At 36.4% G+C, this 144,179-nt stretch overlaps 1 protein-coding gene and 1 pseudogene across 2 annotated transcripts; one reads left to right on the forward strand and one right to left on the reverse strand.

Moving 5' to 3' along the window:
• Window positions 1-4,019: 4,019 nt before the first annotated feature.
• BMP5 (bone morphogenetic protein 5) lies at window positions 4,020-118,572 on the reverse strand. 2 transcript variants are annotated; one of them, XM_008155627.3, is made up of 7 exons: window positions 118,083-118,572; window positions 60,732-60,924; window positions 43,765-43,913; window positions 19,526-19,720; window positions 9,268-9,344; window positions 7,921-8,031; window positions 4,020-4,169 (listed from the first exon to the last, which is right to left on the reverse strand). In XM_008155627.3, exons 1-7 carry the CDS (start codon window positions 118,570-118,572, stop codon window positions 4,020-4,022), a joined length of 1,365 nt encoding a protein of 454 aa, XP_008153849.1. The 2 variants fall into 2 exon arrangements, with proteins under 2 accessions (XP_008153849.1, XP_054578166.1); XM_054722191.1 differs by lacking the exon at window positions 7,921-8,031.
• A 21,714-nt stretch (window positions 118,573-140,286) lies between these two features.
• LOC103283964 (nucleophosmin-like) lies at window positions 140,287-141,225 on the forward strand (annotated as a pseudogene).
• The last annotated feature ends 2,954 nt before the right edge of the window (window positions 141,226-144,179 follow it).

Genomic DNA, 144,179 nt, shown 5'->3' on the forward strand with positions numbered 1-144,179 from the left:
CAGCCACGGGCCCTCTCACTGCTTCTCCAGAGGCCCCAGCGCCCAGACGGGAACCTCCATGCACCTTTGCTGCCCCGTGTTTATGTCAGGAGACCTGGTTTTCTGCTGGTGCCTCCCAGCCGGCACCCCTAGATCACATGCCTCTGGAGGCCAGGGCAGCTTCATTCTTGGGTCCCATGGGACTGTAACAGTTGGAGAAACTGTTCTTGGCAGACTGTCACCCCCCCAACCTCCCAGCACTACAGACCACAGACCAAAACAAACCCTTTTTCTCCACTATTATTAGCAGTGAATATTTTAGCAGCCAATTGCCAAGTCATTAGTCTTGGACTGACCTGTTTGATGTGCGCAACAAAAAATATTTTGCCTTCGGAAAACAAGAAAAATGGGTTTATTTGCATTACACTTATTAATTTGTGCAGTTATGCAGTGACTGGTAAGTTAATGTTCAAAAAAATATTAATTTTTATTAAAATGTTCTATTCTTTTATGTTAACTATTACTCATTTATTTCAGCCCTTTGTATTCAGCATGTCTCTATTGAAACAGACCTATGTTTCTATGAAAATTGAAGCTTTGGTTTTTTTGCGGCCCACGTAAACTTAAACCTTGTTTACTTGGCCCGTGTTAGTCTTAGAGTTTGACAAGCTTGGTGTACATGCATTGACCTTGAGGCTAGCTGAGTTACCTGGCTCTGTCAAATTGAAACGAAGATGCAAAGGTGAAAGTGCAAGTTTTTAAATGTCTAAAATTTCTTTGTCATTTCTAATGGCTATGTCTAATCTGGTTTCTCCTGTCTTTGAAATCCCCATCTTTCAAAAAGTCTTTAACAAATATTACAACTGACTGAAGTAATTTTTACAGAACCTTTGCTCTTTTTAAATTACTAACTTGGATATAGTGTCACTGTCCTGCCTAAATAAGAATAAATACTGGCATCTATTCCTTTTCCTACTTTCTCTGCAATTATGATCTTAACCAAACTTGATAAAATACAGATGTATAGATATATACTTAGCAATGTATACTCTTTATCGGCAAAGCCTTCTTCACTTGTAACTTTAAAAAGTTTGAAGCCAAAAAAATGCAAAGAGAAAACATAGAAGAGGAGGTAATATGAGATGAAAATTGGATGATAAATTGAGCACTTGACTGAATGGTTATAAGACGGTGACTTGTGTTTGGGAATGAGGATTTCTTCTGCCATGAATGGAGCTGCAGCATGAGCTAATTATTCATTGTAAATGTCTTGGGAGATGATATTTGCCAGACTGTATAGTAGCCAGTAGACTTTGACTCAGATTCGATGATAGTGATACAGGGATTATAAAATGAGATAAAAAATACTTTTGAATTTTCTTTCTGTGTTTTTCTTATAATTTTGTTCAATGTAAACATTTCTTTTTGCCTTAGTTTTAAAGAATTTGAATATTTGTGATTTATACCCTTTTATTTTCAAAAAGGATTAGGGGCACATTATAAAGCAAAAGTATGTAAAACAGAAAAATTAAAAACAAATACACAACAAAGTCAATATATAACTAGCTAAAAAGACTTTAGTAGATTGGATCCTAATAAAATAAGCCAAGCTATTCTGATTTTTAGTAATCAGAATACAACTGAAGTAATACTAAGAAGTTAAAGTAACAGTTATTTGAGAATATGTGACTAAACATGTGTATACTAGAGGCTCAGTGCATGAAATTCGTGCACAGGTAAGGTCCCTAGCAGCAGGCAGCTGCCAGCCAGGGCCTCCCTTCGCACCTGCCTTGGCCTGGCGCCGCCCGCTCACCTGCTCCACCATCCCGTTGTGGTCCTACTCTTGTCATTGGGGCCGGCAGTACCTCCATTGCCGCCCACTGCCAGCACCACATGGCTGACGCCCGCCATGTTCCACGCCGCCCCCTGGTGGTCAGTGCACATCTAACTCCTGGTCGGTGGATCTCCCACCCGCAGGGACAATTTGCATATTAGCCTTTTATTATATATGATATGTATATACATATATAGATATCATTTGAAAAAATATGAAAATACTGATACCAATAATCTCCCTTCTTAAATGAAAGAGAATAAAGTGAGATATTTTCCTATTCTAATCAATTTTGCTATTTAAAAATTTCTTTGTTGTTTAAACAAATTAAGAAAATATTTAATTTATTGAATTTTGCTTTGCTTATTTAGCAGTCAGTTATTTATTAACACAAAAACTAGTTTTGGCAATTAAAAACAACATAAAGAATCATGTAATCCACATACCTTTTATATCTGATATTCTTATAGTCTCAGTTTGTGACATACTTACGTGTTGTATCCTTCAAATAAAGACTCAAACCAAGAAGCACAATAGAAACTAGCATAACAAGTTTAATATATTTTAAAATATAGAAATATATTTAAACAGCACATTTAAAGAATATAATAGACTTCCGTTTCTTATTCTTACAATGGTATGCCATTAATTAAAAAATATATTATTTAATGTACCTCCAATATAGTTATTATCAAATCTTTAAGATAAACTGTATTTTAAAACAACATTGCAACATATCTGAATTACAAACAAACCCATAACATTTTTAAGCTATTTCTATTTTTATTTGAAAGATCCAAAAGAGTGATTAATAAATGGTGCTTTATGAATAATCTAGATGACCTTTAAATAGGCCTAGCCATGGAGCCACGATAAATGGAAAGTTATCCATCTAAATGTTATTCTTTAAGAAATCAGTGTGTGTTAAAGAAAAGCCTTAGAAGACAGAGAGAGAAACAGAGAGAGAAAATAAATTAATTTCAGAGGGAAGAACACACATGCACATACACACAACAGAACCTTCCCATTTGGAATTATTTGTGCTTGGAGAAGGGTTTACAAAATCCCTTTACAAAATAAGGTTTTCATTGAGCTCATTCTCAAAGATATGAAAAATGGATTTCAGCTGTTCTTTCGAAATGGCAATTCTGTCAAAGCCATTCTGGGATTTTTGGTAATTTCCTCCAGTTTAGTTTCAGTGCTTTTACCCTAAATAAAATCCCTTGCATCACATCAATCAACGGACTCAGTTATGAAGGAGCGCTAAAGAAAATGGCTCTGTCTGCATCTTGCTCCGGTATATTTTATGCATGCAGTGACTCTTGTCTGTGGGGAGGGAAGTGGAGCACACGTAAAGTTTTCTTTATTTTGGACTCCTTTTAAACAAGAAAAAAATCTGCAGCAGTAGTGTTCTAGATAATAGGCAGACATGATTTATTTGAGGTAAGAAGGTTGTACTGCCATTTTTTAGTGTTAACTTGGAAAGTTATGGACACAGGCTCAAGCCTGTCTCCACAGAGTTCCTGAAGCTTTGAGCTCTTTGCAAAATCTGCAATTCACAAGCCAAGAAGGAACATGCTCCTACAGTTACACCAATTCTGTTAAAGCAAACAGTTACAACAATTATGTGCAATCTTTCAGATTCTATGTTCTGCCTACCATTTATTTATTCAAATCCAGTTCAACATTTCACTTTATTGAATGAAGTAGAAACTCTAAAAGAAAAAAAAAATGTATCTAAACATTTTTGTTTGGGTTGTTATTTTTTTTTTAAGTTTTACTTCTAAATAAATATCCTATCATAGTTTTTATTGGAGCAACATAACCAAATGCATTCAGTTTCTTTCATCGATATTTAACAGTAAAAGGAGTTCTTATTTCAAAAAATATATTAAAAATTGTATTAGAAAAAAATGTTGACATGGAATTGAATTGGACTTAACATACCTCATTGAAAGTTAGACTGGGCAATCTATTGTTTAATGTAGTGACCTATAAAATAGATTTTATTGATAAGGCATCCATAAAGGAGAATATATACCTTTAAATAAATAAAAGTGACTATATACATGATATTGTACATAGGTAGAGATGAAATGAGCCAGACTAATTTTACAAAATTCTCCTTTTGTCTGAAAGTATACTTTTTATTGTAGTCATAAACCTTAATACAGATCTTTTTTCTTATTTCCATTATGACTTAATATTAGTGGCAGCCACAGGAGCGCACTACCATGTTTCTGTATTTTTTCAAAATGACATTGGAGCTGTCGTCAAAGTATAGCACAGAGATGGCGTTTAATTTGGTTGGAGCACAACAAGGCTTTGGTACGTGGTCAGGAAACATCAGATGAACCTGGGAAAGAAAAAATGTTTTGTTTCTTTAAGAAATAAGGTAAATATTTTGTCTGCAGCTTTAAAATGGTTATGCTTGTCTTATCACTCACCATCAAGCACACCCTTCACTATTCTCTTTGTGTTCAGTAGCTGGGGTGGCTGGCAATAAAGGATGTGTTCTTAAGCACTGACACCTAGAATCAACCCAGCAGTTCTAATTATGTGTTGGGGTCTTGAAAAATGTTCAGACAGCTAAGGCAAATACCTTATATGGAGAAACCAGTGAAAATTTTCCTGGGGAAAAGAACATGGCAGCTAGAACTGAGTTGCTTTTGGTTAAAATGACTTCTATTTACTTCATGAGAAATACAGAAGTTATAAATGCAAATCAGTAAAGCCACACAATTGGACTGTAGGAAAATTCAGATCTAAGAATTATTTCAAAGGGATAATTAAACAATAAGTCATCAAAATTATGTCAACTCTTCATTTTCCATTGTAAAGGAAACTTAAATATAACAGCAAAATAAACTCCAGGTATAACCCAATATTTGCCTTAAAGTTTAAAGCTATGATTTCAACTCTTCACAGAATTATTTAGCAGATTGGTTAGAGTTTAATATCCTTTTACTTTCTTTCTCCCTTAGACAACCTCTAAAATGCAGGCTAAGCTAAATCAGAAGTAAAAAGCCTAAATATTTTACGAATTGAATATCCATCCCCCCAGAAGCCTAAAAAAGGTGGCTGTACATGGAAAGTGAAATTCTTAAATAAAGGGTTTATTCTCATTTTGATCAGACTGGCAGTCTGCCTATGGTCTGAGCAAGGAGCCAGGAGCTGGTTCCCCTGTTCCCACCCAACTACCCTAGTCCTTCCCTCAGAGGGGTTTATGGGAAGTCCCATTGATGAGTCCGGAGGGATCTACAAAAAGCAAATATAGCCTCCTAGAGTTTGGCTGTACAATGTCCTGGCTGAAATGATATAAGAGCCCTGCATATGGACAGAAACAGCAGAAAAAATGAGGTGATCTGACATGAACTTGAAATTTCCTAAGACCTCACAAAACTAAAAGTTGGATAGTTTTTACAAATTTCAGATGCAGCTTGTGTCCCTCATCAGTTTTATCTTCCATAACACGCACATACGTGATTGATCACCCCATTTCAATGGAGCTTGGCAGCCTCATGAAGCATTTGCTTAAAATAAAAAAATAAAAAAGGATTGTTCTTGAATGGTTTCTCAAACGTATTAGTCACAAACATGCTCTCCTTTAACAACAAACATGCTTGTCTTCTTGTTTCATGTCCTTCACAGAACAAACAGAGAGAGTGCACAATGCCAGGGGGAAAACATCAAACTTCCCATGGACGCTTCAAGGTCTGTGATGACTTATATCCCACACCCCAGGACAGTGGTGCAGAGCGGGGTCTTGTTCCAAGTGCACATCAGATTTTTTTTAATGTTTGTTTTTCGACACTGCCTTCTACACTATAGCCCCAAAAGCTGACAATATGTAAATATCTATATATAAAAAAGCCTAAGTGACCATATGACTGGACGACCAGATGACCAGCTGGTAGCTGTGATGCACACTGACCACCAGGAGACAGATGCTCAATGCACAGGATCGGGCTCCCTCCTGTCTAGATCGGGCCTGCGGAGATCAGGCTGAAACTGGCTATCTGACATCCCCCTAGGGGTCCTGGATTGTGAGAGGGTGCAGGCAAGGCCAAAGGACCCCAATGGTGCACAAATCCATGCACCAGGCCTCTAGTATATTTATAAGAAGAAAAAGGGAAATGAGAGAAAGGGTTGTATTTGACAGTTTTTTCAATAAATAAGCATTGCTTCGCTTGAGGGAAATGTTCATACATTAGATATGTATCACAGGAAGCAAAAGTCTACTTTCTGAGTCATTAGAATGAGAGTAATAAGAGGCAAAGAGGGGTGGGATGGGAATGGGGGGATGAGGACAAATATGTGACACCTTAATCAATAAAGAAATTTAAAAAAAAAAAAAAAAGAGGCAAAGAAGTTTCTGAGAAATTAAGCGTCATTTTTTATAAGCTGATAGTGGCTGCCCTCTCTGACACTACAGAAACACAGAGATCATGGCTAAACCTTCAGGGCATGAATCAGCAGCATTGTTCTCTGTATGGTCAGCTCTCAGTCAACGTGAATTCTCATAGACATGGATAAAAGGCTAGACTTCATAGCATTTATTTTTCTTTTACCAGTGGGTGTTTGAATACAAACATTCATCCTTACAGAGCATACCTGCTCCAGACCCCCCAGAAAAGTTGTCCTGTATCATGAACTACTTATCTGTACAGATAGCAAAGATGAAAGCATATCAACCCTTAAAATTCCTCCAGGAATTTTCTCTATACTTTGCATACGGTATGGAAGGAAGCAATCTCATTGGTCAAGACTCAGAAAAAGAAGAAAATGTATAAGTGACTACCTTTCAAAATACGTATTTTGTTTTATCTCTCTGCTTCTCTTACACCACATTTCTTTCCAAAGTTTTTGCCAATGCCCAAGCTCTAGTTGTCATAGACGTGTCTTTGGTGTCTAGCTATTTGATAGTACATCGGAAGTCAGTGACGACAACAGCATAATGGGCATTCAAGAATTTAATCTATCAATATAGACACCCCATTCTTTATTCAGAAGGAAACTGAGCTACTCTTTTCATCAGCTTTCAATTTTCAATTAATTTTGAAGAAAAAAAAAAAGGTAACCTCCTGAAGAGTCAACTCCTCACAAATTCTAATAGTTATTCTTTTTTTTGGTCATAAACAAGCCTCATCCACTAAGATAGATTATTTTACTTGTTTTTTTATTTTTTTTTTTTTTTTTGCCCAATAGCTACTGCTCTCTTACTGCCATTCACCAAATAACCCCATTCCCATCAGTAAGTCTGGAGTCTCAAATATTTTTTTTTTCCTTTTCTTCTCTCCTAATTACAATAGCTAAAATTTTCACATTAACCCTCACATTAATTTGCAATAATATCACATAGTCTATTGAACCTTCTAGGAGCCTGTCACTAAGTCTTCCAGAGTTTGTCCCTCTGCCATAGAGCAGGTACATCAGACTCTTAAAGAGGTTTCATGAGCTCATTAAATAGAGTACAGACACTTAAAGACCATGGAATCAACATCTCACTATATTTTTCACAAAAATAAGCCTAGGCAATATATTACAGATTAAGTCACTATTTGATTTCATGAGTCTGGAAAGAGGAAAAAAATGAAGATTATTTTTCATCTTAAAGGTAAAAAAGGTATTAAGAAATGGAAATGTAACTTCTACTTATATTCTACATTAAAGAACTTTCATAATGTCACAGTGTGTTATAGAGCATCCTTAAATAATTAGAGTAAAAGTCTTTAGATGAAATTCACTACAGCTATTATTCAATGTTTTTGCAATAATTACTAATGAATTGTTAGGTTAGAAATAAGTCACTGGGAACCTGTGTGGTTAGTCATGTTGCATAGTGAAGCAATCGCAGAATGAACACATCATGTGATTACAACTTACCTAGCTGAATCCTTCCCTAATGGAATCAGGATTCATCTTTAAACCAGCCTGAATTTCCTGACTATACCCATAATTTGTTACTTTGGCTCTAAAAAGTGCCAAACGAATTTGAGAAGAGAAGATAATGCACTGATAACTACCAATGGATGCTTTCTGTTAAAATAATTTTATATGAAGTTTTCATCTTAAACCAGTTTCAATCCTACAAAAACAAAGCATACCAGAGTTTGAACTATGGCATGGTTGGTAGCATTCATATGGGCATTGAGTGGAAAAGAACATTCTCCATCACAATAAAATGCAGCATATCCTTCTGGTGCTATAATCCAGTCCTAAAATGCACAAAAAAGGAGAAAAAAGTAATATAAAAATATAATTCTTAAAAATACTCAAATATATATAAATCTGGATAGGTTTCTTTCTCTTCTTGGTCCAATAATTAGTCTAATAGGATAGCCTCCCCCAAGCCCTTGATTTATTTTTAAGTTGACATTCACAAAAATATATAAATATTTTCACAAGAAAATGTCCTCTGTAATTTCTCCCAAGAGGTTGCTATGTACTATATTCATAGTATGTATAAATCCATGCATTCATGAATAAAACCATAATCATGAAATAATATTCTAAATATTCTTTAAACAGGAAATGATGAACTCTGGAAAGTTCAAGTGAACCAGACCAAAAAAAAAAGTATAAACTTGAGATAATTCTCATTACTTCTTAATAACTCATTCCTGGTTTTGAAACTTGGCAACCTCCGAAAGCTTTAATATTTGTTTCTTGTACTGTTTTTGTTTTTTTCATTCATGTATTAGCTTTATAGACTCTTTAGAAGAAATGAATTGAAGCAACTTCCAAAACTGCACATGAAATTTTTTAGGAAGCTAAAAAATTGACATATGTCATAATTGCTCTATTTTTTCCCCTAGAGAGGTAAAAATTGGCCCAAATGTAAAATTTGAGAACCATTGTAATAGAATAATATAATCTAAAAAACTTTAATTTAAATTATTACTACATAGAATTATTAAAAACTCTATTGGTTAAATTCTCCTCCTCGCCCTATTGATGAAGCTAATCATATGTTTATGAAGCTAATCATATGTGAAAGACAGCAATAAGTTTGAAGTGCAGAAAAACAACTTTGTCTGAAAAAAAATTTTTTCTTAATGACAGAGACAATAAAGTCAAGAATTCTGTTTCTTAGACTGATAGTTTGGGACCATTGGGGACAAAGAGAATTGCTTTAGTTAATCTGAAAAAAAATAGTATTAAAATCAAAAGTTTGAAATACTTAAAGAATAAACCTTTTTTTCACTTTCTAAATATTATAAATATCCTTTCTTCTTCAACATAGTTTTTTTTATTTTTACTATAAAATCTAATAATTATGTTTTTATGCTGAAAGAATAATGGAGAAAAAATAATGTGGATAATCCACATACTGAATAGTCTGGTTAAAATAACTGATTACTGTATTGGAAAATTTACTGACAAAGGTTACAAGGAACTCAGGATTTATCATAAAGCAGAAAAGAACACTTGAATTGATTGATCATTCTTACCTGCCATCCCAGGTCCCGGAAACTCACATAGAGTTCATGCTTCTTACAGGCTTGCTTTTGTTCGCTTGTATTATAATCTGAAGACAAAAATCAGATTTTAAACAGATGGCAGCTTATTGCGTATACTACTATTTCTTTGGTGAGGTCACTAATAAAAAAGAAGCTATATTTGAAGTTGTAAAATATGAGTTTGAATCTTAAAGCTAAAGCAACTTGCTAAACATGTGAAGTTACTCAGCTACTTGTTCTGAGTTTCTTCTTCTATAAAATGTAGACAATAGCATTTACCTTTTGGGGCTCTAACAAGAATTTGGTTAGACTCCCTATGTGATGGTGCACAGCATATGCCTAGCTGCTCAATGAATGCTTATTCATTAATTTGTGCATATTATAGTAGCACTTAATATATTTATATGTATTAAATATTCATACAATATTTTTCAACATCATCCATGAAGTAGACAGTGGGAAAGTACCAATTGGGATCATACTGAGTTGATTTTATTTTAATAAATATGTTAAACTCAGGATACCCAAAGTTGACCATTTGATCATCCTCCCCAAATCTGTCCTACTGGTAGACCTCCCTGTTCTTAACTGATGGCAGTTTCCCAGTTTTATAACATTCCTTAAATAAAAACATTAAAAAAACACACAATTTGGAGTAAAATAAAAATATTTCTTTTTTTCTCTTCCACATCCAATCTTTCAGGAAATCCTACACATTTTGCCTTCAAATAGCACCAAAATACACCCTCTCTCACCACCTTCATGACTGTTCCTTGTCCAAGGCACCGTCATCTTTCACCTGAATTACTGCAATATCCTCAATAATATTTTCCCTGTTCTGCCTGGCTCCCCTACAACAAAGCAGCCAAGTAGACCTTTTAATAAGTCAATTGAATCATATCACTCCCCAGCAAAATGTCCCAGGATGGTGCTCCATACCCATAAGAATGAAATATCCTCACATGCCTTATAAGGCCCCATTACTTCTCTGATGCATTTTCCACTCCTCCTCCTCTCCTTCACTCCAGTATGGCCATGACACCTCCTTGCTGTTTCATGCACAGGTCAGCTTTCTGTCACCTTAGCAGTGATGGCGAACCTCTGACACGCGTGTCAGCACTAAATATTTAGTTTTTGGTTTATTAAATACAATTATATATAACAATTATACATTTATGTTATTTAAACTATAAATATCGCGAAATAATGTTTTTTTCCTCAAAGTGACACACTACCCAAGTTATGCTCAGTTTTTTGGCGAAGTTTGACACACCAAGCTCAAAAGGTTGCCCATCACTGCCTTAGGGTCTTTGCTCTCACTGTCCCTTCTTCCTGAAATGCTCTTCCCTTGCATATCTATATACCTAATGCCTATAGCTTGTTCAGTTCTTGTCAATGAGGCCTCCACTGACTTCCTTAAACCAACACCCTAATATTCCTGGTCTCTCTCCCCTTTAATGTGCTATGCCATTTACTCATTTATTATGTGCATTGGTTCTTGTCTATTTCCTACTATGTCAACTCCTCAAGGGTAAAAAATCTCATTTGGTTCCGTTTGGTTCACTGGTATATCTCTGTGTCAGGAACAGTGTCTGGCATACAGTAGGTACTCAATAATTCTTGGAGGCATTAATGAATGAATTCCTCAGAGTGTTTCACAAATTATTTGAAGCAAATGAAATATATTATTTCGATTACATATTTTGGAATATAACCTGAAAAACCCATAACTTTTAAAAATTGTTTAAAAGATTTAAGGATAAACGGAGAACCCCGATCTTGTTTCTGGAAAAAAACAAAATACAGAAGAAACAGATAACTTTACAGAAAATCTTTCAATATTATCTTAAAATTTGTTCACACCTTGCACCAAACGTATTTTAAAAATCAACCCATTTTGATTTTTTTCCAACACAAAATAAGAAAGAGGGGAAATTTTAGGGTAAGGGAGCCAGCAAAATAATTTATTTTCAAAGAAGACAGCTAAGTTTTTTTTTCCCTAGAAATAAATGCTGCATTCACTCTGACAGTCATCTCTGGCAAACCAATGTAGCAGTTTACTATGCGAAGCAGTCTGTCATGAGATATCACCTTTCAGTGTAATTATCCTCCACCTCTAAAGAAAATGTAGGCACATCAAAGATCCACGGAGCCTGTCTTACTGGGCCCTGTCATCTCCTTTCACAGTTACTTCAACTCCTTATTTATTTAACGTCAGTCTAGAAAACAAGATAATGATTAAATTTTAAACCTAGAGACATTTTGCCTTCTAATTCAGACTTATTCCTACTGTGCAATTACCTTCATTAAAACAAATTAAATATGTTGATAATGATGGGAGATGGAGGAAAGAGAATTTATTTGAGACCCAGCACTCATTCTCTGGGTAAACTTCTCAATCAGAAGAGCACAGAATGGACAAGCCTCCTATAACTCTATGTAAAACAAGATGAAATGGGCAAGCTCCTGTATCATTTTTAGAGAAAAGAAAAAAAAAACAGTTATAGTATTAGTTTGATTGCATAAACTTCTTGATATTTAGGATTTTTTAAAAAGCCAGCTATGCATTAGACCAGGGGTCAGCAAACATTTTCTTTAAAAAACACAGACAGTCAATATTTTAGGCTATGGGGTATCCTTTGGAACACTCAACTTTGCTGCTATAACTTGAAAGCACCCAGAGACAATATATAAGTGAATGGATAAAACTTGACTTATGGATTCTGAAATTTGTATTTTATATGAATTCTACATGAAACAAAGTATTATTCTTCTTTGGAATCTTTTTCAAACATTAAAAAACGTAAAAAACATTCTTAGCAATTGGGCCGTACAAAACTGAATTTGGCTCGTACTTCACCAACTCCTGCATTAGACAATATGGGAAATATTTATTCTTTTGTCCTTGTCTTAATTAAAAACGCTGGATATGAATAACGACATTGTAGCCAATGACACATACAAGTATGTGTAAAGAGCCATAAACTATGTATGTGGTTATTTGAATTCCATTTTTATAAAAAAAAAATAAAGTAAAACTTAAATGTCAAAATATATCTGTTCCATGTATGCAGCTTTTCATGCAAGCTAAGTGATGTATATAATGTAACATCGCATAAAGGTAACGAGCAATGAAATTTATAACAGAATCTGGTTCCAAGAGTCTGATTTCATAGAGCGTTAGGACCATATGCTTATTCTGTCAGAAATAAAAATTAATGGATACTGAGTGAAGTAAATGTTGTACCCAAACCAGCAAAGTCTGCAGTTAGGTTTTCTATAAACGGTTGGCTGAATAACTGAGGGAGGAAGGGCAGGGAAGTTAGATTTATATCTTTAAAAAATACTGATTGGCAGCCTTTCAAATATTAAAATAAAATGAACATAATGCTACTGTTGATGAACCTGCCCACAAATGAAAAGTTGCACCAGAAATTACCAAAATGTTTTGGTGCCACAGCACATACTAGAAAAATTTGCTAACATTCCTCAATCACAATGCAGATATCATAAATATAGCATTTATTTGTTTTGTATCTTTATGGTAATAATATTGGGAAGTCAGTGCCAAAATATTTAAAGCACTGTTAAATATTTTATGCTAATTTCTTTGTAGTCAATTTCTGAAAAGAGTAAAAATTCAATTTTTCTTAGTTTGATTTTTTAAATTATTTTTTTCTAGAAAAAAAATTACAAAAAAATAAAATACCTGGTGATTAAAAGTAGTTAAAAAATTTCTGAGGTCTACAGAGAGCTTCAATAGTCTGTCCACTCATTCCTGAAAAAAGCAACCAAATAAATAAATATAGGCTAGCCTATCTCTGAAGGGTACAAAAGAAAATCAAGTCCAAAAATATCTAGTTACCAATATGGGTTTCTTTTTCTTTAAAATTTAGTATTAGCCTCTTTAAGAAATGAAATATAGATAAATCTGTAACAAAACAAACAAACAAAAAATGGGAAAAAACCCAAAATAGAGTTTAACATTTAAGCACATCAATTGCTTAAACCAAATATGATAAGATATTGTGTTTCAAAGTAAAAGCCAAGATTTTAGCATTCCCATGCTTAGTTCCCCAAAGGAAAAGGAAGTCAGCATCTACAGCATCAGGATTTTAATTAATTTATAGAAACTGGAAATGACAAATCAATGAGGATACAAGAAGAGGTAAAGAAGCAGAAATGGTAAATTTTTTATTTGGCCTTGGGAATAGAGAAATTCATGATAAACCCAAAACAATAACAATTCCCCCCAAAGATGAGGAATTTCAAAATCCAGTGAACTCCTCACTTGAATGTTTGCACAACACAGTAGGAATTAGTGTTATTTACTTGTGTAGGAATAACTGTTTTTTTCTTTGTTTGAATGTGTGATGCAAAACAGACATCTCAAAACAGTAATTATCTAGAGTGTTTGCTTCACGTGTTTAGCAAAGCACCTAGGATCCAACCTTCTCACCTTAGAGCTCATTGACTTAAAAACCTGTCCACAAACCTGAGTTTCAAACTGCCTTCCAGACATCTCTAAATGCAAGTTTCCCAGATGCCTCCTACTCACTGTTTTAATTTCTGACTTCACTCCTTTGATGTTTACTATTTTGATAAACAGGATCACCAGTAATCTAGTGGCCCAAGCCAGAAAATTTAGTAAGTTTCTTGATTTTCTCTTCCTCCCTCGTATCCTTCATTAAATCAGTGCACAAAGCCTCACTAAATTGACCAATTTCTAGACTAGTTAACTGCTTGGAAGCCCTTTTCACATTTGGTTACCTCCTACTACAACATCCTCTTCTGGTAACTTACTCTAGGATAACACTTTATCCCTGCTCTCCTACATCTCTATCAGTCTTTGGTCTCTTTCATAAAATTGCTTTTTCTCTGGATTCTTGAAGTGTTGATGTTCCCACTGGAGTCTCTCTCTCTGATGTTTTTCTCTTCCTCTGTTTCTATGGTACTGTCAAGTCATAGGTTACATCTAACAATTTGGGCTCATATCTACATCTTTTCCTATGCCTTCCACTTATACTTGACACTCCCATCTCCAGAGTCCCGTTTTCACTCAGTCCCGGTTGGCCTCATTCCACATGTTTTGCTTTCCACTTCCCCTCTCTCCAATCTATAATTTTTATTGCATGAGGTGTTGGACTAAGCCCCTAATCATATTTGGGATTTCAGTTTCCTCCCTTGGCATTCCACTCTTCACTCTGATACCAAATTTAACTCTCAAAAATGCATATCTGATTATGACTCTCCTTTTCTGAATGCCTATATGAAGACACCATAGCTCCTTATCATCACATACCTACCCTTTATGACTTGGTTTCATCATCATTTTCTCGCTGATATAACACTCCTCTCACACAGGAATACTTGCACACCCAGCCATTTGACACTGGTACTTGGCTCTATAATTATGCATATCAGTCTGAAAAGGCTTCATCTACCCCTCCATTTCTGGAAAATGTCTAGTCTCAAATAAGTGCCTTATGAAGTCTTCCAGGCTGTACTAGGGCACTAGCTTAGGTTCTTATAGTGTTAATTAGTTTAATCTAACTATTAAAGATTAATACCATAATAAGCATGTACCATGGTTATCAGTTCTTTACACATATTAATTCATTTAACCCTCACAACCTATGTAACCTTACCCTATGGGGCAGGTACCGTTAAAATTTTCAATTTATCTATGAAGAAACAGAGGCAAATAGAGGTGACATATATTGTCCAAGATTATACAACTAGTAAGGATTGAACCCAGGATTAAGTGATAGAATGATATGTAGATGATAGATAGGTAGGTAGATAGAGTGAGCTAGATATTATAAGCACCAAAATAATTGTTGTTTTAGGAGGGATTTCCAAAGTTTTGCATAACTCAGGGTATAGACATAGGCTTTTAGTGTTAATTACTATAGAAATCATGTGGATTAGATGTATTCTTATATGTGCAGTCTTGAAGGATTTTCATTGATTTTGAGAGCCCTGATTTAGAAAGAACCAAATGTCCTTTTTAAGAGTGATATGATTAAATAACCTCTCACAAGCACTATTGACTATATTGCAGTAGAGGTCACCAAGAATGAGATCACCAATTTGAAAGATGGTGGAGACATATTGTTAAAAAAAAATAGATAAAACAAGGATATAGCATTCTTAAAAAGGCAAAACTATGGAGACAATAAAAAGATTGGTGGTTGCTAGGGAGAAGTGGGGGATGAATAAGCAGAGGACAGAGGATTCTTAGGGCAGTGAAAATACTCTATGTGATATTATAACAAAGTATATATATCATTTTAGATTTGTCCCAACTTACAGAATGTACAACACCAGGAGAGAACCCTAAGGTAAACTATAGACTTTGGGTGATTATGGAGTGTCAATGTGGGGTCATCTTTGGTTACACATATGCCATTCTGGTGAGTGATATTGATAATGGGGGAGACTATGCATGAGTGGAAAGGAGTGCATGGGAAATCTGTACCTTCCTTTCAATTTTGTTATGAACCTAACTAAAACTTCTCTTTAAAAAGTCCTTAAAAATACATAAAATATATCAATCATGTAGTTAAAAACACATAACAAAAATATATTCTCCAAAAGAGACTATCTGTGGAAGAAAAGGTTTGGAAGTACACGTACCCTGTTGATATCGGGGTAACCTATCTCAAAAGGATTAATTGATCAAATTAATTCTAACCTTACTTATGACTTGATTATTTTTAAACAATGAAAGTGTATATCAAGTACATAAAATATTCTAAACAATTAATTCCAATTAATTGTTCTTTCTGGTTTTGATTAATATGTTTGTCCAAGAGGTATTACTTTACATTGCATTCACTAGGCAAGAGATAGTGCCGTCAGAGTTAGAGTAAGTGCACAATGCTTTCATTATAATCACTTTTGGAAAGAAAGTGTCCTAAGAAATCACCAGGGTGTAGGGCAGGGTCACCAATAACTGGATTCGCCTTCAAAAATCTCTGGTATGGGGCACACAATAAGTAATCTTACCAAGGAGTTCTGCAGTGAACCAGGACTTGCCTTTTGGCCTTTTAGTTTTTTCAAAATTCTTAATGCTCTATTCTTGTTGGCACCGATATAGGACAGCATCTTGCTCTCAGTAGGTTCTTTAAAATTTTTACCAACCTGGTGCCTTTATATCTTAAAGAATGGCTAACCTAAAATTTAGCTATTGCCTCCATTTTCTTCCCCCCACACCCAAATTCAAATAAACATCCACTGTACTGCCTCATCATGAAACAGGCTATTTCTCCCATAACATGTCTGCTCAATCTTCTTGCCAAAAAACTAAAGAGGAACAAAGAGGGATAGTTTCTGCAGAAAACCTGGGAGCTGCGGTTCAGTGTATTTTAACCTGAAGAGGGGGTTAGGTTTTCCCATACAGTCAACACATTAACTTAAACACCAAGTATTTTGGTGGTTTCTGTTATATGCTAGACATGGTCCTAGGCTCTCCCATAGGAGTATGCAAGAATAAAGGGGTATTAAGAAATCATAAGGCAAGAATCTTTGAAATAGGAAAGAAGTGGGGTAAACACAGCAATAATAACCTGGGTTTTAATTCTCCTCACTAATTGAGGCTGTCAACATTTAATGATTTGTCCTGAAAAAAAAAAAAATGCAATCAGGCAAACATCTACTAAAACACTCCTCCTTCCTTTCTTAGCCATGGAGTCTTTGCACAGTATTTTATTGTAAAAGCCTAGTACTATTACAACATTTATTATTTATATTTGGATAATTTTAAAATTTCACTAGCATTTCAAGTCTCCTACATATCAAATTTTGTGTTTATATTAGCATTCCCTTTCCTTAAAGCCCTGTCTTTTAGGTCAAATTCCGTAAGAGTTTTTTCCCGTCTGCTTGATTAGTACCTATTGAAAGGTTAAGTCTCATAGACACAAACCAGCTACTTTCTTCCTTTTTATTATCAAAATATGAACTCGTTCCAAAACCATCTACCACATATTTCACAGAAATGGTTGCCAATGACAAACTTTTAAAAGAGAAAATATTGGTCTATATTAGAATAATTTTGTGCTCTAAATGGTGTTAGGAAACTGGTGAAAACTTACGTGATTTCTGCCCCATATGTTTTATTCATCTCTCGGTATAGAAGTACATTTGTTACTTGTGGTCAGGAAGAGAAGATAAACAGAGCTCACCAATGGGGAAAAGGACTTTGATGATTTCGGTCTCTAGAACGCCTCTGCCAGAGATGTTATGAGCTCAATAATAAGTACAGGACTTGGGCTTTTCCCCTTGTAGTCTCCTCAAAAAGTATTTACTATTCTATTCAAGTTTTAACAAACCTTTTTCTTAATGCAGTCTGCTACATTAAATTAAAAACATTTCAACCAATTTCAGACCATTCTACATGAAAAGAAAAATATACAACTTTGACAGGGGAGTATTTACAAGGAAGGGAAGGTCTTAGAAAGTTGTTTTTCCCCAGCTTTCATATTAACCAATTACAATTTTTGCCAAACTAAATATCTTGTGAAGATCTTTATAAAATAGATTGGTAATGAGGCACTACTATCATGTTTTATTTTCAAGTGAAAAAGATGGTTAAACTTATTTGTTGGATAATTATTTTAAAACATCGCTCTAGCCCTGGCTGGTGTGGCTCAGTTGGTTGGAGTGTCATCCATACACCAAAAGGTTTCAGGTTTGATTCCTGGTCAGGGCACATGCCTAGGTTGTGGGTTTGATCCCTGGTTGGGGTATGGACTGGAAGGCAACAGACCAATGTTTCTCACATTGATGTCTCTCTCTCTCTCTCTCTCTCTCTCTCTCTCTCTCTCTTCTCTCTCTCTCCTCTCCCTCCCTCCCTCCCTCCCTTTCCCTTCTTTCTAAAATCAATAAGCATGTCCTTGGGTGGAGATTAAACAAACAAACAAACCAAAAAACCACATCACTCTATACATAGCATGTAATTCAGTATAATGTTGTTTTTTTTCCATAAAGAAATCTTCCCTCTTGCTTCTGTTGTTAAATACACCAAATAGATTTCTTTCTAACAGTATTCTCCTAGTGCCCATACTTTAGGAAGTTTCCAATGAATTCCACTTATTCATTTTGTTGACAGTCCCAGATGTAAAAACAAACAAACAAAAACTTATGTGTTTTTATATGATTTACCAGTTTTAAGTGATTGGGGGGAGGGGAATGAAGAGTTCAGGTATAATGGCAAACACTGTCTGGATGTGTCTTTTCGAAAGAGTTAAGCATCCTAATTTGCTAAAAAGCCATATGCAGGGATTACATCTGTTTTATCCGCCAGCTCATCTATTGTGCCTCGCATGTGGTGACCATTAACATGGAAGAACACATATTTCACAAATGAACCAACATGTTAGACTAAGTTGAGTGCTACGGTAACTTTTCCCCTTTAAATAGACTTATTGTTTAGAGATAAAGATAATTTCTTGGCATAAAATAGCCATCATTTTTATCTAAAAAGAGCTTATAAAAATCTGTCTGTGGCCTGGACTAAACAAGGCACTTATTGGCATAAATAATATAATGAAATCACTTCAGATTTTGGCAGTTAGAAGCATTTAGATCAAATTTACTTTTATAATCCTTCTACCAATCAATAGATTAAATTACAAGCTCATTGGATCCATTGTGTGTTTATAATATTTCATTGTAAGATTTTATATATATGTGTGTGTGTATATGCACACACACACACACACACACACACACACACACACACGGCAGACTATCTAGATAATAGCCCTCCAAAAATTAATGGAAATATAAATATTATCTTAATTATCTTAATTCCTGCTTCTATTGTCAGAAAAAAATTTAAACTGCCTGATTCACATGTATTGTTTTAAGTACTAAAGAAACATTTTTATGTTGAATTTACCTGGCTACCCATCCATATTTGAGAGGTCCTGGGGAGGTCAGCTCAGCAAGCTGTGCAATTCACTTTTGGCTAGACTTTGTTGACGTAGCCATTTCATAATTTTATTACTGCCAGCTTGATTTTAATTTGAACTGAATCTTTCAACATAGCAAGGCCAGCCATACTTATTTTAAAATGAATTACCAAGTGATTCACTGATGAAACATTCTGGGGATGCTAGAAATATTGCTGGATGATTTAATAAACCAAATAAAGGTATATCCAGAGAGTAAATTTATGGCGGCTACTTGATTTGCAACATGTGACCCCATAACTCTGTGCATTTCTGCTCCGGTGTTACCTTACCTCCGGCACTGGCCATTCTGGAGGAGTCCTGGTGAGAACTGGATTTACTGCGGTTTTGGTTTTTCCGTTTGTTGGCTGCTCTCACGGATCGCAGGAGTACCTCACTCGCCTTGAAGAAAGCCACCATGAATGGTTGTTTTGACTGAGGCCCATGTCTCCCCACCAGACCAGCAGATTTGACGTTGATACTGCGTCCTAGAACACAATGCACAATCACACGGTTTATGAAAAACAAGATCAAGTTTACCTGATATGAATGAATTCTGAGGGTACTTTGGGGAAAAAGTTTTAAAACATTATCAGAATCTTTTCTTTTCAGGCCAAATATCTTTATAAACATCGTGAGTTTACAATTACAAACAATTATTCATGCTTGGTTTTGCATTTTGCATCATTCTTCCACCACAAAACACCCTCGGTCTGCCTCTACTAACAGAGTTCTCAGACCTGGAAGTCAGCAATACTGCAAGTGGGAAGGTTGACTACCATCAGCCTGGAAATGTCCACATTGAGTGACAATTTCAAAAATATGAGCTATGGGCTCTTCTGTATTAAGTTCCCTATAATTTTCCTCTAAGTGATAAAAGCTGAATGGCTGGCTGGATGTTGCTACTTCCCCAGCTTCTTTCGAGCCCTTCAAGCATTAATTAGTGCTGATAGCCTCCTCCTTGCTCTCTGGCCTGTGCCCAGCAGACTTTACAGAGCTGGGCTCTACTTAAAGCTCTCCCAAGGTCATTCCAGAAGCCCCGCTGGGGATGGGGACTTGTTTTAAGTGCCAGTTTTTTCTCAATTGGAGGTAAACATGAAAATTTCATAATTCCTCCCCTTCTGAGTTTTGACACAACTGGATGTTTACTGAAAGGATTTCAGAAGATGCAAACCAAGCCTGGAGTCTTTCAGAAAGGAGGAAAATGCCCGAAGGGAATGAAGACCGACCTTCATCTCTAACCTTTCTGAGCCACTTGGTGTGGCTGTGCATCAGAGAAGAAGGGCCAGTAGAGGAGTGAGTTAGAAGTCAAGGTGTCCTAGGGACTAGCAGTAGAGGTTAATAAAGTACCTCTCCCATTGGGGTAATAATGCTAACATTTATAATTATATTAATGCCAAAAGTTTTGGAGCACTTGCTATGTATATGCTAGGCATTTTACTGTTTCCCTTGTGTTATTTGATTCCACAATAATCTAGAAGTTACATATTATTATTTCTCCTTTTTACAGTTCACTCTTATTATCCTCTCTAGTTTAAAATAATCACTAAAAATATTATATATAACACAAAGATCTAATAATATATTTTAATACTATAATATATATGAAGCAAACCATTCGCTGATATTGGTCCATGAAAATCACACAAAGAGAATGAACTATGTAATCTTATGTTGTAAATTTAGTTGAGAGTTACTTAAAACTCATGCAAATTTTCTACTTGACAGACAGGAATTACCCATCTTTGAAGAGTAATATATAATGTGGTTTGAAATACTAGTATGTGCATGACTGACTCTGCTCTGCCCCATGGGAGATGTGCATGTTTTCTTAAAATATTTATTCAGTAAAGACTGTGGAGCAACCTCAGTCCACTATAAGGCCTGACCCACCTTAGAAGAAAGAAAAGGAAAACAAGTCCCTGAAACAGCATCAATGGCTTTTTAGCAAATAAACTCTTGCTCTTAACAAAATTTATTTTGGCAGCATAAACACTTTTGTGTATACTGTATTGTGCAGAGACCTTCCACCATCAGAAAATGAGACTGTGTCATGTGAGGCTGTGCAGCTGTTGGGACAGACACAGAGGTCCTTTAAATGTGGAGGTATTGGCTAAATAGAAAAGTGTGCTCCAGTCCAGGCCGCATCAGGATCCTCAACAGTTGTCCTACAACATATTGGCAAAACCTGTTCGGTCCCCACAAGTATTAAAATGGCATTCCACCTCACGAATGACACTATACTCAGTCCTACCCAAGAAAGAACTTACAAATAATCAAAGCAGTAAACCTTAAACAAATAAGCATATAGGTTTCTCTTTTAAATGCAAACTAACAGTGGCTTTATGCCAGAGTCTATATTTCTTAGAAAAACTCTATCACTGGCATAAATGAAAGAGGCAGTTTGATTTGTGGTCAGAGCAGTTTCCATTCTACTTCCACTGTAACAAATGTATTAATTCAGCTCAGACTTCCTCCTTCTGGCAGCCCTTTTGCTGTAAAAAGAGAAATTAGAAGTTCCAGCCAAATACCATACCTTGAACTGACCCACTTCAATACATAAACACTTTTACAACATGTTTATTCAGGTGTAGCAGTTGAAATTGGTTTAAGATGTTTCCAGTGACAGAGAGCTCAGCAAAAGAAAAAAGAAAAAAAGAACTGAGAAACTTAACTGTTATGGAATAGAATAACTGGCAATCTGTTCTTCAAATTTTTGATTTTTCCCCCTGTCTTGGAGTACAACATAAAAAGTATTTGTTGAGCTTTTATTTTGATTTTTTAATGAAGTGTTAATTTAACAGAAACTACATTTTTACTTGTATAGATTGATGACTGAAGAAATTATTTTTAATATATGATCTTTCTAATACTGAAATAGGTTGCTGCAAGATGTTCACAAATGGAATACAGTAAAATCGGTTTTCCATTCATTACAACACACACAGACCCTTTTATAGCTAAATAGGCACTTAACGCAAAGTTCCAAGTTTCCTTTGGTTTGCAGGAGGGTTTCTTTTATTATTTTTCTAAAGACTTTCAATATTTTAATTTTTATCTGTGGAGAAATAATACTGCTCTAAAGATTTATGTTCTAAAAACCATAAAGATGTGCGTATGTTACAAATATGGGTTTCTTGGGCTTTACAAAGGTGGATATTGTGTGTGAAGCAAAGTACCCTTCAAACCAATGTGAACTCCCTTTAAAATAACTTTTGATATTATTAAGTTTCCTCTTGGTTTCCTTTTTACTTCAGCAATGAGGTGACTATTAAGATTCCATAAGTTAATGCTTGCTCAGTTACTCTTGGTCTTGAGCTACACCATAGCTTAACTATTTGACCTACTCCTTCAGACACAATACACCTACATTGATTATGTAGACTAAACCTTTTGAATGGCTGAACAGTTGTTTTTATTAGAAGTGCTAATGGGAACCCAGACTATATTACATGTATTGAAAATATTGAATATTTTATAAAATGTATTTGAACATGTTTAATTTTATTATTAAGTATACAGTATGCTTTAGATATGGCACATATAAAAATAAAGAAGCCTACCCAAAACCTTTTGATTTAGGAAAACTATATGTAGGTGTGCATTAGTATGGATTTAATTTTCAAAGCTGATCCTTATTTTTTACTTCTAGTTTAAAAGATATAGAATAACAGACAGATGATAAATAAAGAGTAAGCATTGATATACCATGAAAATGGGGTGGGATAATGGAAAGAGTATTAAGTTAAAAGGGTGGGAAGGACATCAGCTGAGCCCCAGCTTAGTCACCTCGGGATTCAGACATGTCTAGGCATAGCTAGAATATTGGTAGGAGTAATCCACTGCACATGTGTTTGGATGGGGATGGAGCAACCACATGGGAAAGTCATCCTAAGGAAAAGGTGAATCCCTAACTCATAGATTCAGAACAATGCCCTAGTGAGTATAAGGAAACAGTGATTTTAAGTCTGTGAAGCTCCAATTAGGTTGCACGACTAACTTCTAAAGAACAAAGAGAATTCAAGAAAATGTCATAGAACTGTTTTTACCTAAAGTCCCTATAAAATACGAGGAAGGCAAGGCATCAGTACTTTGGAGCTTGGTTAGTAATGTGACACAAGTGGTGGGAAAAGGTTCTCCCTACATCAGAAGAGTAGCTTTGGAGCATCTCCTCACTGGTACAGGATGACAGAATGTAGGTCCAAGATTATCTCCTGTACCAGCATCAGCATGAGCTTCTGAGAGTGGTCGCAGTTCAAAGGTAAGCAGAGCATTGGGACTTTAAGGTGCGCCAATAACTGTACCAAAGCGAAAGACAGTGCCAATGATGCATGAAGTGACTGTTAGATCAAGAGGTCACCTCCCTTGCATTATATCCAGGACCTAATGTTGTACACTGGACAGATGGAAGGGATGTGATCTGTTAAATGGGTAGGGTGATAACAAGAGAAAGAGAAGAATTTGGTTGTTCAAGCTTAAATAGCTTTGGAGTCTCCTACACAAATGGGAGAAGATAGGAGATAGCAAAGGCCCTTGAAGAGCTTACCAGCATTCCAGTGATTTCACTGATGGCAGCTACACCCAAAGAAACAATGTTTGTGCCCAATTATCCTAGGTTTGAGTATCACAGAATTCTTGGATTATAAAATGAAAGAGATCATGAGAACAAAAATGGAAGTCCGGGGTTTGGTATTGGCAGAGGTATTTGTCTTTTACGTTTATAAAAAGAATACTCATTATATCTTTGCATGTAAAAACTTCTAGAACTATTCATATGTTGGCTGCCATATTGCCCCTCAAAATGACCGTACAAGTACGACGGGAAGAGAAACAATGTGAGCAGCAAATATCTGGTCATATAATTTCTCAGTTGTATTAACCACACAGTGAATAAAGACAGGGCTAGGATGATATCTTCTAAAAAGAAACAATGATTCTCTTCACACTGCAAGCAAGAGGCATGAATGTGAGTCCGGGGCTCATGCCTACTACATTTTATCATAATTGAAGCTGGAGATTAAAGACTTCTAGATACACTACTCGGACCCTAATGACTTTGGGTAAGCACTGGGGTCAGGGCATTGTATTCACATCTGTCTGAGGACACACTATTTCACGTTTAGAGTCAGAGAGAAGGTAAGCCGGCAAACCAAAGATCCATCCCAAACTCACTGGTTTTGTATTTCAGGCCATTCTTTTTGGAAAATGTGACTTTCAAAATGTTTATTTCTTTAAAATCAGGGTTATTAAAGGAGACTCTGACATAAAACAGCTCTTTAGAGACATGTTGATGTTATAAGGATAAGTGGTTCCAAATAGGAGCATTTAGTTTCCCTCCAGAATATACAGTTTGAAAAACATTCATTTGAGCATTTATCAGAGTCTAAACGTTCATATCACTCTAAGATGTTAGCATAAATTCCAGTTTGTTTTTCCCCCTATAAACTCACAGTAATTGACTGCTTAACCCAAAACACCTGTGATGGAACTTGTGCACAAATTGTCTTTCCTTCATTTCAGAAAAGATTCTTGCAGTGTCCTTTATGAATGATTTCATAGAAAACAAATCAATGCATTGTTTCTCATTCACATATCCTCCTGATCTTTGCTTATTTGTAATCTGTGATTAAATTTGATTCTGGGGTTCTTAAATTATAGTTTCTGTAATTCTAAATTATACTGGAATTTAACTCCTCTAGAAGCAGATGATTTAAAATGTGCAGAATTCTCTACCCAGCATATAGACCAAATCATTTTATATCAGATTTTAAGTAATGTGGAGAAGATACAATTTTGTCTACTTAAATTGCATATACACATTAACTCAGTGTGACCTTAAAGTAAGCACATTGCAATCTAGCTCTCAATTTCAACTCTGTTATAATTTGATGAAAAATTTGCATAGCTTCTAGTTTTATAGTACAAGCATAGACTTATGGCCAGATACAAGCACATGGATTTGATATGTCACAAGCAGAATTTTACATTTGTGCTGAGAACTTTCTTGTTTTTAAAATGTTTTACATTTCCTTATAAACTCAAGCACCAAGAAAGGCTGGGTGTTAGATGATCTCAGTGATACAGGAAAACTTTTAATTTATTGGGATAACAGAGTGTAAGGTTTTTGAGTGATTCTTTATAGTAATTCTGGGATTCTGTCTGACAAACGAGGCTCTTCATACAGTGCCTTTGCCAGAACTTCCCACTCTCTTCTATATACTGATATTTAAAAGAGTAAATAAAAAATAACTACTTAATTACATATTAAATATTATATATTAAATATTACATATGTATAATTCTATACTCACTATTGAAAAGGGTCAAAAACCAAGAAGGAACAAATGTAATAATATAAGAATAAGAATAGGATTCTGTGGCTGATATTAAAGGAGAAAAGACATATTGGAGGCATGCATAGAGGGCAATTGGGAACAATATGCTGACACACTGACATGAAGTGTGAGTTAAGAATTACCTGAAGATAAGACATGTGGTTATGCCCTAGCTAGTTTGACTCAGTGGATAGAGCATCGGCCAGTGGACTAAAGGGTCTAAGGTTCGATTCTGGTCAAGGGCACATGCCCGGGTTGCGGGCTCAATCCCCAGTGTGGGGCGTGCAGGAGGCAGCCAATCAATGATTCTCTCTCATCATTGATGTTTCTATGTTTCTAAAGTTTTAGAAAGAATTTCAACTGAAAAAAAAAAAATCTTCCTCCTTTGAACTTGTCTCTCCCTCTTTCTTCCTCTCTGAAATCAATAAAAATACACAAAAAAAGAAATGTGGTTATAATTCCTGGTAATATGACAATAGAAGGAATCCATTTTCCTCTATGATTGGGGTGTGAGAGGGAGAGACAAGTTCAAAGGAGGAAGATTTTTTTTTTTTCAGTTGAAATTCTTTCTAAAACTTTTGCAGAAAGGACTGTAATGCCCTCTACTTTGAAAGCATGGTGGGGATTAGAAAAGTGGATATTTGGTCAGCAATATCAGCATGTTGACTAGAGGCGTGATGGGGAAAAATACAAACAATTGAGGACTGAAGTTCAGGGGACTCCAGGAGGGAGGACCTGAGAAAAGAAAGGCTAACCATCAAGAAGCAAGGCGAGAGCTGTGTGCCCAGTCATGGAAGCTGTCCAGACACTCGGAGGTTTCATTGCACCAAGGGTGGGACTGAGGTGACAGAAAATGATCAGTCTCTTTCCATGGGACATCAGTCTGAAATGAGGAAGTGTACTGTCTCAGGGATGACAAGCCCAACAAAAGCTAACTTGGGCCCTATTTCAGGTTGTGGACTATGAATGTCAAACTGAGAATTCCAACTTACCTTCCCACAAGCACTTTTCAATAGCTCTTCTCTATATACAGGGTGGTGAGGCAAAAGTAGGTTTACAGTTGTGAGTAGACGAGACAGAGTTTATTCTTCTATTATTATTTATTGTACTGTTTTCCATATGAACAACTGTAAACCTACTTTTGTCCCACTCTGTATATAGCGCCCTTCCCCTGAGGCCCTATGAGTTTTACAGACATCATCTGTCACATGCCCCAAAAGACTGGTTAGCAGTTGATCTCACAGCCCTCGTTTATTTTAAGAAAGCAGGAACATTCTTTTCACAAAACCATGGGAAAAGTGAATTAATTTTTAGTCTTTTTTTCCAGTTATTATGTGACTTAAAAAAAAACACGTGTACACATACAGATATTTCTTTCTTTAAAATCATAAGAGATTTAAATAAATTTATAATGATGCATATTTTAGCAGAAATCAACCTATAGGGTCTTTAAAAATTATTTTTATGTCTTAATATATCAATGAAGAAAAGCTTTTAGACTTCAAACTCATTTTAGTTTGTTTCATAGTCTGCATTTCATACTTGGCATTTTATCGATAGTGGGTGAAGTGGTCCTCAAAATGAACTCACTGCAGTTGTTTGGGAAATTTATGAGTGTCTAAAGAAAACATTCTTTTATACTAGCTTATATGATATATTATTCAAAATATTTTTTTATCATACAGAAAAGCATGGTTCCCTAAATGTTTGACCTTCCCCTTCAATTTGATACATGAACCTGTGAAATGACCACAAGCTGCTTGTAGGATCCTTGCAATAGGCCAGTATTACCAAAACGGAAGAGAAATACATTATTTTGACATCTAAGAGAAAGAGTGACAAGAGTAAAAGATGTTTTCCCAAATATGCAGCAAAGAGCTGATACTGAGATATCAAATGCATATGCCATGATAAGTGTCTACTCTGCCAAAAAAAATGGAGTTCAGACATTTGTGACTTATTTCTTATACATATGAAGACTGGATCAAAAAATATTCATCTGAGTGAAGAGAAGCAGACCTTTTCTTTAGTTCCTCATGTCTTTGGCTGTGGCAAGAATGTAAATTGGCCTGCCCCAATGAAGGACCATTCCCAAGGGGAGATCTCATGCCACATTGATTCCATGGTGGTCCCCAGAACAAAAGCATCCTTCTGAGCTGTAAGGATAGGAAATAATATGCAAAATAATAGTTGGATTTTCAGAGTGTTTCCAGAGTGTCACACTGGGGTCATCAGCATCATCTGATCTCATAGCACAACTAGAACTTTTATATGGTAGTAGAGGCCTGGTGCATGACATTCATGCATTTGAGGGGGGGGGGTGTCCTTCAGCCCAGCCTGCGCCCTCGTGGGAGCAAGCCTAAGCCGGCAGGCAGACATCCCCCAAGGGGTCCTTAGAGCTGCAACGGAGGCAGGAGAGGCTCCCGCCACCGCCACAGCACTCGCCAGCCCTGAGCCCAGCTTCTGGCTGAGCAACACTCCCTCTGTGGGAGCCCACTGACCACCAGGGGGCAGCTCCTGCATTGAGTGTTGGTCAGTGTGCGTCATAGTGACCAGTCGTTCCGCCGTTCGGTCAATTTGCATATTAGCCTTTTATTATATAGGATCAGTTGTATTACTTCAAAGAAATAGTGCGACTAGATGCACATGTAGCTATAGCTGGTACCCAAAAGTAATAATGAGAATGCCTTTCAATAGGATCAGAGAAACTGAGAATTGAGGTGGTGGCTAATTCAATACTTCTCAAGTTAAGAGAGGAGCAGCAGCTGCCATTCACTGAAGCATGCTTTATTTACATGCATAATCTTATTTATGCCTCATAACAAAACAATGACTACATTTCAGAAATGAATAAAATAAGGCTTAAGTGTCAGATGTTTGTTTAACTCCACCCTGTCAACCCTAACGTAGTGTGCTATTCCTTTAAGTATACAATGTTGCCTTTGTCAGGGATTGTTTTGGGCTGATGTTTTCATCTTGAGAAGAGTGGAGGAAAACCATCCATCTCATAGGTCCGTCAGTGACCCACAAACTGTCTGTCAAGAACAGTGTTGGAGCTGCTTGTTTTGTTAAGTTCAAAATCGGATTTTCCTTAGGAAGTGGGAAGATAAGCACTGAACACTCCTTGCCAGCCACGAAAGGGCAGGTGGTCTCCCCGGTTTCTATTCCATTCAAATGGAAACTTGTCACACTGCAGAGAAATTGGTGTGCATTTTTAAGGACCTGGGGTATATAATTTCCTTATCAAAATAATTTCCCTCTAATTTCAAATTTTGATCATCGCTTGCACTCTATACTGTTGGTTTGGTTGTTAAATGCTTTTGTTTCTGTTTTGGTTTTCCTTCATCCTCTGTGAGCTTACTCCACATGTGCCGAAGTTTAACTCTCAGCAGCACAGAACTGCAGTGACTCCTCAGACCTTACACTGACTAGAGGTTCTCTCTTCTGTCCATTGTGCCCCCTGATCGTGATGCAAAACCAGCACTGCTATTTTTGCAATATGTCCTTAACAAACATGTACCAGCAAGAAGTTAAACTTACAGTGGAAAGAACAATGGGAAAGATGGAGTTAATGCTTGTGTATGACAAAAATAAGGAGAATTTCATATTCTTCATGGCTTTAAATCAATATAACCATGAAAACATTTACCCCTCAGATCACTACTTAAACCAGGGTTAGAGTCTAGAATAAGGAATATAGCAAACAACAAAAACTGGACTATGTTCCTGACATTGGCATTTGTTGGGCAAGACTGGTGCTCCATGATTACTGTTCTGAATTAGGGAAAATCAAAAACAGAAATACAGATGTAGCCAAACACGCCCATATCCATTTTCATTAGGGAAAGCTAAGTGATGGTAAAGTACATCTTTCACCAGATAATGAAGCAAGACTAACTCCTGTTTGTCTCTGCTTACTTTATAAATCATTGATTTCAAAACTCTCTTTTATGTATGTTTTTGAGTTGTGATGCTAAAATTTGGATAAGCAAATTATGTTTACCATGTGGCTCTCATTCAAATATAAACATACTATAAATTAAAACAAAGGAAATTGCCTTTAAAACCTAGTTCTGAAATGTTTTGTATAAAATAGACATGGTAAAATAGCAAAGGCAAGTTTTACAATTTATTACTGAATATATTCTATAATCAACATCTGTTTATAAAGGAAAGTTATTTTCTCACTACAAATTGTTGCACAAGACCAAACTAGGCTATTCAATGCCCATTTCAGAGTTCTACCTGAAGAAAAATATAATATAGATATCAAAAATAGATATAGATATTCAAAAAGAAATCAGAATCATGGTTTTTCATTATCAACAGAACTAAACTATCTGTAAATTAGAAAATTCAAACCTTTTTGTTCAAAATATGAGGTTTTTAGAAAAGCAGTCTGATGAAGCTCTGCTTATATGGGTAAGGGGAAAAAAAGCTAAGTACACTGTCAATATTAACCCTTTGCACTCGCTTGCTTTTTTCTCAATTCCTGCTACCGATGCTAACCGTGTCGAGTCACACTCGACATCCGAGTGCAATGTGTTTCATTGCCAGAGATTTTTCTTTTTTGGGAAAAAAAACATTACCCCAATGTGTTACTCCCCCAAAACACAATTCAGATAGTCCTAGACCTTTTCAAAGTTGGAACTATACCAACTCACCATCAGCTTTGATGCTGGGATAAGGGATCATATGATGAGAGAAAGGACTGATTTCAGACTGGCTTTTTGCAAAATAATAAACTAATATTTGTTTTTTTGAAACTTGACCGGCATTCTTGACTAGCCTGAGGATGAGTTTGCAACACCCTGGTTTAAATTAGAAACTTGAGCACCAGTTCAGACTTGAAGAGAGTTGGGGAGAGGTAAATAGGAGGGTTCCATGGTGGGGAGTATGGATTAAGGGACAGTAAAGCAGAGAAGGCAAGAAAGCAAGGGGAGGAGAATCTATCAAAACATGTTAGTGAGTGACACAGGGCAGAAAGAAAGAGTGAATTTAGTTATCAAATTAAAAATAAAGAAATTAAATTTGGCTAAATTTAATTACACATTGAAGTCAATCCCTGGCAAAAGAAAAGTTACTTTTTCTTCTTTTCGTTTTATGAATTTATCAAATTAACTTTAATTGTGTAGGGGGCTAAAAGAACTATTGAAGTAATGTAGTTAGATTGAGAAAAACAAAAAATATGATAAAACTGCTTTTACCTTTTTTGGGCCAGATCACATGTAAATTCCAGACAGAAAGTATAAAAACCAAAAGGTAATTCCAAACATATTCAACATAAAATCCAATGTTGTTCCATAACAATCATTATTAATAGCATTGTTTTATTTGGAAATTATAAAAATACTTTTTATCCAGGTTATAATTTATACAAACTTCATATAATTTGTAAGAGTCATAGTATGTAAAATCTGGCTCTGAAAACAACACATGTTTAGATTCATGGACAAGATTCTTAAACTATCTAAGGCTATTTATTCATGCACAAAATGGGATAATCATAAAGATCAAGTAGACATTCCATTTAAAGAGCTTAGCAAAATGCCTAGTATTTAGTAAGCGCTCAGAAAAAATGTTAATTTTCTTTAGTTAATAAAATTATTTTGATTGAACATCACAGCAAACACATAGTTTGACTATTTACTTCAAATGAACTAAAGATATACCTACAAAGTAAAACCTGGAATTAATCATGAAAAAGAAAAAATGTGAAATATTAGCATGGAAGAATAATTGATGTTGATAAAAAGTACTACAAAAACAGTAGATTTTCAATTAGACAGAAAATATGTTTTGATAGAGCGAGTTTGAAAATATAGTTTTTATGAAAATATTATATGATTAATAAGATAATTAATAAGATCGTGGGTTGAACAAAGTAGAAATTTAATAGTGCTCCAATATTTATCTTTGGTTACCCTAGCCATGAAAGGCATATTGATGATCTTGCTCATTTTTATTCAGTGGGAAATAGCAAAAATCTAAAGCATTCAGGAAGATTTATGTTCTTTGATGTGCTTTAAGACATTACATTAGTTAGAAGCCCCTTAGGTCACAGCGTACATGGGTTTGGGAAATAAATGCTATTTTAAACACCAAGGGAAACCTATGTAATATTTATTTTCAGTAGAAATCTAAATATTTTTACCATAAAAATAAAGGAATTCTCAAGTTTTCTGAATCATCCACATAAAATGACTATGTGGATGGCTATTAAGCTATGTTATTTATTTAACACGAGATTTATTTGTTTGTTTGTTTGTTTGTTTTATTGAATTTATTTGGATGACATTGGTTAATAAAACCATATAGGTTTCAAGTGTGCAACTCAATAAAGTATCATACGCTCACCACCCAAAGTCAAGTTTCTCCATCTCCATTTACTCCCCCTTTGCCCATTTCCATCTCCCCCCACATCCTTTCTCTCTGGCAATCACCATACTGTTATCCATGTCAATTGTTATGTATGTATGTTTTGGGTTAATTCCTTCACCTTTTTTTTTTTCCCACCCAGCCCCCAATGCTCCTCTCTTCTGATATTTGTTAGTCTGTTCTATGTATCTATGCTTCTGTTTCTATTTTTTTAAAATATATTTTTATTGATTTCAGAGAGGACAGAAGAGAGTGAAAGAGATAGTAACATCAATGATGAGAGAAAATCACTGTGCCCTGACTGGAATAGAACCGTGACCTGGTTCATAAGTCGGCCCTCAACCATTGAACCATGCCGGCCTGGCCTGTTTCTATTTTTTTTTATTAAATAATTTTGTTGATTAGATTCTATGTGTAAGTGATTTCATATGGTATTTGTCCTTAAAAAATATTAGAAACTAATACATTGTCATAAATTAATTTATGTCTTAATGTTTTTCAAATTTTATAGAAATATGAAACAAGCCATTTTAATATGCTCTGGAAAATTTTAGATTTTGTTTTGTTATAATACTGAAAAACTTTCTGTGGCACTTAAAGGGAATATAATCCTACTAAATGCTGTAATAAGAGCTCTCTAAAACCCTTAATAATGATAGATTTTCAATTATGAACTTATATCTGATACCTCACATGATAACTTGTGACTAAGTTTCGGCCTGAGTATTCCCCAAAAGAAAGTACTTGGAATTTGTTGATTTCCTTTACCAATTTCTCGATTTCTGATTTTATGTATCTTGAGTTTGAGTTTGACTGTAAATACTTAATATCAGGCTCTTTTACCATAGTAATTTCTATTTATTGTGCCCTCTCTGAATATATTATCCTATCTAATAAAATAGTAATATGTAAATTGACCATCACTACAACACACAAGATGGCCGCCCCCATGTGGTCAAAGATGGCCGCCCCATGTGGACACAAGATGGCCACCACAAGATGGCCAGCAGGGGAGGGCAGTTGTGGGCGATCAGGTCAGCAGGGAAAGGCAGTTGGGGGGGGGGGACTCAGGCCTGCAGGGGAGGGCAGTTGGGGGGAGACCAAGGCCTGCAGGGGAGGGCAGTTGGGGGCAATCAGGCTTGCAGGGAAGGATAGTTGGGGAGGACCCAGGCCTGCAGGGGAGGGCAGTTAGGGGGAACCAGGCATGCACAGGAGGGGAGTTAGGAGGAACCAGGCCTGCAGGGGAGAGCAGTTAGGGACAACCAGGCTGGCAGGGGTGGGCAGTTGGGGGGGACCAGGCCAGTAGAGGAGGGGAGTTAAGGGGAACCAGGCTGGCAGGGGTGGGCAGTTAGGGGCGACCAGGCCAGCAGGTGAGGGCAGTTGGGGGGGACCAGCCTACAGGGGAGGGCCATTGGGAGGGACCAGGCCTGCAAGGGAGGGCAATCAGGCCTGCAGGAGAGGGCAGTTGGGGGGGACCAGTCCTGTAGAAGGGTGCAGTTAGGGGCAACCAGGCTGGCAGGGGAGGGCAGTTAGGGATGACCAGGCCAGCAGGGCAGTTGGGGGGGAACCAGGCCAGCAGGGGAGGGCAGTTATGGGCAATCGGGCCAGCAGTGGAGCAGTTAGGCGTTGATCAGGCTGGCAGGGGAGTGGTTAGGGGGTGATCAGGCTGGCAGGAAGAAGCAGTTAGGGACAATCAGGCAGGTAGGCAGGTGAGTGGTTGGGAGCCAGAAGTCCTGGATTGTGAGAGGGATGTCCCAGATTGGAGAGAGTGCAGGCTGCGCAGAGGGACACCCCGCCGCTGCCGTGCACGAATTTTGTGCACCAGGCCTCTAGTATACGTATAATGCTTAAAGTATCATATATGCTTCTAAAATTACAATTACCTAACAAATTATCTCATGCAATATAATAAACCCTAGACAAAAGATCAAATAAATGATGAATTCAATTCCACAGCCATTAATTTCCATTTCTTAAGCATTTTTTTCTTGTGCCTTAAATTTGCTTTTTTTTTGTACATTGATTTAATTTCTGCACTACGTGAAAAAATCCAATTTTATTTATTTATTTTACTTAGTTAAATATTTGAAGATAAATATTCCTCATCTATCCTTCTAATTTATTCTTAAATATTCATCCAAAAGTCAAGCAAGTATGCTCTAATTATCCTTAACATTAAACACTACATAAAGAACTACTTCTTTTATACTAATATTTATCTAGAAAAATCATAGGAGTATATGTTCCTTTTTACTTCCAGAAAATTTAGAAAGTTATGTGATTCTTGCAGTTTCACTGATGTAGACTCTCTCATTTATTTACTTGAAACCAATTGTCATCACCATAAATTCAGCAGAAGGGAGCCATATGCTTTTATGAACAAAAATGACAATTGCTTTATAAGACGAAGTTCAGATAAGGGAAGAAAATATTATCATATCTCAAAATGTTTAAAAAATCCTTTGATAAGTAGACATAATTCAACTTTCTGAACTTAGATAAATAATCATGAGAAACTATACTCAAAACAGCAGGACAAAAAAAAAAAAAAATCACCCTTGATCTCTGAGTTTCTTTTGCTACTTATTAGCACTATGTCAGCTGATAGTCAGATTAACCAGCCACATAGATCATCTGACCCTGGACACAGATAAATAGTCATCTGACAACAGAGGGGCTTAATTTAGAAATTTTCCTTTGAGGTAAAAAAAAAAAAAAAGACTGTCTTAGAGATCCTAAGGATAACACAACAAACTTATTTAATCAAATACTTTCATTTAAAAATAGCACATTTAGGAGATATTACAGGATACTGTAATTGTGAAGAAAAATTTTATCAGTATAATAAAGAACAACAGGAATAAAAAAAACACATCAAGGTTGTAGGAAAATAACTAATCCCACTCATTATTATTAATGTAGATGTAGCGGTTGTCAATTTCCAGGAATGTATAGCAACAACAAAAAATCCCACAAGTCCAAAGAGTAGAGAACATGAAAAAACCCTGGGTAATAAAAGTTTTAAAATATTCACTTTTAATTTCATTGTGTTGATAACTAAAGTGAAGACTTTTTTTGTTGTTTGCACAATAATTTTTTGGGGGGGAAAGGAGATTAAATCATTGGAGCTTTTAGGACAACTCTGAATATAATATAATTCCTAAAAAATAGAATAGAGAAAACTCTTGTGTACCAGCAAGCAGAAGAAAAGCTGTACCTTTACTCCTTTACAATGTCTGAGAAATATAGCTCATGATCAACATGGGTTACCGTCTAAGAAGAAGATAACCATTACAATGGTTTGTTTCCTTGACTTTCAAGGAGGTCTTCTTTGATGTTCTTCCATGCATTTCATAAGGTATCTTCAGTTATCTGACCGTTTTATGGGAAATATTTATACAGTGGGAATTTTATGCAAATTTCTACAAATATCAGTACAACATGCTATATTATGAACTATCGGGTCCCCCACGCTTTAGCAAACACTGTTAATATTTCTCTAGCCATGTGTTCTATAAGCAATAAAATACTGAGTGTAAGTCTACAATCTTTGTAAAAAATCATGTGGATGTGTAAGGCTTGCTAATAGGTTTACTAGTCAAATACTAATAATTCACATTGAGACATCTTTATGTTGTAAAATTTTTTCTAATGGTAATTAATATAGGGAAGAATCTAATTATTTATCCCTGTATATAATAATATCTAATGACAAAAAACTTGTTTCCCTTATATTATTGATGCAATTAGTTATCCACAAAATTATTTTTTCTAAGAGTAAAATGGTTGGGACTCAAGAAAAGTACCATATTAAATACTAGCAATGTGATATTTGCTGGTGTCTATGAATACCTAACTAATATAAGCAAGCAATTTATCATGACACATATCTCTGGATGTTCATTTCTATTGCCTTCATACCCTAGATCAGAATATATTTAAAAGTTTCCTATCCATAATCATTTTATTAACCAAAGTTATTAGACATGAGCCTAATAACAGCACTGTCTATAAACTCTGCTGCCAACTCAAAGTTTAAGAACATCTACACTAATAAAAGAGAAACATGCAAATTGACCATCACTCCGCTACACCCACCAGCCAATCAGAGGAAGTATGCAAACTAACCCAACTAAGATGGCGGCCTCCATGGAGCTGGAGCAAGCAGGAGGCTTGGGTTGGCCCCGCCGATGGAGTAAGCCAAGCTTCCCGCCCGCCCTGGCCAGCCCTGGCCTCTGCTCAAGGCTACAAAGTTTCAATTATAGAAGATAAATAAATCCCAACTAAGATGGCAGCCACTATGGAGCTGGAGCCAGCCAGAGGCTTGGGTTGCCCCCGGCGATGGAGGAAGCCAAGCTTCCCGCCTGCCCTGGCCTCCGCTCAAGGCTACAAAGTTTCAATTATAGAAGATAAATAAATCCCAGATACCTGCTTCCAGCTGGCCCTGGCCTATGCTTGGGTCACCGGGGGGCGTGGCCAGCCTGCAAACCACCACAGGCCCCTCACCCAGGCCACCCCACACCTCAAGGGAACCCCCACCCTGATCCGGGACATCCTTCAGGGCAAACCAGCTGGCCCCAACCTGTGCACCAGGCCTCTATCCTATATAATAAAAGAGTAATATGCAAATTGACTGTCACTCCAAAACACAAGATGGCTGCCCCCATGTGGTCAAAGATGGTTGCCCCCATGTGGACACAAGATGGCCAGCAGGGGAGGGCAGTTGGGGGGTGACCAGGCCTGCAAGGGAGGGTAGCTGTGGGTGACCAAGCTGGCAGGGGAGCAGTCAGGCATTAATCAGGCTGGCAGGGGAGTGGTTAGGGGATGATCAGGCTGGCAGAGAGAAGCGGTTAGAGGCAATCAGGAAGGCAGGCAGGTGAGCAGATAGGAGAGGGACTGGGATCAGGCCTAAACAGGCAGTCGGACATCCCTTGAGGGCTCCCAGATTGGAGAGGGTGCAGGCTGGGCTGAGGGACACCCCCTCCCGTGCACAAATTTCGTACACCAGGCCTCTAGTATGTTAATAATCTTACTTTTCTTTGGTGGACTATCATTTGTGAATTTATCTAAAACTTCCTTAAAACATCTGTAGAACAGTGATATAATTGATCCTAAATTAAAGAAGTGCCACCAAGAGTAAATAAAAAAGCCTCTGTGAACTACTCTCTAAATAATTGATCATGAAGACCTGCATTCCTGTCTTATTATATTCCAGACCCTATCATCTAATACAGCCTCACACTGTCCTTATAAGATAATTACTGTAGCACTCATTTTATTGGTGCTGTAGCTAAATATGAAGTATTTTGAATGAGTCAATATTTGAATCTAGCTTTCTTAATGATTTCTTCTTAGAATTATATTTCCAGACTGGAGCTATCTATTCTATTTACTATACTTCTTATTTAAATTAGGTACCAAAAATTCTAAGTTACCTGTAACAATGTAATATAATTGATCAAATATAATGGAATTTATATTGGACAGTTATGTCTTTGAAATATTTTTTTCTTGATTTGGCTACAAAATTTAGTAAAACTTTGATATTTCTAACTTTAAATCTTAATTTTTACTTTGATAGGTTTGGAAAGTATGCCACAACTTTGTTTGAAGAAAAATGGATTTTAGAGTCTTATTTTAAAAAAGAACTTTATAATGTTTCTTGGACATTAAACAATACCTTTACAAAACAACATTTTGATGACTTGAATACAAATGAATCAGAAACATACGGATTGAATTTTCCTTGACGTATAAATGGGTTTGAATAGAGAGAAAAATAGTCATTGGCAAAATTCATTCTGAATATTGCCAAACCTAAAATGTCTGAAAGCATAGGGTTTTAAAAAGACATGCTAATGATCTCAAAAAATACTATATGTTTTTCCATCTCTAAATTATTCTATGAACTCAAATTATTCTATGGAAAATAATTAATTTACTTAGAAGGTTTACAATATACAAAACATCAAACAATGGAAAATTATAGTGTTTAGGGAATAAACCCCACTTAAACGCTAGATTATACTGGTGTTTAATAAGCCCTCTGTGCATATATGTATAAATTATAATAATTATAGATTAAATAACCATTTTAATAAAGTCCTAATAAGTCATATAATTTAGGGAATTGAAAATCTAACAATAAATGATAAGACAGACCTAAGCCTACTTATTTGTTAGTAAAAGAGCATACACATTCTATCATGGAGGTTTATTAATCACTATGAGAGAGTTCTTGAGCACTTGGAAACTGATTTTACACAATTGCATACAACTACTTATCTGGAAGCTCTATATTTGTTCATTAAAAAGCAGCATTTTGTTTACTTGTTTACTTGCACCTTTATTTGCTTTATTTTGCTGAAACAAGCCTATGAAACTCAGAGAATCATCTATTCTGCATGAAAAACAAAACAAAACATCAATAGAATATTTTTAAACTCTCATGCCAAATCCATGGCAGTTCATTTGTCAGATTTCTAAAAAGAATATTTCACAGATTGACGCATTTTCCACAGGTCCTCTGAGAAATCATAATGCTACTTTTAATTTCAACAGCCTTTTGATTTCCAAAATATATTTAGGCCTCTGCAATTTTTTCTTTGGAGGAGCAGGATAAACAAAATTTAATAATATTCATCACTGACTTTCTCCTCACCTTATGACTGAAACTATTTTAACTACTGCACTGTGGTTTGTGGTACAAAATTCTTCTCCTGTGTTATACCAAACTGGTTTGGTTAATAATCACCCAAAATTTACAGTTTCGAGTGTCCTTTTAAGAGTAACATGTTCAGTGTCAGGTGTCTAAAAGAGCCTTTTAAATCACAAACTCATTCAATGATCATTCAAGACATGTTTTTAATACCTACAACCTGCATTGTACCAAGCACCAAGGGTGTGATTGTGAACAAGAAATACACATCCCATGACCTCATGAAACTGATATTCATTCCAACATGTAATCACGATGGTGTTGCTGTGATTGATTAAAGCAGCAAGTCTAGTTCTTTTATGAAGTGTGAGCTAGCTACAGAATATATTATACATGTTACATTTCATGTTCCTTCTATGATTTGTCTCCAAATCACTTTCCTAATAGCATCTGCAATCATATTTACACATGAAAGTTGTTCTAGCCAACTCTGGACTATTGACTTTTCCCAGACCATACCATGCCATTTTCCCAGTCCATGTATTTACTCACATTGTTTCTTAATTCAGGAATGAATTCTCTCCTCCGGGTCTCACCACTACTCCATATACATCCACAACTCCTTTTCACCTCAGCTCCATTCCTTGCAATCTTACCCAGCTGACCTAGTTTAAAAGTCATCTGAACCATGGTCCTTTTGTCTGTGTCCCATTTGGACTCAACCATCTCTTTTCTGTTTCTTATAGTGTCTTGATTATATTACTATTTTTAGCATTTATGGTACCTTATTCTTTCTAAGATTAACTACAAATGTCTGTCTCCCAAGTTATATTGTCCTTTAGCATTTTATCTTATATGTATAAACACAATAATTTTATGTTGAACAAATAAATAAATGAATAATAGTCAATGAGTGAATTTGAAAGCATACTTTTCTGAGTATCATTCTTTTATAACTTCTAGTTATGTTTGCTAAGAAATAAACATATTTAGAATCCATTATTGCAAATAAAAGATGGTCTGTCTGCTCTTTTCGAAGTAATATCCTAATATCATGTTGAGAACATCAACAGTAGTAATGAATGGAGCAGTAATAAGTGGGAGCATCTGGTAATCCATATTTATAGAGAAATGTCAGTTGTATATTCTCCATGAGGTTGCAGTTAATAAAATTAAGGTACTGGGAGGGTCACTTGCATTCCTAGGGCTATATATGCTCTACCTCTGGTTAAAATCTGTTTTAAGGATTGCTTAAATGAGAAAAGACAGATTGCCTAGCACATTTAGCCATTTTAATATTTTCACATTAGACAATATTAGAGAGACAAAGAATACCAACAAAATGCTGTATATATTAAACCTTAATTTTAAATAAAGAATTTGGAAACCTTTGAAAAAAGTGAAGTGCTTAAAAAAAACATAAACAATACAACAGTAATTTAAAGTAAATTTACCCTTAAAATATAAGAAAAATAAATTAAGGGAAGAGGGGAAACTCAAAATGCAATGTAGTTCTGGCAGAGAAAAAGATACATTGAAAGCATATTGAAACTAAATTATATGGATAGTAAAGGAAAGAGAACCAATATAACAGGAGTGAAAATACAAAAGAGAAATTTCAGCATTTTCAAGTGGGTGGGGAGGGGGTTGAAAGGAAACAGGCTGATCATATTTATATTTCACAGATCTCTTGAGTTGTTTAGTTAGACATTTCAAGCATAACCCCAAGGAAAAGACTGGGAGAAGCACACATCACTAATTTAATTTTTTTGTTTGGGCCAATACCAGGGAAGAAACGACTGGCTCACTCCCACACTGCCCATTTCTAAGTCACATATTTTACCATAAAGGTACAGAAGTTTAACACTGTAAGAATTTTTGGAAGATTATATAAATATGTGCTTTTCTCAGTCCACATTTATAATGCTTGAATACTGAGAATCCGTAACACTAATCCCAAAGCCATAATTGAAAAATAACCTATAATTCAAAATATTTAAATTGTTTATAAAAATCAGCATTATAATTAAAATCTATGGAACGTATGGGTAGGGGGGTCTGAAACTTGTCTATAACACTTGCAGCAAAAATATTCTGTTTCTCAATCAAGATCTGAGGCACATGAAACCTTCACTATACTAACTCCAGACTATACTTAATTTATGGCAGTCCACCTCATTCCATACACAAAACCTTGGAATGACAACATTGGTTATACTATTATTCTTGGACTGTGAATTTACCTATAGGTAAAACAATGCCATGTAAAGTCCTGGGGCTTACAGTAATAGACTCCCTTGTAAGAGACCCAAGAGAGACACATCTTATGCTTAACTGTAGTTCAGTAAACAAAGCAAGGAAAAATGAGTGAGAGATTTTACAAGTCATGTTTCTATTGCCTGTTCCTGCGAAAAAGTAAAAGCAGTAAAACTTAATAAGGCATGTTCTCTAATTATCATCCCTTTGAAAACTACCCTCCCTAGGGCTGACCCTAATATTTTCAGGGTGTGGGGCAAGAACACAATGTAGGCCCACATGGTAGACTTCTAAATATTTAAAAATGACTAGTCAAGCTAAAGTATCATTACATAAATTATGTTTTTTCCTGCTACCGTGACAAATACAATTTTAAATAAGTTCAGATTTGAATATAAAATTTTTTTTCGACCCTTTGAGTGATCAGAGGCCAACAACGCTGTGACTAAATTGGCCTTGGCTCCCCTGACCTTTGGATCAAATGTGCCCAGCCCCCTCTCACCACAGTCTGTAAATTCTTTTCTATTCATCTGAAATGACTACGCTTCCACAACTTCCTTTCCTAATCACATCTTCCTAATCTTTAAGATTGTAGCTTGATTTCTCTTGCTGTTCAATACTCAAGTCCATCAGACTCTTCTTAGTGTGTAGTGACATACATTCATCAAAACTCTTATGTAGTTACTACCTCATGCCTCACCAAGCCTCATGAAGCCATCTCTGCATTATCTCAACATTTCATCTTTATCATCTAGTCAAGCACCCAGCACAAAGTTGCTCAATGAATGCTCGTGAGCATAAGAATAACTTCTGGGGTGTTTTAAAAAATGAAGATTTCCTACCAGCCCCTCCCATTAGTGATTCTGGAGCTATTGTCTTTGACTAAATATTATAATATGTTAAGACCTAACTCAATATTATTTTCTGTTTTTTTGTGTGTGACTCTTTTGTTCCATCCCCAGCCTCTCTTCCCCTTTGCATAATCCTATCTAATAAAAGAGTAATATGCACCCACAAGCTACACCCACAAGCCACGCCCACCAGCCAATCAGGAGGAAGTATGCAAATTAACCCAAGATGGCTGCAGCCATGGAGCGAGCAGAAGGCTTGGGTTTACCCAGCAATGGAGGAAGCCAAGCTTACTGCACACCCTGGCCAGCCCTGGACTCCACTCAAGGCTACAAAGTTTCAATTATAAAAGATAAATAAATCCCAGATACCAGGGCCTCCACTTGGGTCGCTGGGGACGTGCCAGCCTGCAAACTACCACAGGCCCCTTGCCCAGGCCACCCAACACCCCAAGGGAACCCCCACCCTGATCTGGGACATCCTTCAGGGCAAACCAGCTGGCCCCCACCCATACACCAGGCCTTTATCCTATCTAATAAAAGAGTAATATGCAAATTGACCATCACTCCAACACATAAGATGCCTGCCCCCATGTGGACACAAGATGGCCACCACAAGATGGCCAGCAGGGGAGGGCAGTTGGGAGGGACCAGGCCTGCAAAGGAGGGCAGTTGGGGGCAATCAAGCCTGCAGGGGAGAGCAGTTAGGGGTGATCAGGCCGGCAGAGGAGGGAAGTTGGAGGCGACCGGGCCTGCAGGGAAGGGCAGCTGTGGGGGACCCAGGCCTGCAGGGGAGGGCAGTTAGGGGCAATCAGGCTGATCAGGCAGGCAGGCGATCAGGGCTGATCAGGCTGACAGGCAGAAGCGGTTAGGGGCAATCAGGAAGGCAGGCAGGCGAGCAGTTGGAAGCCAGCAGTCCTGGATTGTGAGCGGGATGTCCAATTGCCCATTTAGGATTGGGCCTAAACGGGCAGTAGGACATCCCTTGAGGGGTCCCAGATTGGAGAGGGTGCAGGTTTGGCTGAGGGATATTCCCCTTCCCCCCCACCCCCCATGCACGAATTTCGTGCCCCGGGCATCTAGTTATTAATACTTCTTGTGGAGAGTAGCTACAGCATTTGGACAGGTTCAAGCCTGGGACTAATGAGAGGGCACTATCCTCTCGTGGCAAAGCCACGTGTAAGTCCCAGCACAATTATAAACAAGGGCTGTAGTTGTAAGCTTGAACCTGTGGTCCCACGTGGCTGAGTGATGTGGGCTTGATAGAGTTCAGGTGCATGTAATTGAGTAGATTCAAAACCTGTGAGACCATCTTGACCATGCCCTTACTTTGCCTCATGTAATCTGGCTATAAAATAAAGACTCGGCTTGCTGGCCATGGCACTGTCTCTCCATCAGAAAGCAGCGTCCCACCTAGACCCAGCTTTATTCTCTTGTCTGTCTTTTCTAAATCCTTTACCGCCCCCTCTCAGGTTCACCCATGGCCTTGCTGGCTCGGCACATATGAAGCCCAATGTGGGGCTAAGTATGGGAACCTGGGGCCGGCTTAGCACAGTTCTTTTGTTTGCTTACTTGGCACCTTTTCAAATATATATTCTTTGTTATTTTTAGTCAGGTTTTGAAGTACAATTTACAAATGGTAATACTCGGTCTGACTTAATGTATAGTTCTATTCATGTTTACAAATTATATAGCTTTGTATCCACCACCATATCAAGACATAGATCCATAGCACCTTGTATACAGTTTCTTTTGGTCTTATTATATTACATTATTTCTGCTTGTGTACACATTTTCAACACAAGATTAAAAACTCCTTGAGAGCAGGAACAGTACCTACTTCTTTACCTCTCCACCCCTACCACAGAGCTTGAAAATAAATGCATGTTGAGTAAATGTATTCATAAATGGATTAATTAATTACTATACTGCACTATCCTATGGAATACATTACCTTGCACATCATAAGTATAAAAAACATATTGGTTAAATTGAACAAAAAGCTATAATGTGTCAAAACCAGCACCACAAAAAAATACATGAAATTCAGTGCTTACCATCTCCTGTTTCTGCACAGAGTTGTAAGCCCAAATTGTTCTGTGGATTAATCACCCAATGATTGCTGGTCACAGTGATATCAAAGACAAGCCAACCCACATCTAAAGCCTGGGCCTTTCTTGTGTCTAACAAAAACAGATCTGCATCCCTGAGGAGAAAAAGAACAACAATTAAAAAAAAAAGTTATAGGTTGGAACGAAGACCATCATTTCCTATACTTAAGTGAAAACATTACCAAAGCACTTTTTAAAATAACAGGAGTTAATTAAAGAACAAGGGAAACAAGCAACTCAAGTGATGAGTAATAAGATACAGAACCTTTTTTATTGCTAGACTCCTAACCCAAACCTGGTGCAGATTAGTAATATCTGAAAGTAATTTTCATTTTCCTGCTCTTCACTGGCCTTTACAAACTGACTTAGTGAGCTTGATTTGGTCCCTGATAATCAGTCCCCAAAATTGCTATCTATAAGTAGCTCTCACTGGCAAGTTCACAGGCAAGGATTAAACTGAGTAGAGACAGAAGTGAAAGTAGCTCTGCGGGTTTGGATGAATGTGGATTCCTAAAGGAATCGAGTACAGAGATAGTTTTCCATTTGTTTCAATTTTCATTATAAATTTTTCCATTTTGTTATACACATTTTTTATTTTTATTTCATTTTCCATTTTATATAAATTATTTTATGGATATCCAAGGTCTAAGAGCAGGTCAGAGAATGCACTATTCAATTAAGGGGTAAATTCCATGGATTGAGCAAAAAGTCTACCCTGAGTTGCTTTAATATCTTCAGCGTACGTAAGTCCCATGAGGACAGTAACAGCTATAAATATGAACTTGTATATTTTAGAAAAATCTCCACAATGTTGCTTTTATTAGCATTTACCAATCTTAACTTTAGCATTAAATTTACAAATGTATGAATATTTGTTTAATTATGATGAATTATTTTATTTATCCTTTTCTTACTATAGGCAGCCTCTGAGCTAAATGTCACATATTTCTGACATTTAATCTTTACAGAAGCTCTGCTATATTGATGAAATTGAGGCTCAGATAGGTTAATGGTAAAACATTGGAGCTCCTTTAAAGCAAAATAGAAATAATTCCATTATGCATTTTTATGACCTTTTATACTGTGATGAATCTGTAAAAGAGCTTATTATTTATGTGAGGTAAATCAGAACTATGGCATAATAAGCTATGTTAAATACTGTTTACTTAATTAGCAATCTATGTGCATCATAAAAGTCATTTCAAAGATGACTTACAATATGTAAAAAGAAAATTTTGAATAAAATCAAATCGTGCACATGGTAATTCTTTAGATAAAATGCTCTATAGTTAAAAATGAACCATTTTAACAGAAGTGAAGAATCTCAGTCAATATTTTAGAAGCTACATCTTCATTTCTTTATTTCAACTTGATTTACACCATTCTCCCATTAACCTGGAGAATATACTATGGAACTTCCATTCTCCTTCACAATTTTATTTTTTTAATATATTTTTATTGATTTCAGAGAGGAAGTAAGAGGGAGAGACAGATAGAAACATCAATGATAACAGAGAATCATTGATTGGCTGCCTCCTGCATGCCCCACACCGGGGATCAAGCCTGCAACCCGGGCATGTGCCCTGACCAGGAATCGAACCGGTGACCTCTTGGTTCCTGGGTCGATGCTCAACGGCTGAGCTACACCTGGCTGGGCCTCCTCCTCAATTTTAATCATAGTGTTTATCAAAGGAGGGTTGCAGACACTTTTTTTATATCCCAAATGTGACTCCGTTGAAGATACCACAGACACAGGACAAGCATGTACCACAAAACAATGAAAAGTTTCAAACTGTTCCCCACTTGAATTTTAAGAACCATGATAGAATGTCAAATTCTCCCTCTTCCTCCTAACTTAAAAACCCACCAAATAAACAAGCTCTAAGAAGAGCTTATCTTTATAATTTTGAGATGTTTAGTAAATATCTTAGAATATTAACTTAATCACAATAAATTAATAACAAAAGTTTTAAATAAAAGAAGAAGTCATCCTGTATCTTGGGAAATATCAAAGGGCTACCTGTGTCAAGTCTGCTTTCATTTGAAACATGGTAATAATGTTCTAATAAATCCTGCAAAGCTTATAACAACATTCCTTGGCATGGTATAAATAAACCCTTATAAAAACAAAGGGGTAAATTTTGACAACAGTTTCAACTAGTTAAAAATATCATTAGATAATTATTAAGGTGGTGTTTTCTATTATTTTTAAATTGTTCTACTTTTCTAGAAAAAGTAATCCCCAAACTATCTATGTTCAAGTCTCAATATTATCAAGCATGTGTATGAGGAAAATAGTTCCAGTTTTAATAGCTATATCTAGAAAAAACACCAACCAAAAAATTCAAACAAGCCCTAAATATCTGAATTTCAGTGATGCAAATCCAAATTCATTGGAAGGTAAATCTAAGTACATAGTATGCTTTAAAAAATTCATATATTTGTAGTTCACCTCTGGGAGGTTATAAAGGTTCGACTGCTTTCATAAGCTTCATGGTTTCCTATTCTTGACCAAAGCTACTTTATTTTTTACTTTTTTTTTAAATTTTAGTTTGACCACATGTATTCTTTAATTTCTCCTCTCTTATATAAGAAGCCCTTCTAAATCAAGTCTATTATTAATAAGCACAATGTTAATAATTCTCAACCTTCACACAGCATCTTAAAAATAAATCTCACAAGTTTTTTCTTTTGAAGTATAAAATTACTCCACTAAGGAATAGCACTCATCTCACTGGAAACAGTAGACCATACGAAATATGTCCTATGAACAATATAAAGTAAACTTGTTCAAGTTGCCCATCTTACCATTTTTACCTGACTATTTTTAAAGAGAGAGGAGGGTTTTTAATGAAGGGATTAAGAAATACAAATTGGTTGTTACAGAATAGTCATGGGGATGTAAAGTATAGCATAGGACTATAATCAATAAAATTCCAATAACTATCTCATCAGATGGATGTGAGATTTATCAAGATGATCATTTAGTTATATAATGTCTAATCACTGCGGTATACATCTGAAACTAATATAATAATGTATGCCAACTGAAATTGAAAATAAAAAATGACAAAAGACAAAACTAATAATAATTTAAAAATAAAATTAGGGCAGAAAGAAAAAGAAAAAATATTAATGTGTTTAAAAATAATGCAGTAGAATGTGTATATATATATATATATATATATATATATATATATACAAAAATATATTCATTTATAGCAGAAATAAATCCATAATATAATTTCTTTATATTTTGTGCAATCATAAGAATGAAACTAAAATTAAAGTCTGTATTCTAGCCAATAAAAAGTCCATTTTCATGGATGTAAATAAGCAAATATTTCATTAGTTTCCTAAGGCTGCCTTAACAAAGTACCACGGGTTGGTTGGCTTAAGCAACAGAAATTTATTGTCTCAGTTCTGGAGGATAGAAGTCCAAAGTCAAGATGTTGGCATGGTTGGTTGGTTGGAGGACCATGAGGGAATGATTTATTCCAGGCCTCTCTCCTTGTCTTATAGTCGTGGTCTTCTCCCTGTGTCTTCCTATCATCTACCCTCTACATGTGTGTCTGTGTGCAAATTTTCCCCTTGTCTAAGGGAAACAAGTTAGTTCTTCAAACTTTAATACCATCACCACATGCAAAAGCAGCAGCCTTACATAAACTGTTTAACTGGGTCTCACAATTGCAGAGTCAAGTCACTGTAGTAAATCCCTTATTCCTTTTCATTCATAATGGCTCTATTTTTCTCATCAAACACTAACTGACAAGCTCCCTGGTATGAGTTGTATTGTGTCCTTCCAAAAGATATGTGGAAGTCCTAATTCTTGTAAATGTGCTCTTATTTGGAAATAGGGTCTTTTGTTATAATCAAGTTAAAACCAGGTCATTAGGGTGGGTTCTAATCCAATATGGCTACTGTCCTTATAAGAAGAAACAGATCCCTGGCCGGTTCACTCAGTGGTTAGAGCAGGGCCCTTGAACCAAAGGGTACTTGCCTCAGTTGCAGTAAAGGGCATGTACCTCAGTTGCAGGCAACCAATCAATGTGTTTCTGGAAAAAATACCCTTGTGTTAAGATTAGAGAAAAAAGAAGCAGAAAAGACACAGAGATAAAACACAGTGGAGACAGCCATATGGAAATAGTCAGAGATGAAAATTTGTTGACACAAGCCAAGGAACTTCTATGGCTACCAGAAAGTGGAAGAAGCAAAAAAGGATTCTTGCTTATAGGTTTTGGAGGGAGGATGGCTCTACAAACACCTTAATTTGGGACTTCAAGCCTCCAGATGCTGAGCTTGGCTAAAATATGAAGAAGCAAAATACTGTGGAATTTGGGGCCATGGGAGAAAACAGAAATAAGTAAAGGGAATTTTAGTTAATGCAAGAAATATGAGGATATTTACTTAAATTCATATTTATAAAATAGAATATTTTGCATTATTTTAATACAAGAAGAAATGTGCATGGACAACACTGGATATACCAAAATAAGTATCTGCTTTGTCATCTCTCTATTACACTGTCCTTGTATTTCACATGTAAAAGTTCTTTATACATTAAATCACTTCTTGTCATATGTATCACTTCTTGGCAAGGGAATTAGATAAACTAACATGCATTGGAAGGATAGAAATTCGTTTTATCAAGGTTACTGTATCACAGACTTGGGGCAAATATATTATCTTGCTTATTTCTAAACTAGAGGCCCGGTGCATGAATTCATGCACAGGTGGAGTTCCTCTGCCTGGCTGGCGATCGGGGCCGATCAGGGCCATCTCACCCAGTCCTGATCAGGCTGGTGGCCAGGGAAGGACTGCAGGAGGGCTTCAGAGTGTGTCTGGTCCTGTCTCACCCAGTCCCGATCTGCCGGACCCAAGCAGCAAGCTAACCTACTGGTCAGAGCATCTGCCCGCTGGTGGTCAGTGAACGTCATAGTGACCAGTCGGTCGACCACTCAGTTGGACACTTAGCATTTAGGCTTTTATATATATAGATATAATTCACAAACATTTTTCATTGGTATCTTATTGCTTATGCAGAAGATATAAGACTCATGGATCCTTTAAGAGCTTCATTTAAGTTTATCTTTATAAAGCAAAGAATCACAGAGTTGGAGTTGGTATCTGTTTAATTTTAACAATGACTTGCTATACTTAGGCTTTGCTTGATTGTATAAAAAAATAAGTTACTTTTATGAGTTTCTGTTTCTTCTTCTTTTAAATGAATATTAAAATAATATTGAGAAGGCAAGGTGGAGGCAGTGACCTTAGGCTTCAAGGTGATGGCCCCCAGCTGGCCCACTTGAGGGCAAGCACTCCATGGAGCACTTTGGCTGGCACAAGCTGGTGGTCAAGAATCTGTGCCCAGTGAAGGGCCCCTAGGCTTTACCCTCAAGTTCAAGAGGGAGCAGGCTAGGGAGTGGCCAGCTGGCCTCAGACTTAAATACCACAAATGTGTTTTGGTAAGAAAATTGCAGTTATAGTAATTTATATAGCATGTTTATGTTGGTATCCTCTTCTACCACAGACTTATGACAGGTAGATGATGATGATGATTAGCTGGCTGAGGGGGAGGGGAGGGCACCCCACCTGGAGTACAGCCTGGTGGCAGAGGCAGAGGCTGAGCCACATTGAAGAAGAACAAAGCAGTCAGGGCAGCCCACCCAAGGACAAGCCCTAAGGCGACATCATGACCACCTAGAAGAGCAGACGCTCATGACACTGTTCAAAATGCCGTTACAGAAAAACAAAAACAAAAAAACACCCACAAGAATGTCCAGTGAAGTGGACCACAAAGCCCCCTCTCCTTGCCTGCCCAGCCTGCTGCCTCCCAGCCTGGGTGGGCTACTCTCTCAGGTGTCAGAGCAGCAGATATTCAGCTGTTAAAGTTGTCTGTAGTTAAGAAATAAAACCTTTCAGGTTGCTAATCATCATCATCATCTACCTGTCATAAGTCTATGGTAGAAGAGGATACCAACATAAACATGCTATATAAATTACTATAACTGCAATTTTCTTACCAAAACACATTTGTGGCATTTAAGTCTGTATGTATGTTGTATGTATTATGCTTAATGCAAAATTAGGGCCAGAAATGACATATGCACCCAGACAGTGTGGCTCAGAGGTTGAGTATTGATCCATGAACCAAGAGGTCACTGGTTTGATTCCTGGTCAGGGTACATGCCCAGGTTGTAGGCTTGATCCCCAACAGGGGACATGAGGAGGAAGCCTATCGATGTTTCTATCTCTATATCCTTCTCCCTTTCTCTCTCTCTAAAAATCAATTAAACAAAACAGAAGAAATGATTATGCAATAATTATTGCTAAAAGTCATTAATAACCCATAGTTATAAATTTTGGATATAAGAATTAATTTATTTCCTTTAACTTCAGTAACATTTATTGATACATATGATATAATAAAACTTTGTCTCTGCTCAGCAGTGTGGCTCAATGGTTGAGCATCAACCTATGAACCAGAAGGTCATGGTTTGATTCCCAGCCAGGGTACAAGCCCGGGTTGGGGGCTGGATTCCCAGTCGGGAGAATGCTGGAGTCAGGCAATCAATGGTTCTCTTTCATCATTGATGTTTCTATCTCTCTCTCTCTCTCTCTCTTCCTTCCTCTCTAAAATCAATCAATTAATCAATCAATTTATATATATATATATAAAACAACAATAAAACTTTGTCTCTAAATTCAATAGAAGAAAATTTTAATTTGAAAACATCAAAAAGCAGTCAAATTATTTATATAATAAATAATAAAAGATAAAAAGAAATATTCTTCAGATTGTTATAGATTTCAATTATATCTACACTACATATGTTTGTATACACAAACATAAATATATATATATGTTTCTCTCTCCATATATATATATATATGGAGAGAGAAAGAAAACAGTTCACCATGAGTAAAACCATTATGTAAACCCAGCCAAGAAGAACTTTGAGAAATTGTGTGGAAGATACATGGATACATTTTAGAGGAAAAGGTGTACTCCTCCATTTACATTAGAAATGAGCCTTTCATTCCACAGTGACATCGCCATTATTTCCCAAATTTCTATTATAACTCTTTCACCTCCTTCCATCTCCTTTTGCCTTCGAAGAGCTTATTAAGTCTAGTAAAAATGTACTGAGGGCCACCCAAGGAGAAACCATCCATCTTTCTCCGCGTCTTTGACATAAATACCACCACACCATTTAAGGAACTTGATTAGAGCTCTCTCGCGAAACACATTAACAAGGGAATACAAATTAATAAAGGATATTCTCTGGAGTTTATAATGTCAAAAGTTGCTCTCTTGAGCTACTTTGCTTAAAAGTGTAGGAATCAGCAAAAATGTCTCCAGACATTGCTAAATGTCTGGTGGGGGCCAAGTCACCCCAGTTGGGAACCACGGAAATGGAGCATGATCCCAGCACAATGAAGAAATGCAAGCTGTGCTTGTGTGCTGTCCTGTACACTTAGAGCGAACGTCATGGACCATCTGAGTGTCCTGCTCCGCAGCACTGCTCTCCAGAGCCCATGGAATTTTGCTGAGTAGAAATTGTCAATGTACGTTCTGAAGTATGTCCACAGAAGAATCACAAATCTTAGAGCAGCAGGAGGTGGGGGGGGATGATGTAAATATGAAGCTGACTGTGAACTGGAATGATGACAGCTTAACTAAATATATCCAAGTAGTAAGGGTGGCTAATGACATCGAGCAAGCTAGCTTAAAATGTTTTTACAATGGAGTACAGACATTTATATTCATAGCAGAGCATTAGGAAAAGGTTGAGTTATGCATAGCAGATTTTCATTGGGGAATATATAAATACATATATTTGTGAAAAAATTAATTCAAGTAAAGCACTTAGCACAGTGCCAGACACATGGTGAGTGCCCGTTAAATGGATAAGTGCTGGCTGCTATACTTTGTAGTAGTATTACAGGCATTGATCATTTTATTTGCATTACTTAATTTTTTTATACATTTAAACATTTTAACACTTAGGAATATTTCTTCTAGGATACAACTCTCTCTCTCTCTCTCTCTCTCTCTCTCTCTCTCTCTCTCTCTCTCTCTCTCTCTCTCTCTCTCTCCCTACAGTTCTTACTCATCTCAAAAGACCCAACTCAAGAGTGAACTCCTCTCAGTGGCTACCCCTAAGTCCCTGACCCCCCCACACGAAGAATTAATTTCCCCTTCATTTGTGTTTCCACAACACTTAGTGCATACTTACATCATGGTGCTTAGCACTTTGTATTATAGTTATTAAAGTCTGTGTGCAGCAGGCCCACCACAGCCCCAGCCCTCGGGCTATGAGCTTTTGAGATCTTATTTACTAGGCCTTATGCCCCTGTGCTTGCCACATGGTAGGCATTCAGCAAGGCATGCCGAACTCAGCTGAATTATCTGGAAAATTCAATCATGTGGAAACCTCATTTCCCAATAATGCCAGATATATGAGGTGTGACTGAAGAGCAATGCCTTCTATATAGAATTTGGGGCTGTCAGCCTTTATGAAAAGATTAAATAAGTGAAATGATGCAAAGTGTGTTAACTTTTGACCAAGAAAAATAAAGATTTGGATAAATATCAGAACACTCCTTTAAATTGCACACATTTAAATATGAGTAAGGATAAATGGGGGAGGTGGGAGATGGTAAAATAAAATATATAATTTTAACAGTATTAAGCCTCACTGAGATAAATAAGTGTGAAAAGAGATGACGTTATGGTTTTTTTTTTTTTTCTTATTTGATTACATAACACTGTCAAAGAATTCATGGTTAATAGATCCATGTCTTAACTATAAAATATAGATAAAAACATCAGTTTAAATTACTGCAAGGATTCAAAATATATACATACACACACACACACACACACACACACACACACACACATATGGATTGTCAAGCATACTGCATTAAAGAGTACAATCTGCACTGACCTTTCAATTGTTTCTCATTTTAATACAACACACTAAATAGATAAGATCCACAAGATTGAAGACAGATGTTTTAACAGGAAACCCTAGCTTTAAAAATGGCCAGAGGTACTAGTTTTTTCTTCTTACCTCCAATTCTTTTTTTTTTCTTTTTTTCTCAATCCTCACCCAAGGAGTGAAGATATTTTTCCATTGATTTTTAGAGAGAGTGGAAGGGATGGGGGAAGGCGAGACAGAGACACACAGAGAGAGAAACATCAATGTGAAACACATTGACTGGCTGTCTCTTGCTCCAGCCCCAACCCAAGTAGGGCACTGAACCTGCAACCAAGCTACATGTCCTTAACCTGGAATCCAACCTGTGACCCTTAGGTCCATGGGCCCACTGAGTCAAACTGGCCATGGCTATTTTACTTCTTTATTTAAGAAATATATGAAACCACAGATAATCCATACTACACAAATAATAATAACAATCAAATTTTAAAATTACTTTTAGAAATTAAAATTCTTTCGGTTTTGCCCAGCTGGAATGGCTTCGTTAGTTGAGCATCATCCTATGCACCAAAAGGAAGGATTAAAAAATAAAACTTTTCCGTTTTAACTGTGATCACATGATATAAAAATGAAGTATTTTTCATCTATTTCTCCTCATGTTTAGCAAATTGAAGTCAAGGTTCCCAATTGGTAGAAATGTTTTTCCATAGAATAAAGGAAGGAAAAATAGTATTTATTTATCTTCATTTTCTGTGGGGGAAAAATGCCTTTCATAGCTTAATGAAAAACCAACAGCAATTTATTTTTAAATCCTGATGTTTGTTTTGTTTTGTTTTTATTTTTAAGCCTCTCTTCCTGGGAATGTTAATTTATAAAGTAATGTGTGGTATAAAGTTGTTTCATTATCTCTTCTCTCTACTATAATTATGCATATTTCCGATTATAAAAATAATGTTCTTTGTAAAAATTTAGAAAGTACAGAAAAGGAGGGGGGATTAAATTTTTAAATTACCCACAAGCCTGCAACGAGCACTTGATTTTTTCTTCCAATCTGTTTTCTACATTAATTTATTTAAAATGAATATAATAATGTATATAATTAGGTTTCCTGCTTTTGGTCACCTAACATTACAGTCTGAGCATTTTCCAAGATTACTAAATATTTTTATTTTATTTATTTTTAAAATATATTTTTATTGATTTCAGAGAGAAGGAAGAGAGAGAGAGAGAGAGACAGAAACATCAATGATGACAGAGAATCATTGATCGGCTGCTTCCTGCATGCCCCACACTGGGGATCGAGATCACAACCCAGGCATGTGCCCTTGACTAGAATCAAACCCGAGACTCTTCAGCCCACAGGCCAACACTCTATCCATTGAGCCAAACCAGCTAGGGCAAGATTACAAAAAATTTTAAAACATAAGTTCTACTTGCTTTATAAAGTATAGCATTTCCATTTTCTAGGAAATTGAGTGTAACTTTTTCCTCTTTTGTTTAAAATGTGTTCTCAAGTTATGCAATTATAAACAGTAACGATGGGATAAACATTTATTTATACATGAATCTTTGTTCCACCTTTCTACATCTCTGATTCTTATGTAAAATAAATTATAAATAAACAGTCTCCAATCCTCATACCTTATCAACTGCATTTTATAGAAGAGTTCAACTACTATCTAAAACATGTTTTCAGTGAAACAAGTTCACAGATAGCTCCAATCGTATTGCTGTTAAGTTGGGTGATGTTAATTTCATTACTAGACATAAAAACAGCAGTTCCTTCTATATGAATCAAACATCACATAATTTGTAATTAAGTAAATGTAACTAGCATCATTTTGCTTACTACATTGTTACAAAAAAGTAGGCGTCGGCAAATGTTAATTACTGTTATCCTATATAATAAAGAGCTAATATGCTAATTAAACTGAACAGCAGAACAACCGTCTGGACTACCTTCCAGACAAAGCTGGGGCTGCGAGGGCTGGCCTAGGCAGTGAGGGGCTGTGAGGGCCGAGCCCCTTGCACAAATTTTGTGCATCGGGCCTCTAGTTATAATAATCACCACCTACTTATGGTTACCCTATGCATGCAAATCTTTAAACACTAGTGAAATAAATGCTCCTATTAAACTATATGAATATATATTTACCAATGTATTTACTAAGTATGAACTATGATCTTTGCACATTAGTCCTGCCCACAGATTGGCAATATCATTTATTATGAAATACTTATTTTTGCTTTTATTTTTTTCAGATGTATAAACTGAGACTCCAAGATGTACAGTAATTTTCCCATGTGTGAATTCCAAAGTCTGTTCTCTTATTGCTGTATATTACCATTTTCTATGGTGACATTGGAATCCTATGAAGAAACCTGAAATATTCTGAGGTGTTTGTGCTGTTTCTATATTTTCTGTCCCTTAAACATTTTTATTGGGAAGAAAAAACAAAGTGCAAAAAGTGAATTCTAGATCTATAGACATGATTGCATTGTCTTACACTACAAGGTTAATGAAACCCTGGCAATGATTGAGTGATTATGTGAAAGACAAGGAAAGCAGACATTCTCTCACCTGATCAATGGTATGTAAATTTGAAATGTTGGGTATGTATATATGAGTTTGTATGTTTCAGAGATTGAAAAGGATAATTTGGTGGGGGAGGGAGCCATACACATTAGCAAAAACAAATACCACAAAAGACAATGTGTATAGTATAATCCTACATGTTCAGCCACAATACTTAACAGCAAATGTTTAAAAATGTGAACTTGGTAGACTAGAATTAATACCAAATTGAATTTTTCAAAATAATATTCTGTACATTGGAAAGAATCTATGCCTCCTAGAATTTGGAATGGCAAAGCAAGAGAACACCAGATAAAGATATACATGTACTTTAGAAATCATTTTTTTAAAAATTTAGAAAAAATATCAGTAAAATCTTAGATCTTAGAGTAGATTTAAACATGCTAAAATATGTGAGTACATTTCTATGAGATATGATCTGTATATTGCATTGTATATACACTTGAGACCCATATGATCTTACTAACCAATTTTATCCCAATAAATTTAATTTAAATTTTCTTTAAAAAAAGTATGTGAAGACTTAGCCAAATTATACCCACAATACTAAAAAAGCATATTGAGCCCTAGATGGTTTGGCTCAGTGGATAGAATGTTGGCCCATGGACTGAAGGGTCCTGGGTTCAATTATAGACAAGGACACATACCTCAGTTGCGGGATCCCTGGCCCCCTATCGGGGCTCATGCAGGAGGCAACAGTTCCTGTGTCTCTCTTACATTGATGTTTCTCTCTCACTGCCTCTCCCTCCCTTCCACTTTCTCTCAAAATCAATGGGAAAGTATCCTCAGGTGAGGATGAACCAAAACCAAAACAAAACAAGCAAACAAAAGCATGTCGATGTAGTTGTAGAAAATGAGAATAATATTTTTATTGGTATAATTGGGAAATACCAAAGTTTCAAGATACACAGTTGTCCCATTTTTAAGGGAAACTTAATTTCCCAAAACTATAAAGTCTGATAAGCTAAGCATCAATACCCATAAATATTCCAAAATGTATTATTGATGAAAATCTGCATGGATTCATTCAGAAATCTATAAATAACTGTGAATAGATTCTTCTATTAGTCCTTATTTTCATCATTGTTATCAAGTCTTAAATTATACAGTTCACATACTTAGAAAAGCTCAAAGGGGTAGCTAGTTCAATGGATAATATTTAAAAATATCCTGAAAAGATAGAACAATGGACCTAAATAAAAGTGAGGACCTTTAATTGTGATCAATGTAAAAGCCTGTATATAGATTTAAAAGGTCAGTAAATATAATCCAGAGTAGATAGACACCTGACATACCAACAGTTCTTATAAAAAACCAATAACACTTTGTATGTTAACCATGTACAAATTCAACATGCATCCTATTTAATAAAGAGGGAAAATGCTAATTGACCCTCATGCCATTGCAAAAATGGCAGCACCCACAGCCAATATGGAGGGTATATGCTAATTGACTGCCCCATCCTCAAAGATGGCAGTGCCCACAGCCAATAGGAGGGAATATGCTAATTGACTGCCCCACCCTCAAAGATGGCGGTGCCCACAGCCACAAGATGGCAGTGCCCAGTCCCCTCAGCCCTGCCAGGGTGGCAGGCGTGTGGCAAGGCTGGGCCCGCCCCCAGGCAAGCTGGCCGCTCCGTGCACCTGCCTTCAGAGTCCCCCAGTCCCCTCTGCCCCCCAGCCACCGAGGGCCAGCCCGAGGCGCAGGCAAGCCTCGGATGGTGGCTGCTCAGCCACCCAGGGCCACCCGAGGATCAGGTACCAGGGCAAGCCGAGGCTCATGCTGCCGGCAGTGGCAGCAGCAGAGGTGTGATGGGGCATCGCCTTCCCCTGATTGCTGGGTCCCCTCCCGTCCCTGAGGGCTCCTGGACTGTGAGAGGGGGCAGGCCAGGCTGAGGGACCACCCCCTCCAGTGCATGAATTTCCATGCACTGGGCCTCTAGTAAAAATATAATGTGGATGACCAAAACTAAAGATAATTCAAGCATTTTAGAATAATGTTAATGGAAGTACTATTCCAGTCATGGGTAATAGTTATTTCAAAACTTTAAATAAATATATAAATAAATATATAGTGCTGGAGATAAAAATAAAAATAAAACAAAATTACCTAAGACACTATCTCTTTTTTAGGAGCTCACAGTTCAAGTGGGAAAATAGACAAAGAAATATATTTGGAGTATTGTTTTCAACTCTTGTCACTTTATTTTGAAAAATACCATCATTATTTAGTATTAAAAATAATGTATTATAATATGCCAGGTCCTGTCTCTGAGATAACCAAATTAGTATCCTCATTTTATAAATGAAACCACTAGATTGAGATTTAAAAAACAAACAAACAAACAGAAAAACAGCAACAAAAACCTCACAAAAAATATCTAGAAAGTATTAAAACAGACAAAGGAGCATAGAACTTTCTGCCTTGGAATTACTGCTCTTAAAATAAATTGGATATGGATCAGCATTTGTTATTTTTTTGCATAATTAATTTTTTTATTAAAGTGTACCCTGCTGAATCAATGTTTCATAGGATATTAAGTATCTCACACCCAAAGAAAAAGATTCTGTAGCCAAATAATTTTGAGCAAGACTAGGTTTTTTTTTTATTATAAAGCCTTTCCAAGACTTTAAAATTCTGATGTGCATTGTGATTCTCATAAAGGATGGTCTAACAGATTTTTCAAATGCATTTGAACTCAGATTCTTTATTTTTATTCACTGAGTATTGTGAGGGGCTAGTGTTCCATGGAACAGCCATTGGGAAACTCTGGCACTCCAGAAGATCAAGAAAAATCTCAATGTCAGGAATTGGAAATCCTATATAATAAAAGTCTAATATGCTAGGTGTCCAACTGTTCCTTCAATCATTCGACCAGTCACTATCATGCGGACTGACCACCAGGAGGCAGACACTCTGACCAGTAGGTTAGCTTGCTGCTGGGGTCCAGCCAATTGGAACTGACCAAGTTGGGCCTAACACACCCTGGAGCCCTCCTGCGGTTCCTCCCCAGCCCCGATCATGCACCAGTGAGGTCCCTCAGCCTGGCCTGCACCCTCCAGTGATGGCGGAGAGCCAGTTTTGGCCTGATCCCCACAGGCCAGGCCGAGGGACCCACCTGTGCACAAATCCATGCACCGGGCTTCTAGTCTATACTAATAATGTTCATTAGACCAAACATCTTCCGGATGACCTTCTGGACATCCTTTCAGACAAAGCCATGGTGGCAGGGCTGAGGCAGAGGCAGTTAAGGGCGATCAGGCCGGCAGGGGAGAGCAGTTAGGGGGATCAGGCTGGCAGGGGAGAGCAGTTAAGATGATCAGGCTGGCAGGGGAGATCAGTTAGGGGGATCAGGCCAGCAGGCAGGTGAGTGGTTAGGAGTCAGCGGTCCCAGATTGTGAGAGGGATATCCAACTGTCAGACATCCCCTGAGGGGTCCTGGATTGGAGAGGGTGCAGGTTGGGCTGAGGGACACACACACACCCCCGTGCACAAATTTCGTGCACTGGGCCTCTAGTATTCAATAAGGAGACAAAGGGGCCTTAAAGGAGATGTGATACCTGTCTTTAAATCTTTGTCTTATTTTTAAAAGTACATAGTATTTCACCAAAGGGAAGATCTAGATCTAATGAATAGAAGCTACCAGAAATGGATTTCACCTCAAAATAACATTTCAATAAGTTAAAAGAAAATGTAAAAGCTGTCCAACAAAGGTGGCAAATCACCTGTAAAAGGTGTTACTTAAGCAATTTTATCATTGTGTGAAAGGTTTGAGAACTCTGCTCAGCTCCCTGTTTTACTCTTTTTATCTGATGGTTCATTTGCAGTAATTATCAACTGAGATTTCCATACATTTAGTATTTCAGATTTTCTATTCACATTTTTGTACCATTTTGAATTAAACATTTTAGAAACAGAAGACATAGGTAAACTGTCAGACCTATTGTAAATATGATGTCTTACATCAAAATGCAAATAATGTTATATAGATTTTCCAGTTCTTTGTTATTCAATCTAGGAAGGTTATATATTTTGAAGAATTTGTCCATTTCTTCTAGGTTATTAAATATAGTGGCATATAGACTTTCATAGTATTCTTAAATGATCCTTTGTATTTCTGTGGTGTCTGTCATAACTTCTCTGCTTTTATTTTGATTTTGTTTGTTTGAGTCTTTACTCTTTTTTTCATTGGTAAGTCTAGGAAGAACTTTGTCAATTTTATTAGTCTTTTCAAGGAACCAGCTCTTTGTTGCATTATTTTTGTATTGTCTTTTTGTTCTCCATTTTATTTAATTCTCCTCTAATTTTTATTATTTTCTTCCTTCTACTGATGTTGGGCTGCATTTGTTTTACTTGAGATAGGCCTATAATGATATAAGCTTTCTTCTTATTATTGCTTCTGCTGCATCCCAAAAGCATGGTATGTTGTATTGTCCTGCTTATTTGCCTCTATGTTCTTTTGATCTCTTCTTTTATTTCTTCTTTGACCCAAAGCAATTAATAAAATTAAAATTAAAAAAAGACATGCCCAGCAGTGACCTATGAACAAGAAGGTCACAGTTTGACTCGGTGAGAGCACATGCCTGTTGTGGGCTTTGTCCCCAGTGAGGGGCACGTAGGAGGCAGCTGATTAAGGATTCTCTCTCATCATTGATGTGTCTATCTCTTTCTCCCTCTCTCCCTTACTCTCTGAAATCAATAAAATAAAAAAGTAAAATGTTTAAAAAATAAGATGAACAGATAAACAAAAGCTCAGAAACACAGACAATAATATGGTATTACTATAGGGAAAGGGGGCTATGGAGAAGGTAGCAAAGGGTAAAAAGGGTCAAATATATGATGACAGAATGAGATTTGACTTTGAGTGGTGACCACACAATGCAATATACAGATAATGTATTATAGAATCGTACACTTGAAACTTCTATAATGTTATTGACTGACACCCCAATAAATTTAAAAATACACATAATGACACATACAATTTACACTTATTGCCAATGAAAACCAAAGTCACTCTACTTTAATTTAAAAAACACACCAAGTGATTTAAATCATTATATTATGAAGTTCATGTGTGCAGAATAAAATGGACGTTTTCTCACTTATGCAATGAGACAAGAGGCCCCAAAAGCACATGTGGGGATGCACAAGACCATGTGGCACACAGAGATTGGTGTCAGGAGTCGGGAAAAGCTGTGGAATGTAGAAGACTCATTTCAGATCAATTACTCTTGATATGTCTGGACCTCGTCTTCAATGCCATGACACCCAAAGAAAACATGATTTGATAGATCACATGGGTTATTGATGGATTTTACTACAATTAACATTTGTTTGCTAAAACAAGTTAGATATAAAGCCCATACCTATTTGCATATTCCTTGATGATCTGATATATGCTAATCTTAATTGTTTCATTTTCAAATCGATTGTTGCTCCGGTCCTTGTATATTCGAAATTCAGCTGCTGTAACTGCTTCTCCATGAGGGATTTGAGTAAGATCAAACCGGAATTCTTTGTAATGCCTTCGCTGGTGAGAAAAATCCTTGTCTCTTTCAACTAGAAAAGAAAAAAGGAGAGAGAAAATGAGCTTTTTATAAAATATGAAAAATGAATGACAAATTCTCCAGCTTTGTAATTAAAACAAACAAGCAGGATATTCTAAAACTGGGAAAGCACTAAAACCACAGACTCATACATGTTTCCAGTTGAAGGAAACTCCACAAACCAACAACCTTCGGTTCAAAAGCAATATAACCTCTGTGGTTTTATTACAAATTCCTGGATCTTAAATGGAAAGGTTATCCCAAAATGTTTCTTAAAAGTGGAGGTTGAAAAATGATTACTAGTATGTATCCAGTACCAGAGCACAGAGGGTTCATACAGGAATTAGGAATATGTTATAGAAACTTCCAGAGTTGCAGGTGAAGTCGAGGGTGAGATTTAGCACAGCTGAGGGAGGAGGAGGAGAAGGAAGACTGAGAAATTGCAGGCACGTAAGGACAGTGTTTATGACATTTTAGAGATCAAGGACATAAAGCAAACTCATTTTCGGAATAAAGATTATTTCTAAAATGTCTTCCCCAGAAGAGTTTTTATTCTCCTTTCAGCAAATGAAATGTTTTGTTGTTTTTTAAATATACTTTCATTAGTTCTTATAGATTGTTTAGTACAATCTCCTTACCTTTGGTACAGCATACAAGCTCTCAAAGACCTCTTTCTGCTCTTCCTCAGAATTGAGAGGGGAATATATTTCCCCCTTCAGCAATCTTCCAATAAATAAAGTCAGAGAACGCTGCCTCTTGGGCATATTAAGGGATGTTGAAGAATTCAGCAGAGCAGGTGTCCAGCATATTATTAATTCAGCTTTGTAAAATACTTTATTATTTGATACACTCTATATGTACTGGTACCAAAAACTTTCTTACAAAATACCTATATGAAGGGTTCATTTTCAGCGATGCAATATCATTTGATGTTTCCTCAAAAGCTCAGTTATGTAGGCTAATTTACAACAGGATCACAAAAAGCCCACTGAAAAACACTGCATGCGAGGTGTCTCACTTTTACAGTTTTCCAGTGATAAGTTTCATTGCTAAATTTTGTTCCAAGAAAATAAAAAAATGTATAAGTTGTATAAATAAATTCACCACGTTCTTGGATTAAGATACAAAAATATATTTAGGAGTTTAATTGAAATTATGTCAGCACTGTTATATATATCAGAAACCTGGGGTCCTAAATGAGAAAAGGGTTAAGATTAAGGAAGAGAGAAGAGGGTCATGACCACCAGGAGTGACTGTGGGAGAGAAGGCTGCTAGACCTGTGTTCTAGGGCCAGATGGGTTCCACACCCGAGAGGAAGTTTTTGAGAAAGGCACCCACAATTCCTCGGCTTCACCATCCAAAATAATCTCCGGTTTACTTTCCCCAGAAGAGCAGGCAGTGGTTTAGGAGAAGGCAGAGCTCATCCCCACCCCCACCACAGATACCTATGCCAGCAAAGAGAAAGCTATAAACTCTACCTGGAGGCATTTCTGTCCTATGGAGTTTGGCAAGGATGGTGCTCTTGGGCTGTCGGACTCACACTAACACAACCTCACATGATTCGTGAAGTTTTGTTTTTTAAAAAATATCATTATCTTGGTCCTAAGAGAGATCCATTGCCAGGGAGATTATCAACTTTTCCTTAAATAAGGAAGATACCCTCACTTTTAGGATCCTATTTTGATCCATAATTTAAACCTCTTTTCGGTGGTAATAGTGGAGACTGCCATGAACTTGTCTTCTTTGTTTCCATTTGTCCATTCTCCTGATTGAGCCATTTGAGAAGGTAAGGGTAGAAAATACCTAGAAACTCGCTATCTAGTCACTGAAAGTACATGTATGAATATTAAAACTAGCCACAACTTTTGTTTTCAGAGAACTTTAATTCTATGTAAACCTGTTCTTTTCTGATCTTAATTTAAACAAAGTGGGAGACAATATGAAACAGCTTTAAATAGCACTGTTCTAAGTATTTTTAAATATTATCACACTTCATGACAATCTATGAGGTAGGTTCCATCATTTAAGGCATAGGGAATAAATTCCTCGCCAAAAAGCTTGCACCTAAGCATTCGATGCCACCTATGGCTATGGTTCTTAAATGCCAAATATCCTGCTTCTGCTTATAGACTATTTATACTTTGCCCTAATTTATGAAGTATTTATGCTTTAATAAAAATCTAAAACCTCACATTCACAAGTTCAAAATCCAAAAAGCTCTGAAAACAAAAAGTTTGGCTTCAAGTTCGTTTGGCAAAAGAGCTGAAGATTAACTGATTTGAGGCCATTTAAAGTTTCTATTTATTCCACTTCAATATGAATATTTATTGCTTTGCCGCAGAAATGTTCACTTGTTCGACGAGGTGGCACTACCCCAGCTCTACTTCACGAGTCCCATACTTTGTGATCCATACACCAACCAGCCATTCAAAAATGTGTCTTCTCTATTCTGAAAGTCAATATTCAACATTCTAAGGTGCAACAATCATCATCCAATTTATCACTAGCAATCCATTTTATATTTGAAATTAGGACCAAAATAACTACAGTACTAGAAATAAGGGCTGCGGCATGAGTTTGCTAGGATCCAGTCTACAGCATGCACCTGGATAATGCAGATGAGTTTTGAATTCATATTATGTAAAGTCATCTACTGTTCTGGAATCCCCTGTGAGATGTTAGTGTAATAAAGTGGAAAGCTAGAATTTCAGCTGTTATTATAAAATTTCAGTTTTATAATCCAGGCTATTTAACCTAACCCCTTAAGGGGGGAGGGGGGGGGGCAAATATTCAAAGAGTTTCATAAAAATGTATATTAAGTGTACCACACAGAATACAGTTGCAGTGCAGATTTGTCCACTTACTCAAAATCCTATATCCTACTGCTTTGAATTATAATTTCACTCTTAAATTTCATGGGACATGTTGGAGTGAGTAATGAAATAAAACTCGTTTTTCTATAGCATTGCACTCCTAATGATGCTCACAAATATTCACAAGGTAATCTCAGTTACCTCAAAGAGTAATGCTAGGGAGGATCAAATATTAACATCCCTGATTTAAGGATGAGAAAGTGGGTGATGACAGCTAGGCGGTAACAGATGTCTGTCTTCTAACGCTCATAATAAATCTTTGTTCAATGTCCATACCACCTACATAATGACATCCTGCTGTTCCGTACTTAGAGACTAGTTCATTGTTAGTATATTTAAGCAATGTTTCTCAATAGTAGACAAAAAAAAAGTGGCAAGTAGTATGGAAAATCAGGGGTTTGATCATCAGTATGAAATTAACAACCAACACAATACATTGCCTAATTCAAGGATGTCTTCTAATAAATATTGGTTGGTTGAAAAAACTGTATAAATGGATCAAAATCAAGTTCTATCTTTTTAATTGATTTTTAGAGAGAGAGGAAAGGAGAGGAATAGATAAAAAACATTTAGGAGAGAGAAACATCATCGATTGGCTGCCTCCTGCATGTCCCCTTCTGGGGGCAACCCAGGCATGTACCCTTACCAGGAATCGAACATCCATCTCTTGGTTCCTGGGTTTATGTTTAACCTTAGCCACACCAGCTGGGCAGGTTCTATCGTTTTAGGCAGCACAATCTTTGCTGCATTCCCAAATGACTAAAGGCATAATAATTTATTTAACTCTCATTTATTTGGCACATACTTTGTTTAATCCACACAACCTTACTTATATCCAAAAGTTTCTATAACATGCCCAAGAAACTACAATGTATAACTTGATCTGAAAACAAATTAGATCCCAGGGTCAAGATTTTAATTCCCAAGTCCTCAACATCACAGTACTTTGCTTGTTTGTTATTCCTGGATTTAGTATTGTTTGTTTGTTTGTTTGTTTGTTTGTTTGATCTAACTCTCACTCAGGAGAGCTGGTCTTCTTCCAATACTTTCATTCTCCTGCATGACGCTCCTACTCTGTAGGAGCTCTGCTCATTTCTGAACTCTGCTCATTCTTCTAGAACTCACACCTTCCAATCAGTCTTAGCAAATGCTGTGTTATATTCACTTATTTAATATTGATTCTATATCTTACCTAGAAAATGTTTATGAATAAATAATGGTTGTATTCATAACTTGAATTAGTGTTATCTAATATTTATATGAGTGTGTGAGGTCATTCTTTTACTACAACCATATTTTAAAAATAATTGTAATTCACCATCTGGATCCCTTCATACTTGAATCTTTTTCCTACAATACCTACTACCAAAAACAACACTCCCAAAGCAGATGAAAAAAATATATATACACACACATTTTATATTCCCTAAATGTAAGATTTTTATATAAGATAGCCATGCCTTGTTTATATTGTAATGATTTTGGTCAATATTAAGTACTCTGTTTCTCTGTATATTACAATGTGCTATAACCCATTGTAAATGGCTTGGGAAGCTTAAAAGACAAACAAGAAGAAAAAAAAATTAAATGTATACTATTCTTGTTTTTTAAAAAATTTCTATTGTGTTAAATATTTGGCCCTTTCAATTCACTCTGTAATTTACATGTTATATCAACTAAATACCATGAGGCTCCTAAAAAATCTTTACTATAATTTCTATGAAAATTACTAGATTAAAATATGCATTATCCCATGGAAATCATAACTAAGTTAGTATTTCATGGTAGAAAATACTCTCTTAATTACTGGACAAAATAATGAGAAACAAATAAAACAAAATAAAACAGCAAGAGGATTAGCTCCTTCAAGTCAGAACCCAGACTTGCCAAGGAGATAGAATGACAAAAGTGTTAAAACATACTGAGATAGAAGGATGACACTTTTCTCTACAAGTGGAGACCATTTGTTTATCGCATTCCATAGCCACCATTTCCCTCATGTACAGTGGACAAGAGAGTTCAGGAACAAACATAACTGGATTTACAACACACATCCTGTGTCAGTCAATTCACCTATGAAAATTGTCTTTAAAAAGAGTACACAGTGACCTGCCCAGACTGCCATTTTCATATCTGCTTACACTACTAACAAGGTCAACAGGCTACATTTTGCCAAACAGTCACACATACATTACACTTAATGCCACATGCTCTTCTCCCATTGTCATTTATGAGACATGATTATTTAGAAAATTATGTATAAACCAATGAGTATCACCATTAAAATAAGTTCATTAACATAGGGTTGCTTATTTATTTGAGTTGATGGTTGCCAAGAGTGCTTTCTACAAAAATTAAAAAGAGTTGCTTTACTGCATATACATACACCCAACCTCACTAAAAATAAACCATCAAAAATTGAGCAATATTGATTCAACTTAACAATCAAACACAGTCACGATGATGGGGGTGAATATACTTCCTTCTACTTCTAGGAAGCAAGTTTTTGTGTTCCAAACTTTTCCATCTATGTGAACTACCTAAAACAACAGAAAGCTCACCTACCCTGATAGAACCAGAGAATGAATTTATTATTATATTTTGGTTTTAAAAAGTGGCAACATCAAAGCATACAAGAGATAAAATATGAATCAAAAGATTCTCATTCCATGATTAATGAGCTGATAGTGAAAAGAAACAGGATTCCCCTTATATAAGCATCAAACTACATTCTAAGTGCTCTAAATTGCCAAAGTTCTGTGAAGATTAAGCTTCTCGTGGTTAAAGACATACACTAAAACCTTTTATTGTTGCGATATAACTTAACAGAAGTTAATGACTGATTGCACTCTCTCCTTTTTCTAAACAAACACCTCTCTGAATGACTTTATCATTAATAGAAATGGGATAGAAATGTCAAGACTAAATATTTTCATGTCCACAATATCTGAAGAGTGAAAGTAATTAACAGAGGCTTGCCATTTTATCTCTTTAGTGATTTATCTGCATTTTTCAGGAGACGCATTCATGGGCAATCAATCTTAATCTCCCACACAGGGCTGTAACTTGGAAGACACAAATAGAACCAGTAGCTGCAAGGCAAAGATAGCATTCTCCAAGGAGCCTAACCAGCTGTTGAAAGAATACACATCATTGTTTGCTGCTGAGTGCAAAAAATCATTAAGAGATTAATCATAGAATTATTACTTATCTCTGTTGCATTTTAAAGTAAAAGAAAAAAAGCAAATATATCATGTGTCTACCAAAATACGTCACTTAGCAAGACATCCTCACCTACTAGTCCACTGAGAAACATAAACTTGGTCTTATAAAGGCCTATTCATTGGTCAGCAAATGCACATTACATGTTTCTTTGAATGGAGAACCATTCCAGAGAGTGTGGTAAACTCCAGATTCCAGAAACCCTAACAGCCTCTTAACACCATAGCAAAGAGTGACCTGGAAGAGAGAAAATTGTCCCCCTGAATGTTTTGTTTCACAGAACAATTTCAGTGGACTTTCATATGTTAAAGTAGTCTTTCTTATGAAGTCATAAATGCTTCATGAATACAGTTTTATACAGAAGGGAAATCTCAAAAGAAAGGTGAGATGGTTAAATAATTTAAATATTGCAATAGGATAAATATTAATTTTTGAATCAATTTAAAATACAGTGCATATAATTTGAAATTTACAAAATGTAATTAATTATCAAATATGTTTTATTATTTTGCTTAAAAAATATAACTAATTTCACCCTGGCATTGTGGCTCAATTGGTTGGAGCACCATCCCATGCACCAAAGGGTCACAGGTTCTATTCATGGTCAGGGCACATAACCGGGTTGCGGATTCAGTCCCTGGTCAGGGCACATACAGGAGGCAACTGGTCATTGTTTCTCTCTCACATAGATGTTTCTTTCTCTCTTCTCTCTCTCTCTCTCTCTCTCTCTCTCTCTCTCTCTCTCTCTCTTCCTCTCTCTCACTTTCCCTCCCCCTTTCTCTCTCTTAAAACATTAAAAACATACCCTGTGGTGAGAATTAAAATATAATAAATAAATTAATTAATTTAAAAAACCTATTTAGTGACCACAATATGTGAAGTCTTATATAAAGAGAGCTTTGGAATTGCGATGAAGATGTCTCATGGTCTACCTCCTTAGATTGGATGGTCTCAGCCCTCAATAGTTATTCAGAATATTATAATGATAAGAGCTATACATATCAAACAGTGGTATAAAATGGATATATTTAAGTTAATAAATAATAACCATAAAATTAACTGCTGATTTCATAAAAATTAATATATTTCAAATTTTTATTTCTTCTCCCATATTTGATGCAATAAGGTAGATTCTCCATTATCTTTTCCATAGTACAGGTTTTAAAAAACTAACACATTAACTTCCTCAGTGTCACAAAGTGAGTTAACTACAAAGCCAGGAATAGTGTCTAGAACTATGACTCCAAATTTAATGTTCTGTGCACCAGAATTTCAACTATCAATGACTGCTATTTCTGTCTCATGGCAAAGGTCTTCCTCTTTCATTCCAAGGTCCGTGTTTCCATTTGAGTCTTGCTCTCAATTTCCTGCACTCATTCTTAGCAATTTTTCTCCTGTGTGTTCAATTTCTCTTTTTACTCTGTCATTGGTCTGGATAACAGAATACTGGAAACCCACCTATAGATGAACATATTGGGTTTATTGACTTGTTTCAACGTATGTCCTGGACAGATTCCATAGAGATCCTTGGTAAGGGATGTTAGAATTCATTGGGATTATTAGAGTGATTTGGGCAAAGATTCAAAGAGGCAGGGTTTTGCTCTGGAACTAGGTGCCCTCATGAAGCAAAGGTAATGATTGGTATTTTAATAAGTTTTTCCAGAATTTGGAAAGAAGAGAAGTAGAATAAAGAAGTAAGTAGAATAGGCAAAGCAGCAGCAGTCACTAATATTATCCAAGAAAGGGTCATTTTCAAGATTTGAACAAAGTTCTTGTTTTTAATCTGTGCTCAGATATGATTGTAAAATGGTCCTATTTTTTTACTCCCCCCCCCCTTTTTTACAGTCATAGAGCAGTCTTGTCCAGTATGTTCCACAGGAGGACTATGAATGCTGGGCCATCTCCTAGCAACTGCAAGTTCAGTCGGCCTCCTGTCTGTCAGGAAGGCCTTTTCTTGTTCTCTCCTTCCATATATGCTAATCTTGATACCCTAAAGAAAGATAGCTCCTCTGCAACTTCTACATTTATTCTATCTCCAAATACTTATTGGCTAACTGGTCCAAACCCTAATAGTAAAGAACATATAAGAAGCAAAAGAATAGGAGTGCAGACATAGAAAAATACAGTTATGATATAACTAGAGGCCCGGTGCACAAAATTTGTGCACAGGTAGGGTGCCTAGGCCTGGCCAGCAATCAGGGCCAATCAGGGCCTTCTGGCTGCTGGCCGGGGCCTTCCTTCATTCCGTGCCATCCCCTGGTGGTCAGGACACGTCATAGCAAGCAATCGAACTCCCGGTCTCCTGGTCAAACTCCCAAGGGGACACTTTGCATATTAGCCTTTTATAGGTATAGATTGTGATGAGGCTTATGAGGGATATGTGTAATGTAAGGCAGATTAAAATGGAACAAAACATTATGTGGGAGGCTTCAAAAGAAGATCATTTTGAGCTTGGTCTTAAAGAATTATCCCTGGTATAGAAAATAGTTCATATAGAAATAGAGGTGATAGCTTATGACCAAAGTAGTAAATAATAAATGGTCATTGTTAATGCACATTATGGGATCTAGGAGATCAGTGGTAGAATATGAGTAATATTAAGACTTTTCTGGGATTTGATCAATATTTTCTAGTATTCCCATCCTACTGATGCATTCTATAATAATTAGTTTACAAGAACCTATTTTTGTAATAAAATATACATATATTTTTATTGATTTCAGAGAGGAAGGGAAGAGAGAGAGATAAAAATATCAATGATGAGAGAGAATCATTGATTGGCTGCCTCCTGCACACCCCTCATTGGGGATCAAGCCCAAAACCTGGGCATGTGCCCTAGACTGGAATCCAACCTGGGACCCTTCAGTCCACAGGCCAACACTCTATCCACTGAGCCAAACCAGCTAGGGCATGAACCTATTTTTAAAAATCAGTATCACCTAGCACAGGCAAGCATATAGTCAACACTCAAAGAGTTTTGAAAGTCAAGGGAATTAATGATTCTTCAATAATTATCTTCCTTTCCTAACTTGATAGTTTTGCTCATCTTTTCCTGTAATTAAAATGTTTCCCTCATTTTCAGTGATCCAAATTCTACCTCTACTTAAAATTTCCCATTCTAACCCCACAAAGATAATTTTGGCAATTCCTATCCAAATTAATTTTCCTGCTGGGAACCCAATAGCACTTTTCCTGGGTCTCCCCTTTTGATAATGGAGATGGCTTGTACCATAGTTAAGAGTCCCTGATTTCAAATGAGAAAAACTTGAATTTAATCTTAATCCCTAGCTTAATAAAGAGTGTGATATGAGGAAATCTACTCATCATCCCTCCCTATGTCTTTATTTTTCCATCTTTAAAATGATGATAAAAGGCCTACTCCACAGTGTGCTGAAAAGGTTAAATGATATTTATCTTGAGAGAGAATCTTAGCATAGGGTCTGGAACATAGCAAGTTCTTCAAAAGTAGAATCTATCATATTAAACACTTTCCATTTGCATTATAATTATTATGTCACCTTATATTTACCCCATGAGTAAGATAAGCCAGAGAAATGTCCATGTTTTTTGTTGTTGTTTTTATTTCTGTATTTTTGGACATAATTCAAACAGGGCTTTTTGTATAGTAATGGTCAACAAAAGTTTAATTATATAAAATCGCTACCTGTCCTAAAACACAGCCATTTTGATTACCAAAATGTCAATTTCTTTATCTGTAATATATGTATTAAAGGGGATTAATGTTGTTGCTTTTAAAAAATAATTATTGTAGTGAAATTAAAAAAATCTTCAGCCTAGATTTCTATAATAGTAGAGAGATAGTCATTTCACATCTATAAGGTAGAGAACATAGGAGCATATATTTTGACATTTATATATTCCCCATCAGTTCAATGGAATTTGCTGGTTCTGACAGAACTCTTCTTTAATCAAGTCTGAAGTCACTTAGTTATTTTTATCCCTGAAGATAATAATGAATACTCAAGTAAAAAAAAAAAAGTTTTATCATTTTTGTTATAGGCATTTCATATAGGAAACCATTAAAATTTAAAACAAATATTCAACGTTTTTGTGTTGAATATGAATATTAAATTCCAATTAGTTTAGAATACAGATGATACATGATTAATTCATTTTGTATAATTCAAAATGATTACTTAATGATGAGTAAATATATTTAGTATATAAATAATGGATTTTAATCACACTATGTACAAATATTTGAGAAAAGTGTGTTTGCCTATAACAAATCAATGTAAAGTCACAACTCTCTGATAATCACCTTTTGGTAAATATTTATTTCTTGTGGTTTAAAGATTGCCTGGCAGCTGGAGGTCAACTAATCTCACCAGATTTTACTGAATGACCTGGTGAATTCTTCTGCTCCATAAGTTGAAAAAAAAAAATCCATTTTAACCACCTGAAGGTGACGGAGGTTTCAGTAAATCGATATACAGCAAAGTACCTTCCTTTACAACTTGAATACAATGAATGATACTTTATCTGCAATGAATATTTTCGGTTGTCTGACAAAAACAGGTCAAAGGTTTTGTGAGTTCTCTTCTGAAAGTGCTCAGAGCCTTCTCTAATGACTGATAATTGAAAACAGAGACTGGGACTATCAAATGTGGTGGGTGACAGATAAGCAGATTAATGCCAATACTTGGTTAGGAGACACTGAAAGGTCAGGAGTCACAGGAATTAGCTATTGTGCTACTGTGAAAAGGCAGACATCAAAAGTCCATTATCCCCTTAATAGCTGTTCCCCAAGCCTGAAATCCATTCTCACTTCCTCTGGTTATAATTTAGAGATAATCTGTATGTCCTTATATACATGATGTGAAAGTGAAGCCACTTACCCTAAGTAATGAGGGTTTGCATATTTTTATTATACACTAAAGAAAGATTTCTTTCATAGCACATTTTCAGTGTATTCAATGCTCATTTTGGAGAGTTTAGAAACATTTTACACAAGAAAATGATGCTTAATGAGAAGGAAGAAAAACTAGAAAATTTTACATTACATTAAATTTGTTTGGAATTTCTCTATGGGGTTTTGAAAAAATAAAGATCACAGTTTGCATAGCACAAAAGATATGAGATTTTTGTAGCTGAGCAAATAAATGTCTTTCTCAAGTTTACTGCTTTATATTTTAAATCAGTATAACTTTTATAGAGTTCATTCAAGTTCAATCTGGCTTTCAATTTGTCATTTTTCCACCAAATGGGTTGCATCAGTGAGTGACATTTGGTACATGGAAGGAGGTCATAGAGAAATGTGATTACACTTAGTCATGTGTAACATTATTAGAGATGCAATTACTTGGTTGTACGGATTTTTTTTTAAATATATTTTATTGATTTTTTACAGCGAGGAAGGGAGAGGGATAGAGAGTTAGAAACATCGATGAGAGAGAAACATCGATCAGCTGCCTCCTGCACACCTCCTACCGGGGATGTGCCCGCAACCAAGGTACATGCCCTTGACCGGAATCGAACCTGGGACCCTTGCATCCGCAGGCCGACGCTCTATCCACTGAGCCAAACCGGTTAGGGCTGTACAGATTTTTAAGAGGAATAAAATGATGTATAAGAATATACTGCATATATACTCTATAGCAATAAAAGGGTAGCTGATTTATCTGTTCTGCTTGGGCAAGAACCACAAGTGGCTACTGGTGGCCTATGTTTTTTTTCCTAAGAAGTGATGATTTGCTTTCTGTCTCCCCAAAAGACTCTAAGCTTGACAGCAGCAGCATTTTTACTTGGCTTATTACTATAGACTCAGCTCCTAACTCAATCTTTGGCACACAGTAGGTATTTATATGGAAAAGAATGAATATAAAAATATATGTCTGGTTCTGCTTCTTTTGTTTTGTTTTGTTTGGGTTGTTTCAGAAGAAAGACTAAATGCAGACCCTGTTAATCCAAAAGCAGAAACCCTCAACCATTTATTCTTAGATCAATCCTGCCCATGTAACAAAATACTACTATTCCTACTGATCTGTTTTTTTCTTTCTTCTTTGAAAATAATTCAAATAAATAATGATAACTAGATAACGTAGATTGAATCCTAATGTCATACATTTATTTTTAGTTTCTATTAGCTATCTTGGTACTTAAAAACATATGTTAGACGAATAGAATCTTTATTATTCTTAAAAGGACATATTACTCTTGGTGAAAGGTAAAAAAGTAATAGAAAAAAAATTAAATAACATTACTCTTATTTTATAATTACTAATATAGTTGTACTTAAAATAAGGTTCAGGATAAATCATGTGTTAAGGAAGATAATATCTATGCATTTTTAAAATATAACATAAAATTCCTATATTCTCATTGACTTTTCTCTGTTTATACAAAACACTTAAGAATTGTATTCCCTATAATAAATATATGTAATATAACAAAATATTTGGTAGCATGGTCATAATTTTTAATTTTCTTCCTAAAACATTGAAGATAGTTGTTCTCTTTAAAAATATGTTTTGTTTTTGTTAGTTCTTTTTTTGTTTTAAAAAATTATTATAACTGCTTTTATTTAGTATTTTTTTAATATCATCCTTGAAAATGAAAGTTTATTATATCCTCTGCATGTTTACAGATAGAAACAGGACTGCATAATACATGACTTGCTTAACATTTCTTCATAGCACTTAATTAAAATTGTGAGTTAGATGAATCAATACATTGTATTAAAAGATGTTTTCTATAATTGGATTTAATAAATATGTAAGTTGCCAGAATCAATAAAAAAAGTCACACGATCATCCCACATTTAGTGAATGAGACCACATTGTAATTAGAGTCAAGGGATCCTTAGTGGTTTCAGGACGGAGAGTATTCGTATGAATAGTCTCCTCTTTTGGTTGATCTGGTTTCACACTCCTTTGTATTGGGATATTATGTCAACCACAAAACTCAGAGCAAAATTTAGCTAAGAATCATTGAGCTGCATCTGGTTTCGAGTTCAAGCTACACAAACCCTCCAGATTCCTTAAGATACACACTTGGAACAGTAAGTCTTCTGAGATCTGGGTCAGACAATCTCATTTTAGATTCAAACTTAGTAGCCAATTTAATTTTATATTAATTATCAGATGGACTGTTTTCTAACACTTGCTAAAAGTTTGACTTGTTCTTAATGATATTTAATAATCCATCCAATTAATCCAGATGTACTATTACATAAGAGCTAAATTCAGCAATAGGAAAAGCTGAATATTAACCTTATTTAAACCATCTCAAAATGGGCAGGAACTGGTGATATCTACGTGATATCTAGATGTGAGTATAAAGGGTAGGTATGAGTACAGGATTAAAAAAGGATGTGTAATTACTGGATGTTTAAGGAGCAGGTGGATTCTTAGGTCAAGCTCCACATCTGTGCTGCTGACTGCTCTTCCCACCTGACAGTTTGGAAGTTTTCTGCACAGGGGAGAATGGTAGCATCACGGGGCACTGTTGAGAGTGTGGTAGTATTCTGAGGCGGGGGGGGGGGGGGGGGGGGCGGGGGGGGGGACTAGAGAAACCTATACCTACTAAATGCTGAGTTCCACAAAATGGCAAAGCCAAAATGTCTTATAGAGAAAATGTATTGATAAATGCTATGCATATGCTAAAAACTTCTAATTAGATTTTCAATTTCTCAGTATTAAATAAGAGAAGACAAGCAAAGATCACCAGATATCAGAGCAAACTCTACTTGGAACTATAGAGACAAAAGTAGATTTTTCAAAGTAAAAAAAATCTAGAAAGAACTTTAAAAAAAAACAACAACAAACTCAATGCCCTTTGAGAACTAAGAAAAGCGAGAGAGATTAAAAATGGCAGCAGAGTAGGTGGCTGCTGCACAGACATGCTCCCAGGAACAAGCTGGAATTACAACTGAAATATGGAAAGGCTTCCTAAATAATCAACGGAAAACTCACAGGAAAGAACCCTGATACCCAAGGACCGAAGGTGGAGACCTCATAGAGACTGGTAGGAGGGGCCGAGGCACAAAAGGGCTGACCAGGCACCCACAGACAGCAACTAAAGTCCTGGAGAGATATCTCAGAGGTGGAGGGGTGCCATTGAGAACTCTGGGATCTAATCCCAAAGCTGGGCTCCCCAGCAGAGAGCACCAAACTGAGGAGGGTACTCACATAATATCTAGCTGTGAAAAGCAGTGGGGTGCTGTCTGCCAGGGAATGGCAACTGAAAGTTCAGGCACCTTCTTAAAGAGCCAATGCACAAAAATTCCCTGTGGAGCCACCTACCTTGTGCTCTGGCAGAGGGAGGGTGAAGTGGACAGGAGCTGTGAGAGCAGAACCCAGGACTGGGGTCTCGGGAGATAAAGCTCAGAAGACAGACACTCCAAGTTTCCTGGGCTGACTAATCCCCTCACACATCAGAGGACATCTTTCCCACATAGACATCTGCCTTGCCTGGGGGGAAGACAGTTGACACACACTATTGGAAAACACCTTGCCCTGAGGCCACTTAAGAGATTAGAAGTAACAATTAGCCTCCAGGCAAAAGCAACTGCTGCATCCTGTTGAAAAAACTCTCCTATATCTGAGGACAATTGCCTAGGGCAGTGGTCAGCAAATTCATTAGTCAACAGAGCCAAATATCAACAGTACAACGATTGAAATTTCTTTTGAGAGCCAAATTTTTTAAACTTAAACATCTTCTAACGCCACTTCTTCAAAATAGACTGGCCCAGGCCGTGGTATTTTGTGGAAGAGCCACACTCAAGGGGCCAAAGAGCCGCATGTGGCTCGTGAGCCGCAGTTTGCTGACCACGGGCCTAGGGGCAATTCAAGTTAGAATCCTATTTGTCTGTAGACAGAGGCAGTCTCTGGAGGCTTTGAGTCTTTGCCTGAGCCAATTAGTCAGAAACAGCCATTAACACTGTCCTACACTAGAGATTGAGAGGTGTAGAGGATCTACCTAACACATAGTCACAAACCCAAACAGACAACCAAAATGAGGAAACAAAGAAACATCCCCCAATGAAAGAAGTAGAGGATTCTCCAGAAGAAGAGATAAATGAAGCAGAGATAAGAAATTTATCTGAATTAAGAGTTCAGAGTAATGATGGTAAAATGCTCAACAGTATGAAAAAAGATATAGTAACTATGAAAAAAAAAAGAGAACTAAGAGAAGCTTTTGCACCTATGAAACATGAAGAAGATGATGAAAAAAAAATTCAGTGCTAAAACATCTCTTGGAAATAAAGCTGAAAATCAACCTCAGTTTGAAACATTAATTTGAAGAAATTTTCAAAAAGAGAGCAATTACTTAAAGGAGTGGAAAATAAGAAATGAATATGGGAGGAAGGAAGGAAGAATGGAAGGAAGGAAAGACAGAAGCTCTAATAATAGTTATTCTATAAAGAGAAATTAGGGGGGAGGGAGGGATCATCAAAGAAATAATTCAGTTCACGGATCCAAAGTGCAGAAGTTTCAAGATTGAAAATGTCTACTTTGTGTACAAACAGAAGATTCAATAAGCTTTCAGGAGATAAAACCACAACTCACATATATAGGAGGAATCAAGAATCAAAATGGATTTAGTCGTCTCTAAGACAATCCTGAAATCCAGAAGACAAGGCTATATGCCTTTCAAAATCATGAGGAAAAGTTATTTCTACTCTGGAATTTCATATTCAACTAAAATATCCATCAAATATGAAGGTATACACAGACACATATACTTTATTTACATCATATTTGTCAATATGATGTAAATAAAGGAGTACTTTGCACGAGGAAAAAATATCCTATCTAATAAAATAGTAATATGCAAATTAACCATCACTTCACTACGCCCACAAGCCATGCCCACAAGCCAATCAGGAGCAAATATGCAAATAAACCCAACCAAGATGGCTGTGGCCACAGAGAGCAGGAGGGAGGCTTGGGTTTCCCTGGCAATGAAGGAAGCCAAGCTTTCCACCTGCCCTTGCCAGCCTAGGCCTCCACTCAAGGCTACAAAGTTTCAATGATAAAAGATACATAAATCCAAACAGAAATGGCAGCAGCCACAGAGCTGGAAAGAGCAGGAGGCTAGGGTTTTCTCCAGCGATGGAGGAAGCCAAGCTTCCGCACACCCTGGCCATCCCAGGCCTCCGCTTAAGGCTACAAAGTTTCAATTATAGAAGATACATAAATCCCAACAGAAATGGCGGCCACCACAGAGCAAGCAGAAGGCTTGGCTCCACTCCAGGCTACAAAGTTTCAATTGTAGAAGATAAATAAACCCCAGATACCAGGGCCTCCACCTGGCCGCCACGGGGCGTGGCCGGCCTGCAAACCACCACAGGCCCCTGGTCCAGACCGCCCCATGCCCCAAGGGAACCCCCACCCTGATCCAGGACATCCTTCAGGGCAAACCAGCCATCCCCCACCCGTGCACAGGGCTATATCCTATCTAATAAAAGAGTAATATGCAGATTGACCATCACTCCAACACACAAGATGGCTGCTCCCATGTGGTCAAAGATGGCTGCCCTCATGTGGACACAAGATGGCCACCACAAGATGGCCAGCAGGGGAGGGTAGTTGGGAGGGATCAGGCCTGCAGGGGAGGGCAGTTAGGGGTGACCGAGCCAGCAGAGGAGGGAAGTTGGGGGCGACCAGGCCTACAGGGAAGGGCAGTTGGGGGGAACCAGGCCTGCAGGGGAGGGCAGTTAGGGGTGGCCAGGCCTGCAGGGGAGGGCAGTTAGGGGCAAACAGGCTGGCAGGGGAGCAGTTAGGCATCAATCAGGCTGGCAGGTGAGTGGTTAGGGGGTGATCAGGCTGGCAGGCAGAAGCGGTTAGGGGCAATCAGGAAGACAGGCAGGCAAGCAGTTGGGAGCCAGCAGTCCTGGATTGTGAGAGGGATTGGAGAGGGTGCAGGCTGGGCTGAGGGACACCCCCCCCCGATCCCTGTGCACGAATTTTGTGCACCGGGCCTCTAGTGAAGGTATAATAAGGATACTTTCAAACATGGAAGGAATAAAAAAATTGATTCCCACCCATCCAGTGTGGCTCAGTGGTTGAGTGTCGATCTATGAACCAGGATGTCACAATTCTCAGTCAGGGCACATGCCCAAATTGTGGGCTCATTCCCCAGGGGGGAGCTTGCAGGAGGCAGCCAATCAATGATTCTCTCTCATCATTGATGTTTCTATCTCTCTCTCTCCCTCTCTCTTCCTCTCTGAAATCAATAATATATATATATTATATTGTTTTTTTTTGTTTTTAAATGTATCTCCAAAAGATTTTCTTAGAAATTTCCTGAAGAATTTACTCTACCAAAACAAGGAAGCCAGAAAAAAGATGAAGTCATGGGTATAGGAAAGAGAAAGTTTAACATAAGAGAAACAAAGCTAATTCCCAGAATGATTATGAAGGGAGATCTCCAGGTGAGAGCTATGCTCCAGGCATAGAAAGCAAACAATTCATATTGGAGTGGGCTGTGTTAGGCTAAGATCACAATGATTTCTTACCATCATTAGAACCTGACAAAGTCTAGGTGAGCCTGAACCAGACTTGCAACTATAAGTAGCTTTCCTGACACATATTTATGAAATCCCTGCTCTAACCTCAAAGCCCTGATGTATACTCACTTCTTCCCACAGAAGTGTTCTTCTTCTTTTCCTTTCCTTCCCTTTCCCTTTCCCTTTTCTTCTTTCTTTCTTTCCTTTCTTTTCCTTTCTTTCTTTCTTTCTTTCCTTTCTTTCTCTTTCTTTCTTTCCTTTCTTTCTTTCTTTCTTTCTTTCTTTCTTTCTTTCTTTCTTCCTTCCTTCCTTCCTTTCTTCCTTTCTTTTCTTTCTTCCTTTCTTTCTTTCTTTCTTCCTCCTCTTCCTCCTCCTCCTCCTCCTCCTCCTCCTCCTCCTCCTCCTCCTCCTCCTCCTTCTCTTTTGTCATCCTCCTCAGAGCTGGCTGCTGACTATGGTGAGTCTAGAAACTGCTATTAGAGAAAAGCTCTCTCACCATATTTCAGGTGCCTGGACCATACCTGGCCCCACCACTCTAGAGGCCCCACTGTCCCAATTCCCCAGCATATTCCAGAAAGGAGCCTTTAAAACTGCTAAGCAAACTAAATCAGAATTTTATGTAGTAGCTATGATTGGCTCATCTTCTAGAAGCATACACCTAAACACTTTTACTTAAATATCCAGTTTTGTGCTTCCTATTGGTTTTATATTTGCTTATATGTGAAATATATCTGATAAAATATAAAAATATAATTGAGGCAGAGAAGAATTTCTCATCCAAGTTGATATAGGTACTAATTCATGAAGCATGGCTTAAAATCTAGCTCTAACTGCTTCCCTGCCTCTTAAGAAAAGTTCCAAGAGCCTATTAAATTTCTTTCTGAACTGTTATCTTTATGCTTTGCCTCAGTGCATATACTAATTTAAAATGTTACTGTTTCTCACTTTTTATTTGGACATCTTTCCTTTACAAATAATTATAGAGTGTTTTGAAATAATTTTACACTGTGGAACATTTATTATTATTTTTATTTATTTTTATTTTTAATCCTCACCAGAGGATATGTTTTCACTGATTTTAGAGAGAAGGGATGGAGGGAGAGAGAGACAGAGAGAGAGAGAGAGACAGAGAGAGAGAGAAAAAACATCTCTGTGAGAAAAATATTTGTCAGTTGCCTCCTGTACTAGGGATCGAACCCGCAACCTAGGAATGTGCCCTGACCTGGAATCAAACCTGCAACCTTTCAGTGTACAGGACGATGCTCCAACCAACTGAGCCACACCAGCCAGGGCTAGGGAGCATTTTAGTAATCCTCATGGATCACAGTACATTGCTCTTGTATACAAACAGAATGACACTTGAAGCTCCATTTTATTCCCTGCCTCAATGTGGGCTACAAGGGCAACAAGGCATAGGCTTGAAAGCATGTGAACATCACTAACCAGTCTATTGCACATTGCACTTAACACACAGTGAAAACAAAAGTCATCTCAAAGCATATTTCCAGTTATAACTAGTTTTCTTTTTTTGCTTTTGAAGGAAACCAACTAAAGCTAAAAATAGCCAAGTAAATAATTGTTGAGCAGAAGAAAACTGACAACGTTAATGGAATGGACAAGGGAACTTGTTTGGAAGGGAAACAATATATCTGAGAGAGTAAGGGGTTAGTAAAGCTCATTAATATCCATTACCTAACAACTTTAAGCAAGGGATGTCACAGAATATGTAGACAGCACAGCAACCTAAGAAGAATGGAGCAAAATCTATTTCATTAGCTATAGTAATGATGGAACAGAGATTAGAAGCTATAATTTTCTCATGGGCTTGTTGGCCATCTGTATGTCTTATTAGTTTAAGTGTCTGCCCACATTTTCTTTACCTTTTATATTGAGTTGATAGTGAATTTATTTTTATCTTTAGTTTTAGGTATAATTTTTTTAAAAATTGTAAGTTCTTTAAAAAAAGAAATTAGAAGCTATACTGTCTCCCTTCTTATTCAAAATCAAATAAGATATTCCACATTTGATCATGGAATCCTAATGAATTTATGAAGTTTAGATATGATTTATAAATCCTATCTAGTAAAAGAGTAATGTGCAAATTAACCATCACTCCGCTACACCCACCAGCCATGCCCACCAGCCATGCCCACCAGCCCATCAGAGCAAGTATGCAAATTAACCCCAACCAAGATGGTTGCAGCCACAGAGAGCAGGAGGGAGGCTTGGTTTCCTTGGCAATGGAGGAAGCCAAGCTTTCCACACACCCTGGCAGGCCCAGGCCTCCACTCAAGGGTACAAAGTTTCAATTATAGAAGGTAAATAAATTCCAAGAGAAATGGCGGCAGCCACGGAGCTGGAAGAGCAGGAGGCTAGGGTTGCCCCAGGCGATGGAGGAAGCAAAGCTTCTGCAGCTTTTGCCAGCTCAGGCCTTCACTCCAGGCTACAAAGTTTCAATTATAGAAAATAAATAAAGTCCAGATACCAGGGCCTCCACTTGGGTCACCAGGGGGGTGTGGCTGGCCTGCAAACCACCACAGGCCCCTCGCCCAGGCTGCCCCATGCCCCAAGGGAACCCCCACCTGATCCAGGACATCCTTCAGGGCAAACCAGCTGGCCTCCACCCATGCACCAGGCCTCATCCTACCTAATAAAAGAGTAATATGCAGATTGACCATCACTCCAAAACACAAGATGGCTGCCCCCATGTGGTCAAAGATCCTGCCCTCATGTGGACACAAGATGGCCACCACAAGATGGCCAGCAGGGGAGGGCAGTTGGGAGGCACCAGGCCTGCAAGGGAGGGCAGTTGGGGGCAATCAACCCTGCAGGGGAGGGCAGTTAGGGGTGACCAGGCTGGCAGAGGAGGAAAGTTGGGGGCAAACAGGCTGGCAGGGGAGCAGTTAGACATCAATCAGGCTGGCATGGGAATGGTTAGGGGGTGATCAGGCTGGCAGGCAGAAGCAGTTAGGGGCAATCAGGAAGGCAGGCAGGTGAGCAGTTGGGAACCAGCAGTCCTGGATTGTGAGAGGGATCCCAGATTGGAGAGGGTGCAGGCTGGACTGAGGGACACCCGCCCCCCCCCCCCCATGCACTAGTCTTATAATGTTCAGAGACCCGGTAAGAATAAGAGTAATAATCCTATATAATAATAGACAAATATGCAAATTGACCATACCTCCGACACACCCACAAGCCACGCCCATAAGCCACGCCCACCATCCAATCAGAGCAAGCATGCAAATTAACCCAAACCAAGATGGCTACAGCCACAGAGAGCAAGGTTTTCTAGGTAACAGAGGAAGCCAAGCTTTCCGCCTGCCCTGGCCAGGCCTAAGCCTCCACTCAAGCTACAAAGTTTCAATTATAGAAGGTAAACAAATTCAAACAAATGGCGGCAGAATGGAGCTTGAGAGAGCAGGCCAGGGTTGCCGCCGGCAACAGGGGAAGTAAACCTTTCCGCACACCCTGGCCGGGCCCACCCGCTTAAGGCAACAAAGTCTCAATTATAAACCCAACACAAATGGCTACCGGCCTCGGACGGAGCCCCAGGCTTGGCTCCGCTCCAGGCTACAAAGTTTCAATTGTAGAAGGAAAATAAATTCCAGATACCAGGGCCTCTGCTTGGGTTGCCAGGGGGCGTGGCCTGCCTGCAAACCACCACAGGCCCCTCGCTCAGGCCGCCCCACACCCCAAGGGAACCCCCACCTGATCCGGAATGCCCTTCAGGGCAAACCAGCTGGCCCCGACCCCTGTACCAGGCCTCTATCCTATTTAATAAAAGAGTAATATGCAGATTGATCATCACTGCAACACACAATATAGCTGCCCCCATGTGGTCAAAGATCCTGCCCCCATGTGGACACAGGATAGCCACCACAAGATGGCCAGCAGGAGAGGGCAGTTGGGAGGCACCCAGCCTGCAAGGAAGGGCAGTTGAGAGGGACCAAGCCTGCAAGGGAGGGCGTTGGAGGTGATCAACCCTGCAGGAGAAGGCAGTTAGGGGTGACCAGGCCGGCAGAGGAGGGAAGTTGGGGGCAAACAGGCTGGCAGTAGAGTGGTTAGGGGGTGATCAGGCTGGCAGGCAGAAGCGGTTAGGGGCAATCAGGAAGGCAGGCAGGCAAGCAGTTGGGAGCCAGCAGTCCTGGATTGTGATAGGGATGTCCGACTGCCCATTTACAGTCGGACATCCCTCGAGGGGTCCCAGATTGGAGAGGGTACAGGCTGGGCTGAGGGACAACCCCCCTCCGTGCACGAATTTCGTGCACTGGGCCTCTAGTTCTACTATAAAATTATACCTACTAACATTTATGGCATTATGCTAAAAATGCATAGCATCTTATTTAATACAATGTGTATTTAGTGAGAGAAGAAAAACATATTTAGTTAGATTTACTGAGTGCTTGTTATTTAGCCACTATTTTAGGCAGAGAAGATGGAGAACAGAAAGAAGAGGGGAGATAGAGAGCCAAATGCTATCTTCCTGCAGGCAAGGTCTACTCTCTGAGGTAGTGAGAACCTATTTTGTACAGGTACTTCATTTGAGGTTGGGGGAGACGGGGCAGGAGCAGAAGACAGACTATAGACACTACTTTGTACTTAAGACTAAACAACATTACTTCGAGCTCAGGGATATATAGTTCTATTTTCCATCTCCTTCTGTCTGAGGCTTGGATTCTGTCCAATTTCCATTAACCCATTTTTTTTTTTTCCTTTCTAGAAGTCCAACTATAGTCTCCATTGTGTTTAAGAGAAAGGCAATAGATAGAGCAGATTTGCAATACATGAAAAACACTTCAGTGGCAAGGGACTAAGAAAGGAACTTTCTGTCAGAAACTATTTGGGGGAAAGTGTTACAAAGGTTTCAATTTAAACTTAAAACCAAAGTGAGAGATAAATTTAAAATCAAACAGCACTAGTTTAGAACTAAAGAATAGGAATAAAATATAGACTACTGTTGATATGTATTTAATATCTTTTGATTTAACAAATAAAGTACTAAATTTGTTTTCTTTCTTAAATATTAGATGGAATCATAACACCACCTCATCATTGTGTAGGCTGCTCAATTTCCTCAACAAAAACAAAACTAAACAAATTAACACACTTGTGAACTTGATTAAAATATGCTCATAAAAATATCAGAGAATAAACAATATTTGGAATTACACTTGGTGTTCACTGAGCATTTAAAGTATGACATGCAATGAATTAAGATGCATTTTTCTGAAATACTACATAAAAATCTAGAACTAAAATTTAAAATAACCTTAAAAGTGATTGTTATTGAAACATTGTTAGCATTAAGAAGTAGTAAAGTTTAACCAATTCCTCGAATAAGTATAGAGATAGAACTATTTTGCAAAGACTAGAGAGCTGAGTTTAAAAGCAAAAACAAACAAAAACCTCCCTCCATCATGCTAAAGGGCTTTATGTCTAGAAGTAATAGTTCCATTGTCCAGCATAAAAACCTAACTTGAGTCCGGGTGAGGCCATGTGTCCCTGGATCCGGGTGAGGCTGGGTCCTGGGTCCGGGTGAGGCCACGCGCCCCTGGGTCTGGGAGAGGCCATGCGCCCCCGGGTCCAGGTGAGACCATGTATCCCTGGATCCGAGTGAGGCTGGGTCCCGGGTCCGGGTGAGGCCACGCGCCCCTGGGTCTGGGAAAGGCCACGCGCCCCTGGGTCCGGGTGAGGCCATGTGTCCCTGGATCCGGGTGAGGCCTCGCGCACCTAGATCTGGGTGAGGCCACGCGCCCCCGGGTCCAAGTGAGGCCATGTGTCCCTGGATCTGGGTGAGGCTGGGTCCCGGGTCCGGGTGAGGCCACGCGCACCTAGCTCTGGGTGAGGCCACGCGCCCCTGGGTCTGGGAGAGGCCACGCACCCCTGGGTCTGGGTGAGGCCACGTGCCCCTGAGTCCGGGTGAAGCTGTGCCCCTGGGTCCAGCCGAGACCAAACCAGAGGGAGTCGGACCTCCGTTACCACCATTTGTCCACCATCCAGAGCTCAGCACCATTTGTTGAGGACACTATCCCTTTCCATTGAATTTATTCCCTCCTTGTGCACTTTGTAAAAAATTATTTAGTGTAATTCTGTGGGTTTATTTCAGCACTCTCCATGCTCTATTTGTCTGTTCTTTCTTTAATACCACTTTGTCTTGATCATTGTAACATTATACTAAAACCCAAAATTAGGTAGTACAAGTCTTCCTATTTTGTTCTTCTTTTTTCAAGATTATTTTGGCTCTTCAAGGTCTCTTGCAATTTCATATAAATTTTAAAAGTAGTTCATCAATTTATATTTTTTTTTAAAAACCATTGATATTTTAATTATCATAACATCTTCTATATATATAAAAGGCTAATATGCAAAGTGTCCCCTTGGGAGTTCGACTGGGAGACAGGGAGTTTGGTTGCTTGCTATGACATGTGCTGACCACCAGGGGGCGTTACAGAAAAAAAGGAAGGCCCCAGCCAGCCACCAGCAGCCAGGGGAGGAAGGCCCTGGCCAGCAGCTGGAAGGCCCCAATTGGCCCTGATGGCCAGCCAGACCTAGGGACCCTACTGTGCACAAATTTTGTGCACCAAGCCTCTGGTTGATGTATAAATAAAGTTAGAGAATATTGTCATGTTAACAATATTAAGCTTTCCAATTCATGAAGTCAATCTATTCTATTTGTTTAAATATTTTTAATTTATTCCAGTTATGTTTTACAATTTTCAGTATAGATGTCTTAAATATCCTTTCTTAAATGTATTTTGATACTATAGTAAATAGTGTTTTAAAATTGTATTTTCTAATTGTTTGATGCCAAGTTATAAAAATGCAATTACTGTAATTAATGTTTTACATTGACATTGTATCAGTGATATTGCTAAAGCCACAAATTTTTCTGTTTATGATAGTCTTTTATTATTTCTTTTTTAATCTTCATGCATTTTATTTCTCCTCACTTATTTACTGGCTAAGAACTTCAATAAAATGTTGAATAGACATGGTTAGCATATATATTTTTTCCATTATTTCTTATCTTAGAATAATAAGATATCTACTAGACTTTTCACCTTCCAGTATAATGCTAACTGTAGAGTTTAGGCAGGTGTCCTAATTAGTACTGATGTTATTTGTCTGACACTGAAGATTTTCTTCTAGCATTTCTTAGAATGCAGGTTGCCTTCCTTTAAAATAGCTCCTTTCTTTTATGTAAAATACATAATTATTTTAGCCACCATTGTGAATGATATCTTGTAGAGAGTCTGTACATTTTCACTCTTTAAAAGATGTTGGGTTTTATTTTGATAGGCAATTAAGTTTCTGATGAATCCTTTGAAACCTGGCAGGCTTTATTATAATAAAATTATGATTTCTTAGCATAGATCTATTTTACGTTGTCTTCAATTCTAGATTATCAGCCCTAACCTAGTTATCCTTACTCCTAAATTAAGATCTTTCTGAATGTCCAAGAAGTCAGCAAGGTCTCTGCACTCTGGGGAGCTACATTTCCCATGTTTTCCATGATTTGGCCCTTGGTTCAATTGACATCCTGGTGGTACCTGCTCTTTGCTAGGCCTCACAGAGTCTCAGCCTGCACATGTAGAGCCCAAACTTTGACCAAGTTATCATCTACAGTACATTTTCCTGAAAATTACAACTGCCTCAGAAGCAGCTAGTGCTCTCAGCTTAGGTTCTACCTTCTTGCATCACACACAGAAATGCCTCCACACAGAAAATCTGGGCAAGTATGGGTCTCGCCTTCCATTGAAGATTATAAACTACCACTGTCTACTATTCAATGTCTACAAAAGTTGCTTCATATATATTTTCCATAGTCATAGGCTATTTTAGTTCAATTCTATTTCATTTTTTAAGATCAAATATACAAGTCTAAGGTCAGTTAATTAGTCTGCCACCATCAGAAGAAAAATACTATTTATATATTTTTAAATATTTGAGCTACAATGATGTATATAAACTTTAAAGAAATATTTTCCCTCACTCATCTACCTACCTCTTCTTTGCTATGAGACTAAAAAGAAACTAACTGGCCCAGCCAGTGTGGCTTAGTGGCTGAGCATCAACCTATGAACCAGAGGTCATGGTTCAATTCCAGATCTGGGCACATGCCTGGGTTGCAGGCTCAGTCCCCAGTAGGAGGCAGCCAATTGATGATTCTCATCATTGATGTTTCTATATCTCTCTCCTCCCTTCCTCTCTCAGAAATCAATAAAAACACATTTTAAAAAATAAAAATAAACTAATTGCTTGCCTGTACTAGATGCAATCTCCTAAGAATAAGCATCATTAAACATTCCTGGCCATTGATACTGATTCTTATGAAAACTATAAAGCCAAAAAAATAAAATAAGACTTTTCTAAATTTTATTTTTCCATAGGCTTATTAAATAAAAATATAATTTGCATGGCTATACTCCACCATGTAAAAACACTCTTTTATTATCTAAGTATCACCCATTAGGATATATAATTTTAAGACTTACTGATAAATGACTAGCTTTTATAGTAGACTGGCTTGTTCATTACATTCTTTGGTACATGTATCAAATTTTAAAATGTTACCTTTAAATATCTAAGCATTTGCTAAACTATACAAATTAATACATTTCTGAAGTCAAGAAATATCACCAACTAAAGTGTAAACATATCTCTGTAATAACATTTGGAGCAAAAACTTGCATACTGTCTTAAACATTTGATCATACTTAATGTTAGTTTCCCAAAGTCAGCATTCTCTCTCTCTCTCTCTCTTTTTTTTTTTTTTTTTTTTTTGCATTATTCTAACATAGAGGTCCTAAATTTCACATTGATTGGGCTGCCTTTATCTCCGATAAGAACTATAAGTTTCTCCTGCAAGCACAGGTACAGTGAAAGCCAAATCAATTGCAAATGTGCTTAGATAAAAGGGTTTGTACAATCAAGTTGCTATTGGAAGATAATTTAAGCACACTGATAAACTCATTATGTATTTTTTATCTTTCAGGTTTTATTATTTCAACTTAAATAACTGAAAAACAGAAATAAATAATAGACCAGTCTATACCTTTGTGGAATTTTTTAAATTCTAATAATAACAAAAATGAGGTGTCAGTTTTGAGGCAAGACTTTATATAATTATTTAATAAAATGAAGGAATTATTTTTCATGTTGTAGAGTGCAGTAATTTGATATTCAGAGAGAGAGAAATAACTAATCTGAAAAAGCAAAAAACTTCTTCTATAGCATACTATAAAATCAAATGCAATTTTGAAACACAGAATCCATTTAATAAATGGATGTTGAATAAATAAACAAGCTTTCCAATTCTGCCTGAGTCAAGATTCAAAATCGGTACTTTTAATATCCTACACTGAGTAATATTCTTAATATTCTACAAAGAAACACATTTTTAAAAATTATTTTAAAATAGAGATTATGATGTCTTCACCCACCATCCTTTGGATAAAGCATCATATTATTTATGAGAACACAGCAGGAGCCTCGGAGCTGATTGCTCAACCTTCTCAATTAAGCCATTTCTCCCACTAAGATATTGTATTTAAAAGAGGAGTACTGAGTTTGGAGATGGTCCACTTATAATTTATCAACTTTTTAACTGCACTGCTGTCATCTTGTCATCATGCCTCATTAATCCAATTTTGATTGTGATAACTGAATAAAAATATTGTCAGATTTTCTTTTCTGCAACATCAATCTAAAGAGAGCAAACATTTAAAAAATAAATAAATAAAAACTATCAGCAGAGGAAGATATATTTTCATGGTTACACAACTTTATAGCTACAATGGTTTATATATATATATATATATATACTGTGAACTCATTTTTTAATGTTATGTATTTAAACTACAAGTAATATCCTTTTGCTATACACTTTTTTCCTTGAGAGTTACTTTTTGAATTCTACAAGTTAGCATATCACATTGTCTCCAAAACTTCAGACTCACAGCAGGTCTTTAAAATTCAATGGGTATTCAATAGAGGAATACCAATACTTTTATGAATAATTTTATAAATTACATAATCTACCAAAAATTTGATTCTTGCCCTTTAAAATCTAGTAAACGTACAGGTTAGCTCTTGCTGTGAGTAATTTTGAAATTCTACAGAGGAACACTTATGCTTTCATACTAAATGAGGTATTCAAGACATAAAACTTATCTAAGAAAAAAGTAATAATTCTGTATAGCACCTACCAAAATATTTTCTAAAAGCCATCCAAATATTTTTAGATGTGTAGCTAAAAATGTACATTTTGAAATATTGACTTTGACATGTTCAATTCATTTTAAGTTCATTTCAAAAGCAAAAATAATGACACCTTGTATATATCATATAGCTTCAGTTTAATTCACCATATACATGACTGTCAGTTGTATTTATTATTTCCTATACACATGAAAAATCATAAACAAATGCTATTCTACAAGTTACTTGAAACATACTACAATTTGAAATCCCCTAGAGGACATTCACCAATTTCATGGCTGATATCTTTACGCTGCACATGCACATAATGGGAAACAGAGCTGTCATATTTACTTCATTTGACGTTTATGACGAGATTTATATTTTTGCCCAGAAATTCACATTTCACTACAAATCAGATATGCTGAGACAATGAAAAATAAACATTGAACTTTATGAATTATTCCAAAATACGATTTTACCATCCAAATTACTTGACATCTGCAAGTAACTAAATCACTGTAGCAAATTCACCTGAAACCTAAAATAGATCTGTGGGGTAACTCTTGAAACAAATTATGTCTGGATGATTTGTGGTAGTGATTTAATCAGAAGGCACCGGGATTTCCATGGAATGTGTGAATGCAACACTTCACTTATTGTAACGATGAGTGTCTCCTACTAGCTTTAAGATTTTTTTTTTTTTTTATTTTTTGCTTATTACAAAGATCTATGGTTAATAGCAATAATGTACAGTAGGCCCTCCATATCCTTGCATTCACCTGTGGATTGAAAATATTTTTTTAAATGTTACTTTATTGCTGATGTGTGCTATGTAGTTAAAGTTAGGATGGCTGTGTCTGTACTAAACACATGTAGACTACTTTTCTTATCATTATTCCTTAAACAATACAGTATAAGGTATTTGGGGAGAAACACACCAAATCCAATTTCCTCTTCTCCCTTGCCCCAGAGCATTGACATTGTTTTAGGTTTGGTAAGTAATTTAGAAATGATTTGAACTATAAGGAAGGACATGCACCGGTTATATGCAAATACTTAAGCACCTATCTTCATGTGTGACTTTTGGTATTGTGCAGGTAGGAGTGGGTCCTGAAACTAACCCTCCTACCCCTCAATATAGACAATGGCTCTGTTGTTACTTTTCATTACTTAAATAGCCAATATACTTACCTGGATTAAAATATGAGGTTGAACTATCATAAAACCACAGCAAGAAGTCCCTCAGAGAGCCGAAACCGGTTTGGCTCAGTGGATAGAGCGTCGCCCTGTGGACTCAAGGGTCCCAGGTTCGATTCCGGTCAAGGGCATATACCTTGGTTGCGGGCACATCCCCAGTAGGGGGTGTGAAAGAGGCAGCTGATCGATGTTTCTAACTATCCCTCTCTGTAAAAAATCAATAAAATATATTTAAAAAAAACACAGGGAAGTGGGCATGGGTTTCCTCTCACACAGGAGAGAGGCTGTGGTGCTCTGTCCCTCTGCGATTTGGTCTCCTGGACCACACCCTTCACCCCCAATGTTCTAAGGCCCAGAAAATCTCAGAGGAAGCTATGCTCTCCCTAGAGCGAGTTTTGGAAATTCACAGGGCCTTGACCTTTAGCAGGAAGAGCAACACAAGAATCCCTCACAGGGAAGAATTGTCTCAGGCCCCACACTGCCTTTGAATAGCCAGCCACCAGACTAAACCTCCATAAACATAAACTGGTCATTCTTTCCTTTTTTCTTCTTTTTTTATTCCAGAGAGGAAGGGAGAGGAAGAGAGCAAAAGAAACACCACTGATGAGAGAGAACCATTGATTGGCTACCTTCTGCACTCCCCACACCAGGGAATCAAGCATGCAACCTGGGCATATTCCCTGACCAGGAATCGAACCCTGACTTCCTGGTTCATAGGTCAATGCTCGACTACTGAGCCATGCCAACTGGGCTAAACTGGACATTCTTTAGTGCATAATAATATTGAAGTTTTTTATAAGAACATACATGAAATACAAGTAATTCAGCAAAATTCAACATTGAGAGGGAAATTTAAGTGGAATAAAGGTATTGTCTTGAAATCATTGAATGTTTTGATTTACTTGCTACTCTATACTAGAGTCAATGTATATTTTATTTTTTTTTATTTAACTTTATTGCTGAAAGTATTACAGATGTCCCCTCCCAGGCCCCCATTAACCCCTCCACCCTGCTCCCTGCCACCCAGGCTTTCAGTGCACTATTGTCTGTGCCCATGGGTATGCATATATGGATCTAAGTTATTTGGTTAATCTCGTCCCAGCCCAACCCCCTTCCCTCTGAGATTCGTCAGTCTGTTGCATGCTTCCAAGTCCCTGGATCGATTGTATTCATCAGTTTATTTTGTTCATTAGATTCCACATATACCTGAGAAATGTCATGTGCCAATAGTAAGTAAAGTGGAAAGGGAAATACCAGTACTGACTGGATAATTTTCATTCTGTTAATATTTTACTTCTTATTACTGAAAACACACACGTGGTAGTTGCTTGGGATGATCCTCTTTTCATATTAGAGAGAAATGGTACCCAAAGCAGTTTAAAAAGATGGCAACCTGAAGGGATCATGATAGCATTATTTACACCCTCATTTGAGAAATTATGAGTCCCTCCGTTTCTCCACTTCAATAGTTGATCAATTTTTGACATGCGTCCTGTCTTCAATTAAACTTGTACTTTTATCCACATACGTATTACTATCCTCTCTGCCTTGTCATGTGTAAATGGCCCAGTTCCTTATTACTTATCCTAACACTAATTTACATATTTCCCTGAATGTCTGCTCTTTCATTTCAATGTGTTTTTTTTGAATGAATGGCTTCCTACATCATGTTTCTTAAATTCAAATATTTTCATTTCTAGTAGGTATGAGCAACAATCTTATTGTTTCATCTACTTAATAAGTATTTACATGTTTAAATAGGTAATATTTAGAAATAAATTATGGTATTTTTATTCTTCCTTTATATTACATTTAAGCTCATATGTTATAATTATGAATAGGTAGGTTAGATTTTTCAGCACTTTCATTTCAGGAAGTACCTATTTATAGTTAAATGGTAATTTCAATATGAAATCCCTGCTATAAGGCAGGGGAAGGGAAGTAACCACAGAGGGCTGTCTATCAGACTTGCCCCAAGCATTGTCTACCCACAATTCCATTATCTCATGGAGTGAGAATTAGAATTCCTAGTTATCTATGCTAGACCCAAGATAAAACCTGAATTCTCATCTCATCCTTTCATTCTCAGCCCAGGCAGATCCAACACTTCCTGCCTTGCTAAATATTTAGTAATGTATCCTTTTCTATCATGAACTAAAACTTCTAGATAATGTATCTTGCCTACCTTCATAATTTCTAAACATCAATATAAAATCATTATTGTAAAGTAATTTATAGGTACAGTTGAAATAGAATGTTGCATCACCAGGAATACAACAGCCTCAAATGTAGGCTGAAACATTTGCACTGCCATCACCCTACATTTGGTACTTCTTAAAATCCCAGAAAAATACAAAAGTATAATCATCCTTTAACTTACAAGATAGATATGTTAATGGAGAAATCAACGTATGTAAAGATGTAAAAATATTTTGTATTTTTAGGTTAAATGGGTTTATAATCTAGGTTTTGATTTTTCATCTATAGGAAGGTTCAATAGGGGATTAGCAATTTGTGCAAGAAGCAGAAAATTTTTAATTGTGTAGAATGTCCATTATCACAGGGTGTCAAGCACCTCACTTACATAATATCAGTGATATATCTCAATATTGTGAAAATAAAGACTGCACGCCAATTTTCAAAAAGGGCTTTTAGATCAAATCACAGCACTCCTGTAGATTTTTCATAGAAATCACTAATACCAGTATGCTCAGTGAAGAGTGCTTTTTAATTCTATTACAGTTGCTTTTCCTTAGAAGGACAAACGACTCTAACATAGGCAGTGTAACTCTTAAGTCGCTATTTTAAAAACAATTTTTAAAGATGCCAATTTACTTTTCTTTGTCAAAACTGTTGGTGTAGCCTAAGTTACATGTAGACTTCCCTGTGTGAGGCCAAAAATTTCTACTTTCAACTGGAATGGGTCTTTGTGTATATTTCTACAACATTGCTTGTAAAATGTTCTGTTTGTGGTTCTGTTTCCTGGAAGACCACCCTAATGTAGGAATAAATATCCTGCAAAATATCAGCTGAGTCCTGGTTCTGGTTGACCAGTTGCTGGCACTTTGCGGTAATCATTCAAAGGCCAAAAGAATGCAAATTTTTAAACAAAGAAAACACTGCATCCCTGTCACTGCATTTTATTATCTTTGTCATTAAGAAATAACACACAAAGCTTCGCTGATTGGTATACTGCTCATAATTCAATATATTCATACTATTCATAAAGTCAATATATATGCATATATGAAAGTCTAGCTCCCAGATGATGAATGGAATCACAGTGAGAAAGTACTTGTTTATCTCATGTCCTAATGTAACCCCAGTGCCTGGTACATCACTGGAGCTCAATAAATATTTGTTGATAACTGAAGAGCTGGGATTTTATGCTGTGCTATGTGGATGTCCACAGAGGGCTTCATTGCAGGGGATAATCTTATTTCCTAGTTTTCAACTTCATCATCTATAACATCTCTTATTTCTCAGCTCTAAAATGTTATGGTTCTAAATGTGAGCCATATAACATATGCGACAAAAAATGCTCCAGGATTTTTTTTTTCTTCTTTTTAGTCATAAAGAGTGCAGAGTTAAATCAGCTCTTAAAGTTAACCTAGTCTGAGCATGATCCCCTCTAAATCATAACTGAGAAATTACGTGGATGCTGCTTGAATATATTTGATAATAGGGAATGAACACTAACTGTAACAGTCCACTTCATTTTGGACAGCTAGGACTGTCAGAAAATCCTTCCTCATCTTGAGCTCAGATGGGATTACCAATAATTTAGTGCTGTGCCAGATTATATCTAATCACACCTCTATGTAAAAGCAATTCAAATACTTGAAGATAATAGCCTCACTGCATTTTTCCCTTCTCCAGGCTATAAATATTTATTGTGAGCCTACTATGCATCAGTCAAAGTTCTGAGGATTGGGTGAACAGCAATGAACAAAATTGACAAAGCTCCTGTCCTTATGGGGTTTATATTCTACTGGGAAAACTATAATAAAATGACTAAGAATTGATAAGTAGATAAATAACATCAGATGGTAACTGCCATCTTATGTAAGTAGACACATACACACATTCATAAATACATGCATACAAACATATATATATACATATATAATTTAAAAATTTTTTAATTATATATGTAATACACTTGCAAGATATAGAGTGGTTTAATGATAAAATATATGTACAGCATCTAGTATTTGTGGATTGCAAAGCAGGTACATGGTAAAAAAGTGGTTATTACCAAAGTTATAATTTGGATCTTTCTAACAGACTATAAACCTAAAGAAGGTTTTGTGTCCCATGCTTCCTTATATCTGGTGGCATGAACTGTTAGTGTTGTGTTTTGTTTGCATCTTTGACTAATGTAATAGAATAAGGGAAAGGAAAGCTGTTTATAATTTTCTTCTCTTAAAGAATTTTCCTTTTCCCATTTCAAGCAACTAGACAGGTCTTTGTGCTACCTTTTCCTTCTGGGGATGATTATATTTTATGACAGAAACCAGAGTTTGCCTGCAGGCAACCTCCCTTCCTGGTTCTTTTTAGGTCTATAACTTAATATCATTGCAGGGATTATGCTAGGGAAGCCAGAGTTGAGAGAGAGAGAGGCTAATGCCTTGGAGGGAAAATAGGAGGGAGGAGTAGCAAGACAGAACTATTTCAGGACTATGCAGGGGTCCAGAGCCAGTTCCTTCATGGAGACTGAGAATGGTAGTACCTCTAGAAGGGGTAGGAAAGCAAGCTTCCAATCCTAGGGAATATTATTGGAATATTTCTGGGAAGGGGGATGGGCAGCAGAGTCACTGGACTTTAAAGAAATCTGTGAATTTGGAAAATAGAGCTTACTTTTATTAGCAAGTACATGCATAATTTTGACTAAAATCAATGTAAAAGAATTTAGTACTTGTCATGGCTATTGTGTTATTACTTGGAACAGATGTCATAGAAAACATATAAAAAGAAATCTACCTGTTTCTTCTAAAAAATTCTTAAAAAGTACAAAAAGCCTACTTTTTAGTTAGATTTGTTAGAATTAAAGAAGTATTTTCATTGCAAAAATATATTGAGTGCATAAGTCTAAAAGGGAATTGAAGATTCTATTAATCTTCCAGAAAATTCAGGAAAAAAGGGCATTTACCCAAAATGTCATCCCTCGCATTACCAAAAAAATATTTAAAGATAAACATTTTTGCGTACCAAGCATTTCTTATTAAAATTTTTTCACTCCCTACCCAAAAGTAACATATCTCCAAATCTTTAAAAAAAATGTTTTGATCAAATTTTCAATAACTATCACTTGTTTATCTACTATCTCATTAATATTTTTAACTTATTAGCATAGAGTTAATGTAACCTATGAAGGGTTACGTGTATATTTATAATTATATATCATTTCTCTTTTCATTTATTTTTTTCTTTCTATTTTGATAATGTCTGCCCCAAATTTGTTGATTAACAACTCTTAGATTAATTAATTTCACAGTTTGTTTTCTAATTCAGTAAATTTTCTTTTTATTTCTATATGTCATCTTTTCAGGATTTAATGGGGGCATATTGGATAGAATGCATGATTTATTAATCTATATTCATATCCATTTTTTCTCTTTTAACAAAAGCTAAAGGCATGAATTTCACATAGAGAATAGTGTTGGCAGCCACTCACGATTTCATAAATTTTCATATCTGATATTGTCTAAATATTATTTCTTAAACACTGAATTTTTTAAGTCAAGGGATTTATTTTAGAAAATACAGTTATTCTATATTTTATGAATATTTAATTATAAGTATAGCATATAAAAGTTCTGCCTCTTTGTAGTATGCTTTTACAAATAAAACATGGGGTTAGTTCTATGGCTGTGACAAGTGAAGAGTTCTGTGACCACCACCACAATCAACCACCACAATCAGCATACGGAACAGTCCCATCACTAGTCTGCAGCTACTTTGTAGTCAACCCCTTGCCTCCCTTGAATCCCTGGCAAATGCTCATCTGTTCCCCATCACTACAGTTAGCTTTTCATAGAATTTCATATGAATAAAATTATACAATATGTAGCCTTTTGGGTTTAATACATTTTCCTAAGAAAAATATATTTTAGGTTTACCTATCTTTAAGCATCAATCAGTAGTTCTTGCCTTTTTATTATTAAGATTTCCATTGAATGGATATACCACTGTTTGTTTAACCATTCACACCAGTTTCTGTATAAACCTAAGATTTCATTTCTTTAGGGTAAATACCTGGAAGGAGATTTCTGGGTCATAATGGCAAATGTATGTGTAATGTTATAAGAAACTGCCAAGACTTTTTCAAAGTGGCTATATCATTTTGCATTCCAATCAGCAATTTACGAGAGCTCCGGATCCTCGTTAACACCGGTATTATAAGTTTTTTATAATTCCCATTTTAGCCATTTTTATGTTGTGTAATGGTATCTTTTTGTGGTTCTTATTAGCATTTCCCTAATGACTGATGATGTTAAACATGGTTTTAAGTGCTTGTTGGCTTTCCATATCTTTTATAAGATTTTAAAATTTATACATCATCTATCTGATTATTTAAATGTCCCATGAAATCTCAAAAAAAGTATACATATTCTCTACACAATTTGATACATGTCAGTATATTCAAAGTATGATCCTTGAGAAGTGTCAAATAACTCAACTTTATTAATTGTATTATCTAAGTACATTACATTTCAGGGGCTCTATTATGCAGTTTTGACAGAAGTAAGATTTCATACTATAATTTTGTATCTACCAATTTTTATTCACACTGCTAACAATTTTTGTTTCATGCATTTTGACTTATTACTTTCCATACAAAAAGTTGGCAATGTTGGAGCTTTGCTGAGTTTTAAATAGTTCATGGTCATAGCGACTTGTTCTGTCCCATGTCATTTATTTTCCCTCACATCCTAGACATGATTATATAAAACCCTGACCCCTGCTTTCTTTTGCTTCTATTGTTCCGAAATACCTTCCTACTCAATTCAGAATTTATCTAATTATTTGATTGTTACTTCACTTGAGTTATTTTGGCAGTTAGCACACTATTTTACTAAAAATTGGATTTCTAACTTTTACTTAAGTGTCTTTTCATAAAACTACACTATGATATAGTATTGACTTTCAAAAAATTATTATGCATGATCCAAAACTTTTCTAAGCTAAGAGAGGTTGTTACAATGATAAACATGTACAAGGAAAAGCCAAGACGTAGAGACTACATTTAGCCAAAACAAAAATGCAGACATATCCTGGTGCTCAAATGTCACTATCAACCTAGAAAGTGCCTAGAGATCATGGTGATGAAAGTGAGGTATTAATACTCCACATCACACTGGTCATTTAAATAACTACTGATGACAAAGAGTGATTCCAAAATATCTTGGGATTCTGTGAAAAAGGCTTAGACTCAAAAATCAAATTTGATACTAAAGTAGAAAGTATGTAACTTGTAGGTAAATGTTAACAATTGCTAGTCAATCAAAAAAGAATGTGCTTATTTACTTAGTATTCTCTCCCTCCAATGGGAAAATACCACCTTTAATCAGTATAATAATTGAGATCCTTATTACGCCTATCCCATTCCAACTGTTCTTAGGTCATATGTATATTCATGTTTTATAATCAAATTATAGAAAATCACCTTGACGTAAGGTTATTTAGACCAAATTCATTCATTTGGTTGATTTGAATTCTAAAACTGTGGCTCTTTGAAGACTATGAATTCTTCATTTTTCTTAATTTTTAACCCAGCTACAGCACACCTTTGAGCATTTCTCTCTAAAATGGAATATGGGTGGTATGTTTTTCAAACTTTTAAATATTTTAAAGTGTTTTGTCATGACCGTTATAAAAAGTAAAAATGAAAAAGGATAAAAGTGAATAATTATTAAATATATAGTCCCAAGAGGAATTTATAAGCATAAGCAACAATGAAATAAGGCAAACAGAAAAAAAGACATCAACTTGCCAAAATATAAAACATAAAAGCTTGCCAAAGAGAAAATATAAGTAGCCAATGAATACATTTAAAAAAATAAATTTCAGAAGAAATACAAATCTAAAAAAAAGATAAATTGTAGATTCTCAATAATGTAGATATTCGTATTTAATTTATATTTGAGTCTGATAAAATAGTACTAGCATTTACTGTTGCTGCAAATAAAAATTAAAACAACTTTAGTGAAAAGCAATCTAGCAATATTTTCCAGTTTTAAAAACAATCATACCTTTTGCTCTAATAATTTATTTCCTAATAAGAACAGAGTCTAAGAAAATTATAAGAAATTTGTATAAATACTTATATATAAAGATATTCCTTAAAACAGAGTATATGACAATAAAAACTGGAAAAATTGCGTGTCCAACAATAAAAGAATGTTTAACTAAATGATTAATTATTCAGCTGAAATATTATTGTCATTAAAAATGTTCTCACACAGAGCAAATGAACACAGGAAAAAAAGTCATATACTAAGAAATCATAAATAATATAAGGATCATATTGTATAAACATTGCTAAACTCTATGAAAAAGTATATTTTGAAAGTATGGAAGAGAATACTAGAAATATCAACAATAATTGGTTCTATATAACGGAATTAATATTTTTTCTTGTTTCTTTTTAATTTCGGATATGAAGAGACCACAGTGACAACAAAGTAGGTTATGCTGCTTATAATATTTCCAACATGGTGTTTATAAATAGTATGCCCATATGGAAGAGTGATTCTCAGAGTGAGTTTCCTGTAACACTAGGTACCTATGGTGCTTTGTCAGGAGAGTTCCTGAGTCCAAGTGCATGTGAAGCCATATGAAATATTCCTCCTTGCAGAGATTCACAATGCCCATCTGCATAATAAAGATACTGAGAAGTCTTGTCTTGGAAATATTAAAACCTATTTCATTACTGCTCCACTGTGCTGTTCAGATTTATTTGACTACAAAATTTCAGATAACACCTCTTAAAAGGACATAGAAATGCTTTCAATAAAACACACTTTAGGAAATACTGACAGAGAACTTTGAGTAAAAAAGTAAGTGATTGACAGTACCCAAGAGAGATTTAAATAATTATGATTCAGCATGTGCTTTAGTTACTATATGCCAATGTAGTTGGTGAAATTTAAATTAAGTACAATTTTTAACCTATTTGTAAATAATAATTTTATCATCTGACTTCCCAAGTAGTGTTCAGTCTAAATAATTAGAAATCATTTATTGAAATTGTTTACGCTTCTCTTTAGATTATAGTTGGCCTATAAGTAGACTGTGTAGAAGGGGTTAAATAAAGGGAAGAAGGGAGAGATAAAGAAAATATAGTCTTTAAAAGGCTGCAGGTGACATCCTCAATGCTTACTTTTATTCTGCAGCTACCTCTTGGTTTGCTTTTCAAAGCAGACATTAGTCCTCAGGTGGACTGCAAAAAGTTGATATAATAACAATAATACCTACTTTTTACAACACCTCTTTTGTTTCCCCTTGCTTGGTTTTGAGAGCATTTGAAAGCTGAAACTGAATTGTCTTCCTGTACATTAGCACTTTGCTTTAAGAAATATTATCATCTCAGAAATATTTTCTTTTTTTTGGGGGGGGGGGGGGGGGTGGGAGGGGAAGAGAATTTTCCAAAGGCCTTAGCCTTCAATTTGTAAGATACCGAAGGAGCAGAAATAATATATTTAACGTGTGTGGTATAGGGGCAAAGAGTGAGCTATGCGAAAGGAACTCACTTTACACATGCAAGAGATTAGGGCTGTAGCTGCTACAAATCAAGAGATGTGTATTAAATGTGGAGTGTTCAATGTTATATGGAACACAGAGGAGATTTCAACCGTGACTAGCAGGATGGAGCAGAGGCTATCTGCCAGACTCTCTCTCTGCAGCAGCAGGAATTCTCTAACTTGTTGGTTGTAGATGGTCCTGCAGCCCAAACTCCCACTTTGGTAGATTACTCATGCGATTCACTGGTCAATCCAGTGTCAGGTCAGAAAAGCTAGGGCAAGGACTCATATTTAATTGCCGGGCAGCCCTGCCTGCTTGTGTGGCCTTCTATATTAGCCAGCAGGTTGGTAGTTTTCCAGTATCAAAAAGAACTCACTATTAGTTTGTTCCAATCCCCAATCATTTGCTTTGGAGGCCCTTTACTGTTTGCAACTTGGATATTCTTCCTCTTTTCTATTTTGCCAAATGTTACTCCTATTCACGTCAAGTGTTCTAGGATAAAATCAGCACAGATCACCTTAACTTTCCTCATAAATGACCTGTAAGATTGCATGGCACAAAGGTCCATACCTTTAGTGTCTGCAAAGTACTTTATTCCTTCTGGTTTGTATTTCATTTGCCTCTTTTCAAAAGCCACAGAATCCCAATTCAGAAGAAGGCCTGTAAGAGCCCAGCTTCAGGGATATGACTCTTGGTAAACCTATTAGTAGAGATAATTCCCTCAAACACAAAGCATTACTGATGAAGTGAATATATTCTAAATCCAATACATGAAATGTTGGGAAAATATATAGAACTTTACAAAATGTTCAAACAATATCCAATGACAACCTTCCCAATAGTGTTTACAAAGACGCCACAGCACAGCAGTGAATAGTTGGACTCTGAATCCAGTTCCTCCTCTAAATCCAGTTCCTCCTCTTACAAGATGAAATAATCTAACATCTCTGAGTCTCACTTTGCTCATCTGTAAAATGGGGTAACTCTGAGAATTAAATAAGTTAGCACTTGAAATGCTGTTAGCACACTCTCTTGTATTTTATGAGCACTGAATACACACTAACTGTGGAAGATAGTGGATTTCCTGTAGAGCAATCATTACAAGTCTTACTCTAGTTTTAATAAAAGTCTTAAATTCACTTTGATGACCGGGTGTTTTGTTGATGTGAATGAATGGGTAAACACTAATAAATGAGGAGATGGACCAGGCAACTTTGATCCACATTTTGCTGCAATTATTCATTTCACAATCACAGCAGATTGTTGGTAAAAAGAAAAGCAGTTGTAAAATATTGGTCAATTTTTCTCAACAATCAACTTGAAGTAATAATTGCCTAGTGCCTAATATCCTGAGTAGATTCGAAGCAATGTATCAAAGGGCTCTTTATACCATTTCTTGGCATTCTCTGTTATTTTCCACATTGTAAAATGTGTCTCTATTGCCGCTTATTATAACCTGTGTCCACATCATGTTCAGTGTGCACAGCAACAAAGCAAACCCTGAACACCAACTTGTTAGCACACAATTGAAGAAGGAAGGCAGGGTCAGGGGTCAATATTTAGACAGATCAAACAACTTAATTTTGAAAAACTGTATGACCTTTTACCCTTATTTCCTGAGTACAACACAAATAAATAACGAGTGTTTAAGCCACACTTATGCTCTGGAATGTGCAGTACGCATCCAGTGTACAAGGGAAACCTTTTTAGATATTTCCTTTAAAATCACGGGAGCCTCCACATTAGGAAGGCCTTCCAGCTACACAAGCAGGTTTCCAGCAGAGCCTCTAAGATTTGCTAAAGCTGGATTCTACTTTTGCTTTATGTCTTTTGGACTAAAAGGCTTCCTTAGGTTCTATTTACTAGTAACATGATTTCCTTTTTGCCTTAAAGGGATTGAGGTTTGAAAAAAATATTTTGTCTATACACAGGAGGTTAATTCTACCCGGTAATTTAAATAACAAAAGAATGCATTCTCTTATATAATGTTTGTTAGTACTTTTAATTTTATTTGAGGCTGGAATTTTGTGTGATTTCTGTAAAATATGTGATATTGAGCAAAAAAATCCTGGCACAAGAATCAGGGATTCTGGGCCTAGACCTGGCTCTTCTTGCCCTGTAATTTTGGCAGTAAAACAGGCACACTCTTTTGCACAGTGCCTGGACCAACAGTAGGTAATCAACTCATATTTGTCAAATGGCTGAATAAATGACCTTTTCGATTTCCAGTACCCACAGATGTATATTGTGGAATCATATCTACTGCCTTGAGTGCAATATACTGTAATAATATACTAGTAGATTAAAGCACGCAATATACGTAAAGATCCTTTCAAAAAGTATTAATCATTATTACTGTTAAAACTTGTACATTTTTATCTATTTTTCAAAAATGGATTATCAAGTTAAAGAGTAGTGGCAAAGAACAAAAAAATCTGTAGCCAGACAGACCATGGATCCAGGACTGACTTTGCCATTTACCAGTAGGGTGACTTTTGTAAGCTATTTAACCTCTGAGAAGCCTCAATTTGCACATCAATAAAATGGGAATTGAAAGATATTTATCCATACAACTGAGATATAAATTAATTGAAATACTGCATTCAAATTACTTAGTCCAGTTTTTGGCACAGGGATTATATATATATTGTTTTTATTGTTGCTTGGATTACTATAACTACAAGTATACTATAATTTAAAATTATATATTCCTAACAATGTCATATACTTTATTTTTTTCCTTAAGGAATCATTGTGAAATTTATTTATTTTTATTGTTTAAATTATTACAAATAGTAATACATATGTCTCCTTTTCCCCCATTAATGTACTTTAAATGTATCACATACCCACAGTGAAAAATATTTCACTTAATCCTGAAAATTTTTTCCTCAAAGTAAATAACTGTAAAATAATAGCTATTTGACACAGCAGTATGAAAGAGAAAAATCTTAAAAGTTGATTTGAATATGTCAATAAATGTACTTGGAATCCATATTTTACAAACTTTTGTCATCAAAATTAAAAATTTAGCAAAGATCATCTCAATGACATCTTTCAGCATGTTATCAAATAATTAAAAACCAATAAATCCATGTTTTCCCACTCAATATATTATAAAATATCAAAAGCCAATACTTTACAATATGGATACTATAAATAGAAGATGTCCACAGTATTTATGGCCTTTTGTGTGACTTTTTGAATCAAACCTATAATTCTCATCCTGCTTCAAAATATTATAACAGAAGTCAATTCAGGATAAATAATAGAAAGATCTGTCATCTGAAAAAAAAATCAGCCCAAATAAATAGTCTAGGAAAGTAAAAATACTTTAAATTAAATGGCATTAAATAGAAATAGAGTTATAGTAACAATACCAATAGTAATGAGAATAGCTACAAATTAGAAAATCATAGTTTTAAACATGATTTGAGTTACATGCAATACGAAAAGCTCCTGATTGAATGATTATTTGAACAGAGTGGCTGTCCTATTTAGAATTCAGGAGTTTATTCACCAAGATTTTCATCATGAATCAACTTTTTTAAAAAATTAAAACTAGAAAAAAAGCCAAGTTGGCTTATGAAAATAAGCGTTAAACCCTTCAACATTTCCCCTTACTTCCAAAGGTGTTTTAGAGAGTGCCCATGTCTTCACAACCAAATATTTTCTAATTGTATATTATTACCTGGGCCTGCAATCAGTTTCCCTTCTCCATAACAAGCAAGGAAATGGAATTGGTAATATCTGGAACTAAAGTGAAACCAGGGGTTCGTTCTAGGAATCTGACCAAATGTAATATGAATAACACCTTTCAGCAGCAATCACAGAAAATGTTGCCTTTGGGTGCTCAGATGGAAGCCCTACAGGCTCCTGAAGGCTCTGTTGTACACTGACCTTTTCCAGGACACCCTGATGAGGAAATACAGTCCATCAACAAGCCAGCTTGAAGACAGAGTCAATGAAATCCCAGGGTTCATTTTTCTCTTGGATAAAGAAAATGTCATGTGTTTAATGGTCCACAATATTAGCAAAGGCGTTGATTTGACAGAGTCTGGTGGACTGGATGTGGCTCTCCTCTAACATTAGAATGCCATATTCTACTCTCATAGAAATAGGTATAGTAGCCGTGGAAACCCTTAAGTGAGTACTTTCTCCTGTAGATTTAAAGGCCTATAAAATTACCTTGTTAAGTTCTAACTATATTATGATCTCCACCTTACATATAAGAAAACAGTTTCAATGACGTGAAATAATTTGCTGAAGAATAAGTAGCAGTTAAGGCAAAGCTGGTATTCAAACCAGTATGAGTCCAAAGCCCTTACACTTAAACCTTACTGAGATAGTTAAAGAATCAAGTAATTCCTCCTCTTATAGTTTCTAGTGTACAGATTTTTTACCTCCTTAGGTAAAACTTATTCCTAAATATTTTATTCTTTTTTTTTATGCAATTGGAAATGGAATTGTTTTCTTAATTTTTCCTTTGATTGTTCATTAATAGTGTATAGAAATGCAACAAATTTCTGTATATTAATTTTATATCCTGAAACTTTACTGAATTCATTTATTAGTTCTAATAGATGTTTTTGGTGGAGCCTTTAGGGTTTCCTATATATAGTGTCATGTCATCTGCAAACACAGTCTTACTTCTTTCTTTCCACTTTGAATGCTTTTTTTTTTTTTCTTTACTTTTTGTTACCTAATTTTCTGGCTAGGACTTCCGATGCCATGTTAAATAAAACTGGCAAGAGTGGGCATCCTTGTCTTATTCCTGATCCTAGAGAAAAAGCTTTCAGCTTTTCACTGTTGAGTATGGTAACCTGTCCACACTACCCCCAAGCAATCTACAGATTCAATACAATCCTGAAAAAATTCCAATGGTATTTTTCACAGAATTAGAACAAATAATCCTAAAATTTATATGAAAACAAAACAAAAAAAACACAAATAGTGATATCAAGAAAGAAGAACAAAGCTCGAGGTATCACACTACCTGATTTCAAAATATATTACAAAGCTATAGTAATCAAAACTATGGCACTGGCACAAAACACAGATCAATGGGAAAAAATAGAGAGCTGGAAATAAACCCATGCTTATGTGGCCAATTAACCTATGGAAAAGGCGGCAAAATAACAATGGAGAAAAGACACTCAAATAAATGGTGCTGAGAAAACCAGATAGCTACAATGCAAAAAAATAAAACTGAACCACATTCCTATACCATGTACAAAAATAAAGTCATACTGGATTAAAGACTTAAATATCAGACCCAAAACCATAAACTCCTAGAAGAAAAGGTAGAAAAGTCTTGAACATCGGTCATTAAAGTTTTTGTATGGATATGTCTCCTAAGGCAAGGTCATCAAAAGCAAAAATAAACAAATAATAATAAGTCAAATTAAAAAGCTTTTACACACTGAAAGAAACCATCACAAAATGAAAAGGCAACCTGCTAAATTTGCAAACAATATTTTAATTAGGGGTAGATATCCAAAATATATAAAGAGCTCAAACAACTGATTCAAAAATACAGTCTGATTAAAAAATAAGCAGAAACCCTGAAAATATATTTTTTTAAAGAAGACATAAAGATGAAAAAAAGGCATAAGAAAAGATGATCAACATCATTAATCATCAGTAAAATGCAAATCAAAACCACAAGAAGATACCCCCTCACACCTGTCAGAGTGGCTATTATAAAAAAGATAACAAATAACAAGTGTTAGTGAGAATATGGAAAAATGGAACCCTGGTGCATTATTAAAAATGTAGGTGGTGGAGTCACTATGAAAAACAGTAAGAAAATTCCTCAAAAAATTAAAAATGGAACTATGATCTGATCGAGCAATTCCACTTCTGGGTATTTATCTGAAGAAAGCAAAAACACTAATTCAAAAAAATATCTACACCTCAATGTTCATTGCAGCATTATTTACAGTGGCCATGATATGGAATCAACCTAAATGGCAATTGGTGAATGAATAGATAAAGATCGAGTACATATATACAATGAATATTAGTCAGCCATAAAAAAAAAAAAAGAATGAAATCTTACCATTTGCAATAACAAATGAAGGACCTAGAGGATATTCTGCTAAGAGAAATAAGTCAGACAGAGAAAGATCACTAAAGCATGATACACGTATATGTGGAGTCTATAACAAAACAAAACAAAAACAAAAACAGACTAATAGATACAAAGAACAAATTGATGGTATCCAGAGGAGAGGAGGTGGGGGGATTTGTGAAATAGATAAAGGCATTAAGAGCTACAAACTTTCAGTTATAAAAAAATGAGTCATGAAGATGTGATGTACAGAAAAGAAAATATAGTCAATAATCTATACTAATAAAAGCCTAGGTGGTCCTCACGTGCAACATCGCCACAAGATGGCCGCCACAAGATGGCCGCACACAGGCTGGCAGGGGAGGGCAGTTGGGGGCAATCAGGCAGGCAGGCAAGCGGTTAGGAGCCAGTGGTCCCGGACATCCCCCGAGGGGTCCTAGATTGGAGAGGGTTCAGGCCAGGCTGAGGGACACCTCCCCCCCCCCCCATGCACTAATTTCATACACTGGGCCTCTAGTATTATAATAACTGTATGGTAACAAATAATAACTAAACTTATTGTGGTGATCACTTCATAAGGTATAAAAATATTGAATCACTATGCTGTATACCTGAAACTAAAATAGTATTGTAGTTAAACTATAATTAAATTTTTAAAAACTTCTTCACATTCTGAGCAAAGGAAATATCTACAGAACATTAATCATAGTGATTTCCATTCAAGAAGACACTGTTGGTAAGCATGGTACTCAAAACCTCCCACAACCACATCAAAATTACAATTAAATTACAGAAAAACCATCATTCAAAATTGCCTGAAATCTAGCTGAACAAAAGTCCTATAACTAAGGATAGGACTAACTAAATAAGGATATAAAGAAGAAGCCACAATGAGACGTAGGAGGAGCAAAGACATGGAAGGGGCTGGTCCCATACCTACATATGGTGATTAAAAAAATCAGAGGGATAGCTTTGCTATGGAGATCCCCCTGAGGAGCCAGGGCCCCCAACCCCACACCAGAACTACCAGCCCAGGGTTCTAGTGCCAAGAAGAGAAGTCCCCATAACTTTTGGCTATGAAAATCAACAGAGATTATGGCTGAGCTGGGGGCTTCTAGAGTTCCAGGGGTTCCTCTTAAAGGGCCCACACCCTGACTTACTCAGACTCACTCACTTTGAGCTCCAGCTCTGGGCAGCAGCTCAAAAGATGCAAGGTTCATATGGGGAGGAACTGAATTGTCTGGCTTCAGACAAGGACTGCAGAGGCAGCTTTCTGGAAAAAAAAAAAAAAGTGCTGGCAGAGGCTATTGTTCCTTTGCTGCGCCTCCTCCACAGAGCTGGTTGGTGGTTACCATAATTGAGACTCTGTCAACCTGGCTAACACTTTTTGTCCCACCCTGGTGATTCCCTGAGACACTGCCCTACCCTAATTGCTGGACTATCCAAGCCTTTTCCAGTGGCTTCTCCATACAAACAGCCTCTCTTGGCTCATGCTTCAGACTTTCCTAAAATCTCTCCAACAAGCAGCATCTTGCCAAGTGTCCCTAGACCAGGTACTAGCAAGAGCTGGCCTTGGTTCACAGCTTGGCCTCTCCCAGACACCTCTAAACCCAGCACAAGTAGCAGCCATCTGCAGATCACTCTGCAAATCATGCTCAATGGCCCTGGGCAGAACACAGGTGGTGGCTGACCTTGGTCTGCACTTCCCAGGAGGCACCAAAGCCAGTACAGCTAGTGGACAGCTTTAGACCACACAAAAGCACCACCTAACCACCCCCACAAATGACACACTCAAGAATGAAGTGAGTCTTGCTCCATGGAGTAAGCCCCTGCACAGCAGCTCCTCCACTGTAGTCACAGCCAGTCCTCCCATCTGATTGGCCTGAGATCAATCCCTCGCAATGACAAACCAACAGTAATCAAGGCTCAACTACAACAGGCAGGTGCACACAGCCCACACAATGTGCACCTAGAGTGCCCAGCTCAGGTGACTGGGCTAGCTGAGCCACTCGGCCCTATAGGACACCTACTACATAAGCCCCATAAGGCCACTATACCAAGACCTGGAGAAATAGCACCTCTACCTAATAGAGCCAAAATGAGGAGACAAAGAAACAGGTCCTAAATGAAAGAACAAAAGAACTCTCCAGAAGAATTAAATGAAATGGAGGTAACTACCAGACTCAGAGTTCAAAAATATGGTCATAAGGATGCTCAAGGAACTTTGTGAGAACTTTAACAGCATAAAAAAACTACTTGGGAATAATTTTTAAAAGTCAGAAATAAAGAATACAATAACTGAAATCAACAGTAGAGTAGATGAAACAGAGAATCAAATCAGCAATTTGGAAGTAAGGAAGCAGAAAACACCCAATCAGAACAGAAAAAAAAAATTTTAAAATGAGAATAGATCAAGGGGCCTCTGGAACAACATCAACCTGACCAATATTTGCATCCTGGGAGTATGAGAAGGAGAGGAGAGAGAGCAAGAAATTGAAAACCTATCTGAGAAAATGACAGAAAACTTCCCTAACTTGGTGAAGGAAATAGACATAAAAGTCCAGAAAGCACAGAGTCCCAAACAAGATCATTCCAAAGTAGTCCACACCAAGACACATCATAATCAAAATGCCAAAGGTTAAAGACAAAGAGAGAATCTTAAAACCAGCAAGAGAAAATCACTTAGTTACCTACAAGGGAGTACTCATAGGACTGTCAGCTGATTTCTCAACAGAAACATTGCAGGCCAAAAGGGAGTGGAATGAAATTATTAAAAGTGATGAAAAGCAAGAACCTACAACCAAATTACTCTAATCAGCAAAGTTATAATTTAGAATTGAAGGATAGATAAAGAGTTTCCCAGGCAAGAAAAAGCTAAAGGAGTTTATTACCACCGAACCAGTATTAAAAGAAATGTTAAATATTATCAGAAGAAAAAAAAAACAGATAAAAAATATGAATAATAAAATGGCAATAACTATGTATTTATCAATACTTTAAATGAAAATGAATTAAATGTTCCAGTTAAAAACTATGGTGACTGAATGGATAATAAAACAAGACTCTCACATATGCTGTCTATAAGAAACTCATTTCATGTCAAAAGACACACAGAGAATGAAACAAAAGGGATGGGAAATTATATTTTATGAGAATGGTAACAAACAAACAAACAAAGCTGGCTTAGCAATACTTATACCAGACAAAATAGACTTTAAAACAAAGGCTGTAACAAGAGACAAAGAAGGGCCCAGCAACTCCACTTCTGGGTATTTATCTGAAGAAAATGAAATACTAAATTGAAAAGACACATATATTCATATGTTTATTGAAGCATTATTTACAACAGCCAAGATAAGTGTCTACCAATAGATGGATGGATAAAGATGAAGCGGTGCATATATACAATGGAATATGATTCAGCCATAAAAAAGAATGAAATCTTGCCAACTGCAAAAACATGAATGGACCTAGCGGGTGTTATGCTAAGTGAAATAAGTCTGACAGAGAAAGACAAATACCAGATGATTCCACTTATATGTGAAATCTAAAAAACAAAATAAAAGAATAAGCAGAACAGAAACAGACTCATAGATACAGAAAATATTTGGACGGTTGCCAGATGGAAGGGAGGGTGGGAGGATGGGCGAAGGGATTTAAAAGTACAAATGGGGAGTTACAGAATAGTCACAGGGATATAAAGTACAGTATAAGAAATATAATCAGTGTAATAACTATGTATGGTGTCAAATGGGTACTAGATGTATTGGGGTGATCACTCCGTAAGTTATATAAATGTTTAATCACTTAGATGCACACCTGAAGCTAATATAATATTGTATGCCAAACTGTTATTTAAAAATAAAAATGTTAACTACTAAAAAAAAACACCCACATTTACCATAAAAGTCATTTAATTGATAACCTTCATTTCTCCACTAAATAAGTCTTTGGTGCCTGCATCAAGGCTATTTGTAGAAGAGCCTATACAGTTTCCCAGTTGAATTCTCTCTCCCTCTGCTTTTGATAATTATAGAAGTAAAATCAGTGTAAAATTACTGTCCTCAGTGGCTTTGAAAGGGAACATAGACTATACTGGAAAGGGGCTGTTGTATCCAATGCTGTCTGTGATTAAAGGGCTGAGGTATGGCTCTGGCCTCAAGGCTTAGTGGTTGGTTATTTATGAGAACTAAATAGCAGACATACCTGCTCCACTAAATTCTGCCTCTGGAAGTCACAGGAACTCTGCCAGAGGAGAGGAAAAGTAACAAGAACAAAGATAATGATCTCAATTTACCTCATCCTAACATTATTTCTGCCTGCAACAGGAACTGTGGGAGAATATCAGATGATTCCACTCAGAATTCCAAAACCTTTAACACACAGTCATGGGTCATTTCAGGAACAATGACATAGGATTGAGAATAAACAGGCCTATAGATTAAAGAAAATATATTGCTCTTTGTATTTACCCTACATATTTGCACACACTCTAGTGCTTTCCATACTGAGTTTTTTGATTGGCAATTGCACTCTACTGTTTGTATTGTAATCTGAGAGTGCTACTTCTTCCTGGGCTTTTGTTTTTGTTTTAAAGTTCAGTTTGCTCTAAAATAGTTTTAATATATCCCATGAACTTACTGATCCACATACAACTCAACTTTCTTTTTCCCCCCCAGCAAGCCATGTGTGCTGTTGCCGCTTTATTTCACCAACTTGTGAATTCACTCTCACATTAATTTACAATTATCTCTGGAATTTTATAAATGAACTAGAACAAAGGTTTGCACACAGATGAGTAACTTGCACTGAAATTGAAGTGGTTCTAGAACTCTTATTGACTAGATGGCCAATATTCATTTATGGATTTGTGCCAAATATCTTCAGTGTGTGGCTCAGGACCCACTCTCCAATGAGAAACATGACAGAAAAGCATGTCAGTCTCCCACCCTGCTGAGTATCTTGGGGTTGGCTACATGGCATCTCTCTCAAAAAGGCCGCAGTTCCTGTGAAGATACCTTCTTCCTAAAGCTCTCCTTGGAGTTTTCTGGCCCTGGAGTGAAGGAAAGCTCCCCTCTGTTCCAGGTGCTGCATCATCCCATTTTGCCAAAAAGCCCTGCCCACAACATTTTAAAAATTACATTTGTTAAACCCTCCTCAAATGATTCATTTTACACATGCTGTCTGTTTCCTTCTGGGACTCTGACCCACCACTGGGGATTAAAAAGAATGAATAGGTCAGGTTCCTGCCCTCACAACATGTAATCAAATATGCAGGCTGGCTCCCCTGGCACGTGACCTGTGCGGTTCCCCAGAGCCCTGCACCCAGAAGGGCCCCATACTTGGTCTAATGCTCTGCTGCCATCACTCGGAATTCTTGATAATTTTTGAACCAGGGGCCCCCCATTTTCACTTTGCATTGGGCCTCACCAATTATTTAGCCACTCCTGCAAATATGGCACAGATGTTGGACACAATGCAACTCTGATAACAATAACGGCCATTGATTGAGGTCTCACTCTGTTCCAAATACTGTCCTTAAACTTGTGTGCATATTAACTGATTTAATCCACTCAACACCCAGTGGGGGGAAAAAACCTATTAGTATGGGCACTTTTTAGATAAGGAACCAGAGGCACAGAGAAAATTTAGGTTACTTGCCAGGAGTCACACGGCTAAGGAAGTATAGAATGTGGGATTCCAATTCAGACTTTCTGGCTTCTTCTATGCTACTCTGCTTCTGCGACGGAAGCACAAAAAGAAAAGCCATTTGAGCAGTATTAAGGCTTGAATTTAAGATTCGGAAAATATCCTGTGCGTCCTATTTAGAAAGATTATCCCCAGTTCCAGCAAGGACAGAAAATCTGTGCAAAACAAGTAATATTGAATTTTTCATATCATGACAGCATAAGAATAGCCGAAGGCATTTGTAAATATTAATAAATCTTCTGATTTTGACATGTCTCATAGTGTTGAATAAAATCTAAATGGGATTTACATCTGCTAATCCCAACATTTAAAAAAGCTATTTTTCTTTGTTCCTAACAACTCCAGGAAAGCTGTTCAACAAGAACAAAAATATTTGTTATTTGCCTCCGGGAAGAAGATAAATAAACAATTTCTAAGAGATAATCTAATTATAGTATTCATTTTTAAAATGCACAGTTGTTTCTTTAAATGCAAGCACTATACTCCGTTGTTTATGAAAAGAAAAGAGAAAGGGCACACCATTGTAAAGATAGACATCTTCATGGTCTTAGACTTTATAAAATGACACACACCCTAGTTTAATTTTTACACCAAACTATTTAACATCATGCAAGGTCTTGGTTGCTAAGTTTTTTGTAATATTTATGTAATTCGCTGTCTTCCAAGTAGAGGAGACACACTTTCTTTAGTCATGAAGGCTCGTTGTTGTTTTCTTTTCTCCCCAAACCATTAACGATCCTTCTTCCTAATCTACAAATGATTTTTTTCTCATTTTAAACATTCTACACTTTAATGAATTATGTTTCTACCTTTGTAGATTATGATTTACCACAGCCATTTAGACAAGACATACAAATCAGGGGTCACCATTTGGTGGTAGGGATTCTTGTAAACATTTCTAAGAAGGCAGGTGAAGACTCCCACTGTTATTTTTATCATACTGTCATAACATTAAGATCCATAACTGAACCTTAAACATCCCAATCTGACATCAAAATCACAACAGATCCCTTTTCCTCCCAAATACATGAGCCGGTTGTCAGGGCTGACTGGTGTGTTTTAAAGGCTATCTTGGCCAAGGGTATTATTTTAAGAGATGAGCAAATGGGGAAACCCCAGAGCTGAGCCAATAAAATATGAAGTTAAGGTGCAAAGAAGCACTCATAAACGTTGCTTAGAACAAGGGGTTCATTGTTTCCAGCCAACCCTTGCAGTGGCTCCTCTGATCTCAGCCCCTCTCTGTGCGTCAGGAAAGCCTCTTCCTTCAACCTGTGGTTTTTTTCTCAAGCTGAGCTACTACATTATTTATGACTGTAAATGTGAGTAGCCAGTCTGTACGCTCCCTGTACACAGACACTGAGAGCCGCCCTCCCTTTTCCTCACTTTGGTATTTCTGTGTGGAAGGATGAAAGGGTTTTCCCCTGGAGCTGGTGTGGCTGGGGATGTTGAATTAGCTGCTGTGTCAGTATGAGGTAGACTGAGGATTTCCCAACACATCCTCCACCTGCACACCCAGAGACCAGCCTCTAATGACTCATTGCGTTCGTGTCTTTCTTTCGAGGGCTTTTTCAAAAATCTTCTATTTGTCTCTCTGTCTCATTCTCATTAGGCTATGCCTCTGTTACTCCTGATCTCCTTATTCTCTCTCATCAGCTCTTCTCCACTTAAGAAAAGGAAATTTCTTCACAGAAGTGGCAGGAATATTAAATAAAAATAATATAAGCAAAAGTGTCATATAAACTAAAAGAGAATCGCATTTTTATTAGAGTTTTCGTTTTGTAGTTTTTGTTTAATGTTGCATGTTCCCCCCCCCACCCTTTTTTTTAACCTTCCCATAAACTTCCCCTTTTAAATTTTAATTGATGTTCTCTTAAATTCTGTCAGTGGGATCCTCAGGCAGAGGGTGAGGAGGCAAGGAAGAATGGGATGGTGGAAGCAACAATTACAAGGGATGGCAACAGAGCAGTTCTCATGCCCTGGGGAGCTTTGCTCCTGATGGTGGAGGCCGTAATTGGCACATCATAACCTTTCCTTCTCAACTAAAAGGAAAACAGGAGACTGTACCTAAATGATCACTCTGTAACTAATTGATTTTCAGCTAATCTAAGCCTCCAGCTATGAAGAAACTAGGACCAAAGGCAGATCCCAGGAAGGGTGGGGGCAGTAAGGAGAAGGTGCCAAGAGAGCCTGGGGCTAGAAAGACCTCAGAACTAAAGAGAAAAAGCAAAAAAGGGGGGAGGGGGAGGAAAGAGGGAGGTGATATTTTTTAAAATGGAAGAATAAAAGAGAAGGCATTGGGGAGGTGGTGGGTGAAGTATTCCCAAGCCTTTCTGGAGGATGTTATCATCCCTTCCTACTTCCTGCTAAACGTTACACTGGCTTTTTGTGAGTGACCATTAAAACTTGCAAAAAGCTTTTACTTAAACTGTGATGGTAACTATCTCTGCTGCCATGCCCATCATTGGACAATAAAGTGCATTTAAAGGAAAACAAGAGTCCCCTTGGTCACAATGATGAATGCTACAGGTTGTTGAAGGAGAGAGAGAGCTCTCCACCCATAGCAACTTTTTTTCCCTTCAGAAGTTGAGTTTTAAAGAATAATATTTCTGCCATTATTAGCATTTGTGATTCCAGATATAATCCAGGAATGTGTACTATAATGGATTTAGATTATCTTTCCTCCCATCCCATTCTGTCTCCCTCAAAAAAAAAAACAAAAAAACTTGCATGTGTTTATGGGCATGTTTATGTTACACAAGTGTTAATAACCCTGTTGGAGACACTACATAGATAGGCATCTTTAGGTAGATCTGTATATAAATTCCTCTCCACTGGGCACTTGAGTAAGCCAAAAACAACAATAAATATCAATGATGTCTTTCAAATCTTTCAACAGAGTACATAAGCATTGTGTTTTTTTTCTTCTAGTGCCAGGAGAGTTTAATGATTTGAGGAAGTAAGAGGAGAAGGGTTAATTTAAAGTTTTGAAAGCATTTTTTTAAATTTCATACCTTAGCATGCTAAATATATTGTTATAAAATAAATACATGTAAGCATTACATTTATATATTTTTCTGCTTGAGAATTAATATATATTCTTAAAATATATGTAAGTATTTGACTCTAAGCCAACTGACCCAGTCAGTCGAAAACCATTAATAAACCCAAAGTTCTTCTTTATCAGAAAAATACATGGAGACTAAGAATGATATAAACATAAATTTCCTGTATTTACTGATTTTTTAATTCCTCTAAAACATCTACAACATTGTCATTTTAATTATACTATCACCATGTAATTGATTTCTAACTAAAAGATCTTAGAAATGCTCTACATGTTTATGTTTATATAAACAGAAGATATACTTAAATATTACAAGAAAATTACCAAGCAACTTCTTTTATTTGCATAGGTATTTGATATATAACCCTTAACATTTTTGATAAAGAGATGGCTAAAAAAGAACAAATTTACCATAAACACATTTTTGTTTCTAACAAAGTACTGTAGCATTGACTAAGAAAAAAATATTCACTGATATTCAATAGTTTTCTGGACAAATCAGAGAAGTCTACCTGTAAAAGCTAGAGAGTGTGAAACTGACTCAAGTTGGCCTAAAAATAATGCATAGAATAGAGTAGAAAGGTTCTCTTCACACAATTACTAATTAACATTTGTTTCTTAAAAATAAACAAATCACTACAATAATTTAAAGGTCAAAATAATGTGTTGAGTTTCATAGTTAGTTGTTTATATTGATCTTAACACAATTTCTTTACATTTTATTTTTTTCATTTGGTAAGCTAAATTGTTTTCCACTTATGGACAAAAAATTTTTCTCATCTGATATTTTTTAAATAGATATTTTGTTAAATATGATTCAGAGTTTGAAGTAAGTTTAATTGTTCTTGATGAGCAAAACTTATGTTGGAAAAAAATGTCTTCCTGAATGACAAGATAATTGTAGAAAATCTATTATTTGACTTGAAATGACACAGGCAAGCATTCATAAAAAGGATGTTACTAGATCCTTTTTATATAATTTATCTTATTACGGGAAATGTCAACAGATTCTTTTCATATATTTAAATATCCAGGTGACTTCCTCAATACAAATCCCTAGCCTATTGCTAATTTGATCATTTGCCCTTAGTCCCTATAATATACATATATTTTAAAATACTAAAATATAAAATAAAATTATCTTGAGTCTTATAAGAACATGAAACTTGTTGCAGATATTTGCTAATGAATGATTCATAAGGACACTCAAATTCTCAGTGCAGTTAACAATGATATTACAGTGTCATCTTTTCTAAGTACACTTTGACCCATTTTATCATGAAAGAAATACAGAAAACCTTTTTACTAAGGTTGCAACTTTTGGATATATTAGAAGGTATGGTCTGGGGATAATAAAATGAAATTGTGGTTCAATTTTCCTCAGAAAATTCAGTATCAGAATTAATTTATCAGTAATTTAATGTGAGAAATTTAGTTTGGAATATTAAATTTTAAAAAATCAATATTGTTTATTATTGAAGATAAATCATTACTCAGCAGTTCAAGTATGATAAAAATAAGTAAAAATTTTCTGAAGTTTATGTCCAATTATTTCTCTAGAGTAAAATGAATAATTATTTTTCATGGTGTATTTAATGAACTAGTTAGATATTATAATCCAAACAATATAACCAAAATTTCATTGATTTAAAAATGCAATCATTCTTAAATGATCAAAATGGTTCTAGAAGTCACTGAATAAAACTATTTATTATTGGTTTTGGTTTTCTTCTTCTATGTCGATTTACAAAAAGTAATGGCATATAGGTTCAAAATTATACTTAATTCCTTTCTAAAACACAAATATACTTCTTTTGTAAATGATCAAAATATTCAAATATAATAAAATATTTTATTAGAACAGATTTATACTGGGCTATTGTTTTTTAAAGTATATAATATAACACACTCTTCCGTAACAGATTTTAGATGACCTGAACTGATATTTTCAGTGATTTATTTTGTGAATATGTAAATCATGCAAGATTGACATTTTTCTATTACAATAGTAAAATTAATTTAAATTATTGAATAATGCTTTAGAAGTTGCTACAAAGTAAAAATATATCATGAGCCACATTTGCATGCCACTTAAAGAAGGAAAAGCAATCAAACAAATTTAGAACTAAGCTATATTTTAATGGCTTGAAAGTTTCAAATGAAACCTGTTAATTATATGTCAAAGAAAAGGTGTCCAGGACACCTGATTAGAGCAACCAATGATGACTTACTAAAAGTTAATATGAGAGCTTTGTCTCTGGTAACATGAAACGTATGATTTATTATGCACCTTATCCTTCATGCTAGGACTGCTGAGAGCAAATGAGCAGAGCACATTAAGCAACATACATTATAAAAGTATCATGTGCTATTAGGAGTTGTTGCTATCTGACTTTTCAAAGAATCTTTTTGAGATATATGAGGAAGTTTTTAATTAAGTCTATAATCAAATATGTCAATTTTAAATCAAAGCAGATTGCATATTTAAAAGTTTTTGAAGTTCTTACATTAAAATGTTCTCAATTCTTTCAAGTTGATTAAACTTGTTAATACTATTTTTAGCCTTCAAAATAAACATATTCTATCTTTGTATTATCTTGAGTGTCTGAAGAGAGTAAATTTTCACCTTCTGTATCTATTAAAACATTTAAATAAAACTATAGCACTTGTAAAATCCTTTTAAATTGGGAAACTTTACTATTATTGCAAGATGAAATATAAGGCATTAATTTACCATTTGATAGTGCCAATCTTTTAAAACTGCCATGAAAGTATCAACATTGAGTAAAACATAATTTAAAAAATTATTATATAATAATGTTATTAGTTAAAGAATTTCAATTAATTTTTACCTCAAATAAAAAGAAATTCTGTATAGGAAAAGACCATCCTGGCATGATTTACATTTCCCTTGATTCTGAAAATAATCAAATAGTTATTTATATTTTAATAATTACAGTTAAAAATGTTAGATTGAAACTTTGTTTCTAAAATATTTTTCAGAGAATTTCAGTATCTCTCCCTGAAGTTATTTGATAGTCTTCTTTTACATTATTATTTGATCTTGGTTAATTTCATATCAATATTTTTGCAGTAGTTGCCTCCCCTGAATGAGTGATTCTGAGTAGCATATAAATATACACTTATATGTTTTCTAAATTACTAACCAAAATATAGCTCAAAATGTCACTTTTACTTTTCTGTCTGTAAATGCTTTTTAAAAATATTCCATTATTATTTTTTGCTCCTATAGTTATTATGTATTATAACTATCGTCATAAATCTCCTTTTTTTAGACTGTTGCCTGTTTATTCATACATTTATACATTAAGTAAGGTTGATATTTTAACAAGCTCTGAAAAGACCCAAATCTACCCCAACTATATTTGTTCAATATTAGCTTTTTATATTAAAAATAAAATACATATATGACTTCATTGCCTAAGGCAAAACCTTACATTGCATCAATGAAAGAAAGGAAACAGAAGCTGGAGAGGAGTTATAGAAAATGACTTTATGTAAACATGACCACCTACCAGGCAGCTACTTTACCATTAGAAAAACTTCCACTTTGTAATAACATAGATTAACAAATAAACGAACAACATACCTAAGTTGACAAAACTCATGACCATGTCAGCATCATTCAGAAAGTTGGTATCATGTAGGCTGGCTAGAGGAGGACTCTGTGTGGTCAGGGGCGTCGTTCGAGATAACTGTATGCGACGAGGATACCCATTGGGAGAGGCTGGGTATCCCTTTCTTGCTCCTCTGGTCTCTCCTGCCAGGGATGCCCTCACTGAGTATTCCGACTCCTCAGGATTTTCTTCACTGGCCATAGCGTTGTATAGGTCCAGCATGAAGAGAGGTGCAGAGGAAGCTTGCTTTCCAGGTGAAAATGGTCTGGGTCTGTGAGGCAAACCCAAGATAGAGAGAATTTCCCTCTGTATTTCCCGTCTTTCATGGTTCCGTAGTCTTCTATAAATAAAACTGGAGTGAACATGATTGTCTCCCAAACCTCCTTTTGCATAACCCAGTAAAACCCAGCAGCTCCAGAGGAAACCCACAATACCCCTAAATAAAAATACACTCAGATGCATTTTTGTCCAAAAGCAAAGTTGATGTTTTTAGTCCTTCTTGTCCTCTTAAAAAAAATCTAAGTTTCAAGGAGGTACAATTTCCCAGTAGCAGAAAAAAACAAATTTACCTATTCTTCATGACAGTGACATTTCTGTACCCAACATCCTCACTGATTTTCCTGCCCTATTTTAAATATTTTGGAATATGTCAAGAGTAGTTATTTCTAAGAAAGCTAAAACTCAAGTTTCCAATTATCCACAGTTGTTAAGAGTTTTTGCTGCATTGATGTAGCAGAAGACGGCTAATATTATTTGATCAGATGACCTAGGCATTCCTATATAAATTTATGATAATCAGGCCTTTGGTATTTGAATGAACGAAAGTTGATCTTCTGACAAACTGTAGTTCCCAAAGTTATCTTCATTTGATCTTGAGTTCTTCTCAACCCTGAAGCTCTTTCCAAGACAAATCCTGATTTCTGAATCACAGATCTATGCTGATCTGCACCTTGGTGTTGGAATATATATTTGTCCGGCAGCTTGGTGATAACTTTAACATCTTTTGTGTCGTCTTAGTGTAAAATACGACTCAAGGTTGTACTATTCAAGTAAATGTGTTTCCCTGTATTTACTTGAAAACCTTCCTGTAAGTCCATTCACTCCCTTTCTCCTTCTTACAGTTAATTCCACCTCCAGCAGGCACAAATATACCAGCCCTCTTCAAGGGAGATCTAAAGAGTAATGTAAGCACAACCCTGCTGGGAAAGAAGAGGCTTCTCATTGTAATTTGAAACTGGTAAAGCAAAAAGAACTTAACCCTTTTGCTACCAGAAAAGCCTCCATTTTCGCAATTTTATAGTCACGTATCTGACACAGAACAGTGGTGAATGGGGCATATAAATTCTAGGGGGGAAAAAAAGCCAATTTTCAAGCAGCAGATTGAAAATTTTGCCACCAATTTTATGGAGTACTCTTTTAGATCTTTCTTTTATAGTACACATTTAAAACACTTCTACGTGAAGTCTCAGGTTGTGGCTAAATGAACATGATATGTTTCAGTTCTGTATTTGAGTTTATTTCTGGTTTTTACAAGTTATTGAAGTTCACTTCTTACAAAATAAAAGGAGGAGTTGTAAATTGAGGTTAATTTGTTGTTTCTTAATTACAGCCAGATCTTTTACAGTAGAGAATTAATCACCGGTAATTATATTTTAGATATCAAAGTCGTAGTTATAATAATTCAATAATGGTAATTAGGTAGCCCAGCTTTAGTGGTATTTAAATACCAATATTTTAAGCAGAAAAGTATATTCATATTTCTCTCATTAAGTAAGTGTGGTTGAAATACAAACACCCTAAAGATGTAGTGTCATGATTCTTAACTTTTAAGTACTTTTAGTTGAAATGAAAACTGACTTACAAATTAGGTACTTCCCATTAATTGTGCTCAGCACTTTGATTGGTTTTAACCCATGCAAATAGACAGAAGTCAAATATTGTTCATGACCACATGCAGATTGAAATTTGCCTGTTTAAAAGTTGATGGGTATAATGGGGAAAGTGCACACTTTTCTAAAATACCATGCTTAATCCGAGGAAATGAGCAAAGTACGTGTTTATCCTTAATGTTTAATGCCTTTAAAAATTGGAAGTCTCAATGTTTTTGTGCAGCTATAATTTTCCTTACAAGCTCTCCCTTAACCTTAGGGCTCACAGTACGTTCATTGTCTGGAATAGTATTCTGATAGCTGTGTTGATTTATCAAGCAAATTCTAGCATGATTATGAAATTTTAATGTTTTTCCTTTACTCTGCCTAGAAGCACTGCTTTCTTGTTTAATGTATTTTAAAATATTTCCCGTGAGTGTCTAAATCAAAGCCATATTTCTCACAAGTCCTCATTTCATTGGTAAAGGCAAGCTACTGAAAAGGCTTACAGGATCTGATTGTTTGCGTCACTTTTTTCTTACACAAACTCACGGCACTAAAATGTGATGATGCTATTTAATATTTGCCTTACTGAAAATTCTTTGTTAATAGCCATGTGCAGTAGAGGCGCCCAATGTTGGCATACATAGAACACGGATATCACGTGAATAGCAGGACATTTTGGAAGTAAAGGAAGAAATACCATTTCAATAAGAAATGGTTTAAACCACTAAAATTCTTGAAATTGTATATTCCATATCCAAACCAAATGAAGAATTTTTTTGGTCATTGGTGCAAATTCAAAGCAAGCACTTTGAGACAAAATGTTTCCCTTGGCATTTATAAAAACACACCCCAAATAAAGTATACGATGGTTTTCTTCTACATTCTATAATCAGTTATCCAGGTAATGAATTTGCTCCCTGTCTCTAAAACACAGCATAGAGCTACAAGGAGAAACTGGCCACTAGAAGAAGGGACAACTCCTAAAATCTTCCACTTGTGCTTCTTTTTCCCTTAAGACACAAGTGAAAAATAAAAACGAACCTAGGCAGCATGAGTCTCAAAAACTAATTTTCCTAAAGCATGATTTGTAATATCAACCACTGTGATTGTAATTTAGTTGCTTAACCAGGCACATAGCCTACCTCTATATTGGAAATCAATTGTTAATAATCTTGGTCAGAATTTTTAGTATCCACCCACTCCCTACCTTCTCTTTCAACTCAGACTAGACTTGGCAAACATTCATTTTTCAAAAGGATCAACATGTGCAACGAGAGAAAGAAAATAAAGATGACAAAAACCTGCCAGGAACAAAGAGGAAATGCTAACCACCAAACAAAAAGTCAGATTCATTTCCAATGAAAAGTAAATGTACTTTACCACATCGTTTGGTTTCCCAGATAGATTTATATCTAAGTATACGGGAGCAATTTGAAAGATAAAGTATTCTGCAAGTATGTGGCATAAATATTTTAAATTTCAGAGCATGTATTCAAAAAGTGTAGAAGTCAATGAAATTACTGAATCAATGTCTGCTGAGGAAGAAGTTGAGACAGGAAAACATCCAGGGCAACGTAAGAATTGTTTCTAAATAGAAGTACATTTCAATAAAAACTCACCTCGCAGAATGTACTATTTCACTGGGGTCTAAACTAATATAAGTGACCTTTCAGAGGGCAAAAGAGACAATTGAATGCATGTAGCAATACTTTTCGACTGTCATTTTTTTTCTTTTCGTTTTGTCTTCCCTAAAATTTGACACACTTAGCCCATAAGAATGTAAACCTACTATGTTCAACAGACTGACTTCATTTTTCCCCAGACTTTCAAGGCTGCAAAAAACTCCTTTAAAACCTGCTCAACAGAAAGTTGCAGCATTTTGTAAATCTATTTTGTTCTGGAAGGGTCTTCCTATTTCATTTCTAAGTGTGTCTCTTTTCATTGTAATGTTGGTTTCTCCATGAAACAAAATTTCTTATGGAAACATATAACTGCAGTGAAAGACAGATGTCCAATATAAGTGGTACCTACATTCCTAAACCATCTCTCAAGCTTGGAAAACAATCCAAAATCATTTGAATATCATCATAAAATTCTTAGGCAAAAGCTATCTGAGATTGTATTGGAGGGAGTAAGGGGAAAGGGTAGGAAGTTAGGAGAGGTTGGAGGTAGATGGAAAAGTCAGGGAAGACATCCCCATCTAGAATCTTTTTGGTGTGTACATGCACAAGTACAGAACAGAGCAGCATCTGTGATATTAAATTGCCTTCAGTTCACTCTTTTTTTTGAGCCAAAAACATAGCATAGAGAATGTGGCGCGCATAGGAGTGGTCCCAAGGAAAGCAGAGTGGTGTTATAACACCACCATCTGACTTAAATTCTCCTGTCATACCTGAAAGGGGTTGCAATCATGCACAGTCCACACTGTTTGTCTATCTAATTAATACTTGCTAAGGAAAACTTAGAAATGAGTAACAAAATACAGTCACTAAAACTGTTTTGAAATGTTTGGTATTATTTTTAACGGATGATGACATTATTGAATATTTTTAAGGGAATAGAGGATTTTTCAATATGTTTTGTATTATTGTATGTTTCTAAGATTGTTTTATATTATTTCAAGAGGGTGGGTATGCTAATAGTTACTTAAGGGAGAATAAACCAACATTTAATCACTAGAAATCAAACACTGTTAATAAGATGCCCATCTAAGGGTTGTATTTGAAAAATAGACTCCAATTACCTGACCTCAGAACATTTGGTCAGAGAAATTATTAGAGCAGATGCTTTATCCATCATCCAAATTGACAGAATATTTTAAATAAGTAGGTTGACCATTGAGCCATTGTGTAGTTAACCTAAAAGAAATATCTTCATTTGTAGAGCAGTTGATAAATTTGAAAGCTCATTCACAACAATTCACAACTTGAAAATATTTATTCATTAACAGATATTTATTGAATGCCTGCTGTGTAACTACTATGTTTACATGCTTTAGATATACAAAAAATTCAAACCAGGTTCTTGTCCTTCCAGAGTTTTTAATCATATGATATTGTCATTTCACTTGATTTAAGGGCATAAAATTATTTAACTGTGGTTACAATTGAGACACTTCTACTTTTTTTTTTTTTTGAGAGAGATTTGCTAGAATGCAAACTGTATAAAAGTAGGGGGTGAGTTTATTTTGTTAACCAGTGTCAAACAGTATATATTAGCAATTCAATGAATATTTGTTGAACAATCAATTTTCTTAACAATGATGAACAATATTCCAGAGATTTTTCTTTTAAGGTCAGTATTCTTTGAAAACATAGCTGTAAAGATTCATTAGGCACACTAGTTGACGAATTACTGTAACCCTCGTTAGGTTGGCTCACCCTACTTTTTATAAGGAAACTTGCCGGTTACATGCCTAATCCCACAGTTATGAATCCAAGTGCTAACTTTGGTCAATACTAGGTAATTATAATGACCTAGAAGGAAAAGTATCATGTAATGAATCATATTAGCACTTGCAAAGTATCTTGGTCTATCATGACAGAGAGAGCTGAATAGGTGATTGCCTATTGAATTAAAGTGGCCCTTGACTCAAAAGAGCAATTTCTGTTCCTATCAATTAATACCTCACTTCTTTGAGTTGTAATGGCTTACAAGTTTTGTTTTAGATTTTTGGTGCTCTTTTTATGGCCCATATTACAATGCAATAAACCCTGAGAGTGCCTACTCTTTAACAAACATTAGCAATTAACACCATACCTGCTAAGGCTCAAGTGGTATGCAGTAGTCCCCTTTCTTTGTGGGGCTATGTTCCAAGATCCCCAGTGTATGCCTGAAACCATGGATAGTAGTGAAATATACATACCTATGGTAAAGCTTAATTTATAAATTAGGCACAGTAAGACGAAAATATTAAAATAGAGTAATCATAAAAAAGTACTATATTAAAGGTTATGTGAATGTGGTCTCTCTCAAAATATCTTATACTGTACTCACCTTTTCACTTGAAAGAAGTACTTTATAGTTTCTCTTTGGCATATCTGAGTTGCCAGCCTCACTACTCTTATACTTGGGGACCATTATAAGAAGAATAAGGATTACTTGAACTCAAGGACAGTGATGCCTCATCAGCCAATTTGATAATGGAGACAACTACTAATTCACCAACAGGCAGATAGTATATATAATGTGTATATGCTGGATAAATGGATGATTCATGTCCCAGGCATGGTGGAATGGGAAAACATGGTATCTCATCATGCTAATCAGAACAGTGCACAATTTAAAATTCATGAATTGATTATTTATGTAATTTTCAATCTTGGTTGACTGTGTGTAATTCAAAATGTGGAAAGTGAAATCACAGATAAAGGGGGACTACTGTATACAGGGTTGAGTAGACACTGGGATGAGGTGAGGTCAGAAAATGCCTAGAGTCGGGGAAAAGGTACTTGGTAAGGCAGGATGGAGAGAACCAAAGTAAAAGTCTTTAAACCCCCACTTTTCATACTTTACAGAAGTCATCCTACCAGCATATTAACCAATTCAAAATCTATAGAAATTTTATATGAAAAACACAACTGCCCATGTATCCCAAATTCCCATGAAGAGTAAGTTAATCCTCAATGGAAGATAAAATATATTTACAATGTTAATCACCTTATGCTCATAATGAGACAATTTGAAGGAAATTTAAAAATTACCTAATGCAAAATTGCCTGGATAGCATACGTACTATTTATTATCTGTAATGCTTTAATTAAATGGCCCTACTTTTCCATAGCATCTTTTTGCCCTAAGGAAAATATTTCATAGAATCATCATATTTCATAGAATATTTCATAGAATCATCATATTTCATCATATTCCAATATTTCATAGAATCATCATCAAAAGCTTTAGGATAAATTTAGAGCCTAATAAATTAGCACCAATTAAATCACAAAAATTGTCCATTCAGCAACAGAAGAAAGATATGTGTACCTGTCACCTAAGACCCACTAATATCTTGCAACATGAGATGGATGATATGAACTCTGTGTCCTAAGACATAATAACCCTGGGTAAATATAACTAACAATGAAGATGATGGACAATAATTACTAATAATATTCAAGCTATAAGCATATAATATTGCACTAACACAAGGTTCTTAAATCAGGTTGCACATTATAATCACAAATGAGGAACAGGGAGAATTTTAAAGAAATACTAATGATTGGGCCACACCAAAGACCAATTAAATCATAACTCTTAAGAAGGAGCTTAGGCACCAGTCTTTTTAAATACTAACTAATACGTAACCAAAGTTGAGAGCCCCTAACAAATATTCTTGACAATATCTAAACCACTACGCACACAATAAGAGTTTGTTTGAGTATCATAATAGAGTTTCCAAATTACAAGATCCTCTTTGGTATGCAATAGATTGTTATTTAAACAAATACACAATGCTTGCATCCAGAAAACCTTTTGCACACATTTATATACTAAATACAGCTTATTCTGCACTGAAGCAATAAACAAAGCAGATAGTCCCAGCTCTTCCCAATTTTAGAGGTCAGTTGTTTCTAGGACAATTTCCTTACCTATTAATATCTATTAATATTTGAATGCAGAGGTTAAATGCAGTTTTTTAATAACCAAAACGGTATTGTATCACAGGATAAATAAGAATATATTACTCAAAATGGCATCTGTTTATCACAGTCCTCTTGGTTCTCGTTTGAAGTTTTCTTCTTGAATTATAATATAATGTGAATCACAAAGCCTGATCCATTACAATTCTAAAATTCAATTTAAAAATAGTTATCTAAACTCACATTACAGGTTCCTTTCATGCCTGTACTAGATGTGTTCAGTTCTGAACTTTTCCTAACTTTCTGGTTTTTAGACGTGTGTGTGTGTGTGTGTGTGTGTGTGTGTGTGTGTGTGTGTGTGAGTGTGTGTGTTGGGGGATGGTGCACGCACACATTTCTCAGAAGCTCCCTCTTAACTGGATCTCCTTTCCATCTTCCTTTCCCAGTTACTTTCTATATTTAAAAGCTATTGATTTTCTCTTCTTAAGCCTTGCATTCTCCTGATATCTCCTGTTCCTCCATTTTACAATAAACTCTTTATCTAGCTGTCTCCATTTTTAAAAGCCTTATCCCTCCTAGTGTTCTTATCTAGAACTCTCTTTCAAGTGTGTAACTGTTTTCTTTATCTCTCACCTTTCACCACCCCTCTCTTCCTGCAGGGTAATCCTACCCTTCTCCCTCTTAATCTCTAGTTCTTTTTTCTTCCTCCTAGAAGTGTTGTATTTTCCATAACTGCATGTTCATTAGCAAGGCAGTGATAGCATCAAATTGCAGTATAATAACATTCTCCCCATCTGATAAATGCATTTTACTCTGAAGCTGCTTCTGTAGAAAGGGATGTGAATTTTGGAGCCTATCAACCCAGCTCTCGGTCAGTGTTTTCAAAGGCAGACATAAATCCTTTTGAAACATTCACAACTTTTAATAATAACAACAATAACTGTATTTTAATGAGATATACAGACTACAGTGCAAATACAAGAAAATGATCTAAATAGCTACTGAAATTAAATCCTGATGATAGTTCACACCTAGAATAATGACTTATTCTCAATATTTTTATATTCTGGAATCAGACATTTCCCCTATAAGGAGGCTCTTATCCAATATGCTATATCATCCAATACTGTCTTCTAAACTGTCCTTTAAGACTTTTCCTAGAAAATTCCCTGGATATAATGCTTATTAATTGCATGTTGTCTTCCAACCATTTTTAAAGAATAAAGTTAAGCCGAAATGTCTACAATTTCTAATGTAATCCAGGAATTTCTCACACGTAGATATACAAATCCGTGAGAAAGATTCATTAGTATTAGACAAAGTCAATATGATAATGTCTCCTAGAGTGGTTTAAATGCCAACATTCACAACTGGTCAAGCTTTCAAGCTCTCTTTAGGTGGCAAAAGTTATTTCTATGGAACTCTGAAGCAGTTCAATTATTCTGAGCTTTTGCTGTTCTAAATCTACAGATGCTAATGGGTACTTAGTTCTACAGTTATAAAGCCAAGAATATTCTGGCATTATACCTCTACCAAACAGAAGCAGTGAATCATTCATATGCACTAAGTCAGAATATATAAGGATAAAATTAATAACTATAGGGCCTGAGCTTAAAATCCATTGCCTTAGAATATGTATACTATTTCCTTTGCAAGTATCCAAACGCCATCTGTATGCTTAAATCTTCCAAGAGGTACTCACTATATCTTATCACTTAAGATGTGTTCAGAGAATCTCAGCCAGGAAGCTAGATTTACATCTTGATTTTGCCACTTACTGTCTGAATGACCTTGGAAAAGTCATTTTGGAATTCAGGGGTGAGGAACTTTATTTCTGCCAAGGGCCATCTGGATATTTATAACATCAGTCAAGGGCCATAAAAATTATCAACTTAAAAATTAGTCTGCTATATTTAGTCAAACATGTAATTAACTCACCCCTAATGCCTTGGCAGAGCTAGACCAAATGATTTTGAGACCCTTATATGGTCCATGGACCTGGACATTCCCCACCCCTGAGAGAGTACCAGGAAGGGCTCACTCTTCTGAATCTAAGTTTCTTTATCTGTGAAGTGGCGGGGAGGGGGGGGGGGGGGGGGGCGGGGGCGGGGGGCGGGAAACCCCTCACCATGGTTTGCTGAACCCATTAAAATGAGGGAATATATGAGAAAATATTTCATAATAGTCAATGTGTTTCATAACTTACTGTCATGGACACGTGGCCCAACAGAATTTAGATTATTGTAAGCTTTTCCATTGTTTGGTGCACAATGATAAACTGAGACCCAATGTTTGTATTCCTATTTAACCACTTGATGGAGAGAAAAACATTTGAAAATTACTATGAAAAGATCATTCTTCAAAAGAAGGTTGTTATGTCTACAGATAGACAAAGTTAGACAAAGCCAGGGATTTTATGCTGTTATCTTCATGCACAATCTCCTAACATCTTGAAGGACATAAAGCATCACCCTCCTTGGTAATACCCACTCCCTGTTTTATCAGTCCATCTCAAATCTGTTCCTATTTTTATCCTAGTGCAGTGGCAAAAAAATAGGTTTGAGTAATTAACTGCTCCTCTACCGCACAAGGAGGAAGATGTAAAATGCATATCTAGCCCGAGGTTTCCCATTAGTGTTAAGGAGATATCTGCTTCTGAGTGAAAAGAGAGGAAGGGATGGCTTGCTCAGCTAGGACTCGATAAGCCACATGTGGCCAAGGACTGGGAACAAGAACTGACCAAAACATATAAGCATGCCTGAAAGGTGTGGTATTCCAAAATAGAGACATTTATACTACACAGTTTACAGCACTGGTTTTGTATCAGAACAATTGATTCAAGTAGTGGTTCTGGGACTCCCTACTTTGTTACACATGAGAAAGATTATTAACACCTTTGCCTCAATTTCTTCCCCTTAAAATGGGATATCCTACCTAATAAAATGGTAATATGTAAATCACCATCACTCCGCTACGCCCACAATTGGGCCAGCGGGAGACGCAGGGGGCGGGACTCGGGGTGGCCGGGGTAGCCGATTGGGCCAGCGGGACACTGAGCTCGGGTCGCCAGTGGCAGCGTGAGCTCAGCATCTGCGCCATGGCTGTGCTGCGGCACAGAAGGGGCCTCTGGGGCAGCAAGCTCACGTCCCACTGTGGACCATCAAAAGCTGGGGAACTGGGTGCCTGTCTGTTCCGGCACCAGGCCTTTCAGAAGCCTCCGAAGCCTCCGCCAAGCTGGAGGCTTCTGAAAGGCCTGGTGTACCAGCGGCCAGGCACCCAGCTCCCCCGCGATCAAAAGCGAAAGCTTGTAGGGGACCCTACACGTGCATGATTCAATCATGCACTGGGCCTCTAGTTAATAATATTTATTGTAGAGGATTGTTATGATTCTTAAATGACACAATATGTGAACATTCTTTCATAAGTGTAAAGCAATCATTACGACAGCATTTGCCACATTTATTATTCAGCACACTTTCATTGAGAGGCTTACTGAACAATTTTCATACCTTTACAGAGAGATTGCCCGAAGCATTTAGCATGTGAGTGTACATTTAGAATAAACAAAGATATTTCAGTAGTGGTGGTGACGAAGGGAAGTTATAATATGCAGAATTTGACAAACAAATTGTCCATAAAGTCATTAAGAAACTGATGGCTGAGCTGACGACTGTTTTGCAAAACACATCCTAGGATTGGTCTTCAACCAGCACATTTTGGGAAAGAATGAATCTGTGTCTGTTTTGACTGGAGAGGCCAGATGAAACAGTGATTAAAAGTCAAGAGACATATGAAAACATGCTCAAAGTCACTAATCATCTGAGAGATGCAAATCAAATCAACAATGAGGTACCATCTCACACCTGTCAGAATGACTATCATCAACAAATCAACAAATGACAAGTTCTGGCGAGGATGCAGAGAAAAAGGAACCCTCATGCACTGCTGGTGGGAATGCAGACTGGTGCAGCCACTGTGGAGAACAGTATGGAGTTTCCTCAAAAAATAAAAAATGGAACTCCCATTTGACCCAGTGATCCCACTTCTAGGAATATATCCCAAGAAACTAAAAACACCAATCAGAAAGGATATGCACCCCTATGTTCATAGCAGCACAATTCACCATAGCTAAGATTTGGAAACAGCCTAAGTGCCCATCAGCAGAAGAGTGGATTAGAAAACTGTGGTACATCTACACAATGGAATACTATATTGCTGTAAAAAGGAAGGAACTCCTACCATTTGCAACAGCATGGATGGACCTGGAGAGCATTATGCTAAGCAAAATAAGTCAGTTGGAGAAAGATAAATATCACATGATCTCACTCATTTGTGGAATATAATGAACAACATAAACTGATAAACAGAAACAGATCCAGAGACAGAGAAGCATCGATCAGACTGTCAAACCTCAGAGGGAAAGTAGGGGAGGGTGGGGGTAAGGGGGAGAGATTAACCAAAGGACTTGTATGCGTGCATATAAGCCTGACCAATGGACACAGACACCAGGGCAGTGAGGGCTTGAGTGGGGGGTAGTGGGGGGAGCCAATCGGGGGGATAAGGACACATTTGTAATGCCTTAATCAATAAAGAAAATAGAAGAAAAAAAAAGTCTATGTTCATGAACCAGACTGAATTTGAATCCTGACTCCACTATTGCACAGCTATGCAACCATGCTCTGCCTCAGTTTCCTGATTGGTAAAATGGGGATAATAACAGTTCCTACCGCATAGGATTTTATAAGGATTACATGAGCTAATAAATGTAAAAGGACTTAAGCACAGGGCCTGGCGCTTTAATAAATAATAAATGTCAGGTACTATTAGAGTTCACTACTTGATGACCAATTTCTGGAGGACAGGACCCTCTTAGGAATCACTAGATCCTCAGTGTTTGGCACACAGATAACCGATAGAATGAATTTGTTTAAAAATATCTACTAAGCACCTACCTGTAGCTAAACAATAGCAACTATAAAACAAACAGTAATAAGTATTGACATGTCTTCAATTACTTTACCAATATAACATCCAAGTCTAAGAAATGTAGGTCATGACTGACTGGTCCATATAAACTACAATTGCATTGATAACACAGCTCAACAAAATGAATCCTGCAGTTTAATACACAAAAGGTCAAAATGGTTAGCCCCTAAAAATGTTTTCTTATGCCAATGTGACCTATAATTTCCAAGTACAACAATGTGACCTATAATTTCCAAGTATAATTTCTATGAACTATTACAAATAAGAATTAAAAAAATATGTGCTTTTTCCCTGGCTGGTGTGGCTCAGTTGGTTGGGCGTTGTTCTGTGTACCAGGAGGTTGCCAGTTCGATTCCTGGTCAGGGCACATACTCTGGTTGTGGGCTTGATCCCTGGTTGGGGGCGGGCAGGAGGCAGCCTGATCAATGTTCTGCTCTCATATTGATGTTTCTTTCTCTCTCTCTCCCTCTCCCTTCATCTCTCTCTAAAAATCAATAAAAATCTTTTTTTTTAAAGTGCTTTTAACAGTAGCTTTCTTGAACAGAATAGATACAGTTTCACTTTTTCAAATGATATAAATACCTTGAGATATACTACATAGAAGTAAGCATAGTATGAGTCCAAGGAATAAAAATCAGTTCATGACTTTTATCTTTTATGTCCTTTCACTCACCAAATGTAGACTATTTCACTGTCATTTGTGTTCTTTCAATAGGGTGGCAAGGAAGGGGAAGAGAGATTAAATTAAAACTAGTCCAACCTGTTCTGTCCTAGAAATTTTTCTTAGGTTAGGTGGTAAAGAAGTTCCAAAAAGCATTTAAAAACTTTGTCACCAACACAGATAACTGAAAAATAAAGTGTTTATTCATTTTGATAAAATCAGTTATAAAACTAAGTTTGTTTCATCAAGTGAAAATAGCTATCATTCAAATACATAAAGGCTTTCTTTAGAAAGTGCTGTGAATGTGCTGTTTTAAAAAGTGCTGTGAATGGTTAATTAATTTGCATTTGGTATTATTTGCCAAATATAGCCAATCATAACATTTACATATAGTAGATGGACAGAGATAAAATTCCCAAGTCCAAATATGCAACCATAATAAGTGGAAGAGTTTACTTTTTCCCACATTTATGAGAATGAAAATGAAAGTCTTTTGGTGTTCAGACCAAACTCAAAACAAAATTCCTGAACTTCTGTTTTAGAATTTCGAAGCCAAGCCTTAGCTAACAAAGTAACAATCCGCCGCACTGTTGCAAAGCTCTTAAAAAAATGGGGTTTTATACAAACACTGACAGGCTCTGACCATCAGTGGCATTAGGAGGCGCCACCATAATTGCAGTCTCCTGAAGACATAACTTATTTCAGGCGAAGTTGGAGAGCCAATATTTTGTATTTTAATTAAGAAACCTGGACTTTGTTTATAATAATTGGCTGTTAGGTCAATTCTTGCCAGGATATACTTGTAAAAGAGAATTTTTGCCTCAAGTAAGCTTTCATTTAAGATTTTGCAACAGATTTAGGATTTGGGATGGAATCCTTTTCAATTATTTATTTTAGTTGCTTTCATTATAATACTAATAGCTTAATATATTTGCGTATGTTTTCAACCTACTCATCAACGGCTATAAATATTCATTATTTGCTTCTTGAGGAAAATTTTTAATCATACCGATGAAAATATATTGTCTGCTATGAACACAAAAGACAAACTGTTTTCCTCATTTAACTAGTTAGACCTGAAAATAAATCAGTTTGCACAGTGCTATAAAATGACTCAATCAATATTCAAGACAGAGTGGAACACCAAAGAGATCATCTAATAAACACATAAAACATCTTAGATGTGAAACACCCATATGCTCATTTTGAATATATATATATATATATATATATATATATATATATATATATGCTGTTCAGATCAAAGCATTCTATATAATAAACCCTTTAAAGCTCCTATTGTCCAAAATGTTTTTCTTTTCAATCATAATTATCTTTTGGCACATGTGACAATAGTAATATTGCTTAGTATTTGTTTTAAAAGTAAATTAGAGGAAGAATATGTCTGAAAATTATAGCTCAGGAAAATTGGGTTCCAAAGGAAATCCAATGGAACACTGCCACCTTTTGGTTACACAAATGGTAAAATTGCAGAAGTTTACTGTAGCCTTTTTGAATGAAAATGTTTAGACAGACTTTCAGATTTTAGAAATAGGAATCCTATCTCTGTTGGTATGAAAATAACCATCGTAAATTTTTTTTCTCAGTTGTAGTCATTTATTTTTAAGTATTTCAGTTTCCATTTTGCAAGTTCATCCTCAAACTCCTGAACTTTAGAACCTGGAAACGATTCTTCCTGTTTATTTTGTAAAGAATGGCAAGTAATGGCCAAGTAATGAACAACACAAAGGACTTTTATATCCTGGGCCTGTCACGAGCATTTCTATGACTTCTCTTTATACCTAACCACAACACTACCCTACAGAACAGTATTTTGCAGAGACACACTCAAATTCCCCAAAGTACTAATTGCATTTCTTTCAGCTGGAAGGATTTATGCCTTCTCACTCCTAAGTGTTTTATGTATACAACTTTAAATTATAGGGCAAAAGAAATGATACAGTAGGTGCCTAAGCACATATAGCAACTAATTGGCGTGTGAGAAGAAATAAAGGGCTAAATATAGACAGAGATTTTATTTAGAGGAGGACCTGAAACTATGAGGTTGTCTAAGCATAGGGACAAAACAAAATAAAGCAAAGCAAGAGTGGGAGAGTAGATAAGCATTAATAAATAAGATAAATAAAAGAAATAGTTGTACAACAAATTATACTATTTTTTTTCAGTTCAGTTCCTGCAACCTAATAAAGAGCCCCTTTAGCTATAAAAGTAAAGAAACAGTAAATAATATGTAATCAAAATGAAATAAGAACAAATATATAGATGAACATAAAGAAAAGAGAGAGAAATTCCTAGGTGCCGGCAACCAAGAAGCAATCTAAAAATGAGAGATTTGTCAAGTGACTCCCTAGCTATTCAGGGACTTATCAGACTCAGAGCCCTATTTCTAGGGGCTGCAGATTAAATGTCCATTTGTAACATGAACATGACCTTGGGCATACATGAGTTTATGTGTAAAACCTGAGATGCATGTAGAGAGCTAGAAAAATGATGTGACTCCTGAGTGACAGAGAAGAAGAATAAAATCACTCTACCTGGAGAAATCTGGGGAATAACAAGAATATATTTGATGTGGCCCAAGAATCCAAGTGGAAAACATAAAATTCTCTTTTAAAAGTTAAAAGCCTGTGTGGTACTATACTGTCTTTCAGGATAGCAGTAGAATCTCCAAGCTTAGAAATGAAAAATTAATCATAAACTAATTAAACACAGCATCGCTTCAACAACCTGTGGTCAACAGTATTACAATAGAGGGGAACATACAGCAGTAATAGGATATTAATTATAATTTAGGTTATGAAAAGGCAGTAGCTCTCATCTCAGGTGTTTTCTCTTTTTCATTCTCTGGCTCTTTTGAGTCACCAGCTGTCCCGCTCTGAGGACATTCAGGCAGCCTATCGATAGGCCCACAAGGTGAGGACCCAAGGCCTAATAGCAGCCACTTAAGTGAATTTGGAAGCAGATCTTCTGAGACCTGTCAACAGCCTCATGAGTGAATTTGTAAGCAAATCTCTCCCTCCATCCACCCCTATCATACCATCAGATGATACCATGGCCACAAACAATGGCTTAACTGCAGTCTCATGAGAGATCTTGAGCCACAGGCATCTATTTATGCTGGGGCCAGATTCTTGACCCACAGAAAGTATAAAATAATAAATGTTTGTTCTTTTAAGCTTCTAAGTTTGGTGGTTATTTTTCATGCATCAATGACTAGTTTCTTACATGAGTAAGATGTCCTTAAATCTAGGTTAATTATTGGTATCAGTGTCTCAACAGTCATAATGGAATGCTAAAGAATATCACCAGATAGTCCAGTTGCTAAATATGGACCTGCCATCAATAAACTTTATAGATATCAACATTTTTAGTCATCAAAGAAAATAAATATCAAAAACTGTTTCTGATTTTAAAAAACATGGCTGAGAAACAATACAGAAAAGATATTTTAAGGGACACACCATTCATGCACTGCTTAAAAAACTTGATCTAAGGATGAGGTATAAAATAAGCTATACTGTATTAGCTTTTCTAAATACTGATGTTGACACTAGTATCCATCTCTAAATATATCCCTTTTAAAGCATCACATGAAATTTTTATTTTAAAATTCAGTTCTAAGGAAATATGCTTCTATAATTTCATTCATTCATTCAATAAATATTTACTGCTTTATCATAAATTAGGCATTCAAGATTATACTGGGAATATATTTATTAGGGGGGGGGGAAGTGTCTCTGCCTGCATAGAAGTAACATCTAAGAAACAAGCAAATATTAAACAACTGATCCCAAGTAGAAAGATGATAAGGTAAAAGCTTCAACCAACACCCCCAAATGGCAGATATCAGATATCAAAGAGAAGTGCTAGACAAACATAAAAATTTTCAAAGGGGATTTATAAAAACCAGTTAAACAACCCATAACTCCTTTACCTCAAGAGTAGAAAGGGTTCAAAAGTAGAGAATACTGCTGATGTGTTGTGAGTCTCTACTTGTTTTTGTCTGCCTCTAACACAAAACTTAACCGTAGTGACAAGGGTTTCAATGCGTCTCCTCAGAGAATCTGACATGTGCACATTGGGAGTTGCAATGGATGGTGTTCTACTCCCACCTAGAAAATGTTAAAGGCAAAAAACCTTGGGCTAATGGCTCTGATCGTGGATCAAGGGAGATGGCCAAGTTGAGATGGGCTTATAGTTCCAGAATTCATTAAAGCAAAAGGCACCTGAGGGTTTTCCATAGACCTGATTTGGACCATAGATGCAGGAGAGTCAGTACATTAAGTCGTGTTAGGGCCTTGTCCACAAAGGCTATCTAAAGAGTGAACTGGCTGCAGTAGAGAGAAGTTAAAAGCATCCCCTGGATTCCTAGAGTAATAAACTAGAAGAAAAAGTATCACCTACATCAAGACAGTAGATGAGAAGTCCTGGGTGATGGAAGGCAGCAGTGAATCTGAAGAATCCACATAGGTACTTTATAAAAGGAAAGGGTCAGTGTTGAACATCTGTAGGCCAAGGGAATACAAAGCAAGCACATGAAAAGGTGCAAATAAGCAATAATCTGCTGCTTTTACCTCTCTGCTTTAGTATCCTAAGGCTGCCATAACGAATTACCACAAACTGGGTGGTTTGTAACAACACACACAACACAGTTCCGGGTACTAGAGGTCAGTTTGAAATTAAGGTGCCCTGCTCTCTTTGCAGTCTCTGGGAGCAGAGACTGTGTCTTGTGTCTCTTCTATTTTCTGGTGGTTGCCAGCAATCCTTGGTGCACCTTGGCTATAAGTGTTTAACTCTAATATGTGCCTCACACTTCTTAGGGCCTTCTCCCCTCTGTGTCTGTCTCTACCTCCTCTTCTAACAAGGACACCAATCATATTGGAATTAGGGCCCACCCTAATCGAATAACACCCCACCTTAACTAATTGCATCTACAAGGACCATATTTCCAAATAAAGAGGCATTCTTAGGTTCTGGGTAAACATTAATTTTTGAGGACACTATTCACCCCGCTACCTCCTAACCATTCAAATCCCGAGGGTGGTCAGAAAAAGTAACTAATGGTGGAGGTAGCTAATGAGCAGACTATTTTGCCTTCTGTCTCTGCCTCCCTCCAACCCCTTTTTGCTTTGATTTTGCATCTTCATCTTATGCCAGGCTCCACCTTTTAGTCAGATTCACCTTCTTTCAGTTCCTTAGACTTGCCATACTCACTCTTGCTATCGGGCTGTTACATTGCTGCATTTCCCACCTGGAATGCTCTTCTGGAATATACCTACATGCTTAAGTTCTACCTATTTCTTCAAAATTCAAATGAAAACTCACTTTGTCAGGACCCAATTGCTAGTCCATGGCAAAGCTTTTAAAACAAAATGAGGTAAAAATAAGTTATAGTAATAATTATACTATAAAATAGATGGATAGATCAATGCATATGCATGTGTATTAAATTTAAGCTTGAGCATTAATATAATTGCAGGCTGTGCTTTCTCGGGAAATATTTTCTTTTTATTCTGTGATTTTGCCTTTCCTGCTTTTTTATATTTAAATGCATTTTATGTTAGCATATCATAGTGATAGAAGGTGGCAGCTCCTTCTTTTTTTTGTCCTTAATTGTCAAAGATAAATAAAAAACTATAAAGCTGACAACTTTATGTGAAAGAATAATTGAAATTTTATTGGCTTATGAAATCTAGAAGCCTGGGAATCACTGAGAATTTAATGGTAAGACTTTCATGTGGCCCATTAGAGAAATGAAAATGTGGAAAAATATTCGAAATAACAGATACTCTCTTTTCACTAACTATGATTGCCTTCATTTTGTGTTTTTTACTATTACTCTCACAGCTACTAAACTTGTTTTTATTCCAATATTTACTATTGGTCCCTATACCACATTTCTCAATCCATTACTCACTGCTGACTTACCCATCATTATTGCTTAATTCAGTGCCTCCCTTCGTAAGACCTCTGAATTCCACATCTCCTTCACTTTTTAACATTCCCATCTAACCAAGCTGTTTGTGCAGGTCCTTTCCATTGACTGTATTCTTTGCTGCAGTTCCCAGTCATGCTGTACCAGCAGGGCCCTCATCACTATACCCCAGTCATTTATTATTATTACTCCCTTGTTGGCTCTGTATTTAATATTCTTACAGTGGCTCCTCCAAGCTAGCCTAGTCATTTCAACCTCCCACTCCAATTCTACACTCACTTAATCCATGTTTGGCTCATTCTATAATGCATTGAGATCATTTAATAAATTTTAAACTAATTCATTTTCTACCTAATAATGATTCTGTATCCTCTTTTATTTTCTTTTTCTCCTCTATGCCATGTGAAAAAAAAAAAATGCCTTGAATCTCAACAGTCCCTTACACTTGCAAGGATTCCATACCACTCTACGTTGCCCAAGATCACCCTCCAGCACTCTCCTTTGTTAATGTTTTCTACCAAGTGTTATTGTCAATCATCGGACAAAGAGGCATTTTTCCAAATATACATTGGTCTGAATATCACAGAAACTCTCTGTTTTTACCTGCCAATCACTGGCAAATTATTATTATTACCTCTCTCTCCTATTCAAACTACCATCATTTTATTACTACACATTTGTCAATTACGAGTATTAAGATTTTGTCCTTACCATTTTAGCTGAAATTGTTTTCTTACATATCAAGTCTGATATCCTAATTATATGATTAAATAAATTTCCCCATTCTTGACTTTTCTGATGTATTCGTAGAGCAGTTGACACTGTAGTTCCAATATTTAAAAATGTCAGCCATTATTTCACTATGAAACTTTTTCTTCTCTTGAATATATGGCACTGATTCTCCTCCTCTCTGTGTATGCAGGAAAATCTTCCTGGTCATTAAAACTTCGAAAAATACCATAGGCTGCTTTCATATGTGCACTCTTCAAATAAGTCTACCAAGGCCTTCCCCTCAATTCTAGGAACACCACCAATTATGTGTCTCTGTCATTGTCTTCTCTATCAATACACTTATCTCTTCTGCCGAACCTCCAAAAATAATGTGCTCTTTGAAAGTAGGGACTTTTGCTTTTTAATCTGTTGGAGTTCAGTGCTAGATAATGCTAGGCATTTAGTTAGATATTCTGTAAATGATTATGAACTCATTAATGGAACTTAACCAAATGAACACTAGGTAATGAATATTCTAGGAAAATGTAAGAGCAAATATAGAGTCCTAGAGTTCAGCATGTGTATTTAAGGGCAGAATGAAAGGATGGTTGAATACAGGGATAAAGCTGAAGAGGCAAGCATAAAGCGTTTTGGATCTCATGTTATAGGTTTTGAGACCGTATCCTAAATGTTAGGAGAAATCTCTAAAAAATGTTTAGAAATGTATTAGATCCCACCTCACACCTTTTAGAATGGCTATTTTCAACAAGACAAGTAATAACAAATGAAGGAGAGATTGTGGAGAAAAAGGAACCCTCATTCACTGCTGGTGGGAATGTAAACTGGTACAGCCACTATGGAAAATAGTATGGAGATTCCTCAAAAAAAATTTAAGAATAGAATTACCATATGACCCAGCAATCCCTCTTCTAGGTATCTACCTGGAAAATATAAAAACACTTATTTGCAAAGACATATGCACTCCTATGTTCACTGTAGCATTTTTCACAGTGGCCAAGATACAGAAACAACCCATGTGTCTTTTGATAGATGATTAAAGAAGATGTGGTGCACATATACAATGGAATACTATTCAGCCATAAGAAAAGATAAAATATTGTCATTTTCAAAAACTTGGATGGATCTTGAGAATATCATGCTAAGCACAGTAAGTCAGACAGGAAAAGTTAAGAACCATATGATTACACTTATATGTGGGATATAAAACTGAAAGCAACAAATGAACAAACAAGATAAACAAACAAAAATTCATAGACACAGACAACAGTATGGTGGATATTAGAGAGAAGGGGGGATGCGAGGGTAGTAAGGATAAAGGGGACAAATATATAGTGATGGTAAAAGAGTTGACTTTGGATGGTGGGCACACAATGCAATATACAGATGATGTATCATAGAATTGTACACATGAAACCTATATAATTTTAGTAATCAATGTCACCCCAATAAATTTAATGAGAAAAGTATATTGTAATTGAACAAATTTAGGTTATAACTTTAAACTATAAACTCAGATAAGCAGAAATGTAACATTCTTCTTCTGTAATACACTTATTTCAATCTCAGTTTTTAATCTCTATTATTATACCTTTGTCAATTCTACAGAAAATAGTTCTTTATAATTTAAATGCTTTCTACTTAAAATTTTCTTTCCTTCCACTCCCCTTTATTCTCAGGGGTGAATTTCATGTCATGAAAGGAAGGCATCTGGTCTATGGCCATTGGTATTAGTTCATGCTACGATCTATTTAAATGCAGAGTCAAGCAGAGCTCCTGAGATTCTAATTGGATCAACTGGATGAATGATATTACCTTTCACTAAGAAAAATAATAAAGGAATAGAAGCAGGGTTCAGACTGGAGAATGCTATCTTTGCAGGGTGTGGAGACAATCATGAAAGTAACTCAAGCAGGCAGATGGGCATCTGGGATTGGGCACTCAGAAGAAAGAGGTGAGCTAGAGATGATGATTTAGGGCATCAATACATGCCTGGCAAAGATAGATGCTCAATAAAGACTTGTCAAATAAACAACCACCACACACCATTAGAAATTATGGTTGAAGCTATGGGAATGCAAGTATAGAATAATAATATATAATGGCTGAAAACACAAGGTTAGGAAACATGAATATGTATGAAACAAGTTAAGGGACCTTTGTTCTTTAAAGAGACAGTGTAGGAAAACACACACACACACACACACACACACACACACACACACACACACACAGAAACACCAAAGAGATATGTCACAGAAACCAAGATAGCAGAGAGTTCAAAAGGGTGGATTAACCCTAGTGCAATTCCATCTTAGGCGTCTGTTTTGCCAAACAGAAGTTATTTATCTCTGCCCACCTTCTCTCTCACCTAAGTGTGTGCTCCACCCCATGGAATAGTTTATGGACATGGACATGAGCCCTCTGAGGCCCCAGAACTATCTTTTTGGTTGTGAACTAAAGGCTGACACATTATCACTTTAAAGTGGATAATGATGAAAATGAGCACCAATTATCTTTTTTTATTATTATTATTTCAGAGAGGAAGAGTGAGGGAGAGAAAGATAGAAACATCAATGATGACATAGAATCATTGTTTAGCTGCCTCCTGCACACCCTACACTGGAGATCGAGCCTGCAACAGGAATCCAACTATGACTTCCTGGTTCATAGGTCAAAACTCAACCACTGAGCAACACAGGCCAGGCAGCACCAATTATCTTTACAGATGATCAGTTTAGGGACTGGTACAAAGGATGCACTACACATTGTTGAAGTAGAGGCAATGAATTATGAAGGCAGTCCAATTAAAGTAATGCTGGCAACTTTGAAAATGTCTGTACAGCCAATGATTTCCCTTTGTGGCTTTGAAATAACACCACCTGTGGTCTTAAGGTTAAAATATGGTTCAGAACCTGTGAATATGAGTGGACAGCACTTAGTAGTTGTGGCAGAAGAGACAGAGTCAGTAGATGAAGAGGAGGTGGGTATAAAAATCATAAGTATGTCTGGAAAGCATTCTGCCCCTGCAAGTGGTAGCAAATTCCATAGAAAAAAGTAAAACTTGCTGTTAATGAAGATGATGATGATGATTTTGAGAATGAGGAAGCTGAAGAAAAAGCTCCAGTAAAGAAATCTATATGACATACTCCAGACGAAAATGCACAAAAATCAAACTAGAATGGAAAAGACTTGAAACCATCAACATCAAGATCAAAAGGTAAAGAATCCTTAAAAAAAAAAAAAAGACAGGAAAAAGCGCCTAAAATACCAAAAAGACCTAGTTTTTTAGAAAACATTAAAGCAAAAATGCAAGCAAGTATTATATAGAAAAGGCACTACTGGTAAATTAAGCCCCAAAAATGGGGAAAGAGGAAAATGAGAGACGGATATAATCCCTACTGAGTATCATCAACAATCCAGACTGAAGTCTTCTATTTCAATCTCAGTCCCCTTTCCGGATTAACCACCAATCCATGCCCCATTCTAGGCTGGAAGCTAAATCACTCTCAATTTCCTAAAGCACTTTCATGTGACTGCTGATTCAGTGAACATTTATTTCTACTTGTTCATTTATCTCACCTCTTTGACCATGTTTTAAACACCTATGTTATCTCCCTAGCTGCTCAATATATATTTGAATGAATCAAAAAAGGTGGACTAATTATCATTCTCAAATAGTTCAGTGAGGCCAAGGAAGATAAGAAATAGAAATTGTCTTCAATATTAAGCCACAGAGAGATCATCAAAGACATTTACCTAAAAAATTTTGGTGGTGTAGTCTTGATGGAAAGCAGTTTTTGAAGTTTATAGAAAGTGAAATAAACCTATATAATAAAAGGCTAATATGCAAATTGTCCCATTGGGAGTTTGACCAGGAGACCGGGACTTCCATCGCTTGCTATGATGTGTACTGACCACCAGGGGGCAGTGCGAAACATGGTGGGCAACTAGCGGCGGTGGCAGGGCACTGAGGGAGTGAGGGAAGGAGGAGGTGGGAGGCTGGGAGGCAGGGAACCTGATTGGCCCTGATCACCTGCCAAGCCTAGGGACCCTACCCATGCACAAATTTTGTGCACCGGGCCTCTAGTGGAAATAATAAATGAAGACAACTATTTTACAAAAAAGTCTGAACAGGAAAAGGAAAAGGAGAGAGAGGTTTACTACTAAAAGTAAAATTAATGTTAAAAAAAAAAAGGTTTGGGAAGTTGGTTGCATTTAGAATTGAAAAATAATTTTTTTCATTGGTTAGTTTATTAATCTCAGATCTCTGGTTATAACCTTCTCTTGATTCTCTACCTCACCAGTATCAAAATCATTTTGTAAATTATTTGAATTCTTTCTCAGTAGCATTTTTCATGTTTGCCCCAATTGTTTATTTCATTCTCCTATCACTATTTCTCTGAAATAAACTTAAACTCCCTTAAGTCACCCACAACAATTTTACATTATCCTATTGAAACATTGCTTTGATTATATCACATGCCTTCACAACACTTTTTCAGCACTTTTCTACTTCCTAACAAATAAAGCAAATACTACTTTTACAAAGAGAAACAAAACCCTCAAAATTGTTGCTCAGCTCAAATCAACTCCATTTTCCTAAAAGTATACCATTTTCATGTCCTTGTGTCTGCCAACAGATATCCTCTTCACTTTCTCCACTTATCCAAATTCCACTTACCATCTCAGACTCAGTTCAGATGTCATTTCAACAATGCTATTTGCTTTGATCTCAAGTAGAGGAGATCACTCTTTCCTGGGCAATCTGACAGTCAATTTTGACAGCTTCTACCATCCTTTTTCCACACTGTGAACTAAAGTTATGTGTTTAACTCCCCTATGAGATGGCAAACAGCTTGAAGATGGAGAATATATTTTGTGTATCTCTTAGCTCTCACAGAGCCTTATACAGTAGATGTTCAGCAACACGAGTAAATTTGTGAATGCAGCAATGTTAGTGCAAGAAGAGTCCAGAAAAAGAACAGGCACAAAAGACTGAGACAAAATGATTTACTGTTCAGTAACTAAGACATTCAAATACCTCTGTTACTATTATTGTCAATCATAACATGCACAAAGGCTTCTTAATTAGGGTTGTGAAAAATCGGTTTAAAAATGAATTCAGTACACACAAATAATAATGATACCAATAGTAGAGTCAGCAGCATACATTAACCTTTTGCACTCGGATGTTGAGTGTGACTCGACACGGTTAGCATCGGTAGCAGCTCGTATGTCAAATTGTATTGAATGTATCAATAATTTGAAATATAAAAAAATCCAAATAAATAAGTTTGTATGAAAAGAAACTCCAGTTTTTTATTCTACTGCCGTGCTTTGTAAAATCTGGGGTATTTAAAAAATTAAATCCCGAGTAGAATAAAGGAATCGAGAAAAAAGCAAGCGAGTGCAAAGGGTTAAACACACCATGGAACTGTGCATTGTGATAGGATTCTAGGCCTTTTGGGAAATGCTGGGGAGCTAAAGAAAGGGTCCTGCTTGCTTATTATCCTGCAAAGTGTAGCAGTGAGTAAAGAACACTACGGATATAGTCCCATGAAAAGTTTTGAACTAAGAATTCTAATTTGGTCCAGCAAATAGTTTGAAGTATCTTTTATGTACTAAACACTATGGGTTAACATAGTGTGAAAGAGAAGATGGTAAGATACAGGACCTTCTCAAGAATCTTATCATCTAACTAGTGGCCCAGTGCACGAAATTCGTGCACATTAAAAGGGAATTAATTAGAGGAAATATTTTAATATTGCTATTTGCCCTTCCTCTATAATAGAAGTGTCTGGCCGGCCCCACCCCCATTGGGCGACACCAAGACCCAGCCAGTGCCACCACCCCTGTCAAGCCACGCCAGGCAGGGGATGCAGCCTCACATCCTGGCGCTGGGGTGGGGGCATGGCCTCAGGTCCCTCGGCCCTGGCCTGTGCCACACAGCCTCACTCAGACCCACCACACCATGAGACCCCAGACCTGCCTCACCGCGGGACCCATTAAATGCACCTCCTGGTGACCAGTCGTTTGGTCGTTAAGGATGAAAATAAAGTCATGCATTTAAGCATGCACATTCATTTTCAATGCCTGATTTGTCTATGTTCTCTAAATTGCAAAATAAATAAGATCTTCAGCCAGATAGCATCATAATGCCAAGTTCTTTACATAATGACACATACCATTCTCTCCACTCAGTATGCTCCATTTGAATGGATTAAATGTATGTGACTCATATGAAAGGCACTGCTGCTTGCTCTTAATAGAGGAAGCATTAG

This window comes from Eptesicus fuscus, chromosome 10, assembly GCF_027574615.1.
Source record: "Eptesicus fuscus isolate TK198812 chromosome 10, DD_ASM_mEF_20220401, whole genome shotgun sequence".
NCBI lineage: Eukaryota > Metazoa > Chordata > Mammalia > Chiroptera > Vespertilionidae > Eptesicus > Eptesicus fuscus.

What these genes read in the sequence shown, in the direction of transcription:
- BMP5 (XM_008155627.3), bottom strand. Translation starts at nt 118,572, where the DNA reads ATGCATCTGAGTGTATTTTTATTTAGGGGTATTGTGGGTTTCCTCTGG. An exon ending in TCCGGGACCTGGGATGGCAG is followed by an intron (nt 8,032 to 9,267) that starts GTAAGAATGATC and finishes TGTGCATTTTAG; the next exon opens with GACTGGATTATAGCACCAGA. An exon ending in ATGCCATAGTTCAAACTCTG is followed by an intron (nt 4,170 to 7,920) that starts GTATGCTTTGTT and finishes TTTCTTTCCCAG; the next exon opens with GTTCATCTGATGTTTCCTGA.